Source organism: Hylobates moloch, unplaced genomic scaffold, assembly GCF_009828535.3.
Source record: "Hylobates moloch isolate HMO894 unplaced genomic scaffold, HMol_V3 SCAFFOLD_8, whole genome shotgun sequence".
In the NCBI taxonomy this organism is placed as follows: domain Eukaryota; kingdom Metazoa; phylum Chordata; class Mammalia; order Primates; family Hylobatidae; genus Hylobates; species Hylobates moloch.
Genome location: NW_026652283.1, coordinates 39,468,444 through 39,605,848, shown reverse-complemented (window position 1 = coordinate 39,605,848; position 137,405 = coordinate 39,468,444). Strand labels below are relative to the sequence as shown.

At 49.0% G+C, this 137,405-nt stretch overlaps 6 protein-coding genes, 2 long non-coding RNA genes, 1 other non-coding gene and 2 pseudogenes across 28 annotated transcripts in view; 5 read left to right on the top strand and 6 right to left on the bottom strand.

Annotated features, from left to right (window-relative positions):
* LOC131384151 (uncharacterized) overlaps positions 1 to 2,426 on the bottom strand; it is a 9,577-nt gene extending 7,151 nt beyond the window's left edge. The window contains exon 1 of the long non-coding RNA XR_009214719.1: positions 2,334 to 2,426. This is a non-coding gene — a long non-coding RNA (uncharacterized LOC131384151). The remainder of the gene's footprint in view (positions 1 to 2,333) is intronic.
* A 1,866-nt stretch (positions 2,427 to 4,292) lies between these two features.
* CUNH1orf122 (chromosome unknown C1orf122 homolog) lies at positions 4,293 to 5,625 on the bottom strand. 2 transcript variants are annotated; one of them, XM_032160303.2, is made up of 3 exons: positions 5,309 to 5,625; positions 5,016 to 5,217; positions 4,293 to 4,770 (listed from the first exon to the last, which is right to left on the bottom strand). In XM_032160303.2, exons 1-3 carry the CDS (start codon positions 5,341 to 5,343, stop codon positions 4,675 to 4,677), a joined length of 333 nt encoding a protein of 110 aa, XP_032016194.1. In that variant the 5' UTR covers positions 5,344 to 5,625; the 3' UTR covers positions 4,293 to 4,674. The 2 variants fall into 2 exon arrangements, with proteins under 2 accessions (XP_032016194.1, XP_032016196.1); XM_032160305.2 differs by having other exon boundaries at positions 4,518 to 4,770; positions 5,442 to 5,625.
* On the top strand, positions 5,558 to 10,803 carry YRDC (yrdC N6-threonylcarbamoyltransferase domain containing). 2 transcript variants are annotated; one of them, XM_032160302.2, is made up of 5 exons: positions 5,558 to 5,956; positions 6,501 to 6,615; positions 6,733 to 6,852; positions 9,302 to 9,444; positions 9,748 to 10,803. In XM_032160302.2, the coding sequence occupies exons 1-5, from the start codon at positions 5,568 to 5,570 to the stop codon at positions 9,818 to 9,820; spliced, it is 840 nt and encodes a 279-aa protein (XP_032016193.1). In that variant the 5' UTR covers positions 5,558 to 5,567; the 3' UTR covers positions 9,821 to 10,803. The 2 variants fall into 2 exon arrangements, with proteins under 2 accessions (XP_032016193.1, XP_058299565.1); XM_058443582.1 differs by lacking the exons at positions 9,302 to 9,444; positions 9,748 to 10,803 and adding an exon at positions 8,499 to 9,290.
* Positions 10,804 to 12,603: 1,800 nt separating this feature from the next.
* Positions 12,604 to 20,419, bottom strand: MANEAL (mannosidase endo-alpha like). Of its 4 annotated transcripts, none has more exons than XM_032160298.2 (5): positions 17,658 to 17,797; positions 16,548 to 16,657; positions 16,103 to 16,169; positions 15,575 to 15,651; positions 12,604 to 14,169 (listed from the first exon to the last, which is right to left on the bottom strand). In XM_032160298.2, exons 2-5 carry the CDS (start codon positions 16,616 to 16,618, stop codon positions 13,533 to 13,535), a joined length of 852 nt encoding a protein of 283 aa, XP_032016189.1. In that variant the 5' UTR covers positions 16,619 to 16,657; positions 17,658 to 17,797; the 3' UTR covers positions 12,604 to 13,532. The 4 variants fall into 4 exon arrangements, with proteins under 4 accessions (XP_032016189.1, XP_058299564.1, XP_032016191.1 ...); XM_058443581.1 differs by having other exon boundaries at positions 16,103 to 16,166; XM_032160300.2 differs by lacking the exon at positions 16,103 to 16,169 and having other exon boundaries at positions 12,604 to 13,892; positions 17,658 to 20,419.
* An 8,784-nt stretch (positions 20,420 to 29,203) lies between these two features.
* LOC116472419 (protein N-lysine methyltransferase METTL21D-like) lies at positions 29,204 to 31,734 on the top strand (annotated as a pseudogene).
* A 4,920-nt stretch (positions 31,735 to 36,654) lies between these two features.
* LOC116472418 (alpha-actinin-4-like) lies at positions 36,655 to 48,565 on the bottom strand (annotated as a pseudogene).
* Positions 48,566 to 48,873: 308 nt separating this feature from the next.
* LOC116472968 (uncharacterized) lies at positions 48,874 to 50,417 on the top strand. Its single transcript, XR_004249210.2, has 3 exons — positions 48,874 to 48,956; positions 49,471 to 49,683; positions 50,277 to 50,417. It is a non-coding gene; the product is annotated as an uncharacterized LOC116472968 (long non-coding RNA).
* A 661-nt stretch (positions 50,418 to 51,078) lies between these two features.
* On the top strand, positions 51,079 to 103,737 carry EPHA10 (EPH receptor A10). 3 transcript variants are annotated; one of them, XM_032160294.2, is made up of 19 exons: positions 51,079 to 51,259; positions 53,353 to 53,417; positions 54,116 to 54,794; positions 62,128 to 62,283; positions 63,253 to 63,603; positions 77,886 to 78,019; positions 81,663 to 81,834; positions 86,049 to 86,157; positions 90,259 to 90,320; positions 90,467 to 90,592; positions 91,785 to 91,970; positions 92,797 to 92,858; positions 93,087 to 93,290; positions 93,583 to 93,732; positions 94,000 to 94,193; positions 94,791 to 94,946; positions 95,121 to 95,229; positions 97,617 to 98,709; positions 99,417 to 103,737. In XM_032160294.2, the coding sequence occupies exons 1-18, from the start codon at positions 51,154 to 51,156 to the stop codon at positions 97,740 to 97,742; spliced, it is 3,147 nt and encodes a 1,048-aa protein (XP_032016185.1). In that variant the 5' UTR covers positions 51,079 to 51,153; the 3' UTR covers positions 97,743 to 98,709; positions 99,417 to 103,737. The 3 variants fall into 3 exon arrangements, with proteins under 3 accessions (XP_032016185.1, XP_032016183.1, XP_058299559.1); XM_032160292.2 differs by lacking the exon at positions 99,417 to 103,737 and having other exon boundaries at positions 95,121 to 97,638; XM_058443576.1 differs by lacking the exons at positions 86,049 to 86,157; positions 93,087 to 93,290; positions 93,583 to 93,732; ... (3 more) ...; positions 97,617 to 98,709; positions 99,417 to 103,737.
* Positions 66,178 to 66,278, bottom strand: LOC116474050 (small nucleolar RNA U13). Its single transcript, XR_004249587.1, has one exon. It is a non-coding gene; the product is annotated as a small nucleolar RNA U13 (small nucleolar RNA).
* On the bottom strand, positions 103,716 to 122,044 carry CDCA8 (cell division cycle associated 8). Of its 2 annotated transcripts, XM_032160291.2 has the most exons (11): positions 121,899 to 122,044; positions 121,693 to 121,801; positions 121,443 to 121,571; positions 116,865 to 116,905; positions 113,849 to 113,921; positions 112,887 to 112,972; positions 111,587 to 111,651; positions 110,054 to 110,149; positions 107,849 to 107,975; positions 106,361 to 106,447; positions 103,716 to 105,101 (listed from the first exon to the last, which is right to left on the bottom strand). In XM_032160291.2, the coding sequence occupies exons 2-11, from the start codon at positions 121,784 to 121,786 to the stop codon at positions 105,057 to 105,059; spliced, it is 843 nt and encodes a 280-aa protein (XP_032016182.1). In that variant the 5' UTR covers positions 121,787 to 121,801; positions 121,899 to 122,044; the 3' UTR covers positions 103,716 to 105,056. The 2 variants fall into 2 exon arrangements, with proteins under 2 accessions (XP_032016182.1, XP_032016181.1); XM_032160290.2 differs by having other exon boundaries at positions 121,693 to 122,037.
* Positions 122,045 to 122,228: 184 nt separating this feature from the next.
* On the top strand, positions 122,229 to 132,990 carry AIRIM (AFG2 interacting ribosome maturation factor). Of its 12 annotated transcripts, none has more exons than XM_058443085.1 (6): positions 122,229 to 122,288; positions 124,118 to 124,222; positions 124,681 to 124,958; positions 128,084 to 128,263; positions 131,118 to 131,240; positions 131,399 to 132,990. In XM_058443085.1, the coding sequence occupies exons 3-6, from the start codon at positions 124,684 to 124,686 to the stop codon at positions 131,475 to 131,477; spliced, it is 657 nt and encodes a 218-aa protein (XP_058299068.1). In that variant the 5' UTR covers positions 122,229 to 122,288; positions 124,118 to 124,222; positions 124,681 to 124,683; the 3' UTR covers positions 131,478 to 132,990. The 12 variants fall into 12 exon arrangements, with proteins under 12 accessions (XP_058299068.1, XP_058299065.1, XP_058299070.1 ...); XM_058443082.1 differs by lacking the exon at positions 122,229 to 122,288 and adding an exon at positions 122,581 to 123,017; XM_058443087.1 differs by lacking the exon at positions 122,229 to 122,288 and adding an exon at positions 122,581 to 123,017 and having other exon boundaries at positions 124,678 to 124,958; positions 131,122 to 131,240.
* Positions 132,991 to 137,405: the final 4,415 nt, after the last annotated feature.

The window sequence follows — 137,405 nt, the reverse complement described above, 5'->3', positions numbered from 1 at the left end:
GCTCAGAGGCCAGGCACGGCCTGAGGTGCAGAATAGGCCTCTGCCTCCCAAGAGCCCTTTCCTTGCCCTGAGCAAGGAGTGGTGTTCCACAAACAAGGCTGCTCTTCTAAGCCGACAGTGTCAGGCAGGAAGCAGCCATAATTTTGCCTTGCATTTTCATTCCCTAATATAAAGGGATCTGCATTGGTCACTCTCCTGTTCTCTGAGCCACTGCTCAGGGCCAGCCAAGACATTATTGAGAATAGATAATTTACCTTGGAGCCAGAGGCCCTCCCTGCCTTTAGCAAGGATGTTCAGGGACAGACAAAGAGGGCAGTGGTGGTGAATGTTGTTACTGCCATGAGGAGAAATGGCAGTAAGAAATCTTAACTACAAGCAGCCAATTTCCCATTCCAGGACCCTAGCCAGAATAATTGACTTCTTTTTTCTTTTCTTTTTTTTTTTTTTTTTGAGACAGAGTTTTGCTTTTGTTGCCCAGGCTGGAGTGCAGTAGCACAATCTTGGCTCACCACAACCTCCACTTCCCAGGTTCAAGCAATTCTGCCTCGGCCTCCCGAGTAGCTGGGATTACAGGCATGCGCCACCACGCCTGGCCAATTTTGTATTTTTAGTAGAGACCGGGTTTCTCCATGTTGGTCAGACTGGTCTCGAACTCCCAACGTCAGGTGATCCTCCCGCCTTGGTCTCCCAAAGTCCTGGGATTACAGGTGTGAGCCACCATGCCTGGTCTAGGGAATTGACTTCTTTTTGACCTTCTGCACTCCCTTCCCCAAAAGGATTGTGGCTTCTGGTGACCATTGACCTCAGCAGAAGTTGATAAGGCAGGAGGAATTTCCTATTAACACAGTGGGTTAGTCCTCCTGGAAAACCAGCTGCTGAGCATGAGGTGTCCTTGGCTGTCTCTGGGCTTTTCACCCATGGGAAGTTTTGAGGTAGGGCCCTTGCTGTTTACAACTTCTGAGAGAGTAGTGATGGGACCCCAAAGTAAGCTTGTATCAGAGGGCAGTAATGACCTTCCCATATCCCCATCCTGTGGTCACCTGGGATTTGGGTTCCCTGGGAGTGGAAGTGGGAAATAGGAGCCCAGGGAAGGACATTTGATGAAGCACCCACGGCTTAAATAGCGACTCTTCCTGGTTAGCCAGGGCTGTGCTCATGTTGGGCCCTACCCAGGTCAGTGGCCTTTTCACTCTCAAAGATCGGGGGGATGAAGCAGCATCTTAAACAGTGTTTAGGCTGACAGATTTTTCCAGCTGAAGAAGCTGAAGTATCTGCCTTTTGAGGGTGACTCTAGATTACAAGAGAGACTATCAGATCCAATCAGCTTTTGAAAAATCAGGAATGTGCTTAAAATGCCAGTGAGTGGTTGTGAAGATCAGGTTTATTTCCCAGGGTAGGCAGTCTTTCTTTCCCTCCTTTTCCAGTTCTCTTTTGCTACCTGTCCTTCCATAAGCCTGGTCTCTAGTGCCGAGGACCTTGGAGAAGAGAGGGCCCCTAGCTAAGCCAGAGCCAGAAAGAACCTTCATGGTGAGTGTGGTTTCCCAAACCTGGGAAATGAACCTAGGGTGAGGTTAGAGAGGATTTGTAGAATTCTAGCAGGTAAAAATCAAGCCTTTTTCCCCTCCCATAGTAAACTTAACCATTTTCACCCTGTACATTATCTTCTAGCTCCTACTAACATCTCCAATTAGACAACCGCTTCAAAGGGTGCTTAGCACCAGGGATTGGGGTTCATGGACTTAGGAGGTGGTAAGGAAACTGGCTGGTACCACCAAACTGCCTTAGTGAACTTGGCCCTTCCCAGGCAGGTAGGTTGGGCATTGAGGGATAGTGGCCCAGTCTTTCCTGGCAGGGTCTGGCCAGTCTCATGGGGGCACCACTAGTTTGGTGACAGAAGTGGTGTCATTTATTGAATTCCACCTCCGTTTAGAAGGAGATCATGGTACAAAGCCCAGAAGGGGCCTTAAGATGTGAAGATCTCTCTGAGTAAAAGGCAAGGGGCTTCTCTTCTTCACCTCTGGGATAGTTGGTAGATCGGAGAGTTTTATTTTCAGGGTCAAGGCTGTGGACTGATGGGGATATTGGAGGGTGGGTGGGTTTTCCTGAGAGATTTTGTATAATGCTGAATGTGTCCAGAGGGACAAGTTTGCAGAACCTCATATTGGTATATTAAAGAAATAATAAAATAAAAAAGCACTTTAGGTTATTTTATCTTTAACCCGATTGCTGCAATTTCTTTTGTGTGTATATATACATATATATACTTTCCACAAAGTTTTATTTTTTGCTCAGAATAAAAAGTTAAATTGAGGTGTGAAAAGAAAAGCACTTACCTTGGTGCAATATGTGTAGCTTGATGGTCGTTGTCCCATGTGGCCCTGGCCTGGCCGCGTTTTTCCGCTCAATCAGCCCTGTGCTATGAGGCTGTCCATAGGGAAACACTATTATGCATTCTCAGCAACCGCTCAATCTATGCAAGCCTTCCCTGTGTGCCCCAGGGCACCCCCTCAGGCTCTCTGAAGAACTGCTGTGGGTCCTGTTTTCTGCTGACTGTTGAGGCCCTTTTTCATCACTTCTTGGTCTCTCGCCATCTTTTCCCTCTTCACCATTACAAATGATGCCTGAAAGGAAGGAACAGATTGTTCCTAGGTAGAAACCTGGCACCTTCTAGACTTTTATATTTGTAATCACATCCATTGTCCTTAAAGACTTTTCCAGAGTCATTGAAACCATTGATTTGTGGAACTGCAACAATATTTCTCAAGAGTTTACAGTTGTCTTACACCACCAATCAGAAATATGTCTGGGGAGGCATGGTGGCAGGGGGCAACATGAGCCATTTCCATACTGCTCCCCATACTACCTGTGTTGGTTCCTTAAGCAAAAAGGCCTCCAGCCTTCATTAAATCCTATAAACAAACATTACATCCCATGAATCATTATCAACTTTCTTCCTTTACTCCACCTCCGCCATTTTATCTTCAATTCTCAGGCTATAGAATAGACAAGTTTTAAAATATACTTCAGCCAAAGCAGAAAGATTTTCATAGATCCAGTATGCAAATAGTTCTGCTGTGACATAGATCAGAAATTGTCTGTTCCTTAATATTTGGGGGTGGAGGCAACAAAACTGAAGCATATTTCTGATTGGTTAGCCATTTTGGCCTGTTTCCTCTTGCATGTTTTTTAGAGAGAGAGGGAAAGGGTCCTGTATTTCTTCTGATGCCCTTAGGGGAAGCTGACGACCACTGGGCATTTCTCACTGTTACTCCTGTTCAAGAGAGGGCTTCTCAGTCTGCACTGAAAAATGCAAATTAAACTGGATCTTTATGTCAATGTGTACATAGTACAAGCTTTTTTACTGGAATTGAGGTTTAAAACCACACACTGCCCTTTTGGTGGTGTGCCTGTTGGGCCAAAAATTGGGTGATAATGTAGTGTCACTTTCTCAACTCAATGCAGTTTCTACTTTTTCTTATGGGAAAATTTTTCATAAAACCTTTTTGCACCAAAACCCAGGGGTGTTTTTTGCAATATCCTTGTTACCCTCATAGTGTGCCAAGTCAGAGGCTGTCTCTTGCCCTTTTCCTGCTGTGTTCTCAGGCCTCCCAAGGGCTGTTTGACTCAAGTCTACATCCTTCGTTGTGTTTTGGAGAATGTGGGGGTGGGGGTCAGAGTTCAAGGTGTCTGTTCCCTTTTCCTGTGAACTCTTCCTAGTCCCTATTTGGGGAAGGTGGCTGGAAACAGATTTTTGCTGAATTTCTGGCTCAGATCTTCTAGCCAGGAAAGGCAAGAGCCCCCAAGAGCCCTTTTTCTTGACATACACTAATCATTGGCCGGGGTCTTGGTGACAACTTTAAAAATCCCAAATAGTTTTATTTGGATTATGTAAAAGTAAGTGTGAAACATGGGAACAACGGACTTCCACTGAGCGATGTGAAAACGTTACAGGTTCAGTACTTCCAAAGGAAGAAACCTCCAAACCCAAAAAAAGAATAAATACGAATTTGTATTTTTGAAGAATGTGAAATAATGGTGTTTGCTTAATTGCTCATTTTGTATAAACTTAATATTGTACTTTAAAATATCTGCTAAAAAGTGAAAATTTAACTTTTTGGAATTGAAAAAGCAATATTAAATACTAATGAAATCCTAATTAAATGCTTATTTAAATCTGGTAGTATCTGTGGCATTTCTTACCAACCCTGCCCATAGTTGACATTTTTCCACCACTCCCCCCTTCCCAGCCATCAGTCTTGGAGAGGGGACAGAAAGGAAACGTCGGTCACCAGGAGAGTCTGCAGGTTTCCTTTTAATCAAGGCTCTGCTGAAGGTGTTTTGTGGGGCTCAAAGCCCCCAAAGCATGAAATGGACATGTAACACCACCTGGATCCCCCATAGCAGGCCAGACCACTCTGGCGAGCACTGCTGGTCTGCCCAAATCTGGGTAATCAGACTGGGTATTCATTGGCTGCATTTCAAAGCACAGCACTGCTTTCAGCCAGGATGAAGTGGGAGTGAACCCAGCTGCTAGCAGAGCTGCCACTCCAGGCTGAGAGCCAAGTACCAGCCACTGCCAGTGAAGACTGGCCCCTTTACTGAAGGGAGTTGTTCAGAGTCCACGCCACCGGCCCTGGGGAGGGAGAGAAGTCAGGATATTCTGCTCGGGGATGGTCAGGGTTCCGCAGCTCCATCGCCAGCATCCTTTGGAAAGCCGCCTCTGGCGGAGACAGCCGGCTGGGGGGGCGCTCCGGGTTTGGCTGAGACGTTCTAGTTGGAACAGAAAAGAAAAAAGTGAGGCTGGGAGGCAAGGCCTTGGATTAGGCCCCACAAGGATATGGCCATTTGGCATTTGGATAGTGTTAACTTTTTCGAAACCTCTCACCAGATCAAAGGAGGTTAGGCATAAAGCGGCGGAGACATACTTCCCCCCTCCAGGGTAAGCTAGGGCTTGGCCAGCCTAGCCAGTGGGCAGACCCCACCCCAGTCCAGCCCAGCCCAGGGTGGGTACTAACCCCGCCACCAGCCGGCTCCGGGCGCCGGCGGCCCAGCTGCCGTAACATCTCCTCGCAGGCTGCGATGGTGTCCAGGAGCTGCCGCTGCCGCTGCTCCACCGCGTCCAGCAGCTGCTGGGCGCGCTCCTCCCGGGGCGGCTGCGGGGGTAGCCTCCCGCCGAGCCCCAGCCCCGCCTTCCCGCGGTCCACGCCGGCAGCCTCCCTGCCCGGGAGAGAGCGAGAGACAGACGGTCAGGGCCGGCGCCTGCGCGGGGCCAAGCCCCTTCCCCCCGCCCCGACGGGCCCCCTCTCACCCCCGTGACCAGTCTGAGCCCGGGCCCCATTCCATCTCCGCTTGCGCGGCCCGACCACCGCCCCCTTTTCGGCCGCCCCCCTCCCCAGCGCTGCGTTAGGGCTCCGCAAGGCTGCGCCCCGCCCCGTCCCCACCGGTCTCCTTCAATCCTCCTGGGGGTCGTGGTCCCTTTAAGCTGCCCGGCGCAGAGGTGGGGCCGAGTCTCCCGGACCGGAAGCTGGCTGGGAGCGTCACTTCCTCCCGGAAGCGGGCCTGGGCGGATGTCTCCGGCGCGTCGGTGCAGGGGGATGAGGGCCGCGGTGGCTGCCAGCGTGGGGTTGAGCGAGGGGCCCGCTGGCTCCCGGAGCGGCCGCCTTTTCCGCCCGCCGAGCCCCGCTCCGGCGGCCCCCGGGGCCCGGCTGTTGCGGCTCCCGGGGAGCGGGGCCGTGCAGGCCGCGATCCCGGAGCGCGCCGGCTGGACCGAGGCGCTGCGGGCCGCCGTGGCCGAGCTGCGCGCCGGCGCCGTGGTGGCCGTCCCCACCGATACGCTGTACGGCCTGGCCTGCGCGGCGAGCTGCTCGGCGGCTCTGCGCGCTGTGTACCGCCTCAAGGGCCGCAGCGAGGCCAAGCCTCTGGCCGTATGCCTCGGCCGCGTGGCCGACGTCTACAGGTGAGGCGGCACCGCGGGAGGGGTTTCCGGTGACAGGCTTGGGAGACTGAGGCGCAGAGAGCGGGAGGGGCTTGTCCAGGCTCACCAAGGAATCCGGAACTGGAAGTATGTACCCAGGACTTAACGTGCCCCAGGCCGTGAACTACATGCTGCTGGGAGGCAGCAACACACGAGAAAGGCAGAGACCCTGTTCCCTTGGCTCATTTGTGCTAATTGGGGAGGCCCCCGGGAAAAAAGCAAACACAGTAACTTAATTTAATAGCGAATGCCTTGAAGAAAATAAAACGTGGAGCTTGATCCCACTATCACGATATCACAGCGGTGCAGCTGTTGTAGTCCCTGAGACCAGAGGCACATGGACGTCAAGCCAGGGGTGCGCCTCTGGAGCCCTGCTTTCTGCTCAAGCTCTAGGGAGGTGAAGCAGGGAGACAGGCGGCTCCCATTGTAAATTCGAAGGATTCCTTTCCTACGTCTGTCTAGAGTCTAGGAAAGGACCACCAGTGGCCCTTCATTTTGAGTGGATTTATGCTCCTGTGTTTCCCAGATACTGCCGTGTGAGAGTACCCGAGGGGCTCCTGAAAGACCTACTGCCAGGACCGGTGACCCTGGTGATGGAACGCTCGGCGGAGCTCAACAAGGACCTAAACCCTTTTACGCCTGTGAGTCAAGTTTGTGTCCCCAGACTCCAGGCCACTTGGCTTTCACTAGGATCCAGATCAGACTTACCCTCTACCCCTTCCAATCTTTCTCATGATCCCTTTCCCCTTGCCTTATAGCTTGTAGGCATTCGGATTCCTGATCATGCCTTTATGCAAGACTTGGCTCAGATGTTTGAGGGTCCGCTTGCCCTCACTAGTGCCAACCTCAGCTCCCAGGCCAGTTCTCTGAATGTCGAGGTGAGTTTACCCAGTCCTTCCCCTGGAAATGTCACCAGCGCACACACTGTTTCCTGTGAATCAGTGGCATTGATAGTGCACTGGGGTGGCCAGGCGTGAGAGTCCTTGGGCCAACAGTGGGAAGGTTGCCCAGCTGGCAGGGAGGTGGTGGGGGGCAATATAAATTTAAAAAATTTGAAAGATTTTATCTCAAAGTCTGAAAAGCCAGGGGGAGAATTGGTGTTTTCTTCTGTCTTTATAATAATAGGAAAGATTATGATAAGAACAATATCTTCCTGTTTTTCTGGAGATAACAGTTTTTGGAGAACAGTTAGGCTATAAATCTTCACGACAGTGCTAGGCTATAAATCTTCACGACAGTGCTGTAAAGAAAGATGAAGAAGGCCAAGGGCAGTGGCTCATGCCTGTGACCCCAGCACTTTGGGAGGCCCAGGCAGGTGGATCACCTGAGGTCAGGAGTTCAAGACCAGCCTAGCTAACATGGCAAAACTCCATCTCTAATAAAAAAAATACAAAGATTAGCCAGACATGGTGGTGCATGCCTGTAATCCCAGCTACTTGGGAGGCTGAGGCAGGAGAATCACTTGAACCTGGGAGGCGGAGGTTACAGTGAGCTCAGATTGTGCCACTGTACTCCAGGCAGGGCTCTAGAGCGAGACTCTGTCTCTTAAAAAAAAAAAAAAAAAAAAAAAGATGAAGTTTAGCCTCCAAAAAGTTAAATCACTTGTTTCAGGTCACACAGCCATTAAGTGACTGACTCAGATTTTTACCCCATTTTTGACTCTTGCCCCTGTTCTCTTATCTCTGCCACAAGCCAGATCAAAGAAAGGATCATCTTAATCCTTTCTTGGCTACATAGATTAGAACAAAGGAGACACATAGAAATTTCGTTTTTTTCTTATTACTAAGATGTAAAATGTAGTAATAAGCTACATTGTGTCCCCAGACTCTGGGCCAGACACATAGTATCACACATAGTATCCAGCATCAGGCCTTGGGCCTTCCTTGGGCTTATTACATCCAGCTAATAAGCCTGGATAGAGTAACTTGCGTGCAGTCACACAGAGATACGGTGGAAAGTCCAGAGTTAGAGCCCAGATCTCTGCTGAGAACTCCATTCGATGGGTTTTCCATGCCCAGACCTAGAGTGGGGCTCAGGGTTCTTGGAAAGTGAGAGTTCAGCATCCCTTCCCATTCTCAGAGTGCAGGTTTGACTTGGTCCTGGTGGCTGTACCCCAGGAGCAAGAATCGGGATGTGGCACAGGGAGGAGAGGTTTTTACCTTGTCAGCAATCATTTGACCTGTCCAGCACAGTAACTGGTATTTATGATTTCCTGTCCCAAATTTCCAGGCCTAACTGCCACTGCAGTGTCTTCATTGGGGGGTTGGGGAAGCTCTAGCTCAGTTAACAATTCAGTCTACTGTTCCAGGGGGAGTATCCTTTTCATAGCCCAAAGACTGAGTGCTGGCGGCATGCAGAATCTACCATGTTCTACTCTTCCTACCCTGATCAGAGTTGCAGTGAGATCCAGGAGCATAGTTCTAGAGTTAGAAGGAGCTGGAATCACTTGTTCCAGGTCACACAGCCATTAAGTGACCAGATTTTTACCTAGTTTTTTTGTTTTGTTTTGTTTTGTTTGAGACAGTCTCACTCTATTGCCCAGGCTGGAGTGCAATGGCACCATCTCGGCTCACTGCAACCTCCATCTCCCGGGTTCAAACAGTTCTCCTGCCTCAGCCTCCCGAGTGAGTACCTGGGATTACAGGCGTGTGCCACCACACCCGGCTAATTTTTGTATTTTTAGTAGAGACGGGGTTTCACTTTGTTGACCAGGCTAGTCTCAAACTCCTGGCCTCGAGATCCAGCCTCCCAAAATGCTGAGATTACAGGCGTGAGCCACCGCGCCCGGTCTTTTTACCTAGTTTTTGACTCTTGACCCTGTTCTCTTATCTTTGCTGCAAGCCAGGCCAAAGAAAAGATCATCCTAGTCCTGTCTCGGCTACATAGATTAGAACAAATGAAATGAGGACATAGGATCATCTAGTCCAGCCCACTTGTCTTGTAGGCCTGGATAGAGTAACTTGCGTGCAGTCACATGGAGATATGATGGAAAGTCCGAGTTAGAGCCCATATCTCTGCCCAGAACTCCATTCATTGTACTTACATTTCTGTAACTGAAGCAACGTATGAAATTTCCTTTTGACATAGCAAGATTTTCTTTAAGCCCTAGATAGGTGTTACTTGGAGTGCTAACCCAGGAGGGCTCCAAACCTCATAGAATGCAGTGTCTTTGGCACAGTTGACCTTAACTAAATGAAGCTCCCTTCTCTGCTTAGAGGAAGGTGCCTTCTGTTTTAAGACTATATGGCCTTTGATGACTGCGTGCAGTTTGACATTATTGGATACACCAGGGATAGTGTCCATGCTCTTCCTTCTCCCTCTTCTCAGGAGTTCCAGGATCTCTGGCCTCAATTGTCCTTGGTTATTGATGGGGGACAAATTGGGGATGGCCAGAGCCCCGAGTGTCGCCTCGGCTCAACTGTGGTTGATTTGTCTGTGCCTGGAAAGTTTGGCATCATTCGTCCAGGCTGGTAAGTCTCTTTCCTGTGGCGTGGGGAAATAATTTGAGGGAGGTTGCAGAGATGCAAAAAAGCTTTGACAAAATAAAAATGTGCCTCCTATCTTGCCCTGAGGGAGTGTGGGCCAGGTTTGGAGAAGTGGTAGTTGCAGTGGGACTAAGTTTCCTGGCTTTCTTAGGATTCAAAAGGTTTCATCAAGGGTTGATGAACAGGGTGTAACAAGGCTAGCCAGTTTCGATGTCCCTGCTCACCAGCATCTGGTGGGCTCGGGACTTTTAAGAAGTCAGACTGGTAACTGTCCTGTTTCCTCCTCAGTGCCCTGGAAAGTACTACAGCCATCCTCCAACAGAAGTACGGACTGCTCCCCTCACATGCGTCCTACCTGTGAAACTCTGGGAAGCAGGAAGGCCCAAGGCCCAAGGCCTGGTGCCGGATACTATGTGTCTGTCCACTGACAACTGGCAAGGCCTCATTTGCAGAGGCCACTGGAGCTAGGGCACTAGCCTGACTTTTAAGGCAGTGTGTCTTTCTGAGCACTGTAGACCAAGCCCTTGGAGCTGCTGGGTTAGCCTTGCACCTGGGGAAAGGATGTATTTATTTGTATTTTCATATATCAGCCAAAAGCTGAATGGAAAAGTTAAGAACATTCCTAGGTGGCCTTATTCTAATAAGTTTCTTCTGTCTGTTTTGTTTTTCAATTGAAAAGTAATTAAATAACAGATTTAGAATCTAGTGAGAGCCTCCTCTCTGGTGGGTGGTGGCATTTAAGGTTCAAACCAGCCAGAAGTGCTGGTGCTGTTTAAAAAGTCTCAGGTGGCCGCGTGTGGTGGCTCATTCCTGTAATCCCAACATTCTGGGAGGCCCAGGCGGGAGAACTGCTTGAGCCCAGGAGTTCAGAATCAGCCTGGGCAACATAGCAATACTCCGTCTCATAAAAATTAATAAATAAAAAGTCTCAGGTGACCAAAGGCTCCTGAAGCTAGAACCAGGTTTGGATAAAGATTGAAGAGCCACAGGCCACTCTTCCCTCTGAGCCATTGGGCCTAGTGTGTCATGTATTGTAATTGCTGGCAGGGAGAGCAGTCTTTTTAGCGTAATAGTGGGGTGTCTGCTCAGTTGGCAGGGGTTCAGTCCAAATGGAAGAATATTGGGAAATAAACCTCCACTATCCTTTTCAGCCAGGGACTTTTTTCTTATTTATTAATAAATTATAGTTAATTATACCCATAACACCTTTATTTAAATCCAGTGTTCTCCACAGCCTTTTGTCTATTTATATGTGTACCAAGTGTTAAACATAATTATTATTGGGCATTTGAACTTTGTTTTTCTTTAAAGAAATGTTGCTATTAAACATATTTGTAAATGGTTTATTTTTCTTCTTTTGAATTATTTCCTTAGGAGAGTAGGTCAAAGTGTATGAAGTATTTACGGCTCTCAATATGGATTAGCCTTCAAAAGAACTGAGTCAGGTTACACTGCCATTAGCAATGTGTGAGAATGGCTGCCCCTGCCCCCTGGCCTTGCCATGTTTAGTATTTTTCAAACTGTGCGTGTGTCAAATGAAGCCTGTGTTGCTACCTTCTGTAAATTACTGTAGGTCAACATCCAACCCTTTCAGCTGTCCCTGCCTGCCTTGGTTTCCCCAGCTAAGCCCCAAAGCCAGGTGGCCAGGCCTGCTCATCTCTCTGGTGGGGTTTAATATCAGTTACCTAACTGGGGCTGGGTGTCCTTGAGGTGACCACTGGGGTCTATTTCCTCCCCTTCCCTCTTGCACCCTAGTTCCCAAAATTCTGATTCAGTCTTTTTTTTTTTTTTTTTTTTTGAGACAGAATCTCTGTTGCCCACACTGGAGTGCCGTGGCACAATCTTGGCTCACTGCAAACTCCGCCTCCCAGGTTCAAGTGATTCTCACACCTCAGCCTCCTGAGTAGCTGGGACTACAGGTGTGCACCAGCACACCCTGCTAATTTTTTTGGTATTTTTAGTAGAGATGGAGTTTTGCCATGTTGGTCAGGCTGTTCTTGAACTCCTGGCCTCAAGTGATCCACCCGCCTTGGCTTCCCAAAGTGCTGGGATTACAGGTGTGAGCCAAGGCACTCAGCCCATTTTTTATTTTTTTAAAGACACGTCTCTCTGTGTTGCCCAAGCTGGTCTCGAACTCCTGGACTCAACCGATCCTTCCACCTCAGCCTCCCGGAGTGCTGGGATTACAGGCATGAGCGACCACGCCTAGCTTCTGATTCAGTCTTGAGCCCATAAACTTCCTAGTACAGTGGTCTCCAATGCACCTGTTTTCAAGTATATCCTAAGAATCTTGTGAGGTGTTAACAGGGGCCTGCTTTAATCAGGGTTCCTGCAGTTAGCATATTAGTTTATTTGTAAATAAGCACTGGTTGGTTAATTCCCTCTAGAAATCTTGTCTAGTAATGTTTTTTGTTTTTTTTTGTTTTGAGACAGTCTTGCTCTTGCCCAGGCTGGAGTCCAGTGGTGCCACATTGGCTCACTGCAACCTCCGCCTCCCAGGTTCAAGCGATTCTCCTGCCTCAGCCTCAGAAGTAGCTGGGATTACAGGCACCCATGCCCAGCTAATTTTTGTATTTTTAGTAGGGATGGGGTTTCACCATGTTGGCCAGGCTGGTCTCGAGCTCCTGACCTCAGGTGATCCACCTGCCTCGGCCTCCCAAAGTGCTGGGATTACAGGCGTTAGCCACTGCGCCCAGCCTTGTTTAGTAACTTTTTTTTTTTTTTTTTTTGAGACGGAGTCTCGCTCTGTCGCCCAGGCTAGAGTACAGTGGCGCAATCTCGGCTCACTGCAAGCTCCGCCTCCCAGGTTCACGCCATTCTCCTGCCTCAGCCTCCCGAGTAGCTGGAACTACAGGCGCCTGCCACTATGCCTGGCTAATTTTTTTGTATTTTTAGTAGAGATGGGGTTTCACCATGTTAGCCAGGAAGGTCTCGATCTCCTGACTTCGTGATCCACCTGTCTCGGCCTCCCAAAGTGCTGGGATTACAGGCATGAGCCTCTGCGCCCGGCCATTGTTGAGGAGTTTCTTAAGCAAACCTACTCGTTGTGGTAAAGCCATAGCCAGCCCACCTCATATATCAGTTTGTCACAGAATCTAAGGTCAGAATTTGTGAGGTCTTAAAGAGAGCAAAAGGAATGCTTACTTGAGAATACCAGTTCATATTTAATTACTACTAATCACAGTAGCACTGAACATGGCTCTAGTGAGTGGGCCTCAGTCAGTTCAGGCAGCTAAAGGGAGGGGGATTTCCTCCTAGTCTCTCCCTGGAGCTAAATATGCATCTGGGAAAAATTAGGCTCTGGAGCACAGAGGGATTTTTTTAGAGGAAAAAGAACTGAACTCCCAGCACTAGGTAAAACCGCAAAAAGAAAAACAACTGTGCCCAGGCACTAGCTACAAGGCCGTACCAGAAAAGGAAAGCTGGGTCCTGGAAGCTTCAGGACAGGAACTCTTCCTTGGTCAAGTCTTCCCCAGCACCTAGCACATAGGAAGGTGCTTGATGAGTGAGTGTTACATGAACCTGTGAGTGCGCAGGATGATTTCCTGATAATTGGGTTCAGGAATCTACTGGGAGGAGCTTAAACCTAGAAGTTCCCTTTTTGAAAGTCTCAAATATGGTTCCCTAACTTAGAGAAGACAGATGATGTGGGAAGGAGGCCTGAGGAGAGGGTGCAGGCTGGCAGAAGGGAGCAGGGCGCATGCGAGCCCAGACCCTGACACCCTTCCAAGGGTGGTGACTGGGTGGCCACCACACAGCACCAGCCTGCTGCAGAGTTCAAAACTAGAAGGGGTTACATCAAAGTGTTCCCAGGATGTGGAGCTGCCCTGGGCTAGGTTCAGTCACCTGCCAGCCTCTGCCGTTCCCATCACCGCAGAGCACCCCAGCACCACTCGCCTGAGGAACGGGCTCTGTGTTGCATAGGCCCACGCCTGACGGCCCACCCAGAAGCACCCAGATGCTGACCTCTGACCTGGGAACGAGTGAGTGCCTACAACCTCAGCTGAACCCCACATGGTGACATCTTCCAGCAAGGCAAGGACATCAGCACCTCACGCCCGTTTACAGGCCCCTCACATGAGCCACTGCTCCTTCTCTTTGATGAAGTGCTCCGCCCAGCGGCGGGTCAGCTCCAGGTACAGGCTGGGCTGGTGAGGCAGGTAGTCCAAATACAGGCGGGTGGGTGTCTTCTTGGGAATGGCCTTCTCAATCTGGGTGCCTTCGTGCCACTCATTGAAGGAGGTAATGGAGACGATCTCGGGCCTCACTGTCAGGGCCGCCTGCAGGGCCGTCTCATAGTACTTGCCATTGACCCTGTTGCGCGTATTGTGGTTGTTCCAGGGCCGAATGCTGGTGTCTATGTAGCCAGGTCCCACACTGGGGATGAACATGAGGTTGTTGGCATCACAAAAGTTCTTCACGGCTTTCCAGTTCTGATGGGAAGAACCAAAGGAGAAACCATTGGAGGCAAAGTAGGTGTACATGCCGTCAAATCCGGCGGCCAGGATGTCGTGGGTGTGGCCCTCCTCCACCAGCAGCGCTATGAAGACCCCATCGTAGGGTGTGTTGCGGATCGAATGGGGCCCGTTTGGTGTCAGGAGGTGGGCCCAGGCCTCAGGGGACGTCAGGTATGAGTCGTAGATATAAAAGAGTGGGAGGCTCTTGCCCATGCTGTTCTTATAGCGGTAAAATGCACCATGGGAGCCATACCTGAGAAGGAGAAAGAAGAGCCTCAGCTGGATGGGAGAGACCAGCACAGCTGTAGGACCTGCCATGGATGAGATCTGGATGCCACACAGCCCAGTTCTGGAGCCAGTCAGTCTCCACAGTTGGACTCATCATGCCTCTAAGCAAGAACCTGGTTCCCCTCCTTCCTCTCCCCAGTTGTCATTCCTAAGCCTCACTTCCCTACCCTTAGCCAAGCCACCACCGTCTTCCATCTGGATTGCAACAACAGCCAGGTAACTGGTCTACAGGCTTCCATCCTGCCTCCGTATAATCCATTCATTATTCCTAACTACTTGATCTGGCCCTGCCAACCCCATTCCTGCTCTTTTCCCAGCTATTACTCCCCATCTGGCCTTTCTATCCAGCTGTCATGTGTCATGCAAGCTTGTTCCATCTTACGGGCCTTGCATCTGCCAGCCCTCTGCTGGGGATTTTCTCCCTGCCTCCGGATCTTTGCAGAGCTGACCCTTTTCCTTTTCTTTTTTCTTCTTCTTCTTATACTTTTTTTGAGACAGGGTCTTGCTCTGTTGCTCAGAGCTGGAGTGCAGTGGGCGATCTCAGCTCACTGCAACCTCTACCTCCTGGGGTTCGAGTGATTCACCTGCCTCAGCCTTTCGAGTAGCTGGAATTACAGGCACCCGCCACTACACCTGGCTAATTTTTGTATTTTTAGTAGAGATGGGGTTTCACCATGTTGGCCAGGCTGGTCTTGAACTCCTGACCTCAGGCAATCCACCCACCTCAGCCTCCCAAAGTGCTGAGATTACAGGTGTGAGCCACTGGGCCTGGCCTTTTTTTTTTTTTATTCTTAAGACAAGTCTCACTGTATCGCCCAGGCTGGAGTACAGTGGTGACATCATAGCTCACTGCAACCTCAAACTCCTGGGCTCAAGTGATCCACTCACCTCAGCCCCCCAAATAGCTGGGACCATAGGCATGCATCACCATGCCCAGCTAATGTTTAAAAAATTTTTTTGTAGAGATGGAGTTTCCCCGTGTTGCCCAAGCTGGTCTCAAACTCCTGGCCTCAAGTGATCCTCCCACCTCAGCCTCCCAAAGTGCTGAGATTACACCGCGCCTGGCCTTCATTCAGTACTTTCTGAATGAATAAATGAGGTGCCTACATTGTAGAAGCTACTTTCACATATATTAACTCGTGTGATTCTCACAAGACTCAAAGGTTAAGAGGCTTGCCTCATCACAGATTAGAAGCCACAGAACAGGAATTGAAACCCAGGCTGCCTGACTTACTATAAAACTCTCTTACTATAAAACAGCTGCTGGGAAACACAGGCATTATGCCCTGTGTCTCTTGACCTGCCCCTCCAAACCTTCCCTACCTCCATTTTGATCCCCACCAAAATCCCGGCCCCCAGAGCAGCCTTACGTGTCAATGATGTACTTGATGTTGTCATGTACAGTGATGTCATCTCGGCCCTTGTAGGGTTGGATGTGGAAGGCCACCTGCCACAAACAGAGGAGTAACTGGTCAGGTGAGTGTCTATCCAGGGGCCACAACATATCAGGCTCAGGATCTAACCATGGCCTGGAGGAGAGGCTGAGTTCAGAAAAGGGCCTGGCAGTGGTGGGCACAGTAGAGATAAAGGCAGCTGCTGCCCTTCAAGACCAAAACAGGGGTGAGCAGTTTGCCCATCTCCCGCAGCAGGGCATGTGGGAAGCATTTTGGTGGGCTGTTACAGGGTGGCTAATAGGTTTCAACCTTGTGCCAGCTCCAAGTGGTTGGTGCTAGCTGCCTGAAACAGTGGAAGAAGTATGCTGAAGCTGTGTCGGTGGAAAAGTGCTGTGATCTGTTAGACATGTCAGTGGTGGAATTCTCTTCAGGAATGGGGAGTGGGGCTTTTCTTCCTTCTCTCTCATTTTTCTTCCTTCACCACAGAAGCAAGGGATGACTTACTTGATTGGCACATGTGGGGAAATGCTTCGTCCAGCTCCGTCCTTCCTCTTGAAAGTGAGCCCACCTGCTGAGAACACCTGTCTAGTCCTCGAGGTCCAGCACTGCCTCCCACTAGAGAGTTGAGTCTGCAGGTCCCTTTGGCTCTTGCCTACCCTTTATCCACCAGGGTTTACAACCTAACCTCTATTATTATTTAACAAAAGCGATCATTATTTGGTCTTCTCTTGGTCCTATATTTAGTTTTCTCAGTTTTCTTAGAATTCAAAAAACTAAGAGCAACATAGGCACCATTTATCTGAACCCTCCCCCAAAACCACACTTGCCACGTATTTGTTATCCCTGGGCTACTGCCAAGAACTTCTGTAGAGGCACTAGTCCTGTGGGCAGAGGAGAGCAACTCTCCAGAATAGGGCAGAGAGCACGTGGCCTCTTCTTGGAGACTCACCTGGATGCTGTACTGATGGGCGGTGTCCAGAATGGCGGGCACCAGGTCATCTGAGGGCTCCCCGTTATCATCAGCCATGCCAGGTGGGTACCAGGACAGGACCAGGACGCCTGAGACGCAATACAGAGGCCACTTCAGAGACACACAGTACCCCCCTCAACAGAGATTTTTTTCCTCACAAACATCTCCAATTGCAAAAATGGTTCCTAAAAAACTGAAGCAAGCCTCCTGCCAGGTTCACTTCCTGCAGATGAGTCCCAGAGCCTCGCGCCCCGGAGCTGTCCACGCCCGCGGTGCTGAAGCGCAGCGCCTGCGGGAACCGTAGCGCGCCAGGCCGGAAGGGAGCCAGGCTTCAGACTGCCTCAGCAAGTAGTAGAACAAAGGGAATGGGTGGACAGTGCCACACCCACCTGGAAGCCACAGGCCTACCTCTGAAGAAGAGAAGCACCCCTAACCCTAACGTCCCGCATGGAGAAGAGCCCTGAGCAGAGGCCATCTGTAAAATCCAGCAGAATTCAGTGACGAAACCCGAAATAAGTGAGCCTCCCCTCCCCAGCCTACAAAGGAGGCGCCCTGGGACCTTCCCTCTAGCTGGGTGCTTGATGAAAAGCCTCTAAACCCCCAACACTACCTCCAACTGCAAATAGAGGCGAGGCCTTCATGGAACACAGGCACACTTTCCTCTCTGCAGCCAGCAAAAGCAGGAAGGGCTGCTGCTCTACCCTGTACCTGCCGTGAAATAGAGGCCGCCCTAGGTTCCACTCCTCTGAACCCCAGAACCTGCGGGCCAGGACTCCAGGCCTCACTTCCCATCGCCCAACAAATTTGAAGACTGCCTCCCTCTCCTGGTGCAAACTCCCAGCAGTTCTGCCCTATGGAAGGGCCCTGGATATTAGGGATGGAAGGGCCCTGGTGGGGGGTCTGAATACTAAACGGAGGGGCAGTGTCGCATGGTGGGCCCAGGATGAGAGTGGTAGGGAACAGCTAAGAAGCCAGGCTGGCGGGTAAGTGGGACCAAAGGGCCGGTGACAGGACCAGGGGGAGCTGGGGTGTGGGAAGGAGGAAGGGCGAGGCTGGGGGGCAGCGCCGCCCGGGGTGGGGGGCGCTCACCGATGGCGGCTTCCTTGAGTTGGGTCATATGCTCCCGCAGCACTTCGGGGTCCCGGGAGCTGTAGGGCCCCAGCTCCGGGTAGAAGCTGGAGCCCAAGTCGTCTGGGGGGCTGTGGCGGCCGCGGGGGTAGCTGGCCGAGATCTTGGGGTCCCAGTGCGGCACCATGACGTGGTCCCAGTGAATGTAGTGGCCCTCGCGCCGCGGGCTCCCGTACCACGAGTAGTAGAAGGCGTGCAGGTCCGAGTAGACGCGCAGGCTCTGCCCGGGGGCGGGCTCGGCCTCCGCGGGTGCCGGCCCAGGGGAGCCGCCAGGGTCCGCGGTGCGGGGCGGCGGCGGCGGCGGGGGCGGCGCGGCAGGGGCTGCCGGGGCCCTGGCAGCGGGCGCGGGGGCTCCCTCTGGGCGTCGCTCAAACGGCGCCAGCTCCAGGCCCGGGCCCAGCGCCGGGAGTCCGTCCGGAGCCTTGAGCGTGCGCAGACCCATGAGGGTGCCGAAGGCGAAGAGCAGCACCAGGAACAGAGCGATGCAGGCGCGGCGCCGCCGCCGGGCCATGGCCGACCGTGCGCTCCTGCGGCCGCCCCGCTACCTCCCCGCGCGCCGCGCCATGGCCGCCCGCCCGGCCGCGCGCTTCCCAGGCAGACTGTGCGCCCGGCAGAGCGCGGCGTGGGCGGCGCCCGGCCTGTCCCCGCAGTGCGGGCGGGCTCGGCACACAGGACGCAGGCGGCGCGGACCAAGTGGCCGCGAGCCGAGGGGGAACGGGACGCCGAGTGCGAGGCAAGGCCCAGCGAACGGCGAGTTTCGGGGCCACAGGAGCAGGGGCCTGAGTCAGGCTGCGTGACCCGCGAAGGAAGAGTCGCCTGGCTGCCTGGGCGGCAGGTGGTGGCGCCTGGCTGGGGAGGGGGAACGCAGGCCTTCCGGAGCGCGGGAGAGGGGCGGCGCGCGGTGGCGGGGGCGGGAAGGAAGCGCGCGTGGGTGGTTCTCTCCCCAAGGATTTCCTTCTCCGTCGATCCCCCTTTACTCACTTCACTGGCCCCCTCCCTACGGTTCTCAGTGCCACCCTACTAGCCCCAGGTCCCCCATCCCTCGGCCCCCCTCCCCGGCACCCCAGGCAGCCCCTGAACCTCGGGGGAAGGGGCGTCGGGAAATCCCGAGGAATCGAACCGTAGGAATCTGTAGAGACGCTGGCCGGGGCCTGGCGGGCGGAGGACGACCGTGACTCGCGCAAAGTCACACTGACCGGGCCTGGACCCCGGGTCAGGACGCACTCTCCAGAGCTCGCTGCACTGCCCAGCCTGCCGGGTCGCAGTGTGGCTTAGTGAGTTCTCTGGTTGGAATCTCACGAAGCCAAAATTAGGGCGTTGGCAGATTACACTCCTTTCTGGAGGCTCTAGGAATGGATCTACGTCCAGCTCAATGGCAGAATTCAGTTCCATACAATTGCAGGGCTAAGGCCCCCATTTGCTTGCTGACTGTCATCTGGGGGTCTTTCTCAGTTTCTAGAGGCCTGCTGCATTTCTTGGCTTGTAGGCCTGGTGTCGTCTGGAGCGGTCTCTCCTGGGAGAACCTCCTAGAGTCGGGGAGGATTAAATGAGATGGTTCCCATAAAGCACTTCCACGGGGCCTGAAAAGCAAGCGCTCAGTACATGTGCGCCTTTCTTCCTGGATTCTGGGCTCCAGAGGACAGGCCCCGTCTTATTTACCTTGTTAGACGCCAAGGGCTGCCGGAAGAGGATCTGACACTCACTTCCTCGTGCCATTTGAGTGAGTACCAGCCCCTGGTGTGATAGTCTGTAGATAATAAGCTTTTCACTCGCTATTGATAGAGTTCCTACACTGCGTTATTCATTACTTCATTTATTCAGAAGATAGTTTTGTTTATCATATGCCTCCTTCCGTGGTCCGCAATGACAGCAACTTTGTTTCATTCCCTGTCTGCATGTCTAAAACAGAGCTTAGGATGATGGCGGGCACCCAGTTCTTATTGGTTAAGTAAAATGAATTGTGGGGAACCCAGGAAGAGGAGCAGCAAGCTTGGGAAGTGTTGGTAGACCTGCAGCCGAGGAAAGTGAGCTTGAGAGAGCTTATGGTGGTAAATGTGAATGAAGTGGAATGCCTTCAGCTCCAGGTCGCAGATACCCGATTCAGCCTGGCTTAAGGAATATGCCAATGTATCAAATTGCAAAGCAAGAAGCCCAATGGCAGGGCAGAGTGGGTATCTTCTCTGATCCAACAATGTCATTAGGAACCTGAGATGTTCCCATCTCACTGCTCTGCTCTCCCCACCACTGACTTCATATACAAAGCCAGTTCCCCTCATGCCACAAAATGGCTGCTATGGCCATTGACTGCCCTTCCCATTCCACAGGCAAGGGTAAGACTGATTTCTCCTCCCCAGAAGTCCTAAACAAACATCTCATTGAATCTCATTGGTCTAATCTGGTTTAGGCCTTTTTATGCCAGACAAATTGTTGCCAAGGGGGATAGAATTACCATGACTAGATTAGATTACATTTGTGGAGTGGGTTAAATGTTGGAGAGGATACCATGTCTACCAAAGAATGAGGTGACTCTGGGAATAGAAAGAGTGAGAAGAGGCCGGGTTCGGTGGCTCATGCCTGTAATCCCAGCACTTTGAAAGGCCAAGGCAGGTGGATTGCCTGAGCTCAGGCGTTTGCAACCAGCCTGGGCAACATGGTGAAACCCTGTCTCTACTACAATACAAGAAATTAGCCAGGCGAGGTGGCAGGCGCCTGTAGTGCCAGCTACTTGGGAGGCTGAGGCAGGAGAATTACTTGAACCCAGGAGGCAGAGGTTGCAGTGAGCCGAGATCACGCCACTGCACTCCCGCCTGGGTGACAGCGAGACTCTGTCAAAAAAAAAAAAAAAAAAGAATGAATGAATGAGAAGAAAACGGGTAAGGACAGAACTCTTAGGAACACCAGCATTTCTGGGACAGGCAGAGGAAGGAGAGAGTTTAAGAAGGAAACAGAAAGAATCATTAACGAGGAACTAAGAGAACAGGGAATGGGTGGTGGTGGTTTTGGAAAAATAGTGGGAAGGTTTCCCCAGCTCCCAGTCATCCCACTATTTCTTGTGTCCCCTGTTGGCCATGCCTGGAGTCCTTGACACTGCCACCTGGCCATGATGGTTTGACCCAGGGCTAGAACTCTGACCTGGTGGTCAGAATTGGGCCAATGATAGCTTCCCATCTTCCACTGGACCAATCATGAATACTGACCCAAAGGGCATCAATTCCAATCATTTTTTGGGATTTTACTCTCTGGTCTGGAGGAGAGATTTCATCCTCTTTAAAGATAATGCCATTTGCCAGGTTCGATGGCTCATGCCTGTAATCGCAGCACTTTGGGAGGCTGAGGTGGGAGGATGACTTGAGTTTAGGCTTTTGAGATCAGCCTGGGTAACATAGTGAGACCTCATCTCTACAAAAAATTAAAATATATTAGTCAGGCATGGTGGCATATGCCTGTACTCCCAACAACTCGGGAGGTTGAGGTGGGAGGATCACTTGAGCCTGAGAAGTCAAGGCTCCAGTGAGCCGTGATCACACCACTGCACCCTAGCCTGGGTGACGGAGTGAGACCCTCTCTCAAAAACAAACAAACAAACAAGATAATGCCATTAGAGGGAAGGGACAGAGAGAAACTTAGTGGTATTGGAGTCCTGATTTCAGTTTTCCTGGCAGCCTAGTTGTGGTGTGAAACACTTGACCATTCTTCCAATAAGTTACCCTTTTATTCTGAGCAAGGTGAGCTGGTGGAGCTGACTATAGATTGCCTGTCAATCTCTGACAAGACCGAGAAGGGGACTTGGGAGCAGGAGTTCATTTGGGAGGTAAACTCAGGAAGTAAGAGTTAGGAATTGAACAGAATGAGACAAGAATAAAAGAAAAGCCAAACCAATGATGCACTGAGGATGTCGCTGCTATAGATAATGGGGGCTTAATTCTGCCAGCTCTTTTCAGAAGTGTACAAATGCCTCCCAGAGTTAGGAGGTGTGAGGCTGAAGCAATTATCTACTGACCCCCTCCTCCATTGGTCAAGCATTTTCCCTAGGGGAGTTAATTTCCTTGTACTTCTGGTCTCCTGTTGCCAAGCAGGCTCCCAGGACATCAGAGAGGTTTTGAGGCAGGGATAAAGCGAGACGGACACATTATTTATTCAAGTGGGATGCCACCAGTGCGAGGAAGACTAAGCTTGCACAGAACCATCCATCCTAGATGTACTCATTTTCTTTTTTTTTTTTTTTTTTTGAGCTGGAGTCTCGCTCTGTCGCCTGGGCTGGAGTGCAGTGGCGCAATCTCGGCTCACTGCAAGCTCCGCCTCCCGGGTTCACGCCATTCTCCTGCCTCAGCCTCTCCAAGTAGCTGGGACTACAGGCGCCTGCCACCACGCCCGGCTAATTTTTTGTACTTTTAGTAGAGACAGGGTTTCACCGTGTTAGCCAGGATGGTCTCGATCTCCTGACCTTGTGATCCACCTGCCTCGGCCTCCCACCGCACCCGGCTAGGATGTACTCATTTTCTAAGCTGTTGTAACAAATTACTATAAATTTAGCAGTTAAAACAGCACAGAAGCTTACCGTCTCACGATTTCTGTAAGTCAAAAGTCTAGGCACAGTGTGGCTTAGTGAGTTCTCTGGTTGGAATCTCACGAAGCCAAAATTAAGGCGTTATGAGGTTACACTCCTTTCTGGAGGCTCTAGGAATGGATCTACATCCAGCTCAATGGCAGAATTCAGTTCCATACAATTGCAGGGCTAAGGCCCCCATTTGCTTGCTGACTGTCATCTGGGGGTCTTTCTCAGTTTCTAGAGGCCTGCTGCATTTCTTGGCTTGTAGGCCCCTTTTTCCATCTTCAAAGCCAGCAACATCAGATTTTGTCCTTCTCACACTTTGGATCTCTCTGACCTCCCTTTCTACCTCTCTCTCATACCTTCCTCTTGTGGTTTTAAGAGCTCATGTGATATTTAGATGCCGTCAGATAATCCAGGGTAACTTCCTCTGTTTAAGGTCAATTATTGGCCAAGTGTGGTGGTTCATGCGTGTAATCCCGGCACTTTGGGAGGCCGAGATGGGAGGATCACTTGAGCCCAGGAGTTTGAGGCCAGCCTGAGCAATATAGCAAGACCCTGTCGCTACAAAAAAAAAAAAAAAAAAAAAAAAAAAAAAAAAAAAAAAGACCAGGCACAATGGCTCACATCTGTCCCAGTACTTTAGGAGGCCAAGGTGGGTAGGTTGCTTGAGCCCAGAAGTTAGAGACCAGCCTGGGTAACATAATGAGACCTCGTCTCTAAAAATTTTTTTAATTTAAAAAATTATAAAATATAAGGTCAACTAATTAGTTAACTTTATTCCATTCCACAAAGTCCCTTCACAACAGTAACTAGATTATTTTTAATTGAATAGCTAGAGGACAGGAATCTTGGTGGGGGACATCTTAAGAGTTCTGCCTAAAAACTGTTCCTAAAATCAAGATGGGCCAAAGAGATGTGACACGTGGCATTCAAGGTGTGTATTACACCCAGTCTATCGATTAGAATGTGTGTTCAGCCACGAATAAGAAGGAAAACAGCTATACATGGCTTAAAGTGCTTCTCAGACTTTAGTGAGCATGTCAGTCCCCTGAGGATCTTGTTAAAAATATAGATCCTGATTCAGTAGGTCTGGAATGAAACCTGTTTTTGTTTGTTTGTTTGTTTTGTTTTTTGAGACAGGATCTCACTCTATCGCCCAGTCTGGTATGCAGTGGCACAGTCACAGCTCACTGCAACCTTTGCCTCCTGGGCTTAAGCAGTCTTCCCACCTCAGCCTCCCAAGTAGTTGAGACTACAGGTGTGCACCACCACGCCTGGCTAATTTTTTTTTTTTTTGGTAGAGATGGGGTTTTGCCATGCTGCCCAGCATGGCAAATTCCTGGGCTCAAACAATCCACCTGCCTCAGCCTCCTGTAGTGCTGAGATTAGAGGTGAGAGCCACTGTGCCTGGCCAAGAGTCTCTGTTTCTAACAAGATGCCAGGTGATGCTGATTTGACTGGTCCTTTAGGGCTTAGAGTATAGTATATTTATTACCCCACATATTAAGGAGTCTTTAACTAGGCTGGTTCTAGGGATGGTTAATCTAAGGGTTCAAAGACACTGTGACATCAGATCACCCTCTCTGTGATTCTTTTTTTTTTTTTTTTTGACCTTCCCTTCATGATTGAGAAGGATGGAAGCAGTTCCAAGCATTCCATTCCCACAGGATAACATCCAGGTGCAGAAAAGGGAAGGGCCCTATTTTGTAATCATTTTAACAAGTAAGATAAGCTCTTCTAGAAGCTCTCGGCAGATTTCCCATCACTTCTGATTGGCCAGAATTATGTCATCTATTCACATCCAAGCAAATCCCTTGCCAAGGCCATTCAGAGGTGAACAAAATCAGAAAGAAGGGCGACAGGAAGGGGATTTGGGTAAACAGCCAAAAGTCTCTGCCACATCTGCTCAGAGTCAATTTTCCCCTTCTTCCTTACGGAACTGGGATTGTGTTGAGAGAGCCACCCTTCCCCGCTATGGCTGGAGGCTGGAGATGACAGGTTTGTTCTGTGAAAGAGTGTAACAGGAGAGTCTCCAGACACAGGAGTACCAGGCAACAGGAGAGGGAGGAGTGAGAGGCCATATGCTGAAATCCAGGGGAGTCTGGATCAATAAATGGCAAGAAGTCCAGCTCTTTACATCACTCAGCCCCAGGAACACTGACAGTCGTAGGTCAGCCTTCCAGGAGCTGGGCATGGTAGTGCATGCCTGTAGTCCCAGCTACTCGGGAGGCTGAGGCACTTGAGCCCATGAGTTCGAGGACAGCCTGAGCAAAATAGTGACACCTTGTCTCTAAAATAAGTTTAAAAATTAAAGGTTAAAAAAAATTTTTTTTTTTGAGATGGAGTCTCGCTCTGTCGCCCAGGCTGGAGTGCAGTGGCATAATCTTGGCTGCTTTAACCTCTGCCTGCCAGGTTGAAGCAATCCTCGTGCCCCAGCCTCTCGAGTAGCTGGGATTATAGGTGAGGGCCACCACGACTGGCTAGGTTTTTTTTTGTTTTTTGTTTTTTGTTTTGAGACCGAGTCTCGCTCTCTCACCCAGGCTGGAGTACTGTGGAGTGACCTCGGCTCACCACAACCTCTGCCTCCCAGGTTCAAGCAATTCTCCTTCCTCAGCCTCCCAAGTAACTGGGACTACAGGCATACACCACCATGCCTGGCTGATTTTTGTATCTTTAGTAGAGACGGGGTTTCACTATGTTGGCCAGGCAGGTCTCAAACTCCAGACCTCATGATCCACCCGCCTCAGCCTCCTAAAGTGCCAGGATCACAGGTGTGAGCCACTGCTTCCGGCCTAGTTTTTGTTTAGTAGAGACAGGATTTCACCATGTTGGCCAGGCTGGTCTCCAACTCCTGACCTCAAGTGATCCACCTGACTTGGCCTCCCAAAGTGCTGGGATTACAGGCATGAGCTACTGCACGCTGCCATAAAAAATTTTTTAAGTCAACCTTCCAGGCAGAAGTCCAAGTGACTCCCTGGAGAAAAAGAAAGACCCTTGGGAAAAGTTCTGCACAGACTGACATTGAGATCCTTGAGGAAAACCCTCCACATACTGAAAAGTCAGCTCACTGCCTGATCAACCCAGAGTGAAACACACAAATCAGCAAACATGCCTCTTGCGTTCAGATCTTTCAATCAGCTTTCTAGTGCCTCACTCTAAACGTGAATAACTAATGATTCTCAGACATGTAGTGAAAGCTCCCTGAATGAAAGCCAGATATAAAAAGCTAACAAACAAAAAAGAAAGAAAGGAAGGAAGAAAAGGAAGAAACAGAGCTAGCCTGGTGCAGTGGTTCATGCCTGTAATCCCAGCTGAGGCAGGGGGATTGCTTGAACCCAGGAGGTTGAGGCTGTGGTAAGCTATGATAGCGCCACTGCACTCCAGTCTGGGTGACAGAGTGAGACCCTCCAAAAAGAAAAAAAAAAATAAGAGTGAAAGAGTTGATGAGAAGAACACAGAATGCATCTAGCCAAATAAACAGATTTTCATATTCATGAAACAAAACCAGAATGCTATATACATGGGGAGAAGGATTGATCAGAAACCAATAAAAAGCTCTTGGAAATTAAAACAATAGAGCCTAAATTTAAAATTTTATTATAATAGAAAGTTTTGGATGATAAAGCCAAGGAATCTCCCAGGAAGTAGAAAAACAAACCCGCCCTGAGGAACCTTTCAGAACACTGAAACGAGAAATTATCAAATAACTCATAAAATAAAATGTCCTGGGACATGACGTTCTGGATTGCAGTAGCCTCCTAAGTGAACAATGAATGAAAAAATGACCCACACAGTGCTCATCATTATGAAAGTTTAGGACATTGGAAACAAAGAGAAGATCCAAAAAGCTTTCGAAGAAAAAGAAGTCAAGGATTTGAAATTAGAATGGCCCAGGAAAGCAGGAGGCAGGGGAGAATTACTTCCAAAATTCTGAGGGCAAATAATTTTGGACCTAGAATTCTACAGTTAGTTTTAAAATTGTGAGGGTGGTGTATTGAACGTTGTAGTCAAGTAAAATGAAAAAATAAATTTTTTTTTTGGTCGGGTGTGGTGGCTCACGCCTGTAATCCCAGCACTTTGGGAGGTCGAGGTGGGCGGATCACGAGGTCAGGAGATGGAGACCATCCTGGCTAACACGGTGAAACCCCGTCTCTACTAAAAATACAAAAATTAGCCAGGCGTGGTGGCATGCCCCTGTGGTCCCAGCTGCCCAGGAGGCTGAGGCAGGAGAATGGTGTGAACCCGGGAGGCGGAGCTTGCAGTTAGCTGAGATCGCGCCACTGCACTCCAGCCTGGACGACAGAGTGAGACTCCGTCTCAAAAAAAAAAAAAAAAAGAAAGAAAAAAAAAAGAAAAAGAAAAAGAAAAAAATTTTTTTTAATTTTGAGGGTAGAATAGACTTTTTTTTTTTTTCCTTCCCAGATAGGGTCTCACTCCAGCCCAGGCTGGAGTGCAGTGGTGCAATCTCAGCTCGTTGCAACCTCTGCCTCTCTTTCTCAGGTGATCTTCCCTCCTCAGCCGCCCAAGAAGCTGGGACTACAGGCATGCATCACCATGCCTAGCTAATCTTTCTATTTTTGGTAGAGATGGGGTTTTGCCATGTTGCCCAGAGTGGTCTACAGTAGACATTGTTTTTAGGTATTCAAGGTCTCAATTTTTTTCTCCTATGCTGTCTTTCTCAGGAAGCTACCAAAAAATATAATAGAGAAGTAAATAAAAAAGGTGAGGAGGAACTTGGGATCCAGTAAGAAGGAAATCTAACACAGAGGAAAAGCTCAGAGGAGTCCCAGAGCACTACCTATGCAGCAAGCCCGAAGAGCAATCTGCCCAATGGAAGCAGGAGGACACTCAAGAAGGCCCTTTCCCAGAGCAGCTGAAATTGATAGATAGGCTGGGCCTGGCGTGGTGGCTCCCACCTGTAGTCCTAGCACTTTCGAAGGCCAAGGCGGGTGGATCACCTGAGGTCAGGAGTTGGAGACCAGCCTGGCTAACATGGTGAAACCCTGTCTCTATAAAAAATACAAAAATTAGCTGGGTGTGGTGGTACACACCTGTAATCCCAGCTACTCAGGTGGCTGACACAGGAGAATGGCTTGAGCCCCAGAGGCAGAGGTTGCAGTGAGCTGAGAGTGTGTCACCGCATTCTCCTTTTTCATTGCCCCTATGTGGTTATATATATATATATATATATATTTTTTTTTTTTTTTTGAGATGGAGTCTCGCTCTGTCACTCAGGCTGGAGTGCAATGGTGCGATCTTGGCTCACTGAAACCTCTGCCTCCCAAGTTCAAGCGATCCTCCTGCCTCAGCCTCCTGAGTAGCCAGGATTACAGGTGTCCCCTACCCCCCACGCCCAGCTAATTTTTGTATTTTTAGTAGAGATGGGGTTTCACCACGTTGGTCAGGCTGGTCTCGAACTCCTGACCTCAGGTGATCCGCCTGCCTTGGCCTCCCAAAGTGCTGGGATTACAAGCATGAGCCACTGCACCCAGCCTGTATCTTTTTTTTTTTTTTTTTTTTGAGATGGAGTTTTGCTGTGTCGCCCAGGCTGGAGTGCAGTGGTGAGATCTTGGCTCACTGCAACCTCTGCCTCTCGGGTTCAAGTGATTCTTTTGCCTCAGCCTCCCAAGTAGCTGGGATTACAGACGTGCACCACCATGCCTGGGTAATTTTTGTATTTTTTAATTAGAGATGGGGTTTCACCATGATGGCCAGGCTGGTCTCAAATTCCTGACCTCAGGTGATCCACCTGCCTCATCCTCCCAAAGTGCTGTGATTACAGGCGTGAACCACTGTGCCCAGCTCTATATCTTTATTAGTTGTTTTTACTAAACTCTCCAACACAACATTTAAATTCCTCTGAATCTATTTTCTATACAGTCTTCATATTAGGATACTGATCAATTAATAAAACAGAATGGTCAGATGACAAGTGCTGTAGGGAAACGCAAAGCTGGAGGTGGGGAGAGGGAATGCCAGGCTGGGGAAGTTTTACAATGTTTAATACGTTGGGCAGAGAAGACCTCCCTGAGAGGGTGGCCTGAGGGAGAGAAGAAGAAAACTGTGCAGACATTTGGAAGAAGTGAGTTCCAGGAAGAAGAAACAGCAAGTTCATCTTCCTGGAGACGGGAGCATGCCTCGTGTGTTTCTCATGCATCTGCTAGAATTTTTACTTGCATGTTTTACTGTCAATTCCACCACCTACCTCCCCAACCAAGGGCACCCCAATCTCTGAAGCACATTTTTTTTAATGTTTATTTTTTAGAGATAAGACCAGCCTGGGCTACATAGTGAGACCCCATCTCTAAAAAGGTGAAATAAAAAACAGAACTGAAGCACAGACCTAAAGGCAGAAATAACCATGGCATGTTTGAGAGACATGCTGTGTTGCTCAGGCTGGAGTGCTGCGGCAGGATCATAGCTCACTGCAGCCTTGAACTCCTGGACTCAAGCATTCCTTCTGCCTCACCCTCCCCAGTAGGAGGGACTACAGGTGGTGCTACTATGCCTGGCTAATTTAAATTTTTTTAATTAGTTGGGGTCTCGAACTCCTAGCCTCAAGTGATCTTCTCATCTCAGCCTTCCAAGTAGCTGAGATTACAGGTGCACACCACCATGTCCAGCAATGCACTTTTTTTTTTTTTACTTTTTGAGATGAAGTCTCGCTCTGTTGCTCAAGCTGGAGTGGAGTGGCATGATCTTGGCTCACTGCAACCTCTGCCTCCCAGGTTCAAGCGATTCTCCTGCCTCAGCCTCCCAAGTAGCTGGGACTACAGGCACCCACCACCATGCCTGGCTAATTTTTGTATTTTTAGTAGAGACCAGGTTTCACTATGTCGGCCAGGCTGGTCTCGAACTTCTGACCTTGTGATCGCCCACCTTGGCCTCCCAAAGTGCTGGGATTATAGGCATGAGCCACCATGCCCGACCAGCAATGCTCTTTTTAATTTCCAGTATGCAAATGGTAACCAAGTCATATTGATAATGCTTGCAAAATATTTTCATTCTTTCCCTTTTTGTATATTTCCACTGTCACCATATCAATCCTATAATGATATAATTATAGAATATTAGGTTATCAGGGCTCTTAGAAACCATCTAGTATACTAAGGCTACTTCTCTGCGTCCTCTCAGCTATGTCTCCAGAGTACCAGACAAAGCTTAATTATACCACACCTGGGTTTCCCCAGGCCCAAATTCAATCTATCCTGCCTGCTGCTCACAAATGAGTGCTCCCTGCCCACTGTCCCATTCCTCCCCCACCCGCCCTACAGTAGTACCCCATTGGCTACCTTGGCAGGGCTTTCTCAGCTGCTGATCCAACACAACCTCCTACATTTAAAATGAGCCTGGGCATGGTAGCTTATGCCTGTAATCCAAGCACTTTTGGAGGCCAAGGTGGGAGGATCGCTTGAGGCTAGGAGTTCAACACCAGCCTAGGCAACATATTGAGAGCCTGCCTCTACAAAAAATTTAAAAATTCGCTAGGTATGGTTACACGTGTCTGTAGTTCTCAGCTACTCAGGAGGCTGAGGTAGGAGGATCACTTGAGCCTAGGAGTTTGAGGGCAACAGAGTAAGATCCTATCTCAAAAAATAATAATAATACAAATAAAAAGCTATTGTTGCTGGGCAGCGATGGCGACTACGCCAGTCTTCGCTGGAGGGCCCAGTGCAGAGCTTTGTGTGAGTTTTGGAGAAGCGGGATGGCACGGTGCCACCACTACAGCAGTATGGCTTCGGTGGCGTGGGTTGTGTTGTTTGGGACGCTGCCATTGTCCTTTCTAAATACCTGGAAACGCCTGAGTTTTCTGGCAACTGGGCCCACACGCTGAGCCGGCGGTTGGTGCTGGAGCTGGGTTCGGGCACCAGGGCTGTGGGGCGCATGGTCGCTACCCTCGGGGCTAATGTTGTAGTCACCGATCTTGGGGAATTGCAAGACTTATATGAGCACGCATCTTGTCACTGGTTCTGTTCAAGCCAAGGTACTGAAATGGGGGGAAGAAATAGAAGACTTTCCTCCTCCACCCGACTACATACTGATGGCCAACTGCATATACTATGAAGAGTCTTTGGAGCCATTGCTGAAAACTCTAAAAGATCTCAGTGGATTTGAGACTTGTATTATATGTTGTTATGAACAACGAACAATGGGAAAAAGTCCAGATATTGAGAAAAAATATTTTGAGCTCCTTCAGCTAAACTTTGACTTTGAAAAAATTCCTTTGGAGAAACATGATGAAGAGTACCAAAGTGAAGATATTCATATTATATACATCAGAAAGAAAAAATGGAAATTTTCATGATGAAGCCTTTCGTCATCTTACCCAAGCCTCTGACAACCTGGTAAACTAAAGATGTGAATGGAGCATGTGAATACAACATGGGAAGATTGTGTCCACAGATTTTTTCCAGCACGTTTTTAGAGATCCAATGTATAGATGACAACCACCATGGGCTGCCTGCAGTACAAAAAAATCCCTGCCTGCCTGCCTGCCTGCCTGCCTGCCAATGGCCCTGAATCCAGCTTAGGTTACTTAGTTTAGCATCAAGTCCTGCTTACAAGAAATGTTGGGAATCAGTTATTCAAATAAAAATTGGTATTGAGATGAGGCCAAAATCTGCCAAAAAACCAGTGAACCAGCATGACCTTTTACAGGAAACTAGAGATCAATTTCTAAAGAGAACTATCTACTATTATATAATAATGTTTTAAATTCAAACTCGTCAATTTTAGTTTGTCTTCAAAATTTAAAAGGTTTTCATTTTGTACATAATTATGCAGTGTTTATCATGTTTATCTGCCACTTCATTTCTTTTAAAATATCTTTAATACTTAAATGTGCTTTTAATTTTAAAAAGAACTGAGAGATTGTCTTGTATACTTATATTGGCCAAAGTTGTATTCTTTACCTCCACCATACATCTATGTGATTTGATCAGTAAATTACACTGTAATGAGTTGCTAAGAAGACAAATCAGAAGATTGGAGGAACAAAAGATATCTTTACAGATTTTTCATTTGAGAATGGAGTGGGAATAGAAAGACCAGTTTCAGGCTTAAGCACATACGTGGCTCGTGCACTTTTCTTTATGTATATGTTCCAGGAAAATCTGGCTTAAAAATACTGATATTAACTTGTTTACCTGAAACACTGAAAGGTTTCTGAATAACTACAAGTTTAGTTCTATATGTATATACCAAATGAATTTTTATTCTGTGTCTCTCTGTTTTGTTATCATGAAGCCATTTGCTAATATACAATAATCTGTCAAGGACTTTATTCATACCTGTTCCAAAGAGTAGTAACCGGATGGAAGTCTGGTATTTACAGGCATTGGTGCTAGATGGTATATTTTATGTGTTAAAATAAACATTGTTTTTGAGACCCTGAAAAAAAAAAAAAGAACCTGACGTTCAAGTTACATTGGTCTCCTTTCACTGTCTCTCAAACATGCCATGTTTATTTCTGCCTTGATGTCTGTGCTTCAGTTCTGTTTTATTTTATTGTTTTAAAGATGGGGTCTCATCGTGTTCTCCAGGCTGGTCTTGAACTCTTGGGCTCAAGAGATCCTCCCACCTTTGCCTTCCGAAGTGTTGTGATTACAGGTGTGAGCCACTGCACTCAGCCTGATTCTCCCTTGTAATAACTTTACCTTTTCCTTCCTATTCAGATTTCGCCCGTCCCTCAAGACGTCTCCCCACCATGGTTTCTCTATGGTTGGTTCCCTGTGGGGTGGAGCAGAAACCATGTTAGCCGTGTTAGCTGTGTTTTAGGATGCTTGATTGCTCACACACACACACCATCCTCACAGCAATATTGTGTCATGGGTAAGGTCATTCCCCATTTTACAGGTGAAGAAACAAAGGCTCAGAGAGGTAGGGAGAGGCTGGGGCAGGATCTGAGCCCACATCTGCCTGTGCTCTTAATCGTCGCACGGTAAATACTCTCTCCCGGCGCACAGTAAGTGTTTGTAGAAGTCAGCTGAGTTGTTCATGAGCTGTTTCATATATATTGGGGTCTCATCACCCCCAACTGACCATGTTGTGAGGCTTGTGGAACAGAATGAGAGCAGGAAAAACCTCCACTTACGAAGGGTCCACCCTGTGCGAGATTCAGCACCATGTTCAGTAAGTGTGGGGAAATGGCAGGAGATAAAACCAAAGGTGCAAAAGTGGTTGAAACTCAGGGATGGCAGGAGGAAGCAGAGGATTTCTATTTCAGTTATAAGCCTTGTAGTACTCTTTGACTTTTAATACTATGTACAATGTTACTTTGATTAAGAATGAAAGTGAATTTAAACAAATTAAATAGGGAAGTGTGGACTAGTGGACTACCCTTCAGGACTTTGGATATGAAGAGAAGGAAATATAGGGCAATAACTGCCTTATATATTTGTAGTAAGGATTGAACAAACAAGGCATTTACACAATGTTTGGCCTAGAACCAGCAGCAAGAATTGTTATAACATGAAGCAGAACATAGGAACAAGGTTCATCATGGGCTCATTAGACCTGAGAGATGTCATTATAAGAATAGGCTATGAAAATAAGAGATCATTATGGTCACCACCAAAGCAGAAAAATGCTACACCCTCCCCTGTCCCTTCTGCATCCTCCAGATCTTTTTCTCTCTTCCTTCCTTTTCTTCCTTTCTTTTAATAGAGACAGTCTGGCTATGTTGCCCAGGCTGGTCTCAAGCTCCCAGGCTCAAGCAATCCTCCCACCTCAGCCTCCTAAAGTGCTGGGATTACAGGTGTGAGCCACCATATCTGGCCATTTCCTCCACATTTTTCTCTCGACTGAATCCACCCAATAGAGTAATTATCCCTACCAAGGACCCAACACCCCCACATACATAGCCCTTCCCTCTATCCCAACCCATAACCCTGAGAAAAGTTAAACGTCCCTCCCAGGGGCGTAAATGTCCCACATTTTAGTTTCTAGGAAAGGGAGTTTGGAAGGGAATATTGAATCATATTATCAAACTTTCATTCATTCATTTATTCATTCATTCAATGCATATGTATTGAGTGCATGGTATGTGCCAGCCATAGTTCTAGGTATCGAAGACCCAGTGATGAACAAGACAACAAGCTTTACACCTTCAAAATGTTTATATATAATGTCACAATGACCAGAGCAGCTACTTGGGCAGGTAAGGCCTCTGGCAAGGATAATTACCTCCGTTTGCACTGCCTGGTCTGATGCAGTGGAATGAAATAGAAGATATGACCTGTGACATCTGGTCATTCACATCCCCCTGCTTAAGTTACCATCCTTGTACCATATGGCCCTGTCCCCTCGACCACAGCTCTCTGGACCAGTAACAGACATCTGACCCAAGCTGAGCAATTAGATTCTACCCCCAAGAACTTGCCAAAAATTAGATGTGGGAGGTGAGTTGAAAGGTCATTCAGAGTGAGGCCCACAGCAGAAGCCAGAGTTGACACCATGACAAGCCAACATCATGGGCAGGCCAGACTTATGAGGGGCAGATGCTCAGAGTAGGTTGAAGCAAACAGTCTGTCTGCAAAGAGGAAAATGTGGCATCTATGCTGTAGAAGAAACCAGACATCACTGGTCCCCAGGAGGAAAGAGAAAAAGAGAATGAGCAAAAGACTCTTTTTAAAAAGGAGAGAGCAGCTGCCTCAGTATCTGAGAGCTTCCAGACCCAGCTCCAATTTCTACCAGATCGTCCAGTTCATTCTTGGGGGATGTTTTCAACCACAAAATGACTCCTCTGTCCTTCTCTTGAGTTGGTTTGAATAGTTCTTTTTTGTTGTTGTCACTAGGAGAATGTATATTTATATAATAAGTCTATAAGTTGATAAAGTAAATAGTAATTTTCTGAAAGTTTTAAAATTCATTTTCCAAAGGTGGTTTTTTGTTTTGTTTTGTTTTGTTTTTTGACGGAGTTTCACTCTTGTTGCCCAGGCTAGAGTACAATGGTGCGATCTCGGCTCACTGCAACCTCCACCTCCCAGGTTCAAGCGATTTCTCCTGCCTCAGCCTCCTGAGTAGCTGGGACTATAGGCGTGCGCTACCATGCCCGGTTAATTTTTGTATTATTAGTAGAGACGGAGTTTCACCATGTTGGCCAGGCTGGTCTCAAACTCCTGACCTCTGGTGATCCACCCGCCTTGGCCTCTCAAAGTCCTGGGATTACAGGCATGAGCCACCGCGCCTGGCCTCCAAAGGTTTTTTAAATGAATTTTTTGTGTTTGCTGTTTTGTTGTTGTTGTTTCTTTCTTTTCTCCTTTTTTTTTGGCTCTTAGAAAATCTGAGACTTGTGAGTTCAGAGAAAGCAAGGCCAAGACTGGCTGGGATAGGGGTTAGGGGCTTGGTCCTTTGCTGCAGAAAGTGGGGTGCTTAGCCAGGGCCTCTCATCGCCTGGCAATCTTGAGTCAGGGAAGAGGAGGAAGGAGAAGGGATTGCTTGAGGCCAAGAATTTGAAAACAGCCTGGCCAACATGGTGAAACCCCATCTCTACTAAAAATACAAAAATTAGCCAGGGGTGGTGGTACACGCCTGTAGTCCCAGCTACTCAGGAGGCTGAGACAGGAGAATCACTTGAACCTGGGAGGCAGAGGTTGCAGTGAGCTGAGGTGGCACAACTGCACTCCAGCCTGGGTGAGAGAGCCAGACTCCATCTCAAAAACAAACAAACAAAAAAACAGCTATCCATTTGTAAACTGCTGATTTATCTGGGGTATTGTATTAATCCATTCTCACACTGCTATAAAGAAATACCTGAGACTGGACAATTTATAAAGAAAAGAGGTTTGGCTGGGCGCGGTGGCTCACGCTTGTAATCCCAGCACTTTGGGAGGCCGAGGCGGGCGGATCACGAGGTCAGGAGATCGAGACCACGGTGAAACCCCGTCTCTACTAAAAACACAAAAAAATTAGCCGGGCGTGGTGGCGGGCGCCTATAGTCCCAGCTACTCAGAGAGGCTGAGGCAGGAGAATGGCGTGAACCCGGGAGGCAGAGCTTGCAATGAGCCGAGATTGTGCCACTGCACTCCAGCCTGGGTGACAGAGCGAGACTCTGTCTCAAAAAAAAAAAAAAAAGAAAAGAGGTTTAATTGGCTCATGGTTCTGCAGGCTGTACAGGAAGCATGATGCTGGCATCTGCTTGGCTTCCAGGGAGGTTTCAGAAACTTACAATCATGGTGGAAGGTGAAGGGGGAGCAGGCATGTCACATAGTCAAAGCAGAAGTAAGTTGGGGGGAAGATGCCACACACTTTTAAATGACCAGGTCTCACCAGAACTCACTCACTATCACGAGATAGCACCGAGGGGATGGTGCTAAACCATTAATAAGAAATCCACCCCCATGATCCAATTACCTCCCACTGGGCCCCACCTCCAACACTGGGGATTACAACTCAACATGAGATTTGCGTGGAGACACAGATCCAAACCATATCAGGCATTGCCCCTACAAGGTTTTTGTAAAGCATCAGTGATTTCACCATTCTTCCACCCAAGCTTCACCATAAATGTGGTTTGTTCTTCCTTCAATTTTAACAGAATTAATGTTGCTCTCTGATAAAGGCTGTTTTCAAACTGATGTCTTATCCTTTTAGTGCCTCAAAGTAGATCCTGTTCAGACATGTTGTAACAGGTTAGTACCAGTTTATTTTGGTGCAATCCATGGATAGTTTTTTCATAGTATGTGATAATGTTTTTCTTTTTCTTTTTCTCTTTCTTTTTTCTTTCTTTTTCTTTCTCTCTCTCTTTCTCTCCTTTCTTTCTTTCTTTCTTCTTTTTTTCCTCTCTTTGTCTCCTTCTCTCTTTCTCTTTTCTTTTCTTTTTTTTTCTGAGACAAAGTCTCACTATGTTGCCTGGGCTGGTCTTGAACTCCGGGGCTCAAATGATCCTCTTGCCTCACCCTCCCAAAGTGCTGGAATTACAGGTGTGAGACACTGCACCTGGCCTGTAATATGCATTTTCCATGAACTTTTTGAAGACCCCTCAGCCAGGCATGGTGGCTCATGCCTGTAATCCCAGCACGTAGGGAAGCAGAGGCAAGAGGATAGTTCACCTGTCTGAGCAACATAGTGAGACCCCATTCTCAATTAAAAAAATAAATTAATAAGAATGAAGACCCCTCATATATTTACCAGACCAGAAACACCAACCTCGAGAGTCTTGCTTACCTCTACTGTGTGTGTGTGTGTGTGTGTGTGTGTGTGTAGGCAGGTAGGAGAGAATCTCCTGGCCAACCAACAAAGAGAGATTAGAGAGCCTACCTGCCCTTCCCCACTCACCCCCACAAAAAGGACTGACAGAGAGCTTCGCAAAGATACAGACTCAGAGGAATGGAGACTGTAGAGGCCTACACCGTGGGAAGGGGGCAAAGGGCTCTCCCAGCCCCTACCAGAGGCCATGAGGAAGGGTGTTTGATCTGAGTCTCACCAGGAGCCTCATCGTCACTCTAGTTGTGTGGAGCTATAGAGAAGGGTTTGTAGACAAGGGCACCAGGCACGGCCCTGGGGACCTGTTGTGGGGCCAGGTGGGCAATGCAGTACTTGACCTAGTCAGAGACACCTCTCCCTGCAGCTCCTCGGCCGTGATGAAGTTCTTGTCCCCTGCCATGACCTTGAAGGAGGTAACGACCTGGCTGTGTCTACATTGGTTGTTTCCCAAGACCTGAAGTTGATGAAGGCTTGGGAGGCCACAAGGCTGCTACGGTTGGGGTCAACCACACTCCTGATGCAGTTGAACTCAGCATTGCTCTGCTGTTATTCTCCACATTGTAGCCCAAGCTGATGAAGCAGGCCTTGAACTCCTTCAGCCCCAGCACCCTGCCATGGCCCTTGTCAGTGTGGCTGAAGGACACCTGAAACTCTTGCATCTGCTCCTGGCCAATGCCCTGGGTATTGCAGGTGAGGATCTGCTTCTTAACCTCACTGATGGTGCAGCCAATGGTGGTGAGCAGCTGCTCCCAGCCGTGTGGATGTGTTCCACCATGTAGCTGATATGCTTGTTGTTGAAGATGAAGACCTCCTGGAGGAGCTGGTGCTCTGCGTCAGCAGGTCCAGGTTCAGCTTGTGAGCCATGATGCTTTGCTCATATTGCTTCGGGTTTAGCTGGTCTTCTGGGGTCCCCTTCATTTTGATGGAGCTGTACCCACTTTCCTCCATCTTGGTCTGGATCCAGGGCCCCATGACATTGGCCTGGCTAGAGAACTGGTGGTGGAGGTGCTCGTTGGACTGCTGCTTCCTCTGCTCCCCCAGAAGGGCATAATCCTGCTTTGGCACCAACTGCTGCACCTTTGCCCACCGGGAGTGGATGATCTGGATGGGGTCAGGGGAGGTGACAGTGGTATAGGGGTTGCTGCCTGACAGCTTGATATGTTTGCTCTCTGTGATCCTCTGGGCTTCCTTGTGGGTGGCCAGGATAGCCTCTTTCTCCCTATCAGTATCTGGCAGGGTCAACTTTTGGCTGTGGGCTGAGATCAGGCCCTCAATCTTCTCGGTATTGTAGATGAGGAACGTGTCCTGGAGCTCCTCCACGGCACTCTCCATCCAGTTGTAGAAGGCTCTGCCCACTTGACATACTCCAGGTACAGATGATCACTGGCCTCCAGCTGCTTCTTCATTTTCTCCAGGGCTTCCCTGTGACTGTGGGTCAGAGAGTGCAGGGTTTCCCACTGCTCGTAAATCTTCTGGCACTGGGCATTGACAGCTGTGGGAGTCACAGTAATCCAGCTCGTTGAGTTCCTGGGCAGTGTCCTCTATGATATTGTGAAATAATGTATTTGGTCTTTGATCCTGCTTCCTGGCATATAGTGACTAAAAAATAATTAGAATTTCCAAAACAATGTCTTTTTGTATGCTGATGAGTTGATGGATGGCTGGCAGTCCCTAGGGAGCTTCAGGATGGAGGCTGGTCACCAGAAAAACCAAGGGATAAGTAGAGGGTTGGGACTTTCAGCCCCACTGCCCAACCCCTGAGGAGGGAAGAGGGGCTGAAGTTTAAGTTGATCAGCAATAGCCAGTGATTTAATCAATCATGCCTATATAATGAAGCCTCCATAAAACCCTGAAAAGACAGCATTCACAGAGCTTCTAGAGAGCTGAACACATGGAGGTTCCTGAAGAGTGGCATCCCCAGAGAGGGCACGGAAGTCCCAAGTCCCCTTTCCCACACCTTGCCCTATGCTTCCCTTCATCTGTATCCTTTGTAATATCCTGTGTAATAAACAAGCCAATGTAAGTAAAGTGTTTTTCTGAGTTCTGTGAACTGCTCTAGCAAATTAATGGAACCCAAGTAGAGGGTAGCAGGATCGCCAATTTATAGCCAGTTGGTTTGAAGCACAGGCAAAAATAATTGAGCTTGTGATTGGCATCTGAAGTGGAGGCAGTACTGTAGGACTGAGCCCTTACCCTGTGGGATCTGGCACTATCTCCAGGTAGATAATGTCAGAATTGAATTGAGCTGGAGGACAACCAGCTGGTGTCTGCTGCAGATTTGATTGCTTGTTCTATGGGTGGGGAAAACCCTACACACATTTGGTCACAGAAGCATTCTGGGTTGTGTGAGAGCAGAGGAAAAATAGTTTGAGTTTTTTCCACTCTCAGAGCCTTGATCAGCTCCACAAAGTCCTGGTGTATGGCCAGATCACTCTCGAAGGCTTCATGGTTGTGGATAAGGGCTTTGATGTCTGATAGGGTGGCCGTCTCATAGTCCCGCCGCTTAAGCCTGGCTTCCTTCTCATCGGTCCAGACCTCGTGGATGGAAGTCTTCTGCTGGAACTTCTCTGCCAGGTGGTCGAGCTGCTCTAGCCTGTGGATATCATACAGCAGCAACTCCTCATGTCACTTCTTGGCCTGCTCCAGGTGCTGTCCACCGTTGCTGATGTTCAAGACCATCCTACCCTCGGAGCCCAGGAAGGCGGGCTGGTTGCTTAGGTGCAGCTTGGTCTGCAGCGTGTTGAAGGTGATCTTCAGCTGGCCTCTCTCCTGCACCTTGGACAACTTGTGGATGCACCAGTAGTCACGAAAGACTTCTGCTGCATCTCCTGGAAGGTCTTTTGGGGTATGGGGTTCTCCAGCCAGGGGCTGTTTTGCTGAATCCACTCCAGGAGATCACTGGCCAGCCTCTTGTAATTTTCCATCAACTGCTCATGCCCCTGGTAGACAGCCAACACTTTGCAGTTCTGGTTGGTGGCAGTTGCTACTAAAAATACAAAAAGTTAGCCAGGCATGGTAGCACATGCCTGTAATCCCAGTTACTTGGGAGACTGAGATAGGAGAATCACTTGAACTCAGGAGGTGGAGGTTGCAGTGAGCCGAGATCAGGCCATTGCACTCCAGTCTGTGGCGACAGAGTGAGACTCTGTCTCAAAAAAAAAAAAAAAAAAAAAGCCAATGCAGTGGCTCATACCTGTAATCCCAACACTTTGGGAGGCTGAGGCTGAGGCAGGTGGATAACCTGAGGTCAGGAGTTCGAGACCAGCCTGACCAACATGATGAAACCCCATCTCTACTAAAAATACAAAATTAGCCAGGCGTGGTGGCACTTGCCTGTAATCCCAGCCACTTGGGAGGCTGAGGCAGGAGAATCACTTGAATCCAGGAGGCGGATGTTGCAGTGAACTGAGGTTACAACATTGCAGTCTGGCCTAAGAGACGAGTAAGACTTCATCTAAAAAAAAAAAAATTACAATGTTAGTTTAGTGATACTGATTTTCTTTTAGTTACTATTTGTATTATGTACTGTTTGCACATACTATCCTGTTTGTATGTTGGTTTGTTTACAACCTTTGATTTAACATATCTGTATCCTTCTGTGGAAATTTCTTTTCTTTCTTTCTTTTTTTTTTTTTTTCTTGAGATGGAGTTTCCCTCTTGTTGCCCAGGCTGGAGTGCAATGGCGCGATCTCGGCTCACCACAACATCCGCCCCCCGGGCTCAAGCGATTCTTCTGCCTCAGCCTCCTGAGTAGCTGGGATTATAGGCATGCACCATCATGCTTGGCTAATTTTGTATTTTTAGTAGAGATGGGGTTTCTCCATGTTGGTCAAGCTGGTCTTAAACTCCCGACCTCAGGTGATCTGCCCACCTTGGCTTCCCAAAGTGCTGGGATTACAGGTATGAGCCACTGTACCCGGCTATGTGGAAGTTTTTTAAAGCAGTATAAAGTTGCTGTTTAAAACCCAATCTGGGCCAGGTGTGGTGGCTCATGCCTATAATCCCAGCACTTTGGGAGGCTGAGGCAAGTGGATCACTTGCGCTCAGGAGCTCAAGACCAGCCTTCGCAACATGGTGAAACCTCATCTCCACCAAAAAAAGAAAAGTACTAAAATTAGCTGGGCATGATGGCATCCACCTGTAGCCCCAGCTACTTAGGAGATTGAGGTGTGAGGATCACTGAAGTCCAGGAGGCAGAGGTTGCAGTGAGCTGTGATCATGCCACTGAACTCCAGCCTGGGTGACAGAATGAGACCTTGTCTCAAAAAAATAAAAAATAAAAAATAAAAAACATAAAAAAACCCCCAAAACAAAAATCCAATCTGGGCTGGCCATGGTGGTTCTCCCCTATAATCCCAGTGCTTTGGGAGGCTGAGGCAGAAGATTTCTTGAGGCCAGCAGTTTGAGAGCAGCCTGGACAACATAGCAAGACCCTGACTCTACAAAATTTTTTTAAAAAATTAGCCAGGTGCAGTGGCACATGCCTGTAGTCCTAGCTATTTTAGAGGCTAAGGTGGGAGGATTGCTTGAGCCCAGGAGGTTGAGGCTGCAGTGAACTATGATTGCACCACTGCACTCCAGCCTGGGCAACAGAACAAGATCTTGTCTCTAAGAAATTTTTTTAATACTAAAAAATAAAAATAATAAGTAAATTAGAAACTCAGTCTGACTATCTTTGTTTTTATTTTATTTTATTTTATTTTGTTTGGTTTTAGTTTTTGAGACAGGGTCTCACTCTCACCCAGGCTGGAGTGCAGTGTCACAATCATGGCTCATTGCAGCCTCTACCTCCCAGGCTCAAGTGATCTTCCCACCTCAGCCTCTCAAGTAGCTGGGGCCACAGGTGTGCATCACCATGCCCAGCTAGTTTTTGTATTCTTTCACAAAGACGGAGTTTTACCATATTGTCCAGGCCAGTCTCTACCTCCTGGGCTCAAGTGACCCTCCTGCCTCAGCCTCCCAGAGTGCTGGGATTACAGGCATGAGCCACAGCACCCGGCCCAATCTTTGTTTTAAAATAGGAATATTTAGTCCATTTATATTTAAAATAGTTATTTATACATCTGAGTTTCAAGATATCCTAGTATTTGTATTCTATCTCTCTCACATGTTTGATGTTCCTTTCTTCCTCTCTTCTAAATCTTTGATTATTTTTATTATTCCAAATGTTTCTACGTTAGCTTGTTAGTAACATATTTTTGTTACTATTTTTCCATGATTACCATGGTAATTACAGCATGCATCCTTGACTTGCTAAAGTTTAATATAAATTAATTCTTTTACCACTTCATAGACAATGCAAGTACCTTAAAATACTTTAACTCCATTTATCTGCTCCCACACTCTGTGCTATTTTTGTGATGTGTTTTAATTCTATGTGCATTGAGAACTTCACATGACATTATCACTTTATACAGTTATTGTTCATTTATTTTTACCCACATATTTACTTTCTTTTGATCTTATTTTTTTCCTGGATGTTCATAATTCCTTTTGAGTTTCTTTTAAAAATTCCCCTTAATATGTCTTTAGTGTGGATCTGTGAAGAATTTTGACTGTGGGAAAACATATTTATTTTACCTTCATTTTTGAAGAATATTTTCACTGAGTATAGGATTTTAGATTGATATTTTCTTTTAGCACTTTATAGATGCCATTCCATCATCTTCTGGATTTTATCATTTCTATGAGAGAGTCAGTTGTCAGTCTTTTTATTTTATTTTATTTTATTTTCGAGACAGGTCTCGCTCTGTCTCCCAGTCTGGAGTGCAGTGGCATAAACACAGCTCACTACAGACTTGACCTCCCAGGCTCAAATGATTCTCCTCCCACCTCAGCCTTCTGAGTAGCTAGGATGACAGGGGCATGCCACTATGCCTGGATAATTTTTCTATTTTTAGTGGAGATGGGATTTCACCACGTTGCCCAGGTTGGTCTCAAACTGCTGGGCTCAAGTGATCCTCCTGTCTCAGCCTCCCAAAGTGCTGAGATTACAGGCATGAGCCACTGTGCCTGGCCTCAGCCCTTTTTTCAAAAAAATTGAGACAGTCTTTTTCTGTTGCCCAGGCTGGAGTGCAGTAGTGTGATCCCAGCTCACTGTAGCCTCAACCTGCTGGGTCAAGTGATCCCCCACTACAACTTCCTGCATAGCTGGGACTACAGGTGCACACCATCATGTCTGGCTAATTTTTGTATTTTTTTTTTGTAGAGATGAGGTCTCGCTGTGTTGCCTAGGCTGGTCTTGAACTCCTGGCCTCAAGTGATCCTTCTGCCTTGGCCTTCCAAAGTGCTGGGGTTACAGGCATGAGCAACCATGCCTAGCCAAGGTTGTTTTTTTTTGTGTGTGTGTGTGTGTGTGTGTGTGTGTGTATGTGTGTTTTGTTTGTTTGTTTGTTTTGAGACAGAGTCTCACTCTATCGTCCAAGCTGGAGTGCAGTGGTTCAATCTTGGCTCACTGCAACCTCTGCTTCCTGGGTTCAAGCAGTCCTCCTGCCTCAGCCTCCCAAGTAGCTGGGACTATGGGCGTGTGCCACCATGCCTGGCTAATTTTTGTATTTTTAGTAGAGACAGGGTTTCACCGTGTTTGCCAGGCTGGTCTTGAACGCCCGCCTCGGCCTCCCAAAGTGCTGGTATTACAGGCATGAGCCACCACACTCCACCATTGTCAGTCCTAATGTTGTTCCTTTGAAGGTAATGTGTCTCTCTCTCTCTAGTTGCTTTTGATAGTTTTTCTTTGTCTTTGGTTTTCAGCAGTTTTATTATGAAGTGCTTAAATATAGTTTTCGGCCAAGCACAGTGGCTCATGCTTATAATCTCAGCACTTTGGGAGGCCGAGGTGGGCAGATCACTTGAGGTCGGGAGTTTGAGACCAGCCTGGCCAACATGGCAAAACCCTGTCTCTAATAAAAATACAAAAATTAGCCAGGCATGGTGGCACGTGCCTCAGCTACTCAGGAAGCTGAGGCAGGAGGATTGCTCGAACCTGGGAGGCAGAGGGTTGCAGTGAGCCGACATCACACCACTGCACTCCAGCATGGGTGACAGAGTGAGACTCTGTCTCAAAAAAAAAAAACAAAAAAGGGTAGTTTTCTTTGCATTTATCCTGCTTGGGATTGATAATGCTTCTTGAGTATGTGTCCTGATATCTTTCATCAATTTCAGGAAATTTTCAACTACTCTCTTTTCAAATAGTACTTCTTTCCTATTTCCTCTTTCTTCTCTCTCTAGGACTCTAATTCCATGTATTTAGGCCTTTTCGCCATGTCCCATATGTCTCTTTCTCTCTTACCTATATATATATATATTTTTTTTATTATTATACTTTAAGCTTTAGGGTACATGTGCACAATGTGCAGGTTAGTTACATATGTATACATGTGCCATGTTGGTGTGCTGCACCCATTAACTCGTCATTTAACATTAGGTGTATCTCCTAATGCTATCCCTCCCCCCTCCCCCCACCCCACAACAGGCACCAGTGTGTGATGTTCCCCTTCCTGTGTCCATGTGTTCTCATTGTTCAATTCCCACCTGTAAGTGAGAACATGCGGTGTCTCGTTTTTTGTCCTTGTGATAGTTTGCTGAGAATGATGGTTTCCAGCTTCATCCATGTCCCTACAAAGGACATGAACTCATCATTTTTTATGGCTGCATAGTATTCCATGGTGTATATGTGCCACATTTTCTTAATCCAGTCTATCATTGTTGGACATTTGGCTTGGTTCCAAATCCTTGCTATTGTGAATAGTGCCACAATAAACATACGTGTGCATGTTTCTTTATAGCAGCATGATTTATAATCCTTTGGGTATATACCCAGTAATGGGATGGCTGGGTCAAATGGTATTTCTAGTTCTAGATCCCTGAGGAATCTCCACACTGACTTCCACAATGGTTGAACTAGTTTAAAGTCCCACCAACAGTGTAAAATTTTTCCTATTTCTCCACATCCTCTCCAGCACCTGTTGTTTCCTGACTTTTTAGTGATTGCCATTCTAACTGGTGTGAGATGGTATCTCATTGTGGTTTTGATTTGCATTTCTCTGATGGCCAGTGATGATGAGCATTTTTTCATGTGTCTTTTGGCTGCATAAATGTCTTCTTTTGAGAAATGTCTGTTCATATCCTTCGCCCACTTGTTGATGGGGTTGTTTTTTTCTTGTAAATTTGTTTGGGTTCATTGTAGATTCTGGATATTAGCCCTTTGTCAGATGAGTAGATTGCAAAAATTTTCTCCCATTCTGTAGGTTGCCTGTTCACTCTGATGGTAGTTTCTTCTGCTGTGCAGAAGCTCTTTAGTTTAATTAGATCCCATTTGTCAATTTTGGCTTTTGTTGCCATTGCTTTTGGTGTTTTAGACATGGAGTCCTTGCCCATGCCTATTTTCAATTCTTTTCTCTCTTCCGATACTGGATATTTTATGCTGAAATTATATTCCACATCATTAATCCTAGAATTAGCTGTGTCTAACCTGCTATCAGTTCCATCTACTATATTAAATTCAATTATTATATTTTTCAGTTCTAGGATTTCAATTGCATTATTTTTTAGAGTATCCAGGTTTGGTGATTTTGCCCTCTACCACAATTCCAATGCAAAATCTTACTGTTCTACACGGATCTACTCCTATCCAATTATATCAACCAATACAATCTCATTTTGTTTAAGCCAGTTTTATTTGGTTTCCTGTTAAGCACAACTGAAAAATCGTAACTGCCAATGTGGAGCTATCCCCCTTCATGATGTTGTAATAATGGCTGCAGCAGCTCCAGGTGTCAAATGCAGACATGACATCCAGAGAAGAAGTGGAATGCTGCCTGTCATCCATCTCTGTTTATTAGGAGTGAAAACCTTTTCTATAATTCCTAATTCAGAAGGCCAGGGTTGTAATCACACGCTACATGGAATGGGATGGGAGTGATTAGCAAACAGCAATCTTTACTTATCCTTGAACTTGGGGAGAGGATCGTCTTTCACTAGCAAACAACTGCAGTAGAAGAACATCTAAATAAAACTGGGACTCTGCAGCAATATAAAATATGAAAGGGGAAAGCTATTGGGTAAATAATCAACAGTGTTTACCACACTAATAGATGTATTAATTTTCTGTAAAGTTGTGTGTGTGGGTAGAAAATATCAGGAATTGTACATATCAATCTTTAGCAGAATTTAAATTTGGGAGGGGGACTATCTGGAGTGGAAAGGATGGATATTTTTACTTATACAATTTTCATTAGTTTATATTACTTTGGTGATTTAAATTTAAAAGAACTTCAATCTAAAAATGGGCTGCTCAGAATTAGAGCTAGAACAAAAATATAGAGTCAGAAGGCTGGATATGGTGGTTCACACCTGTAATCCCAACGCTTTGGGAGGTCGAGGCAGGAGGATCACTTTAGGCCAGGCTTTGAGACCAGCCTGGGGAACATAGTGATACCCTGTCTCTAAAAAGAAAAAATAAAAAGAATTGAGCATGGTGGTGTGTGCCTGTAGTCCTAGCTACCCAGGAGGTTGGAGGATTGCTTGAGACCAGGAGGTTGAGGCTTCAGTGAGCTATGATCGCACCACTGCACTCCAGCCTGGGCAACAGAGTGCTTGCCTCTAATACATACATAAATATATGTATGTGTGTGTGTATATATATATATGTGTGTGTGTGTGTGTGTGTGTGTATGTGCTTGTGTATGTACATATGTATTACAGAGAGAGAGAGAGAGAGAGAGAGAGAGACATAGAAGCACATATTTGTATATTCCATCCCAGCCCTGGCCCCTACACAGTTACTCAGGTGCCAGTAGCATGTTTATCCCTTCTGGGGATTTGGAGGCACAAGGCTATCAGAGCCTGATGCCATCAAATATTTAAACCATTCACCTCCCTCCCATCCCACTCTCAAAGCTGTCTTCGCATCATAAATTGGCTTCCTGTGCATATTTTTCTACAGGGAAAGAATGTGCTGGACATGGCATTATGAGAATTCTGGTCCCTTTGGCAGTTCCATTTCTCATCATAAATTAATACATTGCTTCTCTGGCTCTGATAGCAGGATAGGAGCTGGGTTAGTAGGATCTACTTTCCATTCACCAATAGATAGATTCTCTCTTAATGCTGTTAAAGTCAAGTTCATAAGCCTGGACCATGATGAATTTACCAAGGTAAAAGTCATCTCTGATGCCACTTGGCAGCTGGCCTGCTCTGATGACACTCTTGTCTCTTCAAGCACATTTCTTTAGACTCCTGTGCTTCCTAGCCACATTCATCTCAAAGAGCTGTCTCTTTCTTTATCCCTCATTCTGTCTTCCTCTATGACTCTCTCTCTCTAATTATATATATCTTTCTCTCTTCCTACCTCACTACTTAATCTTCCTTTATCTTTTTTTTTTTTTTTTTTTGACGGAGTTTCTCTCTCTTTTGCTCTGGCTGGAGTGCAATGGCATGATCTCGGCTCACTGCAACCTCTGCCTCCTGAGTTCAAGCAATTCTCCTGCCTCGGCCTCATGAGTAGCTGGGACTACAGGTGCACACCACCATGTCCAGCTATTTTGTATTTTTAGTAGAGATGGAGTTTCACCATGTTGGCCAGACTGGTCTCAAACTCCTGACCTCAGGTGATCCACTTGCCTCGGCCTCCCAAAGTGCTGGGATTACAAGTGTGAGCCACCATGCCCAGACTTCTTCTCCTTTTTTCTTCTGTTTTTTGTTTGTTTGTTTGTTTTTTGTTGTTGTTTACCTTAATTAACCATGGAGTTGAATAATAATATATACCAGAGCTACGTGCCAAGCACAGAGCTGGGTCACATGTAAAAATTGTATTCTGACCTCAGAATAACTCTGAAAGCTGTTTTTGTTCCTATTTTACAAAGGAAGAAGTGGAGGCTCATAAAGCGTAAGTAGTTGTGTTTCATAATCTTAAAGGTTTTCTCTGCTGAATTTTCAAAGTTAGTAAATTAAATGCTTTGTGTTTCCTTTATCTAAGAAAATACAGTTTAGGCCAGGTGTGGTGGCTCATGCCTATAATCCCAGCACTTTGGGAGGCTGAGGTGGGTGGATCACTTGAGGTCAGGAGTTTGAGACCAGCCTAGCCAACATGGCGAAACCCTGTCTCTACTAAAAATACAAAATTAGCCAGCTGTGGTGGTGTGCACTTGTAGTCCCAGCTACTTGGGAGGCTGAGGCAGGAGAATCGCTTGAACCTGGGAGGCAGAGGTTGCAGTGGACTGAGATCAGGCCACTGCACTCCAGCCTGGGCAACAGAGAGAGACACTGTCTCAAAAAAAAAAAAGAAAAAAAAAAAGAACATGACCCTTTGAACAATAAAGATCCCACTGCTCTTTGCCTCTCCCCATCCTTCTTCCTGAGAGTGGGACTTGACCCTGATTTCTCTGACACAATCTTAAACTTCTTTATGGAGGAGATAACCTTCTCTGTCCAGTCAGGCTCAACATACTTTCTGTATCTGTGCAAAAGGAAGAGGTCAAATCTTCAGCACCTAGATTTGTAACTTTCAGTAACTTGGAGATGGAGGTTGTGGTAACATTAAATCTGCTCCCAGGAAGGTCATTTTTTATTATTTTGGGTGTTTAATTAAGTTGCTCAGCCTCATCAAGTGTCCTCCCCATGATCCTAGAAGATAGTGAGGTAGAAGTAGAGAGGAGTATCCCTTCCAGCCTGCTTCAGTAGAGGTCTGAGAGGAGCAAAAGAGAAAACAAGATGTTTCTGGGTGGGTTCCAGGCCCCTCCACTCTTCTGCAAGGGAGTGAAGGGTGCTTATCTCCTGAAGACATGAATTGCTGGATTTTGGTTATAGGCTGGAGGAGTAGACGCAGCCACTGTATTTTCTTAGGTAAAGGAAATATAAAGCATTTAACTTACTAATTTTGAAAATTAAGCAGAGAAAATCTTTAAGATTATGAAGCAAAACTACTTACCCTTTATGATCCTGCCAAGGATCAGAACATGGCAGCAGAGAAGTCCCAGGTCCAACTGAATGTCCAGACTCGGTTGGATTCAGAACCATGGACAGAAAGCAGCCCAAAGCTGCTGAGGGCTGAGGGTTGAATGCTAGAGACAGATACCCCTTCTCTGTCCCCACCCCCAATTTCACTAGTCCCCATTGCTATTCCTGGGAGAAACCTGACCCTGGCCATTAGTTAACTGGCCCCCAGCACTTAAAGGTCGAGATAAACAATGGGTTGGTTTCCTTCTAAGGCCCTCTGGAACTTCTTTACTGAGCTGTCTGTTCTGCAGCTTCCTGGTAGAGTGGGGTCCGCCTTGGAGCAACTCTTATTAACATCCAGCTGATTTGCATATATCTACATTCACTGGGGCTTCTCCATTCTGGTTTTATTGTAAATGAATTGCTCAGAGGAAGAAAGGGAAGGATTATTTCACTCCTTTTTTTCCTCTTCTTTCCCCCTATTCCTAGGGTCTCCGTCTGGAAATTCCCCCCAGATGCCTGAAGGTGTGTGTGGTGGAAGAGGATAGAAACCAGACTCCAACAGTCAGGTGTTTGCCAGAGCATCCTATGTAGATTTCCCCAGATAATTTCCCCCATCTGTTTGGTTTCTGAAAGATCCTTGTCAGGTTCAGAGGAAGTCTGTATTTTGTTTTAGCACCTAGGGTCAGAACCTCTGGGCCGAAGTCCCTGGAGCTTCAGTAAGAAGCCATGATTGGTGCCTTAGAGCCTCCTAAGGGGATGGAACCCGGTTTTAAAGAGGAGTGAGGGGTGGTGGAGTGAGGACTCAGTTTGAAATGAAAGGAGTCCTGGGTCTCTAAGCAGCTTCTAAAAATACCATCTCCCAGAGCTGGAGGCAGGGGGAGGGGAGAAATCGAGCGTGAGGAGAATGAAGACGGAAAGGAGGTGGCAGTGTGAGAACCCTTCCTCAGGTAGGTCTGATTTTAGAAGTCCCGCCTGCATCCAAGGACTGGAGGGATGCCACACCTCCTTCTGCTTCCTCAGCGGGCTTGTCTCCTGTGGTGTCCAAGCCACAGCCTCTCCTGATGACCTTTCTTTCTGCAGGTAAAGAAGACCAATTCCTCCCACTTACTCCTCCTGTTGCTACTGTGCAGCAAGTGTGTCTGAGTGGGCACGTGTGCATTTACTCGCACGCACACACGCAGAAATGGCACATGAAAGCGGGTGATCTACGATGCCAGGAATCCTGGGTGATGCCAGGAATCGTAGGGTGATCTACGATGCCGGTAATCCTCCTTACACCGGGTGTTCAAAGAGGTATGGACTCTGGCAGAGACAGCGTGGTTCACCAGGGCATCCGCAGCACAGAGCATGGTGCCCAGTGAGGGCTGGGTGGAGGGGTGAGGGATACACATATGCAAAAGCACAGACACTCAGATCGCAGGGGCCAAGTAGTCACAGGACTCACACTCACTCTCGAGGCTTCTCAGGCTATATTCGCTTCCAAATAGAGAGGGGGTGGGTCCCCCAAGAAAAGAGCTCGGAAAAGCCACGAGGTGGATGGAGCTTTTTCCCCTCAAGTTCAGCCCAGATGGTGGCGCTCAGTAGCCACCTCCCTCGTCCTGGAGGGCCCAGCCCTTCCCACCACCAGTGTTAAACCCTCAGCTTGCACATAAATGACCTTCACTAGACAGAGGTCGTGTTCCACGTTTTCTTGCGGCTTCTTCAGCGCCGGCTGAACTCTGCCAGGATTGCTCCGCTTCTCTCGCAGGTGTCTCCGACTCCTGGCCGCTGTGCTGTTCACCAGTCCCCTGGGGTGGGCGGAGTGGGGGTGATCAAAGAAGGGAACCCCCCGACTCTGAGTAGACTGAGGACAGGGGTGGTTGTGAGGTGTGCTTGTATCTTGGCAGCAGGAGCAAGAACCTGAGGAACCTATCGTTCATGCAAAACCGCCACCGCCCCCCATCCCAGCGTCCACATGGTTTCCCAGCCTCGGAAGCGCGCTGGTAGGGCGGGACCCCGTCCCTCACTTTGCTCTCCTTTCCCGAGCAGCTCCCGGGATCGGGTTCGGCCCCTCCTTCCTGCCGCTGTGTGTGTGTGTGTGTGTGTGTGTGTGTGTGTGTGTGTGTGTGTGTGTGTGTGTGTGTGTGTGTGTGTGTGTGTGTGTGTGTGTGTGTGTGTGATGAGGGCGGGAAGAGAAAGGGGAGGGATGAGCCAGGAGACACAGGGAGCCTCAGACACAGGAACAGACCTAGGGCAGGGAGATAGGAGAGCTCCCCAGAGCTTGGGGTCAGGACATAAAGCTTCAAAACCCCGCAAGTCCTGGGAACAAGGGAGCTTCCAGACTAGCTCAGAGGCTGCAAGTGTTGCTGCCTCCCCGAGGGTCGCCCCTCCTTAAGCCAAGCCCACCTTGCCTGCCTACTTCTCAGGAATGAGGAGCTAAGGTTTAGCACTCTGGGCCACCGATGCCAGCTCATCCCTCTCTCGCAAAAGCCCCGCCAGCTCCCACAGCTGCCCCACCCCCCACGGTTTGGAGATCTGCGGGACCCCTTCCTTTCCCCATCAGTTGGGTGTTCCGCCCCTGGCCTATGAAACTCCACCTTCCCACCCTCTGCTGGTGGGGATTGGTTGGCATCCCGCGGCGGTGCCTAGTGATTGGTCCCCATGGATGATGGTGAGCGGCGAGACTCCGCCCCCAGCTGGCTCTGGGGTCTGGGGGCACTGCTCAGCGGTGCTAGGCTGGCGCGGCTTGAGCCGCCGCCGCACTGACAGCTCGGTCTGCGGACTATGGAGACCGGCGCCGGTCCACACCCGCTGCGCCTGTTCCTCTGCCTGATGCCGCTCTGTCTCGCGCTGCTTTTGGGACCCTGGCGGCCTGGGACAGCCGAGGAAGGTGAGAAGACTGGTGAGCTCTGCTCGGAGCGTGGCATACCAAAAGATAGGGGGCTGGCGACGGGGGTTCTGGGGGAAGGAGTCATTGGAGAGACTAGAGTCTGTATTGGGGCTTGAAGCAAGCAGGCAGCAAAGAACTGGAGAGACAGAGAAAAATGTGGTCAAGCAATAGGGAAGAGAGGTGCGCTGAGGAGCCTGGGGGCTGGAGACCCTGGAGGTTGGGAAAGAAAGAGGCCAGGAACCGCGGGAGCCAGAGGCGGCGGTCCAGCGGCCGGTGAGACGGACAAGCTGAGTGATTGGAGGTGGGAGGTGCGGGGGCGGGGAGATGAAGAGTGTAGACAGGGAGATGAGGAGGTGAGCTCGGAATATGGGAGACGGGATGGAGCACGGACCACAGGGGCGAGGAGACCACAGTGTGGCCAACGAGGTGGAATGCTGGTCGAGTGGGCTGGGTCCGGGCGCTGCCCGACGTGCTGATCATGGAACTGTCCGCAGTGCTGAATTCTGAGCTTAGTCTACCGGGCGCGCTCCGCGTTGCCGGGTTTGAGGCTGTCGGCGATACTGGAGCCCGCGTCTTGCCTCTGATTGTGCATTTGGGGGAGCTATACGCTCAGTTGAATCCAGAGGCGTCATATCCAGGTGCAGAATCCGGAGGAGCTGGAATCTGAGGCGTTGACCGCGGGGTTGGTCTGGGCCCTGGATGGCTGATGCCTTCCAGTTCGCGATTCAGATGTGCTGTCAGTTGCGCGGATCTCGGAAAGCCGTCGGCGGTCCTGCCCACAGTCGCTGACGCCTCTGGATAGGCCCTCACCTTGGTGGCCCACCCCCTGGCTTAAGCTCCAGAGGGCAATCTTCCAAGACTCCGGGGTGTCCTGACCTCTTGTCTCTGGTCTGCGGGCTCTGCTGTCCAAACTAGTTTCTGTGATCCATGCTGAGAGGTTGCAGGCTGCTGATCCGATGCCTCCTGGGGGAATAAAGGGACTTCAAGCTTCTCTGGTAGGAAGGGTCATAGATGTATACATAAAAGGACCCCAGACATTCTTTCAAAAGCAGTGGAAGTGACAGCCCCTGGGAAAAGGGCTGGCTGAGGAGAAGAGAGATTTCATTTCTCCAGTTGTTAGCAGTATCTCTCCACAGTGTTTTCTCAGAGGCCTGGGGAGTCAGACTAAAAATGTTCAAGTCTTCATGCCTGGGGACCACCGACCTCAGAAAAGCCCCTGAGTAGCAGTGGATTGGGGGGTATATAAAGGAATCCCCTGATACATTCACTACTCACTTTCTCTCTCTCTCTAATTGACACTTAGCTATAATTTTGGGAACCTAAGAAGGCTGGGGAGAATCACTGACTCCCACCCCCAGTCTGAGAGCCAACCTTAAAATATTTGCCATGGACCCTGTAGAAGGCTGAATAATGACCCCCACCCCCAATATGTCAATGTCCTAATCCCTAGAACCGTGACTGTTACTTTAATTGACAAAAAGGACTTTGCATAGGTGATTAGTGATCTTTTGAGATGGAGAGATTGTTTTAGATTATCTGGATGGGCCCAATAATCACAATGGTCCTTGTATGAGGGGTGCAGGAGGAGCCAGAGTCAGAGGAGGAGGCAGTGTGATGACTGAGGCAGAGATTAAAGTGATGTGATTTGAAGATGGAGGAGGGGACCACAAGCTAGGGACTACAGGCGGCCACTAGACGCTGAAGATGGTAAGGACATGAATTCTCCCCTCTGAGCCTCCAAAAGAAAACAGTCCTGCTGACACCTTGACTCTAGACCAGTGAAAGTGGATTTGGGCTTCTGACATCCAGAACTCTAACAGAAAAATAATGTGTTTTAAGCTACTAAATTTGTGGTAATACGTTACAGCAGCCCCAGGAACTGAATACAAGCTCCTTCCCTGTGGCTACCTCTCTCTGGATTTGAGCTATTCACACCCCTCCTGGGGATGTATGGAGTGGGAAAAACTTGCCCATATCATTTGTCACATATTGCATTCTCTCAGCAAATTTACAGGGACTTCACCAAAGGATTCCACTATCTTTCTAAACTGACCTTCTCGATTTCTGATATTTCTGTCTTCCCCTCTCCTTAGTCATCCTCCTGGATTCCAAAGCCTCCCAAGCCGAGCTGGGCTGGACTGCACTGCCAAGTAATGGGGTAAGTGCACAAGTGTCCCTCCCTGTCCCAGGGATCCTCTGGTGGTCCAGGACCCAGTCTCCTCAGCTCCTCATGTTTACATCAGACAAAAGTGCTCCTCAGAGTGTGTGGTCTCCAGCAGCTCTGGCTTCAAGCCAGAGTGGCCTATTAGAAAACGTTGAGTCTTCAGCCAGTTAGACAGTCCAAAAAAAAAAAATTGAATAAGTGAGGAGAGAACTGGCTGTCTAAGAACAGAAACATGGCATCTGGATGGAGCTAATACAGGACAGTGGCTTGCACATAGTAGTAGATCCTCCAAGCAATGTCATTGATTGATTGACAAAGCAAGCAAGACTGGGAGTCCTAAAAGAGGCTTGGAGAATTGGGGTAGGGGTGGGATGATGTGGGCTGTAACGGCAGCTTGGTGGAGTGCAAAGGGCACTGGTCAGAGAGTCAGGAGACTATAGGCACCATTCCTAGCTCCACCACTAACTTGATGTGCATACCTGGTCAGATGGCTCGCCCTCTGGAGCCTCAGTTTCCCCATCTATAAAAATAAGGATTGGGCTCATTTGTTTCCAGAGTTTCTCCCAGCGCTGCATCTTACAATTTCCGGGGTGTGCATGGTGGTGAGAGAGAAGGCAGGAGTCGCTGCTAGCGCTCCACCTCCTGGAAGCAGGTTGGCTCTGGGCTGCCCACCCCTTTACTCTTGTCCCCAGTGGGAGGAGATCAGCGGCGTGGATGAACACGACCGTCCCATCCGCACATACCAAGTGTGCAATGTGCTGGAGCCCAACCAGGACAACTGGCTGCAGACTGGCTGGATCAGCCGTGGCCGCGGGCAGCGCATCTTCGTGGAATTGCAGTTCACACTCCGTGACTGCAGCAGCATCCCTGGCGCCGCGGGCACCTGCAAGGAGACCTTCAACGTCTACTACCTGGAAACTGAGGCCGACCTGGGCCGCGGGCGTCCCCGCCTAGGCGGCAGCCAGCCCCGCAAAATCGACACGATCGCGGCGGACGAGAGCTTCACGCAGGGCGACCTGGGTGAGCGCAAGATGAAGCTGAACACAGAGGTGCGCGAGATCGGACCGCTCAGCCGGCGGGGTTTCCACCTGGCCTTTCAGGACGTAGGCGCATGCGTGGCACTTGTCTCGGTGCGCGTCTACTACAAGCAGTGCCGTGCCACCGTACGGGGCCTGGCCACGTTCCCAGCCACCGCAGCTGAGAGCGCCTTCTCCACACTGGTGGAAGTGGCCGGAACGTGCGTGGCGCACTCGGAAGGGGGGCCTGGCAGCCCCCCACGCATGCACTGCGGCGCTGACGGCGAGTGGCTGGTGCCTGTGGGCCGCTGCAGCTGCAGCGCGGGATTCCAGGAGCGTGGTGACATCTGCGAAGGTATCCAGTTGGCTGGGGGCCGTGGGGTGGGAGTGTAGAGCGTAGGTGGCAATTGAGAGAGAGTGTGCCCTAGATGAAAGAGGCGGGTGTGGGGTCGGGGGGCGGTGGAGAAGCCTTGGACTCTGGAGCCCAAGGAGAGCCCTGAAGTCTTGCGAAGTTTCCAGTGAGTCCAATCAGGGCCAGCGGGTGAACTTACTAGGAGGTAAAATTGACTAGCTAAGGAGGCATTAGGGACCCATATCTTAGGCACCTCGCACAGGCCTTCTCGTTTATTTTCATGGCAATAAAGGAAGTCATTCTTTTTTTTTTTTTTTAAATACAGAGTCTCTCTTGCTCTGTTGCCCAAGCTGGAGTGCACTGGCTTGATCTCGGCTAACTGCAACTTCCACCTCCTGGGTTCAAGCAATTCTCCTGCCTCAGCCTACTGAGTACCTGGGATTACAGGCGTGCATCACCATGCCCAGCTAATTTTTGTATTTTTAGTAGAGACGGGGTTTCACCATGTTGGCCAGGCTGGTCTCAAACTCCTGACCTCAAGTAATCCACCTACCTAGGCCTCCCAGAGTGCTGGGATTAAAGGCGTGAGCCACGGCGCCTGGCCTAAAGGAAGTCATTCTTATCTCTATTTCACGGATGAAGAAACAGAGCCTCAGAGAGATTAGTACTTCACTTGCAAAGTCAGGAAATAGGGAGCTAGGATTTGAATTCAGGCATGCTCAACTCTCACATTCTATGACACCATGAGGTCTCCCCTGTGCATAAGGAAGAACTCTACAGCAGCCCAATCTTCAGGCTAGTGGGATTGGTTGCACTACAGGGAGGAATCTCCCAGTCACGGACCACATACTTGCAAGTTAGAGGCTGGCAGGGGGGATTTTTATGCTGGAGAGAGGGATTGGGAGGTTGCACTAGATGATTACTAAGATCACATCCCACTGTCTGAACTACAATCACTGTACTCCCTGGGGGAGATCCTTCATGTTGAGGGTTTTGCTGGGTTCTCAGGCTGGTGGGGGCATTAGGAACAGACCTCTCATTCTCTCTCTTGCCTGTGGCTTTGGATACAGAGGGTGATGATGGGGTTATGAATGTGTGTACTTAATATAGAAAGATCAAGGTATGCTTTTTCTAAACCATGTCCTTTTCTGGGTGCCAGGGCAACAGAAATGAGTCAGACATAGTTCCAGCTCTCAAGAAGCTCACAGTCTAGATGGAGAGATGCAAAAATTTAAAAATCACAAGAGGGTAATATATGCTATAACAGAGGGATACACAGAGTGGTGGGAAGACAGGGGAGGAAGTGACTAAATTTGCTCTCATTCCTTTGTTCAATCATCCATCTAATATGAATTGAGGATGTGCCAGCTGCATTTATTGAGGGCTTATTATATGTATATAGATGAATGCCACCATCTCCTCCCTGCGGAAATTGTAATTTAGAGAAAGACCGGGAGGCACGAACCTCCCTGAGCTCTCCAGATATAGTTAGGATCCACCTCGGTGCTCTCCAGCATTCATTGAAAACTATTTCTGTACTTACCCCATGGCAGGCACTGATCTACTTATGTGTGTTTTCACCACTAGATTAAGAACTTCTTTTATTTTTTTAGAGATGGGGGTATGTCTATGTTGCCTGGGCTTGCGTGTAGCAGCTATTCATAGGTATGATCATAGTGCATTACAGCCTTGAGTTCTTGGGTTCCAGCATTCCTTCTGCCTCAGCCTCCTGAGTAGGTGGGACTACAGGGATCACACCCTAAATTAGGAACTTCTTGAGCTCAGGCACTGGGTCTTACTAGTGTCAGCAGCCCCAGCATTCATAACAGGATAAGGCATATGGTAGGTGTTCAGTGAAAATGCATTGGGTGAAAAAGTGGTTACTATAGGGTGTGACACATAAACAGAGAGCTAAGGAAGCATGGAAGGGAGAACCTAATTCTAAGCATGGAGAAGGCTTCCCAGAGAAGGGAGAAGGTCTTTTTCCCAGGCAGCTTAGAGCATTCTAAGCTTAGGAACTGCATGTAGAAGCATGGAGGCAGGAGGGAACATAGCATGGCTGAGCCTATGTAACTAAATGTGGTTAGAGCAGAGGGCATGTGGGGCTGTGGGAGTGAAGTGATGGGGTTGGAGAGGAGCAGGTGGAAATCATGAAGGGCCTTGAATGTTGGGATAAAGAGCTTAGACTTTATGCTTTAGGCCAATGGGGAGGATTTGAAGCAGGGATCTGACATGCTCAGATTTGTATTTTCAAAATATCACTCAAGCTGCAATTGCAAAGAAAGGATTGAAGAGGGAAGGATTAGGAGCCAGAAGATGAACAAGGAAGATGGTGCAATACTGCAGGAGAAAGAGCACAAGGGCTGAACTAAGGTAGTAGCAGAGATCATTGAGAGATGAGGATAGATGGGATCATGAGTTAGTATCCACAGCACTTAGTGGCCATGTGATACAGGAGGAGAAAGGAGTCCCCTTTGACTTACATGCTACTGGGGATTGAATGGACAGAGGGATCATTCACTGGGGTACAGAACACAGGACATGGATAGACACGTATTTATGATGTCCATGGTGCATTCCAGTGGAGGTAGCTGGAAAGTGGGTCTGGAGATCTGCAAGACAGAGCTAGTACTCGAAGCTGTGGGTGTGGTTGGGACAGACCAGGAGAATGTGTGGCGTAAGAAGCCAAGAGGGCCAACAATGAAGACTCATAGAATAGCAATACTTCAGGACAAGTAAAAAATACACAGCCCGGCCGGGCGCGGTGGCTCACGCTTGTAATCCCAGCACTTTGGGAGGCCGAGGCGGGTGGATCACGAGGTCAGGAGATCGAGACCACGGTGAAACCCCGTCTCTACTAAAAATACAAAAAATTAGCCGGGCGCGGTGGCGGGCGCCTGTAGTCCCAGCTACTCAGAGAGGCTGAGGCAGGAGAATGGCGTGAACCCGGGAGGCGGAGCTTGCAGTGAGCCGAGATTGCGCCACTGCACTCTAGCCTGGGCGACAGAGCGAGACTCCGTCTCAAAAAAAAAAATACACAGCCCATTAAAAAGGCGAGAGGGAGTGATCAGAGTATGGAGGAGAACTAGGAGAGTGTGTTATTATGACAGCCAAGAGAGAGAGGTGTCCAGGAAGGAATGCCCTACAGAGTTGGGAAGCAGTCAGGTAAGTCGAGGGTTAGAAAGTGCCCACTTGGTGGCCTTGGTGAGAGCAATTGCAGCTGAGCGATGGACAGACAGACCAGGTTGCAGTAGATTGAGGGATAAAGGAAGTTGAAGAGCTTGAGTCAGGGAATCTAGAAGCCTGGATTTGAATTAGGAGAAGAGGAGGTATCTCGAGGAGGACATCGGGTAGAGAGAGGATTTTTATTATAGATGGGAGAGACTTGTTCGTATGCAGAAGGACAAAGAGCCACTGGGATACCAAGTGTGTATATGGGGGGATCCCCATTCCAGTCCCAGGAGGCAGGAGTATTTTATTGCTGATGTGGGCTAGAATTGCTGATGCATGTTGCTAATAAAAAGCGGGCCAGATTTTAGTCAGTTTTATTACTGTTTTTACATACTTTATAGTTTGTGCCCTTATTGCCTGCACCCAAAATGGGCCACTTTTTACTGCTTCACTACCAAGAGGGGAGATGACTGATGGAATGTAGTATTTGATGAGGTTAAAGGGAGAGATCCAGGGTGGAGATAGAGGGGCTGGCTTTCAACAGGAGGTGGCTCATTCCCTCCTCTAGGACTGGAAGGGAGGAGGAGAGGGGAGATGGTTGTGGATGGGGGCATTTGTGTGTTTTGATGGGCAGATGTTGAGGGAATTACCACCGATGGCTTCCCTTCTCCCTATAAGGTGGGAGGGAGGGCATCTGTACAAACAGACAGTAAGGTCCTTGTCTGTTTTATTCATTGTTGTGTATCTATAGAGCCTACCTAGTAGATGCTAAAAAATATCTGCTGAATGAATGGATCAGGAGTGAGAGGAAGAGGTTTCTCTGGGAAATGAGGGAGAAAGAGAGAGAGAAAGAGGCTCAGGAACCCAATCCACGTCTGATGAGAACAGAAAAAGGCCACTTGTAATGGTCTCAGCTCTGCCTTGGGGAGTGGGGAGCTGGGGACAATGCCAAGGAAAGCTTCACAAGGGAGATGTTATTTGAACTGGGGTTTGGAGAAGTATAGAAGTTTGCAAGGAGAAAAGGGATATAAGGAATTATAGAACAAGACCCAGAGGTGTGAAAGGATGAGCTCAGTGTACCAAGGGTAGAGTGGTTGGCAGTGGGGAGCTGTTGGAGGACATTAGGAAGGGAAGGGAAATGATTGGATTTGTATTTAGAAAGTTAAGGCCTTCCAAGTGCCTTCTGCAGCTAACACAGGCTTCCCTCTAAAAATAGATGGATAAGTGGGGGAATAGAACGAAGATGTTCTTTTCCCTTTTTTGTTTCTCTTTAGTGACCTTGACTTTTGTTCTCCCTCTGTTAGCCACTAGAGAAATTAGTAAAAGAGCTGGGGTTTCCTTTGGGGGAAGAAATCAGGGCATATAACCAGTAGCTTTAATTCTCTGCTAGGGCCAGGTGCAGTGGCTCACACCTGTAATCCCAGCAATTTGGGAGGCCAAGTCAGGAAGATCACTTGAGCCAGGAGTTCAAGATCAGCCTGGGCAACACAGGGAGATCCCATCTCTCCACACAAAAAAATTAGCCAGGCATGGTGGCACAGCATGCCTGTGGTTCCAGCTACTTGGGAGGACTGAGGTGGGAGGATTGCTTGGCCCCAGGAGTCAGGGGCTGTAGTGAGCTATGATTGTGCCACTGCACTCCAGCCTGGGCAACAGAGCAAGACTCTGTCACAAACAAACAAACAAACAAACAAACAAACAAAACAACTCAGTGGGATTGCCTTGGAGCCAAGGGACCCAAACAGATATGTTCTCTGAGGCTCCATACGGCACAATGAGCCCCTGTGATGGGGTGGCACAAGGGGCATTACAGACAGGGAAGCTAATGAGGGCTCATCCTAAGAAGCACTTTCTGCCCGCATTGTTCAACAAAGGCAGCCTCAGAAGCGGGTGAATGCCTCATGATAAAGTATGTGACAAAGACTGTGGCTACTGCTGGGGAAGCTGCTGGAGGACCAGTCCAGTGGGAGCTGAGCTAGATTATCTCTGAAGTTCTGACCTTGAAGAGAGAGAGGGGCTGGCAGTCAGGAATCCCCGAATCTGCTCTTCGGCACAAACTCCTGCTAAGCAGAGCCTCTCACAGCAGAGATACCACTGTGGTCGCTGATGGGCCCACCTACCTCTAGGACAGCAGCCACCCTCATATACTTGTGGGGAGGGAGCCTCAAACATTCTTCCCCTATTGTTGTGAAACCCTGCGAACAGATCATTTATCTGGGCTCTCACTTGCTCTCCTATTTCACAACAGAGGTGGGCAGGGCATGGTTGTCATTCCTATTTGACCAATGCTTTTTTGAGTCCAGAGAGGCACAAGGAGTGGCCTAGCCAACACTAGAACCCAAGCTTTCCAAGTCCCAGCCTGGGTCTATGCTGCCCACCAGACCACGGGGATAGTTGGCCCATGCTCTGTTCTGCAGGCAGAGGAGGCTTCTGAAGGCTCCTGGGCTGCCAAGCCCCTCCCCAGAGTTGTGTTGCCCAGAACTCTGGGCAAGATGGACCCTCTCAAACCTATGCCTTCCAGACAGTGGAAATCCTAGTCCCCTCCCCTCTTCTGCCACACAGGCTGAAAGTTCTTCCTGAGGGCTAGCCTGCACCCTTTCTGTTGTGCTGCATCTTCTTGGAGCTGGAGAGCAGCCAGCTAAACCAGAGGACAGGGCCAGGGAACAAGGTGAGGACCACCCAAGCTCTGAGAGGTAGGGCCAGGAACCACCTGGCCCAGCTGGTGAGGAATTTTTTTAAAGTGGGTGTTTAGCAGTTACCACTTAAGGCCTGTGGGGAGGAACAATAATTACTACCATTATTGTGAAAATGTGCTTGGTACTGGGCTAGGTGGTTTACATGTTTTATCTCAATCCTCCAACAACCTTTTTGAGGTAGGTATTCAACACAAGGCTCAGAGGGGTCAACTGATGTGCTCAAGGCCACACAGCAAATAAGTGGTGTGACTCAGCTACAAACCCAGGTTGTTCAGATAGAAACGCTTGTGATCTTAACAACCTGTGTTCTGAGAAGTGAGAGAAGCAAAATGAGTAGGTGTCAAGACTGGAACCAGGTCTGACTCATGGTCCAGGGAACTTTTACTGCCCCTTTTCTCTCCACCCACCCCCCTCCACCTGGCTGGCTTTACTTTCAGTTGGGAATTTATGACGTACTCGCTCACATGATGGTGGTGGTGGGAGGGTGTGTGTGTGTGTGTGTGCATGTATGCTTGTGTGTCTGTCCCTGGGTAACTGTGGAACAGCTCTTGGGGCACCTCTCCTCCCCTCTCTTCCTCACACCAGCACTGCAGAGTTTGACTCATTTTCTTCCAGTGGTCCTGAGGGTGATGTGATGTGGGCTTGGGCTGGAATCCCACAGGCTGTGGGACAGTAGCTGTAGGCAACTTCACCTCTCCTAGCCTTAGCTCCTTCATTTTAAAAAGGGGATAAAGGGTCGGGCACAGTTGGCTCATGCCTGCAACTTCAGCACTTTGGGAGACCAAGGTGGGCAGATCACTTGAGGCCAGGGGTTCGAGACCAGCCTGGTCAGCATGGTGAAACTCCATCTCTACCAAAAATACAAAAAAAGTAGCTGGGCATGGTGGTGCACGCTTGTAATCCCAGCTACTCAGGAAGCTGAGGCAGGAGAATTGTTTAAATCTGGAAGATGGAGGTTGCAGTGAGTGGAGATCTGGCCACTGCACTCCAGCCTGGGTGATAGAAGGAGACTAAAAAACAAAAAATAAAAAATAAATCAAATAAAAAGAGGATAGAGTATATAACCTCACAGGTGGTTGTGAGGATTCAATGAATTAATAGACGTAATTTAAAAAATTATAAATAGAGACAGGGTTTGGCCATGTTGTCCAGGCTGGTCTCCAACTCCTGGGCTCAAGTGATCCTCCAGCTTTGGCCTTCCAAAGTGCTGGGATTATAGGCGTGAGCCACCGCGCCCGGCTGAAAGTAAAATGTTTCAAAGGTTTCTGAACACACTGAGCGTTTTCTAAGGGTAGGTAATGGGTTGTTCAGGAGTCACTTCACGGGGCAGCGCTGACTGGTGTGGCTGAGTCCCCTGACTGTTTTTCTATCGCAATTGGAGGAGATAAACGCTGCCCTAACCAGGTCAGTCAGGAAAGCGGGGAGAAACTGTGGAGGAGTCCCCTCTTCTCACCAGCCATGCCCTGCAGCCTGTCCCCCAGGGTTTTACAAGGTGTCCCCGCGGCGGCCCCTCTGCTCACCGTGCCCAGAGCACAGCCGGGCCCTGGAAAACGCCTCCACCTTCTGCGTGTGCCAGGACAGCTATGCGCGCTCGCCCACCGACCCGCCCTCGGCTTCCTGCACCCGTGAGTCCCCCCTCCAGGCTGCACTGCGGAGGGTGGGGGGTGGGGGTGGCCAAGGAGGAAGGCCTGATCCAGGTGGTGGTGAGGGCAGGGTCTCCACACTGGGGCGCATGGGGGCGGATATGGGGGCCAGCGCCCCGGAAGGCGGCGTATGGGGGAGCGGAGCCTGGGCGCGCCCTGGGGGCCGGGGCCTTTGATGAGAAGAACCAGGACAACTGCGAGAGTCCAGACGGAGGATGGGGTTAGGATGCCTGGCGGATCACTGAGGAGAGCGCCCCTCCGCTGCCCTCTCCTCACCCTGCCTACCCTCCAGCAGAAAGGGGAGCTCCCGACCTTCGCACCGTCGGTTCTCGGTCCCCATGCTCCCATCCTCGGCCCCTCACTAACCTCCTCCCAAATCCTCACCAACTGCCCCGCCACTCTCACATTCCGACCTCCCAAGGGCCCCCACGCTCCCGTCCCTGACCCTTCCCTGGGGGAGGGGCGAGCCCCTCCTCCCGCCCGCCCCTCCTCCCGCCCGCCCCTGCTCCCGCCCGCCCCTGCTTCCGCTCGCCCCTGCTTCCGCTCACCTCGGGCTCATCCGCCCTCGACCCCTCACTGACGGGCCATCTCTGTACCAATCTCCCTGACTGAACCCACGCCCCCATTCCTCCCACCCCAGACCCCTCACACCGTCCTATCCCCCATGCCCACTGGCTCCCACGGCCCATTCCCGCTCATCCATCCCTGTTCCTTCACGGCCGTCCCTTCTACCCTCCTCCCTGACTGACCCCATGCCACTGGCCCTCCTGTCCCCCGTCCCCCCCATTCACCCAGTCCCTTGATGAACGCCCCGGTTCCCTCCTCCCCGACTGACCCTCTGCTTCTCCTGCCTCACGGGGGGTGGACAAGACCCCGCCCCCCTCGTGCATCCCGCCCACCTCACGGGCACTCACGTCCCGCCCTGACCGCCCCGCCCCTGTGCCGCCTCAGGGCCGCCGTCGGCGCCGCGGGATCTGCAGTACAGCCTGAGCCGCTCACCGCTGGCTCTGCGACTGCGCTGGCTGCCGCCGGCCGACTCGGGAGGCCGCTCGGACGTCACCTACTCGCTGCTGTGCCTGCGCTGCGGCCGCGAGGGCCCGGCGGGCGCGTGCGAGCCGTGCGGGCCGCGCGTGGCCTTCGTACCGCGCCAGGCCGGGCTGCGGGAGCGAGCCGCCACGCTGCTGCACCTGCGGCCCGGCGCGCGCTACACCGTGCGCGTGGCCGCACTCAACGGCGTCTCGGGCCCGGCGGCCGCCGCGGGAACCACCTACGCGCAGGTCACCGTCTCCACCGGGCCCGGGGGTAAGGCCGTCCGCGCCCCCCACCCCGAGGCCCCCGCGCCTGCTGCCCCTGCGCCCTCTCGGGGCCGCCCCGTCGGTCCTGCGGGAGCCCCACCCACCCGCCCCACAGAAGCCACCCTCTGTACACGCACCCCGCCCCTCTCCAGGACACAAAGTCACCCCCCGGACCCCCCAGCGTCAGTCGCCCTCCCGAGTGTGCGAGAGGGAATGAGGATGCAGGCGTCCCCATACTACCGGGCCAGACTGGAGGCGCGCTGTTCTGTGCGTCTGCGGGAAGCCGCTGGGTGCTCGCCTTTCTCCTGGACGCCTTGCACAAAGCCTCTGTCCCGCTCACAGCTCTGCAGTTGGCCTCGCCGCTGATTTCTCAGGGAAAAAGAGGTGGAAAGTCCCTTAATCTCTTACCTTACCTTTAAAAAAAATGTCAGTAGGAATCCGAATTTACTTCCTTCCCTCTGTCTCGGGAAGCCGGATCCGGTCCTGTGTCCCTTACCTCCACCCCTCGGCCTCTGCATGGTTTTGCTGCATCCGGCCACCTCCTTTCCTGATCCCGGGAAAGGACAAGGAAGCTTGTAGAGTTAGGCTGTAGGGGCGATGGAACCCACCAGCCAATACATCTCTGAGTCTGGACATAAGGTGAATAATACAGCCTTTTTACACCACACCTTCATTCTTGACAGTTTCTTTTGATTCGCTTCTCAGCTGGGGTGGACCTTCAAGTAATGCTTGTATTCTTTGCAAGAAAGATAAGCGAGTGGTATGGTTTCTGACTCCCTACCTAATCGAGGCTATAGGATCGGCCTGTCACCCTGCATCCCTGCTTTCTGTGATCCCGCTTCTGTCTTTGGCAGTGGTGTTGCCAAGAAGTCTGAGGCTAGGGTTATTTTCATTCTTTTCTACGTAACTTGGACATATGACATGTACACGTATGCACATGGATGTTAGACTAATTCTTTAACCTACTTAACCTACTGTTGAAAATAAACTTTTTTTTTTTTTTTTGAGACAGAGTGTTGCTCTGTCTTCAGGCTGGAGTGCAGTGGCGCGATCTTGATTCACTGCAACCTCTGCCTCCCGAGTTCAAGTGATTCTTCTGCCTTAGCCTCCCGAGTAGCTGGGACTACAGGTACATGCCACCACGCCCAGCTAATTTTTGTGTTTTTTAGTAGAGACGGGGTTTCACCATGTTGGCCAGGATGGTCTCGATCTCTCAACCTCATGATCTGCTCTCCTCAGCCTTCCAAAGTGCTGGAATTACAGACGTGAGCCACTGTGCGCCTAGCCAAACTTTTTTTTTTTGAAATGGAGTTTTGCTCTTATCACCCAGGCTGGAATGTGGTGGTGTGATCACAGTTCACGGCAACCTCGGCCTCCTGGGTTCAAGCGATTCTCCTGCCTCAGCCTCCCGAGTAGCTGGGATTACAGGTGTGCACCACCACACCCAGCTAAGTTTTGTATTTTTAGTAGAGATGGGGTTTCACCATATTGGCCAGGCCGGTGTCAAACTCCTGACCTCAAGTCATCTGCCCGCCTTGGCCTCCCAAAGTGCTGGGATTACAGGCATGAGCCGCCTCGTGCCAGGCTGAAAATCATCATTTAACCAATATGGATTTCTTTTTTTTTTTCCTTTCTTTTTCTTTTTCTTTTTTTTTTTGAGAGGAGTCTCTCTGTGTCACCCAGGCTGGAGTGCAGTGGTGTGATCTTGGCTCACTACAAGCTTCGCCTCTGGGGTTCATGCCATTCTCCTGCCTCAGCCTCCCGAGTAACTGGGACTACAGGGGCATGCGGCCACGCCTGGCTAATTTTTTGTATTTTTAGTAGAGACGGGGTTTCACCATGTTAGCCAGGATGGTCTTGATCTCCTGAGCTCGTGATCTGTCCACTTTGGCCTCCCAAAGTGCCGGGATTACAGGCGTGAGCCACTGCGCCTGGCCACCAATATGGATTTCTTTTGATCGAGTAAACCTTTTGATTTGCACAACTTTTTTTTTTCCCAGGAAAAGTTTTCTTCAGGCGGGGAACAGTGGCTCATGCCCGTAGTCTCAGCACTTTGGGAGCCTGAGGCCAGGAGCAACATAGTGACATCCTGTCTCTACAAAAAATTTAAAAAATTAGCCAGGCATGGTGATGTGTGCCTGTAGTCCCAGGTGCTCAGGAGGGTGAAGCAGGAGGATCAGTTGAGCCCAGGAGTTTGAGGCTGCAGCGAGTGATAATTGTGCCACTGCACTCCAGCCTGAGTGACAGAGCCAGACTATGTCTCTTAAAAAAAAAAAAAAAAAGTCTCTTTAAAAAAAAGTTTTATTCAGCCACGGCTTTGACTAGAACTTCTGATAACTCAAATATATCTCTTAAAAATATCTCTAAGCCTTAGGTTGTACATTCATTTTCTGATTCTCAAATCTTGTCACTTCACTTCCCTTATCCTTTTGAGCTCTTAATCCATTTCCACTGCCTTTTGGAGATTTCCCAGCTTGTCTGGGTTTCTGGAACAGTACTGTTTTTTCCTGTCTCTATTGTGATTTAACATTTGCTATTGCATTTACATCTTTAAAAATTCTTTTTTTCCATCTTTCTTTCATGTCAGATGGGTATTTTGCCAACGTAAAAAGGTTCGGGGGTGACACATCTCACATACGAGTGTGAATCCCCAATTATCACACTTGCAAACTGCAAAAGGATCACATTTTTAAAAATTCAGTATAGAAGAAGAAAAAAATCCATAATCTTATTACATAGATATAAACAACTATTAATATCTTAGAGTATATACTTCCAGAAAATTTTCCAGTCTATCTTGATCTCTGTATTCATATTTGTAACTATCTACCTATAAAATCCCTTTTGTTTTAATAAGTCATGCACCATTTAAAGACATTTTGGTCAACAATGGATGGCATATATGATGGTGATCCTGTAAGATTATAACGGAGTTGAAAGACTTCTGTCACTTAGTACTTTCTGTTACAGTTGCCTGCAGTATTCAGTACAGTCACATGCTGTCACCCAGGCTGTACAGGTTGTAGCCTAAACGTGTCATAGGCTATGCTGTTTAGGTTTGTGTAAGTACACTCTGATGTTTGTACAACAATGAAATCACCTAACAACGCCTTTCTCAGAACATCTTCCCATCATTTAGCAATGCATGATGGTATGTGTAATACTAACTTTTATCTGGCATTTTACATTAACAATCTTTTTTTTTTTTTTTTTTTTTTTTTTTTTTTTTTTTTTTTTTTTTTTTTTTTTTGAGATGGAGTCTTGCTCTGTCACCCAGGCTGGAATGCAGTGGTTCAGTCTTGGCTCACTGCAACCTCCGCCTCCCGGGTTCAAGCGATTCTCCTGCCTCAGCCTCCTGAGTATCTGTTATTACAGGCACGCACCACCACATCCGGCTAATTTTTGTATTTTTAGTAGAGACAGGGTTTCAGCATGTTGGCCAGGCTGGTCTCGAACTCCTGACCTCAGGTGATCCACCCATCTCAGCCTCCCAAAGTGCTGGGATTACAGGCATGAGCCACTACGCACGGCCTTATGTTAACAATCTTAACTGTTTTGACACAGATAGATTTAGAAGCCATGTTAAGGAAATACTCTTCTATTTCCATTTTCTCAATAAAAATACTAAGCTTCCACTGATCGAGTGCTGCAGTGTTTGGCACTGTGCAATATGATTTTCTACATTAATTCATTGAAATGGGGCTGGGCACAGTGGCTCACGCCTGTAATCCCAGCACTTTGGGAGGCCGAGGCAGGCAGATCGTTTGAGGTCAGGAGTTCGAGCCAGCCTGGCCAACATGGCGAAACCCCATCTCTACTAAAAATAAAAAAAATTAGCCAGGCGTGGTGGTGCACACCTGTAATCCTAGCTACTGGGGAGGCTGAGGCAGGAGAATCGCTTGAACCCCGGAGGTGGAGGTTGCAGTGAGCCGAGATCGTGCCACTGCACTTCAGCCTGGGTGACAGAGCAAGACTCCACCTCAAAAAAAAAAAAAAAAAAGATAGAAATGAAACTCATCTTAGATTGGTTTTGGAACCCAGGTCTGTCTGACCTCAAAGCCCTGTGCCTTTAATCCCTAGGCCATATAATCTGTCACTGAACTTTTTCTAAAAATCAGAAATGGATGTTAATTTTATAAAATGCTTATTAAGCATTTTCAATATGACCAAATATTTTCCTTTTTGACCTGTTGGTATGATGAATTCTATTAATGGATATTTCAATGTGAACTCTCTGCACACCTGGATTATACTGTACTGGATATGAATATATTATTCTTTGGATGTTTTGCTGAGTTCATTCGCTTATATTTTAAGATTTTTCCCGTCTACATTTCTAAGAGAGATTAGTGTTTTGTAATGTGTTCTTTGTCAAGTTTTGGCACTATGGTGATGCTGGCTTTAGTAAAGTTATCAGGAAAAATTTCTTCTTTTTCTCTGCTCTGGGACAGTTTTAACAACACATTTACATGTTCTTTGAAGGCATGAAAAACTGCCTGGGAAACTTTCTGGGTTCTATGCCATTTTTGGAGGGAATGTTTTATTTATTGATTGATTGATTTAATTTTTTGAGATGGAGTCTCACTCTGTCTCCCAGGCTGGGGTGCAATGGCACCATCTCAGCTCACTGCAACCTCCACCTCCCAGGTTCCAGTGATTCTGCTGCCTCAGCCTCCCAAGTAGCTGGGATTATAGGCGCCCACCACCACGCTCAGCTAATTTTTGTATTTTTAGTAAACATGGGATTTCACCACGTTGATCAGGCTGGTCTTGAACTCCTGACCTCAGATGATCTGCCTGCCTTGGCCTCCCAAAGTGCTGGGATTACAGGCATGAGGCACTGCGCCTGGTGGTTTGATATTTTTAATCTTTACTGTAACTTCTTGATCAGTTTTATAAATTTGTGCTTTCCTAGAAAATATTTTGTTCTTTTTCTAATTTATTACTAGAAATGTATATACATTTCCTCAGTGCCTGGAGTTAACTTCACTTTCTCTTTCTTCCTGTTGTATGCTTGTGATTTCTGTCTTTTTTTCTTAATTATCCTTGCCAGAAGTTAATTTTACTGGTTATGACACAGAATCAGCTCTTGAACCTATCAATTCCGTTGTTCTTTACTTTCGTCACTTATTTTATGATTTTTTGTTATTATTATTTTTGAGATGGAGTCTCACTCTGTTGCCCAGGCTGGAGTGCAGTGGCGTAATCTCAGCTCATTGAAACCTCTGGCTCCCAGGTTCCAGTGATTCTGCTGCCTCAGCCTCCCAAGTGGCTGGGAGTGCAGGTGCACGCCAGCATGTCCGGCTATATTTTATGATTTTATCTTTATTAATACCACTCTCCTGCTTTCTTGAAGTTTTTGTTTTTGTTGTTGTTGTTGTTTTTTTTTTTTTTTGAGACAGAGTTTCACTCTGCCTGTCACCCGTGCTGGAGTGCAGTGGCATGATCTTGGTTACAGGTGTGAACCACTGTGCCCCGCCAAAACTTTTAATTTTGATGAAGTCAAGTTTATTTATTTTTTCTTTGGTTGCTTGTGCTTTTGGTGTCATTGCTAAGAAACCATTGCTTAGTCCGAGGTTAACGTTTCTGTGTTTTCTTTTAGTGTTGTGGTTTTGACTCAAATTATTTTAGAGGGTGTGCTTTTATTTCCAGATGACTTGCTTTTATTTTGTTTATCTTTACGTTGCTGATTGTAGTGCTTCATAGAGGTTTGTACATGGTAAAAATTTTTAAACTATTTCATGGCTACTTTAAAACAATGTGCACTATTTTATAGTGTAGTTCTTTCTCTCTCTGTCTTTATAGATCTATATCTATGTCTATCTATATATACACAGATGTTCCTCAACTTAATGACAGGCTTATGTCCCATTGGGCTTATTATAAGTTGAAAATGCATTTAATGCACCTAGCCTGCCAAATATCATACCTTAGCCTAGCCTACTTTAAACATGCCCAGAACACTTACATTAACCTACAGGTGGGCAAAATCACCTATTTTACAATGAGTATTTTACACTGAGTATCTCATGTGATTTATTGAACACTGTACTGAAAGTGCAAAAACAGAATGGTTGTATTGCTTTGACACCGTTGTAAAACAATCATCAGTTAAACCATCACGAGTTATTATTCGGTTGTAGTTCCTTCTTATTTTTTACTTGATGTTCCAAAGACTGAGAGGGGTTCGTTTTGCATTCTGTTTGTGATTTTGTTAAAATTCCTTGTATTTGGAATGAATTTTATTTTAAACATTTCAATTTTGCTGATGCACTTTTAGTTTCTTCACCCAGCCCTTCTCAGTTTCTCCATTTTTATCTCATCTTGTTTCTTTTTCTTCTCCACCTGTTTTCTCCTTATGACCTTCTGTACCTAATTGGTGGAGGCTGTGTTTTCTTTCTTCTTAAAGTGCCAGAGCGTTTTACTTACTCTGTATCATATTAAATCACTTTTCAAGATCTGCTTCTCCTGAGTCTTCAGAATAATGTCCCTATTCCCTTATTCTGAAATATTTTTTCATATACCCAATTTCTGGTGTTTTCTGTTTACTTGTTCTTGAGTAAGAAAATAGCTGGTGTTTGTCAACAGCAACAAAAAAGATGCATGAATTGCCCTTTGAATTAGTTATGAGGTTTTCAGCTGCAAGTAACAATAAATCTCAGTCTAACTGATATTATTATATTATTATTATTATTATTATTAGAGACTTTGTCACTCAGGCTGGAGTACAGTGGCATGATCATAGGCTCACTGTGACCTCAAACTCCTGGGGTCAGGTGATCCTCCCGCCTGAGCCTCCCAAGTAGCTAGGACTGCAGGCATGTGCCAACATGCCCAGATAACCTTTTTTTTCTTTTAAAATTTTTTTTGTAGAGACAGAGTATTGCTATGTTGCCCACGCTGGTCTCTAACTCCTGACCTCAAGCAAGACCCCCATCTATGCCTCTCAAAGCTCTGGGATTATAGGCGTGAGCCACAGTGCTGGGCCCTAACTGACTTTAACTTAAATGATTTCTTAGCTCACATAAGAGGGCTAGAGTTAAAGCTTGGTTCATTCAGCAGCTCAAAAGTGTCCTCAAGGACCCAGGTTTTTTATGTCTGTCCACTCTGCCATTCTTATCACATAGGCTGGTTCCCTCATGGTAGCAAGGTGGCTGCAGCAGCTCCAGACATCACATCCTTACCATTCAGAGGCAGAAAAAGAACTGTTTCTTCCTTGCAGATATCTTTTTAAAAGTAAGAAACTTTTCTCTGAATCCCCTGTCCCCAGCTAACTTCTTTTGTTGGCCAGAACTGGATTATAAGCCCAACCCTAAACCCTTCATTGGCAAAGGGAATAAGTGCACACAAATGTTTTAGAGCAACCAGAAGCTACCCAAGTCACCTATGGGGAGACAGTAGACTATGAACCAAAAATTCAGCTCAGCTTGCAGGAAAGGGGGACAAGGCTGTTGACTAGGTTTCCAGTACTATCTGCTCTAACTTTGGCCCCACTTGGGTGCTGGCTGATTCCCATCCCAAATCTACAGCTGGAGAGCAGGTGCTTGGTGTTAGTTTTTAGCTCCACTAGCAGGATTTATCAGGCTTTCATCTAATTATCTCTTCAGAGCTGAGCTGGAACCATCTTCTACCTCTCTATCCTCTCTATCCTGGCCATCTGATGCTTTCCACAAATGTAGCTCACAAATGGACATTTCTAGCCTCCTTTTCCATCTCTGCCCCTATGTGTATTCACAAGGAACTTTGCCACCTCCTAGAATGCTTCATCACTCCTCTTGCCTTTGTGCTCAGGCCTTTTCTGGGAGCTGCCATCTCAAAGTGAATTTTGGCTGAGAAGCGCCCCCGGGGGATAGGGAAGAGCACTCTTCCTCGAAAGCAGCTCTGCAGTAGAGTGCTGGCTGTGCATTGTCCACTTGACAAAGACCTGGCTTTTTTTTTTTTTTTTAAAGGGTCAGACACTGAAGGGAGGAATAAAGGATTTTTTGAGTTATTTTTAGAATGGGAGGCAGTGCCACTCTGTGGGCAGTATAGCCTGGGGGTTCATTACAATTGCACTTTTTGATCTAGTCCCACTTCCTTGATCATAAGTAGAAATGTGCCACTCTACTCTCCAGCCCCCATTCTGGCGATCAGCTGTCAAGACTAGTTTATGGTGATGGTGTAGGTTTTCAACTCTTACTGTGTCTTTATGTTTTAATTGGAATTTGGGAAAGACATGGAGTGGAGGCTGCTAGATATATATACCATTTAAGACTAGAAGCCACATCCACGCACTTGTCAGAGCCTGAGCCACCTACTCCCTGTTTCCACTTCCTTGCCTTATTACTATCTGCTCGGTGCTTTCCTCAATCCCCCGAAGGCACCGGGAACGTCCACTTTATGAAAGCCAGTGGGAAGTTTGAATCATCATCTTACTCTGTCTCCTCTCAGTGTGAGACATGGCCCAGTGCCAGCTCCTCTTGCTGGAATGCTGGTGCTAAGCACTTGCTCAGTCCCCCATACACATTACTTCATAAAATTCCCACAGCAAGCCTAGGAGGTGTCATCATTGTTCCCATTTTACACACAGGGAAACCGAGGCTCAGGGAGTAAGATCACTTGCTTGTGGACCAATAGTGGGCTAACCACCGGAAAAGTCAGGAGGGAACCTTCCTAAATTCTCTTCCCTGGGCTTCCATCACCTTGCTCACCCTTTGTCTTCCTCCTGCCTCTGTGGCTCCTCCTTGTCAAGCTTCTCTTCCTTTGCCTGTTTCTTATATGTTGGCGTGTCTCAGGCTTATTCCCTAAAAGCTTTTCCTCTTCTCTTTCTATGCATTTTCCCTGGACAGTTTCATCCCTTCACCTTCTCATGGCTCCTGCATCTCCATCTTTCTCCCAGACACCTTTTCTGAGCCCCGGAACCATTTCTCCCACTGCCTTCCTGGCATCTTCTCTTGGAAACCCCTTTGCCAAACACTAACCCCAGGCCTTATTACCTCCCGTATACGTGTGTATGTGTGTGTATGCTGCTGTTCATCTGGCATCATCCAGACTGGCAGTTCTCAAACTTGTGTGCACACTGGAATCACCAAGAAACTTAAAAAATAAAGCAACTGGCCAGGCGCGGTGGCTCACACCTGTAATCCCAGCACTTTGGGAGGCCGAGGTGGGCGGATCACGAGGTCAGAAGATCGAGACCATCCTGGCTAACACGGTGAAACCTCGTCTCTACTAAAAATACAAAAAGTTAGCCAGGCATGGTGGCAGGCGCCTGTAGTCCCAGCTACTTGGGAGGCTGAGGCAGGAGAATGGAGTGAACCCGGGAGGTGGAGCTTGCAGTGAGCCGAGATCCCACCACTGCACTGCAGCCTGGGCGACAGAGTGAGACTCTGTCTCAAAAAATAAGCAAATAAATAAATAAAAAATAAAAGCAACTAATCCCTGAGCTCCAGCGTACAGAGATGATGGTTTGTTTGCTCTGGGTTGTGACCTGGGCAACATTTTGTTTACTGTAAAAAACACATAAAATGTATCATCTGAACCCATTTCATTTGTATAGTACAGTAATGTTAACTAGATACGTTGTCCAAAGGATCTCTATAGTTTTTTTTCCTTTATTTTTATTTTTATTTCTTTTGAGACTGGGTCTCGCTGTATTGCCTAGGCTGGAGTGCAGTGGCAGCCTTGACCTTCTAGTCTAGGGCAATCCTCCTGTCTCAGCCTCCCACGTGGCTGGGACCCCAGGTGAATGACACCATGCCCAGCTAATTGTTTGATTTTTTGTAGAGACAGGGTCTCACTTTGTTGTCCAGGCTGGTGTTGAACTCCTGGGCTCAAGCGATCCTCCCACCTTGGCCCTCCCAAAGTGCTGAGATTACAGGCATGAACTCCCATACCTGGATGTAGAACTTTTCATCTTGCAAAGCTGAAATTCTATATCCAGTATCCAGTCAACAACTCCCCTTTACCCCCACCACCCTCCCCTGGCAACTACCATTCTACTTCTTTTTTTTCTTTCTTTCTTTTTTTTCTTTTTCGAGACAGGGTCTCACTCTATCAACCAGGCTAGAGGGCACTGGTGCAATCTTGGCTCACTGCAACCTCCACTTCCTGGGTTCAAGTGATTCTCCTGCCTGAGCCTCCCAAGTAGCTGAGATTATAGGCGCCCGCCACCAGGCCTGGTTAATTTCTATAATTTTGGTAGAGTCAGGGTTTCACTACATTGTCCAGGCTGGTCTTGAATTCCTGGCCTCAAGTGATCTACTGGCCTTGGCCTACCAGTGTGCTGGGTTTACAGGCATGAGCCACTGCACCTGGCCTACTATTCTACTTTCTGTTTCAAACAGTTTGACTACTTTAGATACCTCGTGTAAGTGGAATCATGCAGTATTTGCCTTTTTCTGACGAATTGTTTCACTTTAGCATAATGTCTTCAAGGTTCATTCATATTGTAGCATATGACAGAATTTTCTTCTTTTTAAGGACTGAGTAATATCCTGTTGTATGTTTACACCATATATTCTTTTTTCTTTTCTTTTTACTCTTTTTTTATTATTATATTTTAAGTTCTAGGGTATATGTACACAACATGCAGGTTTGTTACATAGGTATACATGTGCTATGTTGGTTTGCTGCACCCATCAACTCGTCATTTACCTTAGGTATTTCTCCTATTGCTATCCCTCCCCCCACCCTCTACCCCCCGAGAGGCCCTGGTGTGTGATGTTCCCTGCCCTGTATCCAAGTGATCTCATTGTTCAATTCCCACCTATGAGTGAGAACATGTGGTGTTTGGTTTTCTGTCCTTGTGATAATTTGCTTAGAATGATGGTTTCCAGCTTCATCCATGTCCCTGCAAAGGACAGGAACTCATCCTTTTTTATGGCTGCATAGTATTCCATGGAGTATACACCATATTTTCTTTATCCATTTATCCACTTATGGACATTTAGGTTGCTTCCACCTCTTGGCTATTGTGAATAATGCTGCAATGAACATGGGTAAGCAGTATTTCTTCAAGACCTGATTTCAGTTCATTTGGATATATGCCCAGAAACAGGATTGCTGGATCATATAGTAATTAAAATTTTTTGAGGAACCTCCATATTGTTTTCCATAGCAGCTGCACCAGTTTACATTCCTACCAATTTACATTCCTACACAATGGTGTACAAGGGTTGCAATTTTTTCTTGTTCTTGCCAACCTTGTTATGTCCCATATTTTTGGTAGTGGCCATCCTAAAGGGTGTGAGGTGATATCTCATTGTGATTTTGATTTTGATTTCCCTGATGATTAATGATATTAAGCATCTTTTCATGTGCTTCTTGGTCTTTTGTATATCTTTTTTTTTGAGACAGAGTCTCACTCTGTTGCCCAGGCTGGAGTGCAGTGGTGCAATCTCAGCTCACTGCAACCTCTGCCTCCCAGGTTCAAACAATTCTTGTGCCTCAGCCTCCGGAGTAGCTGGGATTACAGGTGCACGTCACCACACCCTGCTAACTTTTGTATTTTTAGTACAGACGGGGCTTCACCATGTTGGCCAGGCTGGTCTCAATCTCTTGACTTCAGGTGATCTGCCCCCTTGGCCTCCCCAAGTGCTGGGATTACAGGCAAGAGCCACCGCGCCTGGCCTATATATCTTTTTTGAAGAAATGTCTACTCGAGCTGGTCTGAGTGCAGTGTTGTTTACAACTAATTGATCACAACCAGTTATAGATTTCTTTGTTCCTTCTCCACTCCCACTGCCTTGCTTGATAGCAAAAAACAAAACAAAACAAAACAAAACAAAAAAACAAAACCTACCCAAGTCCTTTGTCTATTTTTTAATTGAGTTATTTGGTCTTTGTTGTTGAGTTCTAGACGTTCTTTATACATTCTGGATATTAACCCCTTAGATAAATGGTTAGCAAGCATTTTCTCCCATTTCAAAGATTGCTTCTTCAGTCTGATTATTGTTGCCTTTGCCCTGCAGAAGTTTTAAAGTTTGATATAGTCTCATTTGTCTGTTTTTGTTTTTGCTGCCTGTGCTTTTGGTGTCATATCCAAGAAATCATTGCTGAATCCAGTGTCATGAATCTTTTCCCCTGTGTTTTCTTCTAGGAGTTTTATCATTTCAGATCCTACATTTAGGTCTTTAACCCACTTTGAGTTCATTTTTTGCATATGATGTTAGGTGAGGGTCCAACTTCATTCTTTTGTAGGTGGATATCCACTTTTCTCAGTGCCATTTGGTGAAGAGACTATCCTTTCTGCATAGCATAACCTTGGTACCCTTGTGGGAGATCATTTGACCATACATGGAGAGGAGTTATTTCTGGGCTCTGTATTCTGTTTCATTGGTCTATATGTCTGTACTATATTGCTTTGATTACTGTAGCTTTGAAATATGTTTTGAAGTAAGGGAGTGTGAGGACTCTACCTTTGCGTGTGAGTGTGTGTGTGTGTGTGTAGGTTTTGTTGTTGGTTGGTTTTTGTAAATGATGGAGTCTCCCTGTGTTGCCCAGGCTGGTCTCAAAATGCTGGCCACAAGTGATTCTCTCACCTTGGCCTCTCAAAGTGCTGGGATTACAGGTGTGAGCCACTGCCTCTGGCCCACCTTTATTTTTACTTCCCATGATTGTCTTGACTATTCATGGTCCTTTTAGATTCCATTTGAATTTTAGGATGATTTTCTATTTCTGCAAAAAATGCCTGGGATTTTGATAGGATTGCATTAAATCTGTAGATCACTTTTGGTAGTAGAGACATTTTAACAATATTAAGTGTTCTATTCCATGAATGCCTTTCCAATTATTTGTGTTTTATTTCATCCAAACACAGGATGCCTTTCCAATTATTTGTGTTTTATTTCATTTCTTTCAGCAATATTTTATAGTTTTCTGTATAAAAGTCTTTCATCCCTTTGGTTAAGTTTATGTCTAAGTATTTTATTATTTTTGATGCTATCGTAAGTGGGATTGTTTTCCTAATTTCCTTTTTGAATTGTTCATTGTGTATAAAAACACAACAAATTTTTGTGCATTGGTTTTGTATTTTGCAACTTTGCTGTATTTTGTTTATTAGTTCTAAATTTTTTTTTTTTTTTTTTTTTGAGATGGAGTCTTGCTCTGTTGCCCAGGTTGGAGTGCAGTGGCGTGATCTCGGCTCACTGCAACCTCTGCCTCCGCCTCACCTCCCAAATAGTGGGATACAGAGGCCACCATCCCAGTCATTTTGTATTTTATAGAGGGTTTCACCATTTGGCCAGGATTGTTGCCCAGGCTGGAGTGCAATGGCACGATCTCAGCTCACTGCAACCTCCACCTCCTGGGTTCAAGTGATTCTTCTGCCTCAGCCTCCCAAGTAGCTGGGATTACAGGCATGCACCACCATGCCTGGCTAATTTTGTATTTTTTTTTTTTTTAGCAGAGACAGGTTTTCACCATTTGATCAGGCTGGTCTCGAACTCCTGACCTCAAGTGATCCACCCACCTCGACCTGACCTCAAGTGATCCACCCGCCCAGCCGGTCTTGATCTCTTGACCTCATGAACCGCCTGCCTCAGCCTCCCAACGTGCTGGGATTATAGGCGTGAGCCACCACACCTGGCCTAAAAATTTTGGGGTTTTCTACATATAAGATCATGCCATCTGTAAACAGAGATAAATTTCCTGCTTCTTTTCCAGTTTGGATGCCTTTTATTTCTCTTTCTTGCCTAACTACTCTGGCTAGAACTTCTGGTATTATGATAAATAAAAGTGATGACAGCAGACATCTTACCTTTTCCTGATGTTGGAGGGAAGGCTTCCAGTCTTTCACCATTGGGTATGATGCTCACTGTAGGCTTTTCATATATGGCCTTTATTCTTTGGGGATAATTTCCTTCTATTTCTAGTTTGTTGAGTGTATTACCTCTTGACCAGACCATTGGAATCGTTAAGTAGCAGGTCCTTCTGCCTCTAAATGCTCTCTTATGTCTCCAAGCTGCAGCAAGTATAGAAAGAGCCTGGAGCATTAGAGTCAACCACCATGAGAGAAGCTGGGCCGTAATGGGTGGGCAAGCAGCAGAAGGCCTAATGCTTTTCCCTCTAGAGGACAATGAAGAAAAGGGCTGTGGGGGCAGAGGGGCCCCTTTCCTCTGGTCTCACAGACTCCTCCCCTTTGGCCATGCCTCTCAGGCAGTTTCCTAGCCCCGCCCACAACCCGTTAGACCACGCCCCAGGCCTCTCTAGTCCCGTCCCACAGACCCGCGCGCCGCACCCTCTTCCCCGCAGCCCCAGCCCTGCCGTGCAGTGGGTCAAGGTGGAGAATCCCACGTAACTTACTTTCAGCGCCCTGGGAGGACGATGAGATCCGCAGGGACCGAGTGGAACCCCAGAGCGTGTCCCTGTCGTGGCGGGAGCCTATCCCTGCTGGAGCCCCTGGGGCCAATGACACCGAGTACGAGATCCGATACTACGAGAAGGTGAGTGCGTGTCTGAGAGGGACCTGGAACCTGCCCCGCACCTGTCCCGCAGAGTTTCTGGTTCTTCAGGCCATCCTCCCAGCAAAAGCCCTCGTTACTCCCTTTGTAAACATAACCACCCGTCTCCTAGGGGCCCCAGGCTCAAGTCTCTCCCTCCTCCTCCAGACTCCTGCTCTTCCTTTCTCCGCTCAGGTCTATCTCCGTCACCAACTGTCTCCATTGTCCCTGTGTCACCTAGTGTTTTGGTTGACAAAGAGCTTTCTCTGGGGACCCGTCCAGATTTTGTGTGGCTGAATCTTACACGTACCATTTGTAGAGCCCTTTTAAAGAAAAAGGACACAGAAAGATCATATCATTTCTAGTTTCACAGAAATGCCTGACCATGGAGCACATTGCTAGGTGTAGTGGTGTGCTGGTAGATATTTAACAGCCAGCTTTCCAGAACAATAAACGTATGAGTTATTGTAATTCCAGTCATATAAAAAATGTGTAGCACAGCATTTACAGTGATAAAAAATATGTACAGAACTCTTGATTGTGAACTCCATATGGCCAATTGATACCCATAGGATACTTGTGCTGATTTTTGCTGACCTCTTGTATCCATTGTCAGTCTGTGGTTGCAGCTTAGCTGCGATGTTACAAATGGAGTCACATCCCAATCTGCTCTTTTCCCCATAAATTTATTACCTTTATTTTTATTTATTTATTTATTTATTTCGAGACAGAGTTTCATTCTTGTCGCCCAGGCTGGAGTGCAGTGGCATGATCTCGGCTCACTGCAACCTCCGTCTCCCAGTTTCAAGTGATTCTCCTGCCTCAGCCTCCCAAGTAGCTGGGAATACAGGCATGTGCCACTACACCCAGCTCATTTTTGTATTTTTAGTAGAGACAAGGCTTCATCGTGTTGGCCAGGCTGGTCTATATCTCCTGACCTTGTGATCCACCCGCCTTAGCCTCCCAAAGTGCTGGGATTACTGGCGTGAGCCACTGCACCAGGCCAATTTATTGTCTTTAAATCTGATATGCAAACTACCGTTAAACTGTTTCTCATCTTGGTGCAAATTATATTCACTAAAGTGAAACCTCTTTCAGCTTCTAAATATGTCAGAACTTCACTCACTCCTCAATGACATGAGAGATTCGTTTGCTCAAAATAGTTTTTGAATACTAGAAGTCTGTTGAGACCTGTGAGTGTTGGGGGTGAGTGGGAAGGAGGAGAGAGTCCTGAGTCACTGCTGGGTGTCTGACCTGGGTAACCCAGAGTCTGAGGTGCCACTGACTGAGATGGAGAAGCACTGAGGTGGAAGGACAGGCTTGGAGCAAGGTGATGAACTTGGTTTTGCTCATCTAGCATTCAGGGGGCCTCTGGGACACCCAGGTGGACTTGCAGGTCTGAAGCTTAAGGGAGAGGCCTGGCCTGGAAAGAGGAGAGAAAGAGAGAGAGTGAGAGAGTGTTGGGGGCTCTCAGCATAGAGACAGTAGCTGCTGCCAGGGGAGGAACTGGAGGAGAGGAACGAGAAGGGGAATGTGTCTGAGAAGAGTGGCCAGGACAGAGCCCTGAGGAATGCTGATGTTTAGGGACAGCAGCAAAGGACACTGGGAAGCAGGTGCTTAGAAAGGACTCACTGAATGGACTTTAAGGATCAAGGTATAGACAAGAGCCCCAAGGCTGAGCTGGGTGGATGCTCCCAGTTTGTTGGGCATGAAAACCCTCAAAAAGAGGAGCAAGGGCCAGGCTCAGTGGCTACCACCTGTGATCCCAGCAGGTGAGACGGGAGGATGGCTTAAGGCCAGGAGTTCAAGACCAGCCTGGGCAACAAAATGAGACCCCCCCCCACCTCTACAAAAAAGAAATTAGCCAGGCATGGTGGTGTGCGCCTGTGGTCCCAGCAACTTGGGATGCTGAAGCAGGAAGATCGCTTGAGCCCAGGAAGTCAAGGCTGCAGTGAGCAGTGATTGCACCACTGCACTCCAGCTTGGACAACAGAGCGAGACCCTGTCTCAAAAAAACCCACCAAAACCCCAAAAACAACAAAAAAGAAGGAACAAGGCCAGGCGTGGTGGTGCACGCCTGTAATCCCAGCACTTTGAGAGGCCAAGGCAGGTGGATCACCTGAGGTCAGGAGTTTGAGACCAGCCTGGCTAACATGGCGAAACCCAGTCTCTATTAAAAAAACAAAAATTAGCCAGGCATGGTGGTGGGTGCCTGTAATCCCAGCTACTCAGGAGGCTGAGGCAGGGAGAATTGCTTGAACCCAGGAGGTGGAGGTTTCAATGAGCCGAGATTGCACCACACTGCATTCCAGCCTAGGTGACACAGCAAGACTCTGTCTCAAAAAAAAAAAAAAAAAAAAAAAAAGAACAAGTATAAAAGGGCTATATTTGAAAGGCTTCAGTGTACTCTCATGGAGCCTGCTGAGTAGAAGCCTTGCTGGGCCACTGGACCTGGGCAGGTGTCTGGCAGCTCCTCTGTGGGGCCACAGTGCTTCTCATCTCAACCTCTCTCTGCACCCCAGTCCAGCCCACGGTGCAGAGGGGCTTGCTCGCAGCACGTTGCCAATGCCCAGGTAGGCAGCCTTGCTCCTTCCTCCTCTCTGCCCCTAGCCTGCCCTACCTTGTAGGTCCTGAAGCCGCTGCTTCTCTGTCTTTCAATGGATTGTTGAGATGCCTGGAAGAGAGATTCTGATTGGCCCAGCTTGGGTCAAAGTCCGTCCCAATTCCTGAATGCTATGGTCAAAAAGCCGGAGCCATCGAATATCAGTGGGGAGAGTAACCTTCTGGGGCTGGGGATATGGCAGGGCCTCTAATAAGGTGTGGGCAGGGACGAAATGACGGGAGGAGCATCTCTAGTATGCCATTGTCAGGTGTGTTGGGGTGGAGTGGGGGGCAGCAGGATGTCGAGCAAAAAACACAGGCTTTGCAGGGATTCAGAGGGCGCACCAGCCCCTTCCTTTATGTGAACCTTACCTAAAAAGGAGATGGAAATGCTGACTCCACAGGGCTGCTGTGAGGCTCAGGGGAGGCAAAGGGTCTCATGCAGAAGCTGGCACTGAGTAGACGCTCATCAGTGATAGCTCCAGCTGGGGCCTTGGGGGAGTCTTTACCCCTCTGAACTGCGTTTCCTTATCTGTGAAACAAACAAAGAAGATAATAACTTTCTGTCCTCTGAGCCTTGCAGGACAGTTGTAAAAATCAGACATCAAGGAAAGGAAAAGCCTTGTGGGCCACTGGGGGCTTTCATGGGTCAGGGCTCATTCTCTCATTCTGTCCTTTGAGGCTTCAGGCCTACCTAGGGCACTGGCCCAGCTCAGCCTGGATGGACAGGCCCTGGTGGCCCTCATCCTGTCATCCCCCGGAAGGAGGATCTGGTGTCTTCTCTAAAATTTCTCTTATGCAGAGGTGGGGCTATTCTCAGCTACAAGTGCCACCGAGTGTGGGTGGGTGCTTGTGGTGAGCACAGGGGCTAAGGATCCAAGGAAAAGATCCCTGGGAACCCCCAAGATGATTGAGGTTGGGTTTTCGCACTCAGCCCACATTTACCTAAGGACGCTTCTCCTGCCTCCCTGTTCCTGTTCACCCTTTGTTCTCCTAGAACAGTGGATCTGGTGCTGGTGGGCTTCACTTCTTGATCTCTCTCCAGGGTCAGAGTGAGCAGACTTACTCCATGGTGAAGACAGGGGTGCCCACAGTCACCGTCACCAACCTGAAGCCGGCTACCCGCTACGTCTTTCAGATCCGGGCCGCTTCCCCGGGGCCATCCTGGGAGGCCCAGAGCTTTAACCCCAGCATTGAAGTGCAGACCCTGGGGGAGGGTAAGTAGTGTGTGTGAGTGGACAGGGACCTAGACAGAAAGAACCCTGCACGGGGCTGAGACAGGGAGACAAATAGAGGGGGAGAGTTATCTGGAGTTATCTGTGCAATGAAGGGAGCCTGCAGAACAGTTTAATTACAACCTAATAATTAATGACTTTGAAATCCACTGACTAATGCCTGTTCACCGACATGAATTAGATTGGGAAACTGTCCTGGAGGAGCTCACAGGAGAGGGGTTTGTGAACAGCTATAACCCATGTCTCAGCTGGATAGAGACTCAGTTTGGATAGAGACCCAAACATGAGAGACTGTCCCTTTCCCCACTAGGCCTTAGAGTGTGATGCTGACTTCACTGAAGGTTGATGGACATGAAGGGGTTGCATTGCAGCAATAAACACAAAAATAAGGATTGCGGCCAAGGCGCGGTGGCTCACACCTGTAATCCCAGCACTTTGGGAGGCTGAGGCAGGTGGATCACCTGAGGTCAGGAGTTCGAGACCAGCCCGGCCAACATGGTGAAACTCCTTCTCTACTAAAAATACAAAAATCAGCTGGGCGTGGTGGCGGGCACCTGTAATCCCGCTACTCGGGAGGCTGAGGCACAAGAATCACTTAAAACCGGGAGGCAGAGGTTGCAGTGAGCCAAGATTGTGCCACTACACTCCAGCCTAGGTCACGGAGTGAGACTCTGTCTCAAAAAAAAAAAAAAAAGAAGGCTTGCGTAACTTAAGTGGGTAAATCACATGGTATGCGAATGATATCTCAATAAAGCTGTTACCAAAACCAGACAAAAACTGGACATTGAATATCCTCATCTGAAAACATCTCCAGCTTCTCCACAATACTGCGCTTTCCTCCCTCCTCCTTTACTTCCCTCCCCTGGTTCCTCTTCTCCCCACCCACTCCCCAATTCCCTGATGTGTGCAGAGCAGGTTAGCTGTCTTGCTGCTTTGCCTGCTGCTAACCCAGCCCTCAGGATCTCACCTCTATCTACCCTGAGCAGCTCATGAAAATATTTTCCTGAACAAAGGCAGTTCCCCCTAAGAGGCATTCTGGCACCAGCTGTCAAGATAATAATTCTTTCCAACCTGCTACATAACTCCAATCCAAGATAGGAAGAGCTCTGAGTCCAAAGGGAGGTGAAGATAAAATGCTGAAGGGGTCTGAGTTCTGGGAAGGAGGACCACACTTCTCGCCTGAATGCAAAAAGTGTCAGACCTCGGCCAGGTGCTGGAAAGAGGAGATTCTAGCTGGGGAATATTTGAATGTGTACAGATGGGCAGGGAGGCATTCTGGGGAGAGGAAGCCATCTGAACAAAGACGGGCAGGTTTGGCTGGAGTGGGCGTAGTGGGGGCAGGAGCTGGGGACCGTCAGCGGAGAAGGGCTGATGGTCTCCATTCATTGGGTACCTCTCAGTTAGTAGAGACTGCTGAGATCCCCAGCCTCCCTTCTTGTGGCCCTGGCTATGGTTCTCCCAATCTGCAGAGTGTGGTTTCCCATGAGCTGTGTCTCCAAATTGAGATTTTTTTTTTGAGGTAGGGTCTTACTGTGTCACCCAGGCTGGAGGGTAATGGCACAATCACAGCTCACTGCAGTCTCAACTTTCCAGGCTTAAGTGATCCTCCCACCTCAGCTTCCCAAGTAGCTGAGACCACAGGCACTTGCCACCATGCCCAGCTAATATTTTTACTTTTGGGGGGTCTCACTATGTTACTCAGGCTGGTTTCGAACTCCTGGGCTCAGGTGATCCCTCCACTTGGCCTCCCAAAGTGCTGGGATCACAGGTGTGAGCCACTGCCCCCCGCCTTCCAAAGCAGGGTCTTTTTCTTTTTTCTTTTTTTAAAAAGAGCGATGGAATCTTGCTATGTTGCTCAGGCTGGTCTCGAACTCCTGGGCTCAAAGCAGTTCTCCTGTCTTGGCCTCCCAAAGTGTTAGGATTACAGGTGTGAGCCACCATGCCCGGTCCCAAATCAAGGTCTTGGTGAACGCTTATGCATCACCACTGTGCTAGTTACCTATTGCTATGTAACAAGTTGCCCCAAAATCTAGCAGGTGAAAACAGCAAATATTTACAATCTCATGTTTCCATGGATCGGTAATATAGGTGCCTCTCAGCTAGGTGCCAGTGACTTAGGGTCTCTTCCAAGGCTGCCGTCAAGTTGTCCTCAGGGGCTGTGATCATCTCGGGGCTTAGCTGGGGGAGATTTCACCTCCCTACTCAGGGTCTTGCTGGCTGCTGCTGAGGTGTGCTGTTCCTCGTCCCGTGGGCCTCTCCTTAGAGCTGCTCACCACAACCACTGGATTCTTCCAGAGACTGTGAGCCAGGGAGAGGGCACCCAAGACAGAAGCCATTCGTCTTGTTTCCTGATCTTGGGAATGACATTGCAATACTCTTGCCATATTCTGTTCATTAGAAATGAGTCCAGCCTGCGCTCACAGGGAATGGATGCCAGGAGGTAGGGATGCCATCTCAGAGGCTGCCCACTGCTGGCATCTTTCTCCGTTTCTGTGTCCACATGGTTGCCTCATTTCAAACAGTTCTTGGCAACTCTGTTCCCCTCTGTCCCCACCCAGACCCTCGGCCCTCTTTGCCTCTGGAACCCTGGGCTCTGAAATGCCCTCTCTGACTCTGGCATTTTTGGCCTCTAACTCTCGTCTTCTGTTCCTCCTCACTTGCTCTGTGACATCCAAAAGACTGCTCACTGGATCCTACCTCATCTCCCAGGCTTTTAGCTCCTCCCAGCCCCACACCCATCTCTATCCAGCCCCTGCAGATGATCTCATCAGAAATACTCCCCAACTCTGCCAACCCTCATTCCCTGGGCACCTTGCTGCACCCACCTGCTAGTCGCCAGACTTGGACCTTTCTCCTCCCCGTGTCCCACGCGGAAGCTGCCTGCAGAGGTGTACTTTCCAATCTCAGTTCAGTCTTCAGGGCCACTCAGTACTTTTCCCATTCCTAATAGTTATGCCAAACCTTCACCTCTCTCAAGCGCCTCTTCTCCATCCTCACTCCCACCTCAGCAGACACCCTCATTCCTTTTCTTCTTAGGCAGGAACTCTCTCCACTGCTCCCTGTAGCCCACAGGAGAAAGTTTATATTCCTTAGTTTAGCGTTCAAGGCCCTCCAGGTTCTGGCTCCCCCAGTTCCCTCCATCTTCCCACCCTCCAGCTTCCTATTTGCCACTCTCCGCCTTCATGCAATCTGTTTCCCAGACACAGGGGACGACTTGCCATTTCCAGACCCATCAAAGCACCATCAAAGCACCATTAAAAATCCTTCCAGTCTCCAGGTCCAGTTCAGACGGCACCTTTTTTTGTGAAGTCTTCCTCACTGGCTTTAGGAAGAAATTATTGTGCCTCTGCTCAGCTCTGCTCATTTCTGTTTCTTTTTTCATTCTACAGTTGAGAGTTTTGTTTCTATCTCACCCATAGGCCCATGCACCCCTCGATTCATCACTGTCTCCTCAGTACTAATGCAAACCAGGCACATAGGTTGGATGGATGGATGAGTTGATTGGATAGATCGATGAATAGGGCTGAGAGCGAGGGTCCTCTGGGCTGCTTTCTTGGAGAAATAGTTCAAAGCAGAAGCTTTGGAATCAGGCAGAAACTTTTGGAGTGATGCTCAAATCTTAGGTTCACCACTTTTTAGCCATGTGATCTTGGGCAAATTATGTAATTTCTCAACCTCAGTTGCCTCAGCTGTAAGATGAAGATGGTAATAGCTTCCTGGATTATTGTGATGATGAAACAAGACAGTATAGTGAAGGCACATGGCCCAGTGTCTTGAATGGAGTAAGGTGCAGTTACCCTTAGCCCTTTTTATTATTGTTGGTGGATGGTCTGGATTGGGGGTAGGGAGCTCAGAGCAGAGGCCATTCCTCCTGCAGAGCGACTTTGAGTCTCTCACTGCTCATCTGAAAGGCGTAGGGGGAGGCCTGGCCCTGCCTGTCTGGACTCCTGCCTCTCTCTCTGAGCAGGAGCTGGGCTGCCATGGAGGTGTTCTGTCCTGAGAGCAGAGGAAGCTCTTGGGACTCCAGGTGCCACTGTGGTCAGTGGGACTGCCTTGGCGCCTCTGTGGCTGGGAGGCAGTGCCAAGTGCAGAGGTGCCGTGGGAATCCTGCTACAGGGTGAGGACAGGAGTCTGCCCTGGGGCTAGCCTAGGAGCCTGGTCCTCTGCCCACCTCAACCTCGTGGTTTTCCTCTCAGCTGCCTCAGGGTCCAGGGACCAGAGCCCCGCTGTTGTCGTCACCGTAGTGACCATCTCGGCCCTCCTCGTCCTGGGCTCCGTGATGAGTGTGCTGGCCATTTGGAGGAGGTAGGTGGCTGGCCCCAGCCTAGGTGACCCCTGGTGGGTCATGTCCCATGCACATTAATGTGTGCTCACAGGCATCTCTGCCCACTTTGCACACACGCAGATTTGCACCCGCAAGCACACTGCTGTACAAATGTAGGCATGCATCATCCCGGCCCCTCCCCCTGCTCACTGTCCATGCGGCAGCCAGCACTGCAGCCAGCTCAGCCGCTCTGTGATGAAGGGGATTTAGCGCCTTAACTCATTAAATGTCAGAAGGCATCACTGAGGAAGGAATCAAGCTCCAGCTGCTCCAGTGTGATTAGGATTCTCCGGAGGAGCTCAGAGGCCCCCAGCCCCTGCCCCCGGGCCTCTTGAGGCCCTTGAACACAGCAAAAGGGGGAAAAGACAGAAATCTTGTGTATGTATGTGTGTGGGAGGGGCAGGACAGGGAGGGCAATTCGTAAAGCAGAAACCTCCCACCCCCAGCAGAAAGAAGCTTGCAGGAGGGTGAGCGGAGAAAGGGGATAGGAGGAAGGGAAAAGACGTAGAGCTTGAGTCTGGTTCAGAGAAGATTCTAGTCCTTTTGCAGGCAGCAGAGGCCTCCTGGCATGTATCCTCCCCTTCTCCCCAGGGCCACACTCTGCTGCAGGCAGAGTCGCCCAGATGGGTCCCAGGCTGGGCGGAGATCAGCAGACCAGAGAGGTTGGAAAGTCTGCATGAGATGGGCTGGAGTGGGAAAGCAGAGGAGAGAGGTGGGCAGGCTGGGGAGCCACATCTCAGCATCCTGAAACTGCCTGGCAGCTGGAAGGACAATGGGCATTCATTTGGCACTGGCTATTTGCTTGGCCTTGAATGAGGCACTGAAAGTGACTGAGTGGGAGAGAACACTGTCTCGCTAGTCTAGGAGCCAGCTCTACCTGGGCCAGGCAAATTAGGAGGGCAGGACAAGAGTAGGGAGCTCCTTGCTCCTGGAGCATGAAGGGTCCATGTGCTGCACCCATTGGAAAAGCAGAGATGGACAGATGCCGAGAGCATCTCATCCTGGCTTTGCACCGAGGGCCTCTGAGAGGCAGAAGGAGGAAAGGGAGACAAGCAAGCCAAGAGCCCCTCTTTCGGGCAGAGGCTCTGCAGGACAGGAGCACCCTGGGGACAGGTGCACTACAGAGGTGGAGCAAGCCAGCGCGGGATTCCAAATCCAGCTGCTCTGAAATGGGGAGAGTGAGCCCGGTCTAGTGTGGAGGGGTAGAGAGGTGTTCTCCTCCAGCATGCGTGTCCCAGCCTGGTGGGCTGTCTGCAGCACCTCTCACACCGTCCTGTGTGTAGGACCTGCTCTGCGTCGTGGTCCCTCACCTCCAATTTCCCTCCTCTCCAGTCCACCCTGGCTCGCCCACTTCTCACCAGGCCGTGTGGTCCAGTGGAAGCCTCTCTCCTCTCCTCACCACACACCCTCTTTCACTCCTCCATCCATTCACTCAGCCTTCCCCCCTTCATCTCCACCCATCTCTCCTGGATGTTGCTCCTCATTCGTGGAAGTCCTGTCACCACCCTGGGTGACTTCAGTAGCTGCCGGACAGCCTGTCCCATCCCTTGCCCCTCGGTTCTTTAACTTCTCATTCCTTTTTTTTTTTTCCTGATTTTGGAAGACAAGCTCCCCCAGGTGAGTGCAGTGGGTAATCTCGGTAATTCATGAAGTCCGCTTCCGTTCAGCCTTCTCCTTCGGCCTCCCAAAGTGCTGGGATTACAAGCGTGAGCCACCGCGCCCGGCCCCGGCTAATTTTTTGTATTTTTTAGTAGAGACGGGGTTTCACCGTGGTCTCGATCTCCTGACCTCGTGATCCGCCCGCCTCGGCCTCCCAAAGTGCTGGGATTACAAGCGTGAGCCACCGCGCCCGGCTGACTTCTCATTCCTAAGGATCATCTCTTCTGTTCCTCCTGGCCATCCCCCTAGAATGCTTCACCTCGTTACTTTTTTTTTTTTAGATGGAGACTTGCTCTTGTCACCCAGGCTGGGGTGCAGTGGCATGATCTCAGCTCATTGCAGCCTCTGCCTCCCCGGTTCAAGTGATTCTTTTGCCGCAGCCTCCTGAGTAACTGGGACTACAGGCCCGTGCCGCCATATCCAGCTAATTTTTTTGTATTTTTAGTAGAGACGGGGTTTTGCCATTTTGGCCAGGCTGGTTTCAAACTCCTGACCTCAGGTGATCTACCCACCTCAGCCTCCCAAAGTGCTGGGATTACAGGTATGAGCCACCATGCCTGGCCTCACCCCAGTACTTAATCCAGTTCCTTTCTTGGTCTGCAGACGCCCTGTCTTTGCAGCTTGCTCTCTTGGCCACACCGGTCACACCTGTTCTTTAGCCTCATCACTGGCCCCTGGACTACTCACCACCAAACCTACAAACCTGCCTGCTTCTGCACTCATCCTCACCCCCTTTTCTCTAGAGGAGGTGATCCTCCCAGCCAGGATCAGTCCTTCCACCTATGACTGAACCCCACCCTTTTGCCATCTTGGGAGCCCGCTATTACTCCTAATGTTCCCCTCTGCCCCCCATAACAGTGAACATGTGTGGAGGCTTGGTAAGCTGACATGCTGCTGTCTGGCAGGCCTATCTTTATCCTGATTTTATTAAAGAGAAAATGGAGCCGCCCAGTCTCACAGCTACCAAGCGGAGGAGCTGGGAAGCGGGTCCGTGCAGTCAGGTTCCGAGCCCAGGCTGTCAACACCCTTTGGTGGCCGCTTCCCCCTGTGTGACAGCCTTGCTCCTCCTTCCCATCTGTATCTACATGTGATCGTCTCTGTTGTGAGAACTTCGGAAACTCCTCCCTTGGTCTCTCATCCTTGTACCTTTATGTGATTTCTCTCTACCACCCCCTCTGCTTTCTCTGTCCTTGGTCCCTGTGATGCCCTGCCCCAGTTTCCCTCCACTCTCCTTCTGTTCCTCTGGCGATTCTTTTCTACTGTCCTTGGTGCTTCCTTCCTCTAGCCTGGATGTTGGGGTTTCTCAGACTTATTCCTAGTCCCTCTTCTCAGACTCCATCCTCTCCCTGCACCATGCTCATTGCTCCTGATTTGTATCTGCAGAGCAGGCCTCTCTTCCAAGCTCCAGACACACACACATACGTCGAACCCCCATCTTATCTTCCCTGCTTATCCCCTAGGCTGCAAACTCAGATGTCTAAATGTGAACTTTTTGTCTCCTCGTCCCAGTAAATGGCACCACCATAAACTCTGTGGGCAACTTCTCCCTCTTCCTTTCTGCCATCCAACTACCTCTCAGCCCTGTGGCCCCTGTCACCTTCATGTCACTCGAGTGCTCTGCCTCTCTCCATGCCCATGTTGACCCCATAGCTGGAACCACTGCCAGCTCCTCTCCTGTGGTGACACCCATAGCAGCTTCCACTCTGTAACTGGAGCTCTTTCTAAAGTAGAAATCAAATCATTGCACTCCTCTGCTTAAACCCCACAGGGGCTCTCCTCTGCTCCCAGAATAAAAGCCAAAGTCTTTATCTTGGCCAGCAAGGCCCTGCCTCTAGGGGCCCCAAGTGTCAGCCTGTGGCTTTGTCGACTGTGATGCAGTCCTTTGGCCCGTGGCTGCCTCTGTCTCAGGAAGCCACCCACAATGACCTTGGATCAGGTCGGGCCTGTCTGTCCCGTGTCCCCACAGTACACCGCCTTTCTTGCCTTTCTCCTTTGCCAGCACTGGTGAGTGGGCTTGTGGCTCACTCTCCGTGTTTGTTTTCCTGACCAGACCAGAAGCTGCCCCCGAATGCTGGATCCACTTGCCTTATTCACACTTTCACAAAACTGCATGCGGGGGCAGCTGGGGGCCTGCAGCCAGGGTGTGGATTGGGTGCCTCTGGAGTTGCAATAATTTTCACCATGTGAAAGTAGCTAGGGATGGTGGTGGTGGTGAGGGTTTGGTCTAGGGCTACAGTTGTATCTGTGCCATGGGGAGGTCGTCAAACCACAGAGAAGCTTTTAAATCAGCTGGACAAGAAGTTCCCTCCCCCAGGGCACAGGCCTTATCTTTTGAAGGGACAAAGAGGTGCTGCCCTCAGTGCTCTGCAATGGGAAGGTCTGGGGTGGCCTGGCTGAAAGAATGACCCTGAACTCCCTACCAGGCCCTGCAGCTATGGCAAAGGAGGAGGGGATGCCCGTGATGAAGAGGAGCTGTATTTCCACTGTGAGTTGGCTGGGCCTGGCTGGGGAGGGGCGGGCTCCACCCTGCCTCACTCCTCAGCCCTCTCTGCCTTGCTCCACTGCATGAGCCCCCTTGTCCACCCCAGTGGTGGAGACCCCGTTCCTTAGGCTCATCTCTTTCTCTCCCAGTCAAAGTCCCAACGCGTCGCACATTCCTGGACCCCCAGAGCTGTGGGGACCCGCTGCAGGCTGTACATCTGTTCGCCAAGGAACTGGATGCGAAAAGCGTCACGCTGGAGAGGAGCCTTGGAGCAGGCAAGCTGGGCGCCCAGGAAGCCTCGTCTCCATCTGGAAGCCCCACCCACTCTGCAGGCCCCGCCCCTACTCTGTCCACACCTCTATCCTGAAGCCCACCTCCACCCAAGTCCCTGCTGGTGTCTGGAAGCCCTGCCTCCACACCAAGCCCACCCTCCACCCAGAAAGTCCCTGGCTTGCCTGATTATAGGGAAGAGGATGGCAAAGGGGTCTGTGACCCTCTCCTGGTCCTCAAGGTCAGACCTCTGCACACTGCCACTGGCAGTTTAGTCCCAGGCCTTCATGGGACGGTGGGGAGGGGCCTTTGCAAGCTTGGGGGCCAGACATAACTGAGTTCTAGTCCTGGCTCTCCCACTGACCCGCTGCATGATCAGGGTCATGGCCCTCTTTTGCTCAGAGCCTCAGTTTCTCATCTGAGAAATGGGCATGATATCTGTCTTCTAGGGGCTAATGTGGGGACCTCCCAGCACTCCTCACAGGGCCTGGCTGTCGGCGCTTGCTCTCTAAGGGCCAGTCTCCTGCTAGCCTTTCTTCCTGACTACAAATCCTCAACCTCCTGTGCTCAGAGACGGCAGCTGCTTTCACTGGGAGCCTGATATTATCCCCTGGCACTGTCTCCAGACCCGCTGGACAGAAGCCGGAAAGGGGCAGGGTGGAAGAATAGATGTTATTGTCATCCGTCCTGGGTCACATGGGGTTTGATGGCAGTCAGCGTACTGGCATGTGCCCTGTCCTTTAAGGCTTGGAAACCTCCCCCCACTGAGGAAGGCAGGGAGGAATCCCCATTTCACAGAGGAGACGGGCCAAGAAAGGAAAAGAGATGGAATTCAAGGTCACACTGCTGGTACTCAGTTTACCAGGATTTAAACTGGAAACGGTCCATGATCTGGAGTCACTTTTTATTTTTGAGACCGAGTCTTGCTCTGTCACCCAGTCTGAAGTGCAGTGGCACAATCTCAGCTCACTGCAACCTCTGCCTCCTGGGTTCAAGTGATTTTCCTGCCTCAGCTTCTCAAGTAGCTGGGATTACAGGCATGTGCCACCTTGCCTGGTTAATTTTTGTATTTTTAGTGGAGACTGGGTTTCGCCATGTTGGCCAGGCTGGTCAGAGTCACTGTCTCCTCAGCTCAGCCTGTCCAGCTCAGCCAGGGCAGTGGCCTCTGGCAGTATCTGAGGTGCCATTTCCCCACAGGGCGGTTTGGGGAGCTGTGCTGTGGCTGCTTGCAGCTCCCCGGTCGCCAGGAGCTGCCCGTAGCCGTGCACACGCTGAGGGACAGCGCCTCCGACTCACAGAGGCTCGGCTTCCTGGCCGAGGCCCTCACACTGGGCCAGTTTGACCATAGCCACATCGTGCGGCTGGAGGGCGTTGTTACCCGAGGTAGGGCCCGGTGCTCCCTTCCTGCTGCGCAGCCCACGGGTATGGGGGGTGGAAATGGTGGTGTGGGAGCCTGGAGTGCCCCTGCTTCTCCAGGTTCTTCCCTCAGCTGTGGGAGGGAGCTTCAGCCAGGGACCTCAGCTTTCACTGACTCAGGGCAGCCCTTCTCCTGGAGTGGCCACTCTGGCTCAGAATGACCTTTCTTTTCTTTCTTTCTTTCTTTTTTTTTTTTTTTTTTTTTTTTTGAGATGGAGTCTCGCTCTGTCGCCCAGGCTGGAGTGCAGTGGTGAGATCTCGGCTCACTGCAAGCTCCGCCTTCTGGGTTCATGCCGTTCTCCTGTCTCAGCCTCCTGAGCAGCTGGGACTACAGGCGCCTGCCACCAGGCCCAGCTAATTTTTTTTTTAGTAGAGACGGGGTTTCACCGTGTTACCCAGGATAGTCTTGATCTCCTGACCTCGTGATCCGCCCGCCTTGGCCTCCCAAAGTGCTGGGATTACAGGCGTGAACCACCACGCCCAGCCAGAATAACCTTTCTGACCTGTGATATTCTAGGGGGTAGGTCGCCTAGAATATCACTCCTAGAAAGAGTGATCTTTCTTAGCAAGCTTGTTGCAGCTCATGACCTTGGCCTTTGTTCACCTACAGATGTCTCCTCTTTTGTTCCTTGGCATAGAGGACCCTGGGCTGGGCAGGAGGATGGCGAGATTAGGGAGCTTGGTGCTGGTTCTGGCTCTCGAGGCCTGGTCTGGCACCCCAGCGAGGGGAAACTTGTGTGCATGCGGGGTGATGTGGACAACTTAGCATGTGTGTTCCGATCCCTGGGCACAGGAAGCACCTTGATGATTGTCACCGAGTACATGAGCCATGGGGCCCTGGACGGCTTCCTCAGGGTGAGTGGCCCTGGGACGGCCAATGACCACTTTATTCTGTAAAGCGGGCAGGGGTCCCTCACTTTTCTCTTTGGTAGGGCTTGGAATTGGCATCATCCCCACTGGCCGGGCTGACCTGTGGTCACAGGGTGAACTAAAGCCTGGCGAGAGCTAGGTGACCGCCCTGGTGTCACACAACACCAGGGGATCCAAGCCCACAGCCCTGGCCTCAGTCTTCTCCCTCCACAGCGGCACGAGGGGCAGCTGGTGGCTGGGCAACTGATGGGGTTGCTTCCTGGGCTGGCATCAGCCATGAAGTATCTGTCAGAGATGGGCTATGTTCACCGGGGCCTGGCAGCTCGCCGTGTGCTGGTCAGCAGCGACCTTGTCTGCAAGATCTCTGGCTTCGGGCGGGGCCCCCGGGACCGATCAGAGGCTGTCTACACCACTATGGTGAGGGCGCCCCCAGCCAAGCCTGCCTGCGCCTTCTGGTTCCCACCAAGCTGCCCTGGAGCCCCTAGCTCCCCACTTCCACTCCCTTCCCTGCCCCTCCACCCAGTTGGTCTTGGCATAAATGCAAGTGAACCCCACCTTGAGGTCAGCTTTTGTGTCTTTCCCAGGTGTGAACCTGGAGTTGGAGGTTGCCTGGGAGGATGACATGCAGGCTGGATCTGGGGCTGAGTGGGGTGGGGAAACCTGCGTGTCACCCAGTTCCTCCTTGCCCCTGACCTGCCTGCCCCTACAGAGTGGCCGGAGCCCGGCGCTATGGGCCGCCCCCGAGACGCTTCAGTTTGGCCACTTCAGCTCTGCCAGTGATGTGTGGAGCTTCGGCATCATCATGTGGGAGGTGATGGCCTTTGGGGAGCGGCCTTACTGGGACATGTCTGGCCAAGACGTGAGTAACCTGTGACTCCAGCTCCATGCCTTCTGACCCTCTCACCTCAGGCCTCAGCTTCCTGACCTCTGCCCATTGGCCCTCAGCCTTCCTGCCCCAGGCCCCTCTTCTCTGTCTGCTTGCTTCTGGTTCTGTCTGGCCACTGCCCCAGTCTTCCTTGGGGGTGTGTGTGTCTGTGTCTGTGCGTGTGTGTGTGTGTGTGTGTGCGCACACCATGTGCTGGGGAAACCCAGAGCCTCCTCTCTGCTCCCCACCCCTGTGGCCCAGGTGATCAAGGCTGTGGAGGATGGCTTCCGGCTGCCACCCCCCAGGAACTGTCCTAACCCTCTGCACCGACTAATGCTTGACTGCTGGCAAAAGGACCCAGGTGAGCGGCCCAGGTTCTCCCAGATCCACAGCATCCTGAGCAAGATGGTGCAGGACCCAGAGCCCCCCAAGTGTGCCCCGACTACCTGTCCCAGGTACGTTCCCACATGGGACAGCCAGCCTCTCACCTGTCCATGGAGGGCCTCCCTGCATGTCGCAAGTGCAAACCCACTGCATCCACCACCCCACCTGTCCAAGAGCAATTGCTCACCCCGTTGTCCCAGAGGGCTGTAGCCCTCCCGCCTGCCCAGGCCCACCTCACTGCGCATCCTCCTGGTCACTTCTGCTTCTCCTGGATTTTGCCCACATCCCTGGGTACGATGACCTCTGACTGGAGAAATAGATGTGGTAATAGCCCTAACACATTTGTAGTTCCAATGAATCAAATATGTGAAATTAATATTTGTTGTTCCAAATATGAGTCACCAACCAGTCCTAGGCATGTCCTACCCCAGACTGTTCCGGATATGCCAATGCCTTTAGCTGGCGCTGGCTCTGCCTCCACCTGCCTGAAGAACCTGAAGCCCTCGCTTCTTCAGGAATGCACAGTGCTCATGTGAGCCAGGTCCAGCCCTGGGGCCCGGTTACCCTCCCCTTCTCCTGTCCATCCTCAGCTGGCCTCTCCCCGGGAGACCACCAGGTGTGGGCCCAGGTCCCAGCTATCGGTTGAGCATAGCTCCTCTGACCCGCAGGCCTCCCACCCCGCTAGCGGACCGTGCCTTCTCCACCTTCCCCTCCTTTGGCTCTGTGGGCGCGTGGCTGGAGGCGCTGGACCTGTGCCGCTACAAGGACAGCTTCACGGCTGCTGGCTGTGGGAGCCTGGAGGCCGTGGCCGAGATGACCGCTCAGTGAGTCCAAGGCACCAAGGTCAAGGCCGGGGCTGGGGGATTCCAGGGGCCCTGCCCCTGCCTATATTAGGGAGGCCCAACCTGTCCAGAGAAGCGGAGGGAGGGTGGAGGGCCTTCATGGGAGGAGCAGAAGTTGGGGTCAAGCCAGCCAAGTGTGACCAGCCTTTGTTTCAGGGACCTGGTCAGCCTAGGCATCTCTTCGGCTGAACATCGAGAGGCCCTCCTCAGTGGGATCAGCGCCCTGCAGGCACGAGTGCTCCAGCTGCAGGGCCAGGGGGTGCAGGTGTGAGTGGACCCCATTCTTCCAAGGCAGGACTCCGGTGGGGGTCCAGACCCCCAGCCCTGCCCAAGGACTGTGGCAAGCTGCGCTCCAGCAGTGTGGGAGGGAGCGCTCTCTTCCTCCGCTTGGGCCCAGATCTGGTTTGGGGCCATAGCTTCCCCGCTTTCACTGCCTGCCCCTCCCATTTTCACCAGTCTGAACACCTTGGCTAACTCAGTGCCCCTGAAAAGAGGTTCAAATCCCTAGGGAGGACCCCTGCGATAACAGCAGGAGGAAATTCGGGGTCTCAGAGAAGAGCTGGGGCAGGGATGGGAGGGAAGACAGTGGGTTGAGATTGCCCTGGCTCATGCCCTACTGTCATTTGTACCCACTGGGGGCTGGGGCCTACCCCGTGGGGTGTTCCCTTTTCCTACAGACCCATTGACCAGTCAGACAGCGTGGGTCCTGGAGGGCTCTTGCTCTACCTGGCAGTGACCGCAGCTGCCTGGTGGCTCTGGCATCGGGGGCTGGGCCAGAGGCGCATCGTCCTCAGCTCCCTGTGCCTTGGCAGGGGCTGACTGGACACTGGCCAAGGCCCAGGCAGGCGGAGATGGTGCTGAGCTCAGGGGCTGATGCCCAAGAGCCCTAGACTCAGGAGCTGGTTTCTGTGTCCCCCTGCCTCGGGCTGACAGTTCAGGGTGAGGCCAAGAGTCCTGGCCAGGCCGGGCCATGCAAGGCCCTGGTGCTCCCTGGGGCCCCATGAGGCCCTCGTGTGCATTCCATTTGTGGACTCAGTGGCCAGGACATCTGGGAAAAGCATAAAGGGCCATGTTGTCTCCCCAGGGACCCAAGAGCTTTTCTCTCCAGCCTTGGGGAGGGTGAAGAGGAGACTCAGAGATGGGTCCTCTCTCTCAAACAGGCTGGTCTAACCCCCAGTGTACAGATGGGGGAAACTGAGGCCAAGTGAGGAGTCAGGATCAGAGCTGTGCTCAGAACCCAATCCAGGGATGAGGCTGGCTCTGGAGAGAGAGTCCTTGGTCCTGCCCTATGGCACCACCACTTCCCTGTACAGCCCACGGGGACTCTAGAGGTGACTCCCCTCCAGCCAGCTCTGTGCCTTGGGCACTACCCAGCCTTCCATGGAGCCCCTCCCTGCTCTGACTTCGTGGAGCCCTGGCAGAAGTGGTTGTGCTGAGCCCACCGTGGAGTTCCTTATCCACAAGGGCCCCCGGGAATGGTGGGGCCCAGGATGCCAGGGCTTTTGTAGGATGGCAGGAAGGCAGCTGGATCTTGGCAGGGCCACAGGGGCTGAGTTTGTTCAGGCCGCCCCTGACACTTGTCTGCTCTGCTTGGCTGTGTGTGGGTGGGGTGGGATGGGGCGGGAAAGAGGAGACAAGGGGTAGAGGAAAGATGAAAAAGACACACAACCTGCCCTTGGGGGGCTTAGACTAGACCAGGAGAAGAGCTCAGGTACCAAGAAGTAATTCCAGGGCACCATCCACCAGTGCCCAGGGCCTCCCAGGAGCCCTCTGGGTCAGTGGGTGGGTGGGCTGGAGGAGGAGATAGCCACTCTCTTAATGTGTGAAGTTGAGATGTAAGTTGAACAGGGCCTTGCAGGTGGGAAAGGGAAGGTTCTTTCTTTGGGGTGGGTGGAGTGTTCGGCAGGCAAGATGGCAGACCTCAGACAAGAGGAGTCCATGCAGAGAGGCTAGCATGAGAAAGAGCCCAGAGGCGGGAAGGTGCAGTGCATCTTTGCAGAGCACCCAGAGGTGGGGGACGGTGACTCACAGTGGTGCCTTTGGCCTCACCCTGCCAGCAGCAGCTCCCCTGCTCTTGGAATCTCCCCCAGCCCCCTGCCTCCCCGTCTCCTGACCACCTGCCCCAGCTCAGTGACTCTGGGGGTACTGGGGAGACGAAGATGTTGCTACCACTTTAGTCAAGGTTGGGGGAGCCCCCGGCCAGGTGCCCTCCAGGATCTGCCTTCCCCACCCCTCCCGGGAAGCCTGGACCAGCATCCCTTCTTGGGTAGATGGAGCCTCGTCCCCATCTCCAGCTACATCAGTCATTCTCTGCGGGGCAAAATGTCCTCCCCCTACCCCAGCTGTTTCTGCAGAAGGGCCCCTGGCTGTGTTGGCAGGACTTCGGTGTCCAGGGTAGATCTCCCCTCCGCTGAGGAGTGAGGTCCCAGAATCCTGTTGGGTCCCAGGCCTCAGCCCTGCACAGGCGTGATGTGGGGCGATGGTTCTCTGGGAACCCTCTACAGATCTATTTTTATATGGAACTTGTTCACTGGACAGAGGTGGCCTGCAAGCCCCCATTCCCCTGGTCTGAGCTCACCCTGGGAGGGACGGGGCCAGTCGGAGGGGGTTCCTTCTGGAGATGTTTTTATATTTCTTGGGTTCTCCATGCAGGATAATAAAAACTTGTCTGTAATATGGTGCCTCTTTGAGTGGCAGTTGCTTGATCATTGTATAGCTGATGTGGAAGGGTTTCTGCCCCCTTCCTCGAGGACAGGGGTATCCAGAATGTACGTCTGAGATCTCTCTGCATAGAGGTGAGTCCAACACTGCTCCTGCCTTGAAAGAGGTCCCAGGATCCGTGGCAGGACGGTGTGACCCAGGGTACTGAGGGGAACTGGGTGCCCTGGGTATGTAGAGAAGTCTGTCACCCAGTCTCAGGAGCAGTAGATGTAAGTTAGAGACAGAGCTTTGGGGTCATCAGCACTCAGATGGGGGTAGAAGCCACAGTGAGAAGGAGGTCACCCGGCCAGCATGTGCAGGAGAGGGGAGACATCAGCGTTGGGAGGCACCTGGATGAAGGGGAGCAGTGGGAAATGCCAAGAGGAGCTGTGCCATTGCTGCTGAAGAGCAAGTTTTGGTGTTAAATAGAGAAAAACGGCCGGGTTCGGTGGCTCATGCCTGTAATCCCAGCACTTTGGGAGGTTGAGGTGGGTAGATCACTTGAGGCCAGGAGTTTGAGACCAGCCTGGCCAACATGGTGAAACCCCATCTCTACTAAAAACACATAAATTAGCTGGGTGTGGTGGCAGGTGCCTGTAATCCCAGCTACTCAGGAGGATGACACAGGAGAATCACTTGAACCCAGGAGATGGAGGTTGCAGTGAGCTGAGACTGTGCCACTATACTCCAGCCTGGGTGACAGAGCAGAAAAACAAATAACAACAACAACAACAACAAAAACAGAGAAATCAAGTGAAAGAGGAGGGAGGAGTGGCTGTCAGTATGGGCACTGGGATATTATCAGTGAGTGTATTCATTTGCTTGGGCTACTATAAGACAGCACCTCAGACTGTAACACAGCACCCGTGGCTTTGCCGACGGGGATTTACTGTCCCACAGCTCTGGAGGCTGGAAGCCAAGATCAAGATGTGCGCAAGGTTGTTTTCCTGCTGAGAGCTGTGAGGGAAGCTTCTGCTCTGGGCCTCTCTCCCCGGCTTGCCCGTGGCCATCTTCCCACTCTGTCTCTTCGAATCATCTTCCCTCTGTAAGTCCAAATTTTCCCTTTTTATGGATGCCAGTCATATTGAACCAGTCCCTACCAGCCCACCCTAACATCCTCATTTTAACTTAATCACCCCTTTAAAGGGCCTGTCTCCAAATACAGTCACCTTCTGAGTTACTGGGAGTTAGGACTTCAACATAGAGGCCTGGTGGGGGGCACAGTTCAACCCATAACAGTGACCTTTGTTGTCAGGGCAGAAACCAGATGAGAGGATTGGGGAGTGGAGTTTAGGAATCTTTGAGGAGTCCAGCAAAAGGAGGAAGAGTGGGCTGAGACAATGACCAGGACAGGCTGCGGGTGTGGGCCAAAGGGTGCAGGGGCAAGGCCTGAGTGCCCATGCATGTGAACACATATGTACTCATGGACACACGTGCATGCACACACTTGGACCACATGAGTCCTTGCATGTCTCAGTTGGCTTGCTAGTGCTTCTCCTCTCCCTGGCTCGGGCCATTCATGTTCTTTAGGCTGCGGAAGGCGTCTTCCTCCTCTGCATAGTTCAGGACATGGGAAGTGCTTAGGGCAAGGGGTAGGATAGCGGGGATGGTGATAAATAACACCCCTTCCCCCACTGCCTGTGCTCAGAGCCAGTTAAGTACTAATTCCCCGGGACAGGTGGAGAGCAAAATATCAGCTCTTTGATAAGGCTAACTGGAGAATGTTGCTTACCAAGTTTCTTTGAATCTAAGATGCCATTGAGTGTAAGATGTCCTACCAAGAAAGAAACATCGCAGCCAACTATGTTGTGCTATCCAACTGAAAGAGGCATCCCAGTTTCAGAGATGTTAACATGTACGTCTTCAATAAATGAGATGCTGTGCATCAGGGACAAAGTGTGTTTCCCGTCATTCCCCTGAACTAGACCCACCCAGTCCCAGGCTGAGCCGGGTGGGACAGACACCCTCTGCAGGGGCAGAACTGTCCCCTCAGCTCCTGCCTGCATGATGGAAGCAGAGCAGGGTGTACCTTTCTTGTGGGCAAGCAGATCTGCAGAAGCCAGATGGCACTGAGTCAAGCAGGTTGTTCCTTCTGTCCCTCAATTCCACTTGAGAAGCCACCCTCTGGTGGGGAGGAATGAATGAGGAGTGGGTTAGCGATGTTAGCAGCATTGCTCCACTGAAGTCAGCCCCAGGAGAGGCATGCAGCCAGGGAATGCAGGGCCCAAGCATTAACACAGTGCCTGGCACACAGAACACAGGAAGTGCCCACTTGTTATTAGTGTTACTATTATTATTATTATTATTGTTACTATTATTACCTAACTTGTATGAGGCACCAGGTAGACATACAACATGTGGTCAGGAATGGAACTTCTCTAGGCAGTGGGCCTGCTGATCTGGCTTGGCGAGGTATTTGCGCATTCACTGCACATGGACCAGGCACCTACTAGATGGCTGGCTCTGGCAAGTTAAGGCCTCACTGCCCAATGGGCGAGTCAGTTAAGTAAAAAGTACCCAAGCCATGGCAATAAGGATGAATTCTAGGTGTTTTGAGGCTCAGGGGAGGGCTCTGCCTGACTTCATTCCCGAGGAGGTGTGAGCGGACTCCTAGGGGAAAGTGGGTATTGTGTTAGCTGCCTTTGGTAGCCAATGCCTGTGTTCTGGACCTTACAGGAGGGCATCTCAGTTCCTAACATTACCTCTGCCCCACTGCTCAGGATGTGAGTAAAACTCACACTGCACCACCTGCAGCTCTCTTTAAATCTCTTTGTACCCTTTGCCATTGAAATGGAACTGTCTGCCAGTATCTTGAAAAAATCCTGCTATTAGCAGGATATTTCCCACCACAGTTTACTAGTTGAGTCCTTTGGGGTCTTGGGGCAACAGAGAGAAGCCAGAAGTTGTTTGGGCTCATGAATGACCTCATGTTGCCTATCAGCATCTTGGGAGCAGATTATGGGTATCTCGAGCCTAGTTCCAGGGAATATGTTTGATCAAGACTGCTTGTAGAAGCGTAAGAGGAAAACGAAAAAATCAAAACCAAACTTGTTTCCCCATTGCAACACCTTCCCTCCCCTGATTTAGGCTTCCCCTGTGCCCCTTTTCCTTCCTCCACCCCACAACACTCCTTTTTTTTTTTTTTGAGACACGAGTCTTGCTCTGTCACCCAGGCTGGAGTGCAGTGGCATGATCTTGGCTGACTGTAACCTCTGCCTCATGGGTTCAAGTGATTCTCTTGCCTCAGTAAGTAGCTGGGATTATAGGCATGTTCTACCACACCTGGCTAACTTTTGTATTTTTAGTAGAGACAGGGTTTTGCTGTTTTGGTCAGGCTGGTCCCGAACCCCTGACCTCAGGTGATCCGTCCACCTCGGCCCTCCAAAGTGCTAGGATTACAGACTTGAGCCACTGCTCCCGGCCAGCACTCCCTCTTGACCCTCACCTGGGGCCTTATGAAGAGTCAAGAGGAGAAGGTTTGCCAGGGTGACCTTGGCATTCGACTGGAAGAGTGTATCCTTGAAGATTGTCACCTGTCTCCATCCTGATGGTTGCTAGCATATTGTGACATATGTGTGCTTGTGGGTACTGAAAATTTGCAGATGGAGCTGAGTTCTTCCTGGCATCTTTGTGCCAAGGGTATGTTTGTCCTCCACCATATCCACCACCCAAGGATCAGGAAAGATGAACCATGCAGATCCTAATATCAGCTGAGGGAAGGATGATGGCAAAGTGTAGAAGGCAAGAAGTGCAGGTCACAGCTGGCAGGGAGGGGACGGCGGAGGCTTGACAGGTGGGGTGATGCAGGTAGGGATGATACAGGGCTGAGATGTTTAATCCCGCAAAGGGAGATGGCACCTTAGGCAAAGCAAATTGGATTCCAGACCCCCCTTTAGCAGGGAGCCCAGTGTAGCCCCCAATTGTGATTGAATCCTCTCTGAAGAGTGTCTCTCAGTCCTTCCATTTCTGAAGCCACAGGAATTGTATCTACTATGAAAGTTTTGAGTACATATGTCATGCTGAATTTTAGGTATGGGTCAACAGCTATGATACTGTGTAAAATTAGAAAACGGACCCACCAGAGTGTGTACACAGGTAGGCACTGAGACATGCTTTGTTTTTCAGAGGTTTGGGGATACATCGTGGAGCTAAGCCCTGCATTGGTATGTGAACTCACTATCATGGGTCGGGCCGGGGATATTAATTCCTCCTGGTAAAAGGCACGTCTGATGCTTTGGAGAAATGCTTAGGTGATGTCCTATCACACACGCACATGAGCCAACTCTTCATATGAGTAATGTAATCTAACTCGTCACAAGATAATACATTTGTAATCCTCTCAACGGGAAGCCCCAAGTAGGGCTTTTGAAAATAACAGGGGCCCTGTAGGACAAAGAATGAACCTACTGTTGACTGGACCTCTGGGGTTCCTTAAAACTGCCTCAGCGGCCCTGGGGATGGACGCCAGGCCTCCATCCTCCCTTCAACCTGGGGCAGCCCTACTGATCTGTGCTTTCTCTCCACAGCAGACAGTAAACACTAAATTGCCTATAGAGATGAGGCAGGTAACATCAAGGGAAGAAGTAATCGCATCAGGATTGCTTTGAACCGGAAGAGGATTCTCTGTGGGCCAAAGAAAGCGGCTACTGAGCTCCAGCTGACTGTTTGCCGGTGCTGTCAGATCTTGTTTTCAGAGGCTAGCAATCTTTGTGTAATCGCCCCATATTTAAATGGTTAGCAACTAATTTGGAAAAAAAAAAACCCCAAACCCAACCCGAGTATGAAAGTATGTCTGGGGGCTGGCAGTAAGATTTAGGTTGTCTTTGTCCCAGCCCTGTGACATAGTTCAGCCTGTACTTAAAAATCCTGGGATGGTGGGGACGTAAGTTCTACAAAATATATCAAATCAACAAAAGATACCAAATGATAAGAAACAAAAATTTTTTAAAATCCTGGAATGGGGCCGGGCATGGTGGCTCATACCTGTAATCCCAGCACTTTGGGAGGTGGAGGTGGGTGGATCGCCTGAGGTCAGGAGACCAGCCTGGCCAACATGGCGAAACCCTGTCTCCACTAGAAGTACAAAACTTAGCCAGGCATGGTGATGTGCACCTGTAATCCCAGCTACTTGGGAGGCTGAGGCAGGAGAATTGCTTGAACCTGAGGCGGAGGTTGCAGTGAGCCAAGATCTCACCACTGCACTCCAGCCTGGGCAGTAAGAGCGAAACTCTGTCTCAAAAAATAAATAAATCAATCCCGGGATGGGGAACTCTTTACTTTCCAAGCCAGCCCCTTATATGAAATGAAGAACTGCCATGTGCTCAGTCCCAGGTATTAATTAGGCACCTGCTGCATAACATGCATTTCCTACCAGGTGATTTAGGCAGTGGTGCAGATGGAATGAAACAGGATGAACCTGGTTCTGGGTAAAGCATGTTGGATCCTAAGTGTTTCCTCAGTGTCAGGCTCTTTAGGCCTGATGACGTATAGTCTGGGTTGCTTATTTGCACTGAGTAACCCTTATTCCAAATGCTGTCACTACCAGAAGGCTCCTAGTCTATAAATTGTCAATACCCAATAACCTGGCTAAGTATGCCCCCAGGTTGTCTTCTTTTAGGCCGAACCCTCTTGCATCGTTAGCTCTAGGTTGATCATTTTCAGCCTAGAGAGTTCTGGGAAGGCAGCTCTGCCAGGGCCTCAGAAACTTTGGGAAGTGAGACTCATGATCACCGAATTACTCTTGCCCCGGTTTGTTCCTGTCCAACAAATGTCCACTATACTGGGAAATTATAGAGACCCTAGGTGTTGTCCTCCCAGATACAAATTTCTAGCTCATGGAATGAAGGTGTTGGGGGCGCTCTGCTGGGGGTTGAAGGTACCGATGCTCTGGATCTTGTAGTAAGCCCCTCTTTCAGATATCAGAATGAATCTGTCCGAAGCAAAAGTTTTCACATCTTCTGAGAGAAGCAGATGTGCAAAGACTCCCACACAATTGCTGTCTCCCTAGTCCACAGAGCACAGCTTGGAGAGGACAGGCAGGATGAACAGTGATTACAAAAGAAAACACAAAACCAGAATTTATTGAAAGTAGGTACCAGCTCTGATTAGAACAATCAGCTCAAAGATACCATTACTCAGAACAATATATACGAAAATCTCAGGGAAAGGAGAATAAAAGAACTTAAAAGAATACAACTTGAACAGGACTGTGTTACTAAAATGGTCTTGCTGCAAAATAATGACAAATACCAGAGAGCCCTATGTGAGAAAGCCGTGTGCCCTCAAGCCTGGGGATGAGGACTCTAGTTCTCAAATTCTTAGAACACAGCGCATGATTCTCCAAGGCAGAGAGGCTGGCTGGAGAATGAGGACCTCACTGCTGACTCTGCTTAACAAAGTCCATGCCCCAGGCACAGGCACACATGGAATGAGGCCACCAAGCAAGTCACACCTGCCCCTGTCCCCATGAGCCCCATAAGAGAGTCTACAGACTTGGCAGGGACCACTGGACCATGGATAGCTTAGAGACAGTTATTCTGTGGCCAATGACATAAAACCTCCAAAATCTGGGCCCTACAATTCCCTTATCCAAATTTCCACTAACTAGGGAGGTAGAAGAGCAAGACATGGAAGTTGTCTCCAAACCAGTATTTGGTCTTCAGTAAACAGGGATAAACATAAGACACCACTGCTCCACAGGCAGGCTTCAGAACTGCTGGGCACAGCAGGGGAAAGATCCCAGAGTCCCATTTAGCACCTTCCACAGGAGAAGGAGGAGGAGGAGGAAGAGGAGGGCTGGTAGGGGGAGGTGTGATGAGTGCGAGAGGGGAGACGGACATGTTCCCTACTGAGGTCACTGCTGCCAACTGTCCTGCTCTGCTGATCTGTACAGTTCCCCGCACCTTCTGGACCTACCCTCTCATGGCCCAGAGCTCACTTATCTGAGCCTAAACCTCCCAGTCTCAAGCACAGAGAGCAGAAATGCCAGATGCAGAGGTTCTCTGGGTAGCAGTGGTGGAGGCAGTCTTCCTGAGAACACAGGGTTCTTCTTCGCCCCCTCAACTGCAGGCGGGGCAGGGCGAAGAGGATGTAGATTTGCAGGAGGCAGAAGGCAGCAGCTCAGAGGGCAGGGAGGATTCAGCTGGGAGACTGATGGGAAGCTTCCATGGCATGGCCCCAGCAAGCAGTGACTGGGATCAGCTGGGATGGGAGGGTGAACAGATAGCTCTATGTAACTGTGTGGGAATAGCACGTCTGAATTCCTGAATTCCCCTAGAGGAACATGGCTCCTTGCTCTGGAACTTCACACTCAAACAATAAGCCTGAAGGGAAGAAGTCTCTTCAGGGTCCCAGAAGTGCCCATTAAAAGTCCATCCTGTCAACTTTGGTGTCTCATTTGTGGGTCCGTATGCTGCTGCAGATTTGGGCGAGACGATTCTAAAAAGAAAAGGAGAGAGGTCATTGTAGAAGATGTCACTTGGCAGGCTTGCCCCTTGCCCTCCCACAGTCAGCCTGAGCCCCTCCATTCTCTCTCTGTATCACACATGAATTCACCTTTCTGAACCTCGGTTTCTCATCTCAACAAGGGAGCAAAATAACAACTCAAGTGAGACAGTAAATGTATCATAGGAGATTATTTGAGAAGAACATTGCAATAGATCTAGCTAGAGGATGACAGTCACAAGATTTGGGTGGCTAGGTGTGCGTGGGATCTCAGCACTGGGCCTATGTTCAGAAAGACAGGTTTAGGAAACCAGCCCCGCCTTGTCTCCCTCCTTGGATGTACCCTTCAGACCCCACAGAAGGGTGAGGGTAAGGTTGCCATGTTTACACTAAGTGCTCCATCCACCACCCAAGATGATGGCTGACTGGACCAAGGAGGTTCATCCCTGGCTGAGCCATTACATTCTTCAATTAAATTAAATTGATAATTACTTTTAGAGCTGAGGTCTTTCTCTGTCACCCAGGCTGGAGTGCAGCAGCATGATCATGGGTCACTGCAGCCTTGAACTCATGGGCTCAAACAATTTCTCTCACCTGAGCCTCCCGAGCTGGAGGGATTACAGGTGTGTGCCACTGCGCCTGGCCCTCTTGAGAATTTAAACCAAGACAAGAAATTGAACAGTTGGGCAATGGAGCAATAAAGTTGGCGTTGGAGGTGTGGTTACTCAAAGCCACATGCAAAACAATGTTAAGTAAGCACAGAACCTGGAGCCTGTGGAGAAGGTTATCTGCTGAGGGAGGAATGAAGATGTGTGAGAGAAATGAGCGCACAGGCCCCAGCTGATGGGCCCCACCGCTCCAGAGGCTTGGCCTTTCAGCTCACTCTTTGATTCTGTAAGATTCCTGATAACAAGCCCCGACCCTCATTCTTGAGCTATTCTAGGTTTCAGTTTCTGGTGGCCAATAGTGACCTAACATACCCCTAGCACTAACTGCCTGAATGAGGCAGAATTTTGATTTTGCAGTGGAACTTCTGTGGCAGGCACCCTGGGATTGAACAAAACTCAACATCAACTGAGGAATAGAACTGCTGCTATCGAAGTAGGGTAAGAGTCAAAATGTCTTGGGGGAAGGAAGACAACACAAATTTAAGTAGAAAGTATTAGCCCAGCCCCAAAAGACAATCCTAAATAAAGGTAGCCCAAGAAAGCTACTGGAGACATCCTATGTGTGGAGATGAATATGAGACTTACGGAGAGCTTCTTAATGTTTCCCAAGGCCTCTGGGTCCAGCTGGGCAATGCTGTGCCTCTGCAAGTCACTGGCCAATAATCGCAGGCTCTGTATAGAGAGGGGAGTGGGTTCAACTGGCCATGGCCCTTAGGGCAGGAACCCCTAGGATCCCCCTGATATCCTGCACTTAGTGGTGGGGAATGGCTGGGATGGAGAAGTGGCAAGACAGGCAGGAAGGATATTAGCCCTAAGGAGACAATGACTTCATCAGCACTGTCACTAGGGTGGAGGCTGGATTACCTGGGCACAAGAGGCACGCACATTATCTCAGAGATGCCCTGCAGAGGATGTCTGAAACAAACCGTCCTCCCCTCACAGGAGCTGAGGTCAGCACCTCGCTCCATGCAGCCCAGAGACACTGAGCTCAGCCTGCTTCAGAATCCCTTAAAGTTATACAAAGCTGAAGGCACAGCTCATGCTCCGGGTTCTAGACTAAGCGCTTACCTCGGTGGTGCCCTCCTCTGCACCACCCTTTAACATCTCTATTATTACGCATATCACAGATATCATGATTGCAAACCCATCTTGACCACTGAGCTGCTTCTCAAGGGCACGCCCCATGTCTACTTCTTGGGCCTGCTACAATCGGGTGGGCAAATGTTAGTTGATGAACAGGTGGAGGCCGGGCATGGTGGCTTGCACCTGTAATCCCAGCACTTTGGGAAGCTGAGGCGGGTGGATCACCTGAGGTCAAGAGTTCGAGACCAGCTTGACCAATATGGTGAAACACCATCTCTACTAAAAATACAAAAATTAGCTGGACGTGGTGGCGTGCGCCTGTAGTCCCAGTTACTCAGGAGGCTGAGGCAGGAGAATCACTTGAACCTGGGAGGCGGAGGTTGCAGTGAGCCGAGATCGTGCTACTGCACTCCAGGCTGGGTGACAGAGCGAGACTCCATCTCAAAAAAAAAAAAAAAAGGTAAAAAGGTGGCACGGTGGCTCATGCCTGTAATCCCAGCACTTCGGGAGGCCCAGGAGGGCGGATCATGAGGTTAAGTGATAGAGACCATCCTGGCCAATGTGGTGAAACCCCCATCTCTACCAAAAATACAAAAATTAGCTGGGCATGGTGGCGGGCGCCTGTAGTCCCAGCTGCTCAGGAGGCTGAGGCAGGAGAATCACTTGAACCCAGGAGGCAGAGGTTGCAGTGAGCCGAGATTGTACCACTGCACTCTGGCCTGGTGACAGAGCGAGACTCCAGCTAAAAAAAACTAAAAAAAAACAAAAAACAAAATACAGAAAAACAGAACCCAGAGCTGAGCAACGATCTTTGCAGTCTGGGCCTCTAACCTGGGAGAGAAAACTGGGTTCTGAGTCCTGCAGAAGTGTGGAGATCAGGACCCACGCACTGAAAGGACTCTGAGGGTGAAGCGTGGGTGAGGGCCCAGGGAAAAGAAATGCTTGACTAAGCAGCACACTGTAGCCTGGCTTCCCTTGGAAATACTTCACCTCTCCACCGCCCACTGGCACAGTGAGGAAGATCTCTTTGCTGTCGGCAAGAGGGCTGCCATTCCCTGAGACGTTGTAAATCCGCTCTCCTGCTGCTGGAGTACGCAGGCCAGGGGTCTTGAAGACCCTAGAATGGGAAAATCTCTGTGAAGACAGCTTGGTAATTGGATGACACCAGACTCTATAGGCCATTTTAACCTCACTCTGGCCTCAAGCTGCAGTTTTTAAGTCACACATTCCTAAGAAAGCACGTTCTAAATTTAGAAAAAAAAAATGTTTTAAAGCAGTAATGACTAAACACAGCTGGAGAAAGAAGGTTGTAATTATTGAACATACATCTTGCAAAAAGTCAACTCTTATCCACATAAAGTTTAGGTCCAAAGCTCCATATGGGTGCCAGTCATCCATCCATCCACAAAGCCTGAAATAAGCTGGTTAATTGTTTCCAGGTGTGGCTGCTTCCATCAAGAGGAATTTTTCAGAGGCAAAGGAGGATGATTTAGAGATTACATCATTATACTAATTTCTCAAGACAGTTAAAATACTGCTACCTAGTTTTCCCTAAATGCTTTTTGTTACATATTCATGTGAAAAAACCAACAGTAAAGAAAAGTGGGAACTGGCTGAGTGCAGTGGCTCATACCTGTAATCCCAGCACTTTGGGAGGCTGAGGCGGGTAGATCACCTGAGGTCAGGAGTTTGAGACCAGCCTGGCCAACAAGGCAAAATCCTGTCTCTATTAAAAATACAAAACTTAGCCGAGCATGGTGGCATGCGCCTGTAATCTCAGCTACTCAGGAGGCTGAGGCAGGAGAATCACTTGAACCTGAGAGGTGGAGGTTGCAGTGAGCCGAGATTGCGCCATTGCACTCCAGCCTGGATGACAGAGCGAGACTCCACCTCAAAAAAAAAAAAAAAAAAAAAAAGTGGCAATTAAAAGTAGAAAATAAATCTTCAACACTTCCCCACACCAGAGATAACCACTTCTTGCTCTCCTCCCCAGGGGTAACCACTCTGAATTCCTTATCTATCCTTCCAGAAACTTTCTATGTATATAAAACCAAATGGGATCATACAGCACAGTGTTCAGCAACCTGCTCAGAGATGCTCTGTGATCATGGCGCTCTTTCCCTATTAGCACACACAGATCCAGTCTTTTTTAATGGCTATACAGCATCTCCTATTTAGTCAACTAGGTTCTTTGGAAGGTATTAACTTATGCTGCAAGAATATCCTTGCTTATGCCAGCCTCCAAAAAAGCAGTATCAATTTTTACTTCTACCAAGAGTACGGGAGAGTGCCTACTCATCTTTAAAAAACTGATTTGAGGCTGGGTGTGATGGCTCGTGCTTGTAATCTCAGCACATTGGAAGGCCAAGGTGGGCAGATAGCTTGAGCCCAGGAGTTCGAGACCAGCCTGGGCAACCTGGTGAAACCCCATCGCTACAAAAAAAAAAAATTAGCCAGGCATGGTGGCATGCTTGGGAGGCTAAGGTGGGAGAATCACCTGAGCCCAGGAAGTCAAGGTTGCAGTGAGCCATGATTGTGCCACTGCTCTCCAGCCTGGGCACTGGAGTAAGACCCTGCCTCAAAATAAATATTTTAAAAATAAAATAAAAACCTTCTGATTTGAATCAGAAAAGGCCAAAAACGTCACCTAGAGGCCTCCTAGTCATCACAGGCAGAATATTCACCTCCCTCCCATTAAAGAATCATTTTGCAACTGAAGATGGGTGAAACTACACTTAAGGGAGAGGCATGCACCAGGAAACCCAGCTGGCCACTGTCCTCTGACAAGGAATTCCAGGCCAAGGACTTAGGACTATCTTCTTTTCTTAAGACAGAGTCTCACTCTGTTGCCCAGGCTGGAGTGCAGTGGTGCAATCTCAGCTCACTGCAACCTCCACCTGCTGGGTTCAAGCAATTCTCCCGTCTCACCCTCCCAAGTAGCTGGGATTACAGGTGTGCACCACCACACCCAACTAATTTTCGTATTTTTAGTAGACGTGGGGTTTCTTCATCTTGGCCAGGCTGGTCTTGAACTCCTGACCTCAAGTGATCCGCCTGCCTCGGCCTCTTAAAGTGCTGGGATTACAGGCGTGAGCTACTGTGCCTGGCCTAGGAGTATTTTCTTAGACACTCCTTCTCTGGGTAGTGCTCAGTGTTGGAGTCCCATCAAATCCAAGTGTTTCCCTCAATACTCACCTTGAGTCAAACCTGGGTGTCAGGCCTGGAGTTGGTTTGACCATGGACACCTCCAGTCGGCCCACGGCTGGGGTAACGGTGTTAGCACGGCTTGACCTACAGGTAAGAAACGGCCATCAGGTATGCCAACTCTCAGGTTCCACGAAGGCAGCAGCAGAGGAGTGACACGTGGAGAGCTGACTGTGAGATACTGCTCAGGGTGCCTCGCACACATCGACTCATGTGACCCTTCTAACACAGGAGGCCAGCACTGCTGTCATCCTCATACACAGATGCAGAAACTCAGGTGCATCGAGTTTTAAAAACTTGCCCAAGATCACATATCCAATTAGGATGGAGCCAAAACTTTGAACCGAAGCAGTCTGCCTCCAGAATCTGACTTTTTTTTTTTTTTTTTTTTGAGACAGTCTTGCTCTGTTGCCCAGGCTGGAGTGCAATGGCGCAATCTTGACTCATTGCAACCTTCACCTCCCGGGTTGAAGCGATTCTCCTGCCTCAGCCTCCCAAGTAGCTGGAACTACAGGCATGCACCACCACACCCGGCTAATTTTTGTATTTTTAGTAGAGACAGGGTTTCACCATGTTGGCCAGGCGGGTCTCAAACTCCTGACCTCAAGTGATCCACCCGCCTTGGCCTCCCAAAGTGCTGGGATTACAGGCGTGAACCACTGCACCCAGCCTCAGAATCTGACTTTTTAATCAAGGAGACAGCTTCTTCATGCGAAGGCTCCCCCAGCTGGAATTCTGTCCTCGTGCCAGGCAGCTGCTGCACTGCTCAAGAGAAATGAGTTCGCTCCTCCACAGACATGCATCCTGGTGACTACTCTCCTAAGCTGCTTTACCTTCCCCCACATGGCTTATGGTAGAGTCCAGCATAATCAACTCAAGCCCATAGAGGTTCTTCACTTTGCAGGACTAGACAAAACATTTCAAGAAACCAGTTATAGGTAAGTGACAGCCACTCTATGACGAGCTGTGGGGTAGCTCTACATATGGACTGTCAGGAACTGAAACATAACAGGCAGTTCTTGCTATACTTAAAAAAAAAAAAGTGGGGGCCGAGGTGGGCGGATCACCTGATGTCGGGAGTTCGAGATCAGCCTGACCAACATGGAGAAACCCCGTCTCTACTAAAAATACAAAATTAGCCGGGCGTGGTGGCACATGCCTATAATCCCAGCTACTCGGGAGGCTGAGGCAGGAGAATCATTTGAACCCGCGAGGCAAAGGTTGCAGTGAGCCAAGATTGCACCATTGCACTCCAGCCTGGCCAACAAGAGTGAAACTCCGTCTCAAAAAAAAAAAAAAAAAAAAAGTGGGGAAGGATAGAGAATGTACATTAAAGTACTGGAGATGCTTTTGGTTTAGGTCATTTCTAGAGACCCCTCCAGCTTAGACACTCAAGGATTCAGTGATTTTAAGCTGCTTTCAAACACTAGCCACCAGAGCCTTTTCACTGCCCCTCACTTTCTGCCGTGATATATATGGCTCTCCAACAAAACCCAAACACCACAACTTTAGAAAATCCACTACCTTTTCCTTTTGCCTTTTCCTTGTATGGACTGAGTTCTCTTCTTGGATGGAGGACACCTTTTGACCTGCAGTCACAATCAAATGAGACTAAGGTTACAAAAAACCCAGCAAAGAGGAAAGGTAAGGAGGGTATTTTTTTTTTTTTTTAAAGCGTTAAGAACAAGCTTTGGAGAGTTAATACTAAATATAATAAGGTGTATCTCAGAATTCAATGACTTAAAAAGTTCAGAACGTAACTAATTTAATAAAGACTTCCACTGGCTGGGTTTTCAAAATACAGGATTTTGGCCAAGATTAAAGGTAAATCTCTTTTGAACTGATTGCAGCCTGGCTTGTACCCCACTACTTTACATAAAGGGCTGCTGTGAAGGTCACTCAGGGCGTCCCAGGTGCCCAATCAAAGGCAAACCCTGCAGTGCTCCCTTCCTGGGGCCTGGGAGGTCCCTGGCAAGAATCACTCCTTATCTTCCATATATTCTCTCCTCCCTTGTCCTCCATGATGGATCTGTCTTTCCTGATTCTCTAGCTTCCTTGGCAGTCTGCCTTAGGAGCTCCTCTCTCTACCCTCCCTCTAGTGTCCACCCTGACTCCCTCACTTCCTGCTTTCCCTGCACAACCATCTCCATTCCCGCACTGGGGCAAACACCTAGAGATCTGGGAGGCAGTGTATCTCTCAATCTCCCTCTTCTCCCTGAGCTCCAGGCTGAAATTTCTGTCTAGCCTAGATGTCCTGGAAAAGTAATGAATGGTCAACATATCATGCAATTGGCATGTGCTCCCCCTACCCCCATTCTAGCACCACTCTGCCGCCTGGATCCCACACCTCACTGGATAGCAGTTGCCTTAGCTAGAAACCATGCAGTCGTCTCTGATTCCTCCTTTTCTCCACCAACCATGCCACTTCTTTCTAAAACCTATCTCAAAACCATCCCTTCATTCTATAGTATCAGCATGTCAGTTCAAGAATTCATAGGCTTCCAACTGGTTTCCTCATCTTCAGTTTTCCCCCTCCCCCATTTATCCTGAATACTGTTCCTCTTCCCTTTCTTCTCCAGCTAGTAGACTCTCACTCACCTTGAAAGGCCTGCCTATGTCCTAGTGGGGTAGGGAAGACTTGCTAGCTTCCTCTTCTGTGTTCTACACACTTTGCACACCAGTCAGTTATCACTTTTGTCATTGCCATGTGAAGTAGGATCATCTCTACTAAACTGTGAGCTCTGGTATACAACAGTGTATTTTATGCATTTGTATTTGCTTGTCTTGTGATAACCCTCAGCCTCCGACCTCAGTGTCCACTTACTCTTGCAGTTTGAAGATTCTTATGTTCATTTTCTTCTTCTTCTTCCTCTTCCACTATCATTTCATCTACTTGTATTACCTTTCGTGCTGCAAGAAACAGTTTCAACAGGGTGGTATTTCTGATGAGGATAAAGTTTTGTGCATTCACATTTCTTATAGGAATAAAACGTATGCAATCTTAAGCTGCAATGAAGAAATGGACTAAAAATAAAGAAGACTTTTTAAGAAAGAGGGTTTAGACAAAGGAAACTAATCAGAGTGTTAAGAGACTCCATATGATGCTTTGTAGAGACAGCCCAGCATTCTGAATAATTGAGCTTGCCCTGCCTAATGTAGAGGGTGCCCTGGTGCGTAGCCCTGAAATCCTGGCCATGGGTCAGGATATTCTTATAAGAATTGGATGCATCAAAGTATCATAGCTTAATGACAGTGACATTAAGTCCATGTCACAATTCATCCTGATTCGATTCCTCGCCCACTAGTCACAACCTGGTTTCCCATACAACTTTTCCTGTAAAACAGTGTTTCTCAGAGTGCGGGACATGTATGTAAGATGATTTTATGTGGATAGATCATGGAATTGAGTAACTTTTTTTTTTTTTTTGAGACGGAGTCTCGCTCTGTTGCCCAGGCTGGAGTGCAGTGGTGTGATCTCAGCTCATTGGCAGCTCCGCCTCCCGGGTTCACGCCATTCTCCTGCCTCAGCCTCCCAAGTAGGTGGGACTACAGGTGCCCGCCACCACACCCGGCTAATTTTTTGTATTTTTAGTAGAGATGGGGTTTCACCGTGTTAGCCAGGATGGTCTCAATGCACCATACAAAAGCAAGTTTTTGGATTTACAAGATGAAGAACCAGACATTAAAGGGAAGAGGCTCTACCAACAAGGCCCTGCCTGAGCAGCCAACCAAGCAACCTGAGCCTCAGTTCTTTCTGTACAACAAGCAGTTTTGAAAGGTACTCACTTTTGGCAGATTTCAGGGGTGTCTGAATAGCTTCTGCTGTTAGTTTGTTTATTTCAGTGATATCCAGGTCAGCCTATGACAAACATAGCCAAAAAGCACCAGGCTTATTCCACCAAAATATAAGGAACAGTATTTCAAGATAAAAAATTTTTTAAAACTATTATTTGATACATAAGACTGTTAAATGTTAGTGACACAATATACAATATAGCAAACTCCCATAAACCCACCACACAACCCAAGACCTAAAACATTGCCAATAACTTGCTCCTGGCTCTGTATTCATTCCTTGTTCCATTTTCTTATCTCTTCTCCCAAAGGTGATGAGTCTCCTAATCCTTCATTCCCCAGAGGTAACCACATCATTCCACTTGTTTAATCGAAAGCTATATGTGTATGTGCTCACGGATACATGCATATGTGTGTATACGTGTGTGCACACACAGATGTGCTTTTTCACAAGTGTGTACTTAAGCATTTTGTTTGGTTTTGGCTGTTTTCACCACTCTTTGTGGTTGTTTTCATTGCTGTATCATATCCCACTGTGTGAATATACCACAATGGATCTGTCCATCTTCCATCAATAGTTTCCTGCTATTATAAACACTGCTACCTTGAACTGTCTTACATATGTCTGAGGTACACGTCCAAGTTTCCCCTTAGCTCTATCCTTTGGATAGGACATGACACGGATTATACGTTACATAAATATTCAGCCTTCGCATTATGCCAGATTATTTCCCAAAGTGGTTTCCCTTGACTACAGCCCATTTGCAAACAATACAAGTTCCTAATGATCCACATCCTCTACAACACTTGGTGGTGAGTCAGGCTTACCATTTTTTCGATAAATCTACAGGGTCTCAATAAGGTTTTCTATGATGATCCTGGGTCCTTCAAAAAGGCTTCCAGTCACCATTCAAATTCAGTTTTTTTTTCATATGGTAATAAGTATGGGCACTACAAAGAGCCGTCATGATTCACAGTCCTTTCCTTATAGAACACATGTAAATATCAGAATAATTATTACAGGTTTGGAATGGCACAGGTTTCACTTCTGGTAGGGACTGCTTGACGTACTCAGAGAAGGATTCTGAGGCTGTCTTAGGCTTAGCAAGAAATAGCACTGTAATAAGTTACTGATGTTTGCCAGGCTTGATGCAACAGAAAGTAGGGGCACTCCTGCCAACCTTCTGCCATCTCTAGAAACAACTGGCATTTTATGGAGTCATCAGTGGTGGCAGGCCACTGGTCATCTACTGTGCAGGACAGTTAACAGAGCAGGCCTGAGACTGATACACATAGAAAGGCCTGTTTGCAAGCCTGGCCTTGGTTGGCATCCGGGAACTTGGTATCAGAAAGGTTCCCACCTTTCCTTAACAAGAATGCCTCACTGTGCCTAAACTTTATGCAAACAATATGGCTCATGCTGAACACCTACTTCCCTCCTGAAAGTCTAGGATTTTGACCTGTGCTAGGCAGAGGATGCCTATGTGAGCAGCCCCCAGTTAAAATTCTGGGCACTGACTCTCTAATCAGCTTTTCTGGTAGACAGCATTTCATGTGTTGAATTAAGCATGTTCTGTGTGACTCCACAGGGAGTGGACTCCTAGAAGCCTGGTTTCCTCTGGACTTTGTCTTATGCACTTCTCCCCTTTGTTGATTAATGCTTTGTTTACTTTTACTGTAATAAATCATCGCCATGGGTGTGACTGTATGCTGAGCCCCATGAATCCTCCTAGTGAATCACCAAACCTGGAGGTGGTCATGGGAGCCCCAACACACTTCCCAACTAAGAGCTTTTATAGATTTTCTATCATTCCTTTCTTGAGTTTTAAATCATATTAGTCAAGAATAGAATTCTCTCAACTTGGTGTGGTAACAATGGCTCTCTCATATTACATCAGAAGTTCTCATTTGCAGTTCTGTATGTCTAATTTAAAAAGAGAGAACTGCATTAGCTAGTAAGCATAATTCATCTCAGAGGTAACTCTTTTAAAACAGTAGAGCTCAGTGTGTGTACGGGGGTGAATAATCCCCACCTCTCTCCCAAATGCTCCAATTTTTTCCAAATTGATAATTGGCTCCTCATTACCTTTACCTTCTGAATGAAGCTGGTGGAGATCTGCTATGTGCCCTTGGTGGTCAGACTCCTTCAAACCCTGAGATTCCAAATGATTCTCATCAACTCAACAAAAGATGTAATTTTGGGGTTTACTTTGTAAATCTGATCAAGGCTACAATAAACTAACAGAAAGATACACAAATGCGTGCACACACACACATTGTTTGTATATGATTTTAGAGTGCCTAGGGACTCTGTGAAGCCCATGTACGGACTAGTTCCTAATGCTGTCTCATAAAACTTTCTGCAAGAGTAGCAATGTTCTATTTCTGTGCTCTCTGATGGAGTAGCTACTAGTCACATGTAGCTATTGAACATGTAAAATGTGGCTAGTATGTCTGAGGAAATGAATTCCTTAATTTTATTAATTGTAATTAACTGAAATAGCTACATATGCCCGGTGGCTACTATACTGGACAGTGCAGCTTTCAATGCTCTATTTTGCATCCCCATCTTACTGCCTTCAATCCTGGCACTGATGCTGGCAGGAAGGAGATGCGAGGGGCTGGGGAGCACTGAGCATCCCAAGCAAGAGCACTGCTTCTACAGTACGACATGATGAAACAGCCTCGTCATCTAGCAGGCCAGTGCACAGTGTAATGACTCAGGTGCTTAAAGGAACTTGGGCTTGAGGCTTTCTACTTCCGCTGTGGAGTTCAGGACAAAGGACTGCAAGAAATTGGTCAAAAATAGAACTGCCACCTTCTGTAGGGCTCAGAACTATCTGGGTCTCATGTACACAGTGTCTGGTCCAACTCTAATTTTTCAGTTGACACAAACAGATAATGTCCCTTTATGAAACCTCTTCCACAGTAAGCATCTATTAGTTGGATCTGGGGACTGGACTAGACTTAAGTAACCACTGGCTGGAAAATAGGACAGGTCACTTACTGTTGCCGCCTCTTCCAGGGCCTGTTTGTTTCCTCCAAGGGCTTTAAAAAGAACGTTGTAGTTACTATTAGATTTTAACAATAAATCATCTTGCCTAATAGTACCATTTATCTTTCTAAAATGGGTCCAGCCCTTGGTCTAACATTCAAGGACCTTCACCATCTAATCTATTCTTTCTCCAAGTTATATCCCAAATGTGCCACTGACTCTCATGACTTGTTGCCAAGGTACTTTGTATTTCCTCTGCCTGAAATTCCCCTCCGTACTTAACAAATTTCTAACTCATCCTTCAAAACTCAGCTCAAACATCACCCCAAAAATTCTGCTTATTTTTCTTTTTAAAAAATATATTTTAAATTTTATTTATTTTTGAGATAGAGTCTTGCTCTGTCACCCAAACTGGAGTGGGGTGGCGCCACCTTGGCTGTCTCCTGGGCTCAACTGATCCTCCCACCTTGGCCTCCCAAGTAGCTGGGACTACAGGTATGCACCACCACATTCGGCTAATTTTTGTGTTTTTTTTGTAGATATAAGGTTTCGCCAAGTTGTCCAGGTTGTCTTTTTTTTTAAAATGGAGATGTGGTCTCCTGCTATGTTGCCCAGGCTGGTCTTGAACTCCTGGGCTTAAGTGATACTCCTGCCTTGGCCTCCCAAAGTGCTAGGATTATAGGCATGAATCCCCACCCCATGCCCTGCCCTCTGTTTATTTTTTTTTTTAAAAAAACTTATTTTTATTTTAATTTTTTTTTTAAGTTTAAAGATGTGGTCTTGTTATGTTGCCCAGGCTGGTCTCAAATTCCTGGGCTCAAGCAATCCACCTGCCTTGGCCTCCCAAAGTGCTGGGATTCCAGGTGAGCCACTGTGCCCAGCCTGCTTATTTTTCTATCTCAGCAGGTTGCTGCAAAGTGTGGAGTTAGTTGCTCACCCTCATTATACCCAATAACTACTCAAAGCTGTTTAAATGTCCATCCCTGCCTTGGACTGAATTCCAGAGATGACATCCTTTGCTTCTGGCAAAAATCTAGTAGTCAACAGATGTACAGTAAACATGTGTTGAATGAAAGGGTCTTTGTGAGATTTACATGTAGAATAAAAAGTTAGGTTAGAACCTCCTGCTAGAAACCCTCATAGTATCTTGTAAAACCATTAAGATCTCAGGCTATGAAACCAGAATACCTGGGTTCAAACAGACTATCCCAGTAACTAGTTTATGAGGCCTTGAGCAAAGTGTCCAATTTCTCTGTGTCTTAATCTTGTCATTTTGAAAAATAGGGATATTATTAGTTATGAAGAAAAATTAGTTAATGTATGTAAAACACTTGGTGCAATGCCCATCCAGCATAGAAAGCACAATATGCTCACTGACCACTACTCTATTCTATCTCCTTTGTAGTACCTATACTTTTAATTACATAATTGTATGTACATTTTTCTAATAGCTCTTTTCTACTAACCTGTATGTTCCTGAAGGCAGAGACAATGTCTGTTTTACTCCCCGGTGCATCTTTAGCACCTAGCACTGTGACTGACACATGCTTAGTATTTGTAGAAATAAGCAAATGAGCCTTCCTTCCTTCCTTCCTTTCTCTCTCTCTCTCTCTCTCTCTTTCTTTCTTTCTTTCTTTCCTTTTCTTTCTTTCCCTCTGTGGCCCGGGCAGCAATCTCCTCGTCTGGCTGCTGCCCCACGCCGCGGACTGCCTGGGACTGCCGGCGCGCGCCACCGCTGCCTGTTTTTTCTCCTTGGCCTGCCGGCGCGCGTTCGCCATCTTGGCCACGCTATTCGCCAGCTCCTGACCCCGAACGCTCTGCCCGCCTCGGCCTCCCAGGGTGCTAGGACTACAGACGGAGTCTCGCTCACCCGGTGCTCGGTGTTGCCCGGGCTGGAGTGCGGTGGCGTGGTCTGGGCTCGCGGCAGCCTCCGCCTCCCAGCCGCCTGCCTTGGCCTACCAGGGTGATGGGATTGCAGCCCCTGCCCGGCCGCCGCCCCGTCTGGGAGGTAGGGAGCGTCTCTGCCCGGCCTCCCCTCTGCCCGGCCTCCCCATCTGGGAAGTGAGGAGCGCTTCTGCCCGGCCACCCATCGTCTGGGAGGTGAGGAGCGCCTCTGCCCGGCCACCCATCGTCTAGGAGGTGAGGAGCGCTTCTGCCCGGCCACCCATCGACTGGGAAGTGAGGAGCGCCTCTGCCCGGCCACCCCGTCTGGGAAGAAGTGAGGAGCACCTCTGCCCGGCCGCCCCGTCCGGGAAGAAGTGAGGAGCGCCTCTGCCCGGCTGCCTCATCTGGGAAGAGAGGAGCGCCTCTGCCTGGCCACCCCGTCTGGGAAGTGAGGAGCGCCTCTGCCCGGCCACCCATCGTCTGGGAAGGGAGGAGCGCGCCTGCCCGGCCACCCATCGCCTGGGAAGTGAGGAGCGCCTGCCCGACCGCCTGCCTGGGAAGTGAGGAGCGCCTGCCCGGCACCCATCGCCTGGGAAGTGAGGAGCCCCCTGCCCGGCCGCCCATCGTCTGGGAAGTGAGGAGCGCCTCTGCCCAGCCACCTATCGTCTGGGAAGAAGTGAGGCGCGTCTCTGCCTGGCCACCCAGTCTGGGAAGTGAGGAGCGCCTCTGCCCGGCCGCTCCGTCTCGGAGGTCTACCACGGAGGCCAGAAGCAATGTGGGGGCTGGACGTGGTGGCTCACGCCTGTGGTCCCGGCACTCTGGGGGGCGAGGCGGGTTGATCACTTCGGGCTAGGAGTTCGAGACCAGTCTGGCCAACATGGCGAAACATGAAAAATACAACAGACAAACTAACCAACCAACTCAGTGACAACAAAACAGGTCTACCCTGGAGTCATACTCTAATTTTTTCTATTTTCCTCCCTTTCTGATCCTTTATCCCACTTTCTTTTTCTTCCTCTTCCTTCTCCCTCTTCTTTGTCAAATAGAGGATTGAGTTATTATCACTGATCCATATAAAGTCCCTTTCTCATTTATTTTAACTCCCACCCCCCATTTCTATTCCCCGACTTCCCATGTGCAACCTTCCTAATATGTTTGATATGCATCTTTTTGTTTGTATGTATTATTAGAAAATGTTTATTGTTTTTGTGTGCAAAAAAAATTAATAAAAAAAATGTTATCAACAAAAAAAAAAAGAAAAGAAAAAAAAAAAATAAATGCTTTGGATTGATCAAAAAAAAAAAAAAAAAGAAATAAGCAAATGAATGGCTTAATATTAATAAATAAAAAGGCAAGTCAAAAGGACCATTCAATGTCTAATATGTGAGCAGAACATGCATTTCTATCCAGGAAGGAGACTACATGCTGGTTAATTAATAATAAGGAAAACAGAAAAAGGCAACCCAGCAGAAAAGTACAGCCTCCTGCATTTCTCTGGATATTTAATAAGGGAGTGCGGAAACAGGCTGGGATTTTTCTCCGGCCAGGAAAACTGATGTGCTTTTTTTTTTTTTTTTTTTTTTTGAGACAGAGTTTTGCTCTTGTTGCCTTGTTGCCCAGGCTGGAGTGCAATGGCGTGCTCTCGGCTCACCGCAACCTCTGCCTCCCAGGTTCAAGCGATAGTCCTGCCTCAGCCTCCCGAGTAGCTGGGATTAGAGGTATGCGCCACCACGCCCAGCTAACTTTTTTGTATTTTTAGTAGAGACAGGGTTTCTCCATGTTGGTCAGGCTGGTCTCAAACTCCTGACCTCAGGTGATCTGCCCGCCTCAGCCTCCCAAACTACTGGGATTACAGGCGTGAGCCACCACACCCAGCCTGATGTGCCCATTTTTAAGTTAGCAATTTCCATAAGCTGCAGAAGGAGCTGCTTCGGGTTATTCTTCCATCTGAGCTCTGGTTAACTAACCATGTCATTTATTCATTCATTTTTAAATGGGTTGGGTAAAATATACATATATTTTTAAAAGTACTATTTTTTGGCCGGGCACAGTGGCTGACTCCTGTAATCCCAGCACTTTGGGAGGCCTAGGTAGGTGGATCACTTGAGGTCAGGAGTTCGAGACCAGCCTGGCCAACATGGTGAAACCCCGTCTCTACTGAAAATACAAAAATCAGCGGGGCATGGTGGCAGGCGACCGTAATCCCAGCTACTCCAGAGGCTGAGGAAGGAGAATCACTTGAACCCAGAAGGTGAAGGCTGCAGTGAGCAGAGATCGCACCACTGCACTGCACTGCACCCCAGCCTGGGTGACAGAGTGAAACTCTGTTTCAAAAAAATAAAAAAAATTTCCTGATGTGTGAAAATTATGTGAAATTCACATTTCAGTGTATCCATAACTAAAATTTTATTGGAATACAGCCCATCCATGCCCATTCACTACAGCTGTTTTGGACCTGTAACAGCAGATCTGAGTTGCCCGACAGAGACCGCCCCGCCCACCGCCCCCACGGCCTCCCCCCCGCATTTTTCATAGAGAAAAATGAAGTAGGGAAGTGAGACAGAGAGTGAAAGGGTCTGCAATTTTCCATAAGTGGTCATGTCAGGTCTCATTAAAAGGTGACATCTGAGGGAGCCCTTTCTGAAGGGTGTCACCTAACCCCAAGGGGCTCCCGGCCTCCGCCCAGGGAAGCTCTCCAGCTCTTACCGAAGTAGTCAAGCCAGTTCATCTCGCGCAGAGCCTTGGGGAGCCGCAGGATCTCGATGTTGTAGAGGTTATCCACCTCCTTGAGGAGGTTCTGCCTATCTGACTCAATTTGCTTGATTCGTATTTCCACTGCGGGAGGGCAGAGCCGACAGGACACGGGTCACGGGGCGGGTGAATCTGTGCAGCTCGTGTCCCCACCCGCCAGCATCCCGCGACTGCCCCAGGAGGCCGCGACGGCCTGACCCCTTACCTTCACGGTCGAAGTCTTTCAGAAAGGAGGCGAGCTTCCGCCTCCGTAAGGAGTTGGTCTTGGCCACCCGACTACTGCCCTTCCTAGGAGCCATGGCGCTCGGCGGAGGCTGCGGGGAGCGGCGAAGATGGGGCAGGGAGGCAAGGAACCGGGTAGGGACGAGGAAGGCGGACGGGGACCACCCGAAGAAGTCGCCAAGCACGTACCTACGGTCCCGAGACGAGGGCTGAGCAAAACCTCGCTGTGCCAGTGAGAGAGAGCGGCTCTACAGTCAACCGCCACCCAATTCAAACTCCACAGCCACAGGCTGACGAATGAGAAGCCGCCGTCCCACAACATCCAATCACAAGCAAGTTCCTGCCGGCCCAGGGTCTTCCGCCCAATGCGCCCCCTATAGCCTGAGTGCGTCAGCGAGGCCGCCGCCGTCGCGGGTGCTCCTGGGAGTTGTGGTCCAGGCTTGTTTCCCCGCCCTCCCCACCAACCCACCCGGCTCCGCCCTGGCCGGCTGCAAACGATACAAACTACTACTCCCGGCAGGCCTTGCGGCGGCTCTGCACTACCCCAAGCTCTGGAGGGCTGGGGGCCTACTAGGTCAGGTCGGTTGTAGGATTCAGCTCCAGGGCCGGCGGCTGCTTCTTTCTGGCCTGGCTGCCACTGAGTAGCCGAGGGGCCGCCGTGACCCTCTGACTGACTGGCTGGCTGCCTACGTCGGCGCTCCTCAGGGCCCCAAGCTCCCCAGGCCGAACTTCGGGCAAGTGGCGGGTGGGCAGAGACAGAGCAGCCCCGGCAGGGTTTGACGGAGCAAGGGGGACGGAATGATACAGGAGCGAGGCAGGGGTGCAGGCTTTGGGGTGGCTGCGCCAGCCCGCGGCCAGTCTGGGCAGCGAGTCGGGGGAACCCTCTCGTTCCTCGCTCCCCCGCGCGGGCCGGCCACTCCCGCCCAGGTCGCGTCTTGGCGCCTCGACTGGGTGCGCAGCGCGGGGCTGCGACTTCAGGTGCAAGTAGTGGCGCTTGGCAGCTGGCCACACGGTGACTGCAGCATGAGCGGCGGCCACCAGACTCCGGGGAGCCCAGGGCAGGAGGCAGCTCTGGGTGTCGTGGCCGTGGGCCTGGGAATGGGCGTGTAGACGGCGAGCCCCGCCGAGCCGCGGTCCTGTCGGAGGTGCTAACTGTGCATCTTGGCATCTACCCATGGCTACAGGGTTGGATTGCTCAAGAGTTGTGCTGAGACCCAGCAAGGCTAGAGACTAGTTTCGAAGCTGTAGCTCAGGCTGAGTCTCAAGGCAGTCGGCGACTGGACGGCCAGACCGGCGAGCTCTTGACGGGTTTGTGGCCTGATTGTTTGGATTTGGTACTTTTCACCTGTAGATGCGGTCTGAAGCCATGTCAGAGGGGTTGTGTTTAAGCGTGCATGTTATAGGCTATGGGAGTGATAATCTTGCCTCTCCCCCTCTGAGTTGAGGGACAGTCGAAGAAATAAGCAAAGGTGCCAAGCAGGTTCCTGATGGGCACCAGCGAGCTTGGGGGCAGAGCAGTCCAAGCATAGAAGCCCTGGCAAGCCTGGCCCTTCCTGGAAAGTCCTTTCTGTCTCTTCCACCCTGGTCTGTTGCTCCATATGCAACAAATATTTGAGTGTCGCTCTTCCGCCCGAGGTCAGCCCTGGGCAGTGGGTGGTGGGGGTGACACCCCAGTCTGCTGGGTGCCTGAGAATCTCCATCAGTCAGATGGCCAAGATGAGAGGGGATGACAACCCCTACCTCATGTAGGCCTTCCCCCAGAAGGTGTTTTTATGCTGCGCAAGTCGGGCTTCCAGCCTCTCGGTTTCAGGGTTTCCTTCACCCGACTCCCCAATGCGCCCGACCTCCCTGGGCACCTAGGACGTCCACCTGCATCTTAGCCAGAGCTGCCACGTCTGGAGTCCGTGATTTACTAGTTTTTGCCAATTGGTTGTGACACACAATGTCAAAAGTGTCATTAAGGCACAACCGGAGGCGCAAGATAAGAGGAAAAGACTCCACAGCTAACAGGACATGCCACCACCGCCACCCAATTTAAACTGCTGCAGGCTGACAAATGAGAAGTCGCCGTGTTTGGACGGTCCCAACATCCAATCCCAAGGAAGCTTCAAGCCGAGTGGCCAATCCACATGTTGGACTACAGTACCCAGAAGTCATTGCGGCACGACGATATATTTTCGCGACTCAGTAGCCAGGCAGGCCTGCGGAGTAGCTTTGTGTGTGTGTGTGTCGCGGGTGGGGGGGGGGGGGGGCGGGGGGGGGTGGGGGGGGGGGGGGGGGGGGGGGGGGGGGGGGGGGGGGGGGTCGCGTGTGAGCATGCGCAGAGAGACGGTGGGCTCGCGGTGCAGTCCCTGGAGGGTTCTCACGCTTTGGCTGTGTGGACTTTTAAGTTTTTCCGCTGGTTTCAGGAACGCGACCGGCAGCCTCGGGCAGGGGAGACAGGACTGTAGGTCAGAGAAGAGACAGCGCTTGGACTCCAGGAATCCTCTGAAGCAGGAGACTGCCCTATCCAGGTTACCCTTCCCGAGGGGAAGCCAGGGTCTCCTTCAGAAAGCTGGGGCAGGCCGGGCGCGGTGGCTCACGCCTGTCATCCCAGCACTTTGGGAGACCGAGGCGGGCGGATCACCTGAGGTCAGGAACCCCGTCTACTAAAAATACAAAAATTAGCCGGGCGTGGTGGCGGGCACCTGTATTCCCAGCTACTCGGGATGCTGAGGCAGGAGAATTGCTTGAACCCGGGATGCGGAGGTTGCAGTGAGCCGAGATAGCGCCAATGCACTCCAGCCTGGGCGCCAGTGAGACTCCGTCTCGGAAAACAAAACAAAACAAAACAAAAAAACCCGCTTCTGGAGGTGAGACAACTCCTGTCTGAACACGATGACGGAGATGACGCCCACCCTCGACCCAGTGCCTCCCCGACTGACTTGGCACCCCCAACGTGGTTATTTTCTGTTTTTATCTTTTTCAGCAGAAGATGACTCAAGACCGGCCTCTGCTTGCCGTGCAGGAGGCCCTGAAGAAGTGCTTCCCCGTAGTGGAGGAGCAGCAGGGCCTGTGGCAGAGTGCCCTGCGGGACTGCCAGCCCCTCCTGTCCTCCCTCAGCAACCTGGCGGAGCAGCTGCAGGCCGCACAGAACCTGCGGTTTGAGGATGTGCCGGCGCTTCAGGCCTTCCCAGACTTAAAAGAGCGGCTGAGGCGCAAGCAGCTGGCGGCTGGTGACATCGTCCTGGACAAGCTAGGGGAAAGGCTGTAAGCAGCTCCGTAGTGCTCTTTCTTGGTGGAAGGATTTCAAAACGAGGTGTTTTATATGTAGCTAGTATCAGTCCAGAAGGTGTTTTTCTCCTTGAAAGCGTGGCAGGTGGAGGTATCTCAACCTTCCTTACTTACCATCTGGGGCAGTGGGACCTCTGTCAGAAAGCCATTTTCTGGCATTTTCCTTGTCAGAGACTAGGCATGGCAGTGGTGGGCTTAGTAGAAGTCACAAAAGAAGAGAAAAGGAGCAGAGAAAGCCTCTTAGCTCTGCCCTATAGTTTTCTTTGGTAAAAGGCAATGAGGAGCTGTGTAAACTTAGTAGGTGCTACAGCTAAGGGCTTTATGTATATTACGTTATAAAATCTCTTCAACATATCTGTGACTTAACTGCACTTAATTCCATGCAGGTAGGAAACTGAGGTTCAAGCAGATTGCCCACGGTGACGCAGCTAGAAAAGGGTAGAGCTGGGATTCTAACTCAAGTGTGCCTGACACAAAGGCTAGAGCTCTTAATCACCACTTTGTTCCGCTGTAGATTGGTGTCTCTGCCCAGGAGTAGCACGTCTCCAAGTTCTGATATGCTTGTTGTCAGACCCGGTGTCTGCGTTACAGATTTTTTTTTTTTTTTTTTTGAGACGGAGTCTTGCTCTGTCACCCAGGCTGGAGTGCAGTGGCGCAATCACAGCTCATTGTAGCCTCGACTTCCCTGGTTCAAGCGATCCTCCCACCTCAGCCCCCCAAGTACCTGGGACAACAAGCGTGCACTTCCATGCCCAGCTAATTTTAAAATTTTTTGTAGAGATAGGGTCTCACTGTGTTGCCCAGGCTGAGAGTTACAGGTTATAGAGGACAGAGGAGAGACAGAGCATGTGTGGCCTTTCCTTGAACTGGAACAAAAGAAAGTTCTAGTATATAGAGTCTGTGTCATAGACTAATAGGAAACTGTCACAGATAAGGACTTTCCTTTTATTTATTTGTACAAAATACATTCATTAGGCACCTTGTGGGATGCCAAGCACAAGGTGCCAAGAATATAACAATGAACCAGACTTAGTTCCTGTTCTTAGTTGAGTAGAAGAAATAAACAATCAATGAATTAAATTGTGGGATGTCCTAAGATATTGACAAGTACAGCTTGTGCGGAGTGGGGAAGCTTCTGGGGAGGAAGTGATATTAAAAACCTAATGGTTGAAAAGGTGTAAACAGAGTCAAGACGCGGGTATGAGTAGGGTGCATAGAGAATAGTATGACTGGCCCAGCACGGTGGCTCATGGCTGTAATCCCAGCACTTTGGGAGGCAGATCACTTGAGGTCAGGAGTTCGAGACCAGCCTGGCCAACATGGTGAAACCCCCATCTCTGCTAAAAATAAAAAAGTTGACTGGGTGTCGTGGTGCATGCCTGTAGTCCCAGCTAAAGGGGAGGCTGAGGCAGGAGAATCTCTTGGACCTGGGAGGCAGAGGTTGCAGTGAGCCAAGACTGTCCCACTGCACTCCAGCCTGGGTGACAGAGCAAGAATCTGTCTCAAAAAAAGAGAGAAAAGTATGACAGGAGCAGAGGCCTGGTAAGAGATAAGATCAGCTGGGTATGGCAGCTCAGCCTCTAATCCCAGCACTTAGGGAGGCTGAAGCAGGAGGATTGCTTGAGCCTAGAAGTTTGAGACCAGCCTGGGCAACATAGTAAGATCCCATTCTCCACAAAAAGGAAAGCAAAACAAAAAAAAGATGAGGCCGGGTATGGTGCTTCACACCTGTAATCCCAGCACTTTGAGAGGCTAAGGACAAGAGGATCATTTGAACCTAGGAGTGCTATGAGTACCTATGAGTGCTTTACTGAATATTTTGTCTTTTATTTATTTTTATTTTATTTTTAGAGACAGTCTCACCCTGTTGCCCCCAGGCTGAAGTGCAGCGGTATGATCATAGCTTACTGTAGCCTCTAACTCCTCCTGCCAGCCTCCTGAGTAGCTGGGATTCCAGAAGCATGCCACCATACCTAGCTAATTTTTAAAATTTTTTGTAGAGATGGTCTTGCCATATTGCCCAGGCTGGTCTCAAATTCCTGGCTTCAAGCTGTCCTCTGGCTTTGGCCTCCCAAACTGCTTGGATTACAGGCATGCCACTGCACCTGGTTTTTTTTTTTTTTTTTAAATGTTTTAATTTAAAAAAAATTATATTGGCCAGGCGCAGTGGCTCACGCCTGTAATCCTAACACTTTGGGAGGCCAAGGTGGGCGGATCACCTGAGGTCGGGAGTTCGAGACCAGCCTGACCAACATGGAGAAACCCCGTCTCTACTAAAAAAAAAAAATACAAAATTAGCCAGGTGTGATGGCTCATGCCTGTAATCCCAGCTACTCAGGAGGCTGAGGCAGGAGAATCACTTGAACCCAGGAAGCAGAGGTTGTGGTGAGCCAAGATTGCACCATTGCACTCCAGCCTGGGCAACAAGAACGAAACTCCATCTCAAAAAAAAAAAAAATATATATATATATATATATACATATATATTTACTTTTGAGACGGAGTCTTGCTCTGTCACCCAGGCTGAAGTGCAGTGACGTGAACTTGGCTTACTGCAACCTCTGCCTCTGGGTTCAAGTGATTCTCGTGCCTCCCGAGTAGCTGGGTCTACAGGTGTGCACCACCACACCTGGCTAATTTTTGTATATTTAGTAGAGACAGGGTTTTGGGACATTTGCTGGTCTCAAACTCCTGACCTCAGGTGATCCACCCACCTCAGCCTCCCAAAGTGCTGGGATTACAGGCAACAAGCCTCTGCACCCAGCCCCTTTCTTGATTCTTGAGCCACCCCTACCTCTGAGACACTGTCACTAATCTCCTTAGACCAGTGGTCTCGATTGGAGATGGTTTTTCTATGAGGTGACATTTGGCATCATCTAGAGGCATTATTGGTTGTTATGGCTTATGGAGGGTATAGGTATGGTTTACTCCTGTTGTTTAGAGGGTAGGGGCCAGGCATGCTCCTAAACGTCCTACAGTGTACAGGGCAGCCCTTCACAGCAGAGAATCATGTAGTCCAAAATATCAGTAGTGCCCAAATTGAGAAACCTTCCTTTATACCTGTCTCATGATATTGCCTAATGTCAGACTCTTTCTTGCAGAGCCATCCTCCTCAAGGTGCGAGACATGGTCAGCAGCCATGTGGAGCGAGTGTTTCAGATCTATGAGCAACACGCAGACACAGTTGGCATTGATGCTGTCCTGCAGCCTTCAGCAGTGAGCCCCTCTGTGGCTGACATGTTGGAATGGTTGCAGGACATTGAGAGACATTATCGAAAGTCGTATCCTTTGCACACATTTCAGGTCATGGCCAGAGCTGTTCTAAGTCTTTCAAATTTCAGTTTTCACAAGATTGGAAAACTATATAGTTTGAGTCAGTTCTCTTTGGTTCCTGAACTTGAATTCTTCCTGCATTCCTTTGTATAATCAATCCTTCCTCTAATAATTTATCGAGTAGCTACTACCTGTCAGGCACTGTTGTTGATTCAAAGAGACAGGCATTGAAAAAGGAAAGTAGAATGCCGGATGGCGATAAGTGCTATGGAGAAAAATAAAGCAGGGAAAGTGAGGAGTGAGGGTGGGGTTGTGATTTAAAATAGGGTGGTCAGAGCAGGCTTCATGAGAAAGTGATATTTGAGCAAAGATCTGAAGAGGGTAAGGGAAAGAGCTATGCGGCTATTTGGGGAGAGAAAGTTACTAGGCAGAGGAAACATCAAATGCAAAGGCCTTGCGGTAAGAACATTCCTGGTCTGTTCAGGAAATAGTAAGGAGGCTAGACTGGAGCATGAGGAGGAGCCTAATAGCAGGTGAGGGTAGAAAGACAGGGGGCTCGACTTTCTAGGGCCTTGAAGGTCTTTGAAAGAATTTGGAGTCTGGGCGCGATGGCTGACGCCTGTAATCGCAGCCCTTTGGGAGGCTGAGGTGGGAGGATTGCTTGAGCCCGGGAGTTTGAGACCAGCCTGGGCAACATGGTAAAACCCCGTCTCTACAAAAAATACAAAAATTAGCCAGGCATGGTGGTATGTGCCTGTAGTCTGTAATCCCAGCTACTCGGGAGGGTGAAGCTGGAGGATTGCTTGAACTGGGGGAGGTCGAGGCTGCAGTGAGCTGAGATTGTGCCACTGCACTCCAGCCTGGGTGATAAAGTGAAACTCTGTCTCCAAAAAACAACAACAAAAAAGAATTTGGGGCCAGGCATGATGGTGTGCAGCTATAGTCCCAGCTACTCAGGAGGCTGAGGTGAGAGGGTTGCTTGAGCCTGGGAGGTCAAGGCTGCAGTGAGCCTCGATCGCCAGCCTGGGTGTGATCACCAGCCTAGGTGACAGAGCAAGACCCTGTCTCAAACCGCGCCCCCCGCCCCCTGAAAAAAAGCATTTGAGTGGCAGAAAAACCTCTTACAAACTTTTGATTAAGGAGTAACAGGATAAGACCTATGTTTTTAACAGTATCATTCTGGCTTCGTTCTAGGGTAAGATTTGGGGTATTGGGGGCAAGGGTAAAAGCAGAAAGACCAGTTAGTTGAAGCTCTAACATTTTTCTCTCAAAAAAAATTTTTTTTTTTTTGCCTAGGAGATGGGGTCTTGCTGTGTTGACCAGGCTGGTCTTGAACTCCTGGCCTCAATGATCCTACCACCTTGGCTTCCCAAAGTGCTAAGAGTACTGCTGTGAGCCACCATGCCTGGTCTTCTCTCAATTCTTGTCTGACACCTGATTTTAGCCTCTAGCTTAGGTTTCTGCCTTCATGTGAATAATTCCCAAACCCCAACTTTTCTTGTCTCTAGTCTTGACTTTTGGTTTCCTGCAGACGCCTCCAACTGGATTGTTCTTAGAACTGCAAACTCAAGTTTAAAATTGAACTCCTCAATCTAGCCCTCAAATTCAGCCCCCTTTTCCTTGAGTTGTAGAACCCACCCTGTTTTCTCTTTTATTTATTTATTTTTTGAGACAGAGTTTTGCTCTTGTTGCCCAGACTGGGGTGCAATGGTGCGATCTTGGCTCACTGCAACCTCCACCTCCCGAGTTCAAGCAATTCTCCTGCCTCAGCCTCCCAAGTAGCTGCGATTACAGGCACCCGCCACCACGCCTGGCTAATTTTTGTATTTTTAGTAGAGAGGTGGCTTTACCGTGTTGGCTAGGCTGGTCTCAAACTCCTGACCTCAGGTGATCCTACCGCCTCGGCCTGCCACAGTGCTGAGATTACAGGCTTGAGCCACCGCGCCCGGCTTATTTTCCCTTTTAAATGCATTGGTAGCAGCAGTAATAACAGCAACAGGAGCATGGGTAGAAAGAGCAAGAGCTGCGGCTGACGTTGCTAAGCACTTGCTATGTGCTAGAATGTTTGCACGGTCACTCGTCAAGTCCTTTCCTTCTGTTTCCCTGGTGCTTCTTTGATTTTCCTTCTCCGTCCCCATCCCCTCTGCTGCTTACATGGCTTCTTACCTCTCACTTGGACTCTTAACTGCCTCTTGACGGGTTTCTCTGTCTAGTTTCTTTCCTTCTAAGCTGACTCCAATTAATGACCTCTACATCTGCAGGAAGTCTGGTTCTGATCCTGCTATTTAGGATCAGAATTGTACTGTACTGTATAGGAATAGCTCCTGTTGCTAATGGGATAAAGTTCAGAGCCCTGCCTTGGTACTGGGTGTTCTTTCTGTTCTGGCTCAGCCCACCTTTCAGCCTTTCTGACTGCTCTTCATGTGGCGTCCCTGCTGAGCAGACTGGAAGATTTGCTTTCCCTGAATTTGTTCTATGCATCTCTACTTCTGTGCCTTTGTTCATGTTTCCCACCAGCTGGGGTGTCCCTGCTTCCTCTGAATTGGATGTATTTATCCTCTGAACCTCTGCTAGCTTTACCTCTCATGTCACTTTTGTTCTTTCTTTTCAGGATCTGGTTTTGTCCTCACCATGTTGAGATCCCAGATTTCAGGGATGGTTTCATTCCTCTTTCCCTGTAGCACAAAGCCATATTAGTAAACAATTGCTCAGGAAATATTTGTAGCATAGGTGAATCAGGCCCACCTGGTAAAATGTAAGGATATCTGCACTTTCACTTTTATAGCTCCCTCTGGTTCTCACCAGGGTGTTTTTTTAACTTCAGCATACTTCATTTTCTTTTGAGCAGTCCTTAACTTCCAGAAAGGTACCTGAAGAGAAAGTATCTTCTTTCCTCTATCCAGTGGGGAGACTTGGCAAACATACAAGCTTTGCCCAAGGCCTGGGACCGAATTTCAAAAGACGAACACCAAGATCTTGTACAAGGTACTGGTTTGTGTTCTGCCTTTGTGTCTCCTCTCCTCCGTTCTCTCCCTGTGGCTCACCTCTTTGGAAGCATTAGGAAGGTGCCCTTGCTGTGCCTCTGTGTGTTTTATGTTCTCGGGAGAGGTGATAATGCCATTTTTTCTCTCTTCCTATTTCAGATATCCTGTTGAATGTTTCCTTCTTCCTGGAAGAGTAAGTAAGCTGTGCGTATCTGGAGACCACGGGCACCACAGTTGAAGACTGACATTCTGAACCCTGATGTTTCTAAAGAAACGTCAGTATTTCAGTCTGACATATGTGAAATATCAGTGCCTTGAACCTGAGGACTGGGTCTTGGGGAGGATTAGCGCCTAGATGTTTGATGTTGGAGCTGCGGCATGCCAGGCCATGGCTGAGAGTATGTGAGTCATGCCTTGCCTTTTTCTGAGGCTCAGGGAAGTGGATGGAGATAGAGAGACAGCAGGAAAGACGGTGCTGAAGAACACAGTGTCTTTCCTCCATTGTGGACCCGAAGAGGTGGGGAAGCAAGGGCAGGAGGCAAAGAGCCACACTGCCCTTGGCATCATCCAAAGCGTTGTCTGGTTGACACCAGGTCCTGGTTTTGTGTCTTTTGTCAATACCTGAATCCTTGACAAAAGAAAAAGTGGTTTTGATGATTTAAAGAAATAAGGGTAATTTTGACAGAAAATACATTTTAAAAATTTTGACCAATTGCAATAGTTATCCTCAAGCCAATTTCCAGAGCCTGCCACCAGGGGGAGGTGGTGCAGCATGAATCATTCTGAATGCTTTGTCTTTGAAGTGTTCCCCTGTTGCTGTTACCATCTCAGAGGAAGTAACTGGGCATGGTGAGACTCCTAAAATGACAGGAGTTTTTTTGGCCAAAGCTGACATCTGACTTGCCACATTCCTCTGAGTCTGGAGTAGCTGCAGGGGTGGGAGAATGCCAGCCCAGAGTCAGTCTATCGGGGTTACATTTCCAAGGCCTGCTGCCTTCATTCGTGTAATGGCTGTGTAACTTTCAGAACTTTCAGCTTCCCAGGGTGTTGTAGAAATCTTGGTCATTGAATGTAAAGGGGCTTAGTAAAGGGTATAGATATTTTTAAAAAATGAAGATAACTTTTTTTCTTATAAGTGATAAGCTTTTATAAAGGTCATAGGAAAACTAGAAAAAAATGTAAAATGTGGAAAATTGTAAAACAAACTTCATTAGAGATATTTTGATATGTATCTTTTCAGTGTCTATTTACAAATTTTTTCTTTTAACATAGATAGGGTCTCACTATATTGCCCAGCTCAAACTCCTGAGCTCAAGGGATCCTCCCACCTCAGCCTCCCAAAATGTTGGGAATACAGGCGTGAGCCACTGCTCCTGGCCAATTCACAAGTTTTTTTAAAGAACAAACGTGGTATCATCGATACATACTCTTAGGTTGTCTTTTTTTAAAAGCCTAATGTAATTTGTTCATCTTTTTATATCTGTAAATATAGCTCAACACAGTTACATTCCTTTTGTGAATGTATTATATCTACAATTTACCTTTTTTCTTACATTTTACATGCATTTTCCCAAATCTTTGTGTTTTCCTATCTGTAAAGGTAATACATTCTGATTACGAAAAATGAAAATGTTACATAGAAATGTGCCATTATCCATCTACCAGATAACTATTATTAATAATGTGTATTTTTCCAGGAATTAAAAAAAATCTATCATACAACAAGTATTGCAAATAAAACTTGAAAAGCATTTGAGTGTCAAGTCTTATGTTGGGTTTTAGGGACAGAAATAAACGAGAGCCCTAGAAGGGCTCACAGTTCCACCAGGGAAAGATTCATGTGCAAATAAGTCACTGATATCTTGTTAACATTTGGATTCTGATTCTGTAGGTCTGGGATGGGGCCCAGATTCTGCATTTCAAACGAAGTCCCAGCTAATGGTCCAAGGACCAGACTTTGGATTGCAGAGATTTAAGTTGTAATACAATAATAAAAGTGTTACAGTTAAGGTAAAAACAGGTGCTGTGGGAGAATAGAGGTGATAACTAATTGCCTATGGGACTCTTTCTTGATGACAGTGACATTTGAGGTAGGCCCTGAAGGGAATTTTACTTGGGGCTAGGAGAGGGGTGCGGGGCATTCCACGCACAGGGGACAGTCTAAACAAAGGCCGTGTTTGAGGCAGGATGGAAGCCAACACTTGACGAAAGCTTGCTGTGTGCCAGGCATTGTGCTTATTGCCTTTACCCTCCACAGCTGGCAAATAAGAGTTCAGTATCGCAAATAACGAGTTCACAGATGGATGGAAGGATGGCAGGAAGTGGGTCAGTAAGGGTGGACTGGAACCAAGTCGTGAAGAGGATTGTGAATCCCAGCTCAAGCGTTTGTATTTTGCTCTACAAATGGGAGATGCTCGCTTATGTGTATGCGTATGTAATAAAGAGGTTTTTAAACCTCCCTCACAGAAGCAAGTAATGGCTAAGTAGAAACAAGCATGTTTATGGTGCTCAGTAATAACTATATAGTATTTAAGTATAATTGTTGTTTTTATTTTGTTCCCTCTTAGCTTTTTGTCTGTTAAAATGCCATATTTTTCATTGTTCTTTTTAAATTGAAAATAAATTTTATTTATTTTTTTGAGACAGAGTCTCACTCTCACCCAGGCTGGAGTGCAGAGGCACGATCTCAGCTCACTGCAACCTCTGCCTCCCAGGTTCAAGCGATTCTCCTGCCTCAGCCTCCCGAGTAGCTGGGATTACAGGTGCTTACCACCACACCCGGCTGATTTTTGTATTTTTAATAGAGACGAGGTCTCACCATGTTGGCCAAGCTGGTCTCAAACTCCTGACCTCAAGTGATCTGCCTGCCTCGGCCTCCCAAAGTGCTGGGATTACAGGCGTGAGCCACCACACCAAGCCTGATTTATTTTTTAAGTGATATATCAATATTGTAAAACAGGTATGCAAGAGCATATTTAGGCTAGGCACAATGGCTCTTGCCTGTACCAGCACTTTGGGAGGCCAAGGTGGGAGGATGGCTTGAGGTCAGGAGTTTAGACTAGCCGGGCAACCCTGTCTTTACAAAAAAAAGAGCCAGGTGTGGTGGTGTGTGCCTGTAGTACTAGCTATTTGGGAGGCTGAGGTGGGAGTTTCCCAATGCCCTTCCCTGAAGACAACCAATATTGAATGTTTCTAGTGTATCTTTCCAAAAATACTATGCCTGTGTGAGTGTGGGTAGGTATCCTCAAAGACAGCCCCCAGTGCTCCCACCCCCAGTATTCATGCCCTTGTGTACTCCCCTACCTTTCCAGATGGGCTGCACTGACAGATATACTTTTTTTTTTTTTTCTTTGAGACAGAGTCGGACAGAGTCTCGCTCTGTCACCAGGCTGGAGTGCAGTGGCGCGATCTTGGCTCACTGCAACCTCCACCTCCCAGGTTCAAGCGATTCTCCTGCCTCAGCCTCCCGAGTAGCTGGGACTATAGATGTGCGCCACCACGCCCAGCTAATTTTTGTATTTTTAGTAGAGACAGGCTTTCGCCATGTTGGCCAAGATGGTCTCGATCTCTTGACCTCGTGATCTGCCCCCCTTGGTCTCCCAAAGTGCTGGGATTACAGGCATGAGCCACCGTGCCCGGCCACAGATATACTTCTGATAAATAAAATACTACACAAGTGGTAGGATGTCACTTCTGAAATAGGTAAAAAAAAAGACTGCAGCTTTCCATCTTGGGTGCTCTCTCTCTCTCTCTCTGCGATCACCCACCCTGGGGAAAGGCAGCTGCGATGCTGTGAGGCAGCCCTGTGGAGAGGCTCATGTGAGAGACCAATGCCTGCCAACAACCATGTGACTGAACTTGGAAACAGATCCTCCCTCCCACAGTTGAACCTTCTGATGGGTCCACAGCCCCTGCTGACAGCTTGACTACAGCTTCTTGAAGACCCGAGCCAAAGGCAGCCAGCTAAGCGGTGCCCAGATTCCTGATCCATGTAAACTGGGATAATTAATGTTTTAAATCACTAAGTTTGGGGGCCATTTGTTCCACAGCAATAGATAATCACTACAACAAAAAAACCTCCCTTCATTTTTATATGACTGCTAACATACCATATACCCACTTTTGCACCTTGTTCTTTCTTACTGTATCTTGGAGTTCATTCTATATAAAGAGCTTCCTTACATTGTTTTAAACAGTTGCATTGATTTCTGTTGTGTGGGTAAACCATAATTTATTTAAAATAGCCCCTTAAGGTGGACATTTGTTTCCAAAGTCTTAATACCTATTGGTTTTTATAGTAGCAACCCCCTGTACTCCCCCTCTTGTTCATTAGGCCTCCCCTCTACCACCTGGAATTTTCCATTTAGTTAATCCCACCACCTTCCAACAACAACAAAAAATAAATTGTCAGTATTTTTTACTGGAATCACTAAATTGATAAACGAATTCAGGGAGAGTCACCACAATGGGAATACTTCTGGTGCTCCTCCTTTATGTCACTGGCTTATGGATGAAGACACCAATGTGAGTTCTGTTCTGTTTTCCCTCAGCTGGGTCAGAAACCCCTTTCTCTGTCAGTGTAAGAGTCTTGGGATGAAATGAAGAATTTTGGTTTCCCTCTATCCTGTCCCTCCCCATCCACATCTAGAAACTGACCTTCAGATTCTTCTCTGAGAGTAAGAGTTGTCTCAAGGTGCTGGGGTGCCTGGGCCCTAAAGAGAAGGTCTCCTGCCTGCCCAAGGAGAGCCCGGGCTTTATGGGGACTGTATTACACCAGACTTTAATTGGGACAAGAAGCCAGGTACCTTCCCAACCTGCTCAAACACTGGATATTTTATAATTCCATTTCCCTGTGAGAAGGGAGGAAGAGGGCACATTTCAGGGAGCGGGTTTGGGGATGAGGGGAAGGAAGGAACCTAGACATGGGTTCAAGTCTCAGGCTCAGCCTTTAGCCAGCTATGTGACCGTGGGCAAGCAATTTCCTCTAAGTCTCTTTCCTCATCTGTATAGTGGAAGTGATGATATGTCCTTACAGGGTTGTAAGGTTTAAGAGAGAGGAGATAATGAGGGCTTTGGGTACATTTGTGAGCATTTAAGGGGTTGAAATTCACTTAAGCTGTATTAGTCACTCACTAAGTGTATAGCTCTGTGCTAGGCTCTTTAATATCTTTCTAAACCCTCAACAAGTATTGAAACAAGTATGCTGACTTCCATTAGGTAGATGAGACCGAGAGAGACCTGGTAAGCTTTCTAAATGCCCACAGCTTGTCAGTAATGTTGCCAGAATTTGCACCAGGGCTTGCTTGGTTCCAGTGAAAGGTGCTTTCCCCATATCACTGTTCCCTCTGTGCCACAGAAGGCAGGAGCATGCCTAATGTCTACTCAGCTGTAACAAGGGTGAAGTTTTCTGATACCCAGCCCTGCACAAGACATGGGTCCTGCAGTGCAGAACTACCTCCATCCGACTTGGCTGTGGCACATGAAGTATCCAAGCCTCTTCCAGGACAGCCGCAACCTTGCCAGTTACCCTCCCTTCTGACCCCATAGCCAAGAGGGTTGGAGCAAATCCTGGCACGGTCTACCAGAGTCCTACAATTTTGCCCTTGATGCCAGGGCCTGGGAGAAGAAAGCCAGTGATTCTGAAGGAATGACAGGGGTACCCCTTCCAGGCACTATCCTCCTCCCCATCCTTCCTGGAAGGCTCCCTCTTGGTTTCCACGTAGAGCAAAGGAAAGTCATTTTTCCGAGACTATAGGGCCCCAGCCCAGAGATTCTGGTCTAGTATGTTCGGGGAGGGGCTAGATATCTGCATCCTTAATAAGCACCCTTCGTTCAGTTGCAGAGTCATTCCTTAAGAAAGAGCCTTCATCCTGAGAAAAAGCAGCAGTTAGCACAGAGATTGATGGCTGGGTAGAGTAGCCACAAAGACCGCCCTTCTCTGGGGAAGAAACGCCTTCATAACTCCCTCACTGCACCTCTTTTCCCCTTTTTGTTGCCAGTGCTCAAGTCCAACGGGTACCTCGGCATTGCTCCCCCGGCCCCTCCATGCTGTTTGGGGCGGGATAGTCATAACTTATGTATATGGGGCTTTAGAGTCCGTCGCATCCATATCCATTCATTCTGAGGCCTCCCTGTGTGCCCAGCACAGAACTCATCATTAGCAATA

Coding starts and splice junctions, on each gene's coding strand:
- CUNH1orf122 (XM_032160303.2), bottom strand. CDS start 5,343: ATGGAATGGGGCCCGGGCTCAGACTGGTCACGGGG. Junction 5,218..5,308: donor GGCTCAGACTGGTCACGGGG/GTGAGAGGGGGC, acceptor TCTCCCGGGCAG/GGAGGCTGCCGGCGTGGACC. Junction 4,771..5,015: donor CGGAGCCGGCTGGTGGCGGG/GTTAGTACCCAC, acceptor TGTTCCAACTAG/AACGTCTCAGCCAAACCCGG.
- YRDC (XM_032160302.2), top strand. CDS start 5,568: ATGTCTCCGGCGCGTCGGTGCAGGGGGATGAGGGCCGCGGTGGCTGCC. Junction 5,957..6,500: donor CGCGTGGCCGACGTCTACAG/GTGAGGCGGCAC, acceptor TGTGTTTCCCAG/ATACTGCCGTGTGAGAGTAC. Junction 9,445..9,747: donor GGCATCATTCGTCCAGGCTG/GTAAGTCTCTTT, acceptor TTTCCTCCTCAG/TGCCCTGGAAAGTACTACAG.
- MANEAL (XM_032160297.2), bottom strand. CDS start 18,207: ATGGCCCGGCGGCGGCGCCGCGCCTGCATCGCTCTGTTCCTGGTGCTG. Junction 16,658..17,657: donor ACTCAAGGAAGCCGCCATCG/GTGAGCGCCCCC, acceptor ATTGCGTCTCAG/GCGTCCTGGTCCTGTCCTGG. Junction 14,170..15,574: donor ATCAAGTACATCATTGACAC/GTAAGGCTGCTC, acceptor TCTCCTTCTCAG/GTATGGCTCCCATGGTGCAT.
- EPHA10 (XM_032160294.2), top strand. CDS start 51,154: ATGGAGACCGGCGCCGGTCCACACCCGCTGCGCCTGTTCCTCTGCCTG. Junction 63,604..77,885: donor CGTCTCCACCGGGCCCGGGG/GTAAGGCCGTCC, acceptor ACTTACTTTCAG/CGCCCTGGGAGGACGATGAG. Junction 92,859..93,086: donor CCCTGGACGGCTTCCTCAGG/GTGAGTGGCCCT, acceptor CTCCCTCCACAG/CGGCACGAGGGGCAGCTGGT.
- CDCA8 (XM_032160291.2), bottom strand. CDS start 121,786: ATGGCTCCTAGGAAGGGCAGTAGTCGGGTGGCCAAGACCAACTCCTTA. Junction 113,922..116,864: donor CCCTGGAAGAGGCGGCAACA/GTAAGTGACCTG, acceptor TGTTTGTCATAG/GCTGACCTGGATATCACTGA. Junction 105,102..106,360: donor GAAACATTAAGAAGCTCTCC/GTAAGTCTCATA, acceptor TTTTCTTTTTAG/AATCGTCTCGCCCAAATCTG.
- AIRIM (XM_058443085.1), top strand. CDS start 124,684: ATGACTCAAGACCGGCCTCTGCTTGCCGTGCAGGAGGCCCTGAAGAAG. Junction 124,959..128,083: donor GACAAGCTAGGGGAAAGGCT/GTAAGCAGCTCC, acceptor TCTTTCTTGCAG/AGCCATCCTCCTCAAGGTGC. Junction 131,241..131,398: donor ACACCAAGATCTTGTACAAG/GTACTGGTTTGT, acceptor TTCCTATTTCAG/ATATCCTGTTGAATGTTTCC.